Here is a 144179-nt window from a genome sequence, read left to right on the forward strand (position 1 = left end):
TTGAAAAACAACACATGTCCATTTTTCGAAAATTCGACTTTAAGTATTGTTCCACAGCCACCTTTACTTCTACTAGGAAGTAAAGGTGCCACCTTTACTTCTACTAGGAAGTAAAGGTGGCTGTGATTGTTCTCACAGAATAGTAGTTTATTTCTCCAGTTCACACATTTAGTTCACACTGCATAGAAAATTTTGATAGTTTTAGAAAAACAACAGATGTCCATGCGTTTTTTTTTTGTAAAAACAACACTTGTCCCATCTTAGTCAACGGTAATTGTAAGTGTGAATGATTTTATCCTTAAATTTATCAGTTGTGTGCATTCTTTGATACTTAGTATCTAATAATGTGATGTTTGTTTCTTTTGTATTAGAAATAGTTCAGCATGGCAGAAACTATACAACACAATACCTCTATATTTTCGAATATATTTTGGTAAGTTTGTACAATTATTTTGATATCCACATTCCTTCCAATGAATGTCTTAATAAAAAGAATTAAGATATGAAATAAATTAAAGCTGGGCAGTTTTTCTTGATTTACCAAAATTTTCATTTTTGGACAAGTGTTGTTTTTCAAATAAACACTTCAATTACTTAAGAGGAAACAGTAGCGATCAACAGGTAGCGAAAACGCGTTCCAAGATTGCGGCTGTAATTTTGAATATTTTTTCGAGATATTTGGCACACGTATTCGTAACATAATAAAGAATGGCGGTACATAGCCCAATTTAAAAAATATATTAATATGTGGAAATTACTCTGTAATTAAATACAATATTAAAAAAACGAGCCTGTACCGCCATTAAGAAGAACAAAAAAATACACTTTCTTCAAATAAACTTTTTTATCCGATGCCTAAATTTTGTGTCATTTTGGAACTACTAAAATTTTTTATTTCATTAGTAGTTCCAAAATGACACAAAATCTAGGCATCGGATAAAAAAGTTTATTTGAAGAAAGTGTATTTTTTTTGTTCTTCTTAATGGCGGTACAGGCTCGTTTTTTAATATTGTATTTAATTACAGAGTAATTTCCACATATTAATATGTTTTTCAAATTAGGCTCTGTACCGCCATTCTTCATTATAATACGAATATGTGTGCCAAATATCTCGAAAAAATATTCAAAATTATAGCCGCAATTTTGGAACGTGTTTTGGCTACCTGTTGATCGCTACTGTATCACCTTAAGGTCTAGAATGAGTCAGGAGCGGCTAGAAAATCTTGCTATTATTTCTACAGAATCTGAGTTTTTAAAAAACCTGAATAATGAAAATCTAATTAATGAATTTGTCAAAGGTAAAGCAAGAAAAGTTCAATTTTTGGTAAGAAATATGCGTTGGTTTCCATCATAATAAGTGTATTTGTTTAAAAACTCGCAATATAAATATGTTTTATTTTTTGATCTTCAGTCTTTTTAATAATTTTAAGTAATGTTTTATAACTTTAACATAGTTTTTATTCTGTTGTGTTTTATTGTGCAATATAGTTTAAAAAAATTATTTTTAATAACTACTAAACTACTAGAAACAACAGCTATGAAAATAATCCAACGAATATCAGAGAAAAGTCTGTTGGATAGGGAGAGAAGCGAAAACATAAGAAGATCATGCAATGTAGAGGACATAAAATGGATGGGTGACAAAACGGAAACGAGTGGAACAAACACATTAGTAGAATTGCAGAGGATAGGATAGTACGAATAGCACAATACGAGATAAGTCACCAAATGGACGAAGAATAATTGGCAGACCAAGAAAAAGATGATGCGATAAACTAAACAATTTAGGAGGCTAATATTGAAGAAGAAACATGCTTTAAAGTCTTCATACAAGAAGGAAGAAGAATATATTATTAAGTGTACTATAGTACTGTGTACTTATTGTTTCCTTCAAAAAAAATCTGGGTAGATGTAGAAAAAATTTCCTAGTTTTCCACGTTGAAATGTGGAGTGATTGATATTTCTACCCTGGTAGTTTTGATAAAGGCGCTTATCAATATTTTGCACGACGGCGCCGGCGCCGAAGTTACTTGGCGCGTCCCTGGATGTGTGCGGTGAAGGTCGCGATCGCGGTCGCTACATCGATGTCAAAACAAACTTTCATTTTCTTAAGCGATCGCATATATCAAAGATGTGTCACCCGTTCACCCTCGTGACCTATCATCGCGGCTTACACTTTGTTTTACATCGCGATCGAGCTGCTGATCGCGTGGTAAATTAAAGTTTATTGGTGGTTTTTAAACCACGTGACATTCACCTGAGATACGGCTGGTGTATTTACTCAATTCTTGTTGTAATCAGGTTGCGACAAGTTTTGGTTATATGGAAACCGCAAAGAACACTGAAAAGAAGGTATCTTCGGTATGTTCTGCCCGTCATCGATGTAAACCTCGACCGCGGTCGCGACCTACTCCGCGCTCATCCATGTATCTTCGGCATATTCGTACCCCTAGAAAGATGACTTGTAGGTACGTCTTCTTTCTAGTTCTTCCAATAGTCCACTTTTAAAACTAGCTTTTCCTTTGTTGCTAATACTTCTCTTCTCTCTTAACGTTTTTATAATTTCGTTATTTTTCCCGTTTTTTCGTTTCGTTATTTTTCGTTTTAAGTTTCTTTTCCTGTATACCTAAATTAATAAGCCATATTTTTTTTCGGATAACATCCTCAAATTCAACATAACATTCAATAGTCTGTAATCTATAGTCTAAAGACTAAACATTAAAGACTAGCACAGTTTTGTTGTAATATTACTTTTCACGGTTTATCAATAAATGGTGTAGCCGCCTGGATACTTCGAGACTATACACTGGGAAATAAATTTCGTGAAATTTTAAAATGTTTTCAAATGTTTATTAACATTGATAATATAAACATTAAATTTTTTAAATGTAAACCTTAGAAATAAAAATAAATAAATAAATAAATATAACTGAGGATACTAAGGCAGTCTTAAACTGCTTTAGTACTGCATAATATTGTACTGCATATTGAACATACTATTGAAATATTCATAAAATTATTAAAAGCTGCTTGAATAAAACTTAAAGATATAATTGCCATGTTAAAACTTAAAAATATAATTACTACTTTACTAAACAGTAATTGTGCTATAATCCATACATATTGCGGTCAAGTCAAACCATTTTCGTTATGATGCCAAGATAATCTTCGTTCTGGATCTCTTTTTTCATGCACCTTAACCTTCCGATGACCAACCATTTTTTTGCTACACCGATGACCAACTGGGGTAAAAAGTGACCCCAGGTCAAAAATGACCTGGAATGAATGTTTTCAGCATTTAAATCTTCATCTAACAATATATCCTCGTTTTCTGATACTATTTCATCTTCTACATCATCATAAAAATCGCTAGCAGTAACAATTACCTATAACTCAGCCTCAGTAAGATATTTGAGGGCCATATCTTATATGTACACAAAATACTAAGAAACTATAATAATCTACGCCAGGAAATAATAATAATGACTAACTGTAGCAGACAGGAATGTCATGATTCGTACATAACAGGCACCACAGTCTAAAAATAGATTTTGATAACGCGCAGTGTAAAACTACTTGGAATTTCACATAATAGACGGTATTTTACTAAACATCAACTTCAGAATATATTTTTTATTCGTAAAATATATGGAATTTTTTTATTTTAAAATATGAGGATATCTGAATGATATTAAAGTCAAATAAAAAAATAATGAGTTAAAAAATGAAAATACTTTTGAATTTATTAAAGAAAAACATACGCTGGGGTCCAAATTTACCCCCTTGGTCATCCGAAGGTTAAAGTATGGTTCGTCGTATTCTTGTTCGTAACACATTTTATGGCCCAAATATTCCAGTTTGTGACGTTTGATGATTATGACTAGTTCGCGCTCATTGCCCATCTACAAGCCAATTCAAGCCAACTGGTTACAAGAAACTATGAATAGAAAGTAGGGGTTATTGTATGAATTCATAAAAATACAAAACAAAAAGCAATGTAGGGGCAGGGCATATGAGTATCACAAGGACCGTGATGAAGCATATGTTAAATGTGGAACCGGATCATATGATAAAAAGATACAATTTTAAATATTCATACGGGGTATGTCTTCCAGAGAGAAATGTATGGAGAAACAACGACACAACCGACAGATTAAGATCTGCTACACAGATGGATCCAAGGCTACAAAGAGCATAAGGGACAGGAATATATTTCAAAAATCCAAGAATTAGCGTAAGATTTGCCCTGGTGAGGAACTGCACCGTTATCCAAGCGGACATTTATGCGATAGTGCGATGTGCAAAGAGAGAATCATTGAAAAAAGCAAATCCATATTATTATATTGTCTGTCAATTAAGCAACACTGAAAGCACTAGCATGTCAGAAAGTGACGTCTAGACTGGTGTGAGACTACATCAGAGAATTATTGAAAGAACTAGGTGACCGAAACAAGGTTTAGCTTTGGCTTGTCTGAGTACCAGAACATCAGGGCACCAAAGGCAACGAAAAATCAGATTAACTTGAAATAGAAGGGAATCGACCGAATCACATGGACTCGCTGTAACTCTGGAAGTACCAAAGGTAGGCTCTGCATATTGCTCTCTACGTATTGCTGTAGAGGAATGGATCTGAGAAAGTCATGAGCCATACTAGTGGAAAATCCCAAATCAAATATGGGAAAATTTTCATTGGTGAACCATGTACAAAAAGGAACACTGTAAATGTTTCATACGAGCAGAAACTAACGACAAGTGTTGTAACAGAAATGTTGAACGAGTATTGACAATGGAGACCTTAACTGCAGACTCTATACTCTATAATAGTGCAATCATTGAAGCGTAAAATAGGTTTTTACCTCCGATATTTTTTACTATGAACCGATTTACATGAGATTTTGGAATTAGGCTTATCTTACCCTTATCTTCAAAAGTGATATTGACCTGAACTCCGTTTCTTATTTTTAAGGGGTGAAAATAACCACTTAATGGAAAAATTGACATTGAGTCATTTTATCGCCAGAAATCGTGTTTAATAATAAAAAGTAACATTGTAAAGTGTTTTCTAACACAATAACTTCTTGCTAAAATCATTTTCATTCCCATGAAAACCATACAACCCTTGTAAACAACCCCTAAATCGAAAAATTTTACAAAAAATTAATTTAGTATGACAAAATGGTTTAAATATGGAGTAAATGATATTTTACATTCTCTATCTTAATTATCATATTATTAACCCCCTTTAAACCCTTAAAAACAATCCCTAAATAGAAACAATTTACAAAAAATTAATTTGGTTTGACAAGAAGACTTAAATATAGAGTAAATAATATTTTACCTTACATATCTTAATTATTTAATTGTTAACCCCTTTCAACCCTTAGAATCAACCCCTCGATTAAAAATTGTATAAAAAATTTCTTTTGATAAACTAAAAAGAACTTAAATATCGTTGCACGTTCACGAAAAAGCTATGCTGGAAAATCATATGCTCAAGTTCTTTAACCCCCAAAACTACCCCTAAATAACATTGAATATGTAGGATTTAGTTTTTGAGCCATAACTACTTCAATTTTGAAGCTAGCACAACTTAAAAAAACCATTTTGAAGGTAATTAAAAGAGCTACAACTTTTTTTATTATATGTAGTGAAAACCTTTTATTTTGATAGGGTGAAGGGTAAAAGGGCTCGAGAGAGACTGTGGATGCGCTACCGCGCGCTCTTTAATCAATCATACGTCAAGTTTTGTGTGATAGGAAAAACCAACAGACCAAAATTTTTGTGAAAAAAACCTATTTTTTTATTATTACACTTTTTTACGTATATTTCATTATTTTTGAGATATTACGAAAAGAAGGTGTTTTTTTTTTAAATTCGAAATTTTTCTTTCTTAAAATCGTGATTTTTTCATATAATATGTATTCCAAAGCAGCGAAACTTCTAGAATCCATTAAACTCTTTATATTAAAGTTGATTCTGGACGGAATATGATTGTTATTAATTTTGGTGGAAACGGCATTTATGAAATACATTGATTTAAAAAAAACATTAGATGTTGCTTTTTTTTCATTACTGCTCACTAATTTTACGTACAAAAGACTTTTAACAGTGCTTATTTTAAAGATTATTTTAAGCTCTATAAAGTCCTTTCTCATTAGCATGCATAAAATTTATTCGCTCTCCGCTAGATGACATTGGATACATCGATTAAATTTCACACAAAATAAAAAACGGCTTTGATCTTCAATATCTCGCTTAATATTGCACTTAGAACAATCATTAAACAAACAATTTGTTCATTTTTTGCCTGCTACAATTTTGTTCATTATAATATTATCGTTTTACTGCATATTTTTGAAGATATTTGCAAAAAACTGTTGAAAATCGTGAGAAAATTCCGAATTTCCAATTTCCCATAACTTGAAAAGTATTGGGTGATTGAAAAAACTTTCTACAGCATTTTTTGCTTAAAATAAGGTCTTATATCGATATGTGAGGTTGTTTAAAAAAATTCCACCACCGAAAAGAGGTGGCAACCACCCCCGGGTTGAAAACGGAGTTCTGGTCAATATCACTTTTGAAGTTAAGTTCGGTTCATAGTAAAAAACTTCTGAGCTAAAAAGCTTCAATGACTGCACTATAAATAGGAACCAGAAAATGTAAAACATGTAGGTACTATGCAATTGCAAGGGGCTGAACAGCAAAATACAAAAAAAATATGGCTAGTTAAGGAAGACCCTGGTATTTTTAAGACACACCAGATAAAAGATTTGTATTGACTTCTACAGAGTACGTAAATTATAGACTTTGTAGGAACCAACAATGGGCAGCCAACATCATACAGCAACAATAACGGAGATCTTTCGGATCAGACAAGCTCAAGAAAGAAAAGTAAAGTATATCATATATAATTGAGATCTAGGCGTAAATAAATTAATATGACTACGCCTTTAGACAACTAACTGAATTGACTAGAAGTACTACAAATTGCTACCATCACCAATAAACACTACTCCCACTATAATATTATACCAATTAATCAGTATACCAGGTACACTTTAACAATTTTTTTAATGGATCTTACCACATATACATAATAAGTTCCCAGATATGCAGGGTTGGCCATTCAAAAGCGTCCACCCTGATATTTGATTTATTGGATCGGATTTTGTGAAAACGCTGAAACAGGTCGATTTTTATTCCAAAGGAGTCATCTTTTAAGGATATAGACATCTGTCATTTGTTAGCACCCTCCCTTTCACTATCACACACCTTTAATTTTAAATAGGGAATAGACCATGTGTGGCAGATCAGTAGACATGTATCTTGCTTGAGAATTCAAGCTTCGATTATATTTATTTTCATATTAACTTTCTTTCTATAAAAAAGTATCAATTTATTAGAAATGTCACACCTCTTGAAAACCAAACGTATTTTTAGTGTTTTAGAGCGATATAGTTTCTTCCATTATATCTTTGCACATGCATGAAATTATAGGCTATTGATTATGTATTTTATAAAAAAACTACAACGTTAACGGGGTTTTATTGTTTCATATAGTCAATAGACCTCTAAATATAAAAAAACCGCGGAGTGCTACCATTTAAATGGGTGCGTTTTTGAGAAAGGAGTGAATTAGTCCCTAGGCACAGGGCGAATTAGGGTGAGTTATATGCACTTTTGGTACGAACACGTCTACAGGAAAACTGTTCCAGGTTAAATTTACTATCGAAATATCACATTTTAAAGTTCAAAATATTTTCTTTTACAAAAATATATTCAAAAGAAAAGCAAGAAAAAACACAAAAGAAAGCAATTTTGTTTTTTGGCCCATGACTTTTTCCACCAGGATATAGGTATAGGCATTGCTTTAAAGAAAAATAACTTCTATTATTCCTCTTAAAATAACGGTTAGTAGAAGTCTCGATGATCTATAGTTTCCAGAATATGATTTTTCAAAATTAGCCACTAGCAGCGATTGTGAGTCATTTTCCTTGTTATTTCGCAAACATTGTTCTGTAACTTTTTTCTACGCAGCCTTAGGTAAATACAATTTCACATTTAATATAAATAAAATTCAAATACCTTTAAAATGGTCTATTACAGAAGGCTATGTGACGATTTTTAAACAAGATATGCTTTTTCAAAATTTTATACTTTTAATGATTTTTGATATATTTTACGATTATTTTTAAATTTCTCATTATAAACTTTTTTTATTGCATATTTAGGTATGTACATTGTACAACAAAAAAGAAAGCTTATTTACTTTACTTTAAAATGGTGTATTGTAAAAAATTCTAGGACTATCTTTGAACAAAATATGCTTTTTCAAAATGTGACATATACACATGCAATAGGTCCCACTAAGTTGGAACCATATATAAAACTTTTTTAATATTAACTTTGTGAAAAAAAGTTCTTTATAAAATGCTCTGCATAGTCTAAAACCTAAGATGCAATCATCAGATATAAAATTGTATCAATAGTGTACGAGGTATGTTAAAAAATATGAATTTCGCTCAAGAGGAAATACCTTTAAATTTCACAATATCGAAAAGTGTTATTAAGAAAAGTTATTTGGAATTAAAAATGATGTTATATTATGCAAATATATTCTTCTAATTGAAAAAAATAAAAAAATTTAAAAATTTTCTCAAATTACGGATACACTTGGATATCCTACGGATATCTTGTTTAAAAATAGTAATAAAATTTTTTGCAATGCACCATTTTAAGTTAAAAAATAACCTTTTCTTCTTCTACAATGTATATACCTAAATGTACAAGAAAAAATTCATAATGAGGAATTTAAAAAATAATCCTACAAATTATCAAAAATCATTAAAAGTATAAAACCTTGAAACAGCATAACTTGCTTAAAAATAGCCGTGTAGCCCTATACAGTAGACGATTTTAAAGATAATTGACTTCTCTTTCTACTAATTGTACCATTTAGTATACCTAGAAATGCATCGAAAAACAAGGTTTACAGAACAATGTTTGCGAAATAATGGGGAAAATTGCCCAAAAATGCTGTGAGCTACGAACTTTGAAATATCCTCTTTCAGAAACTCTAAATCCTAGAAACTTCTACTAAACGTCATTTTAAAGAGGAAGAATGGAAATTATTTTTCGCTGAAGCAATACCTATATTCCTGTAAAAAAAAGTTATGGGGCAAATAACAAATTGCTTTCTTTCGTGTTTTTTTCTTGCTTTTCTTTTGAATATATTTTTGTAAAAAAAAATGTTTGACTATAAAATGTAATATTTCGATAGTAAATTTAACCTGGAACAATTTTCCTGTAGGCGTGTTTGTACCAAAAGTTCATAGAACTCACGATAATTCACCATGTGCCTAGGGACTAATTCACCCCTTTCTCAAAAACGCACCGATTTAAATGGTAGCACTCCGCGGTTTTTTTCAATTTAGAGGTCCATTGACCATATAAGACAATAAAATCCCGTTAACAGTGTAGGTCCTTTTAGCTCTCTTATTTTGAACATAATCAATAGCCTATTATTCACGAATTACTTTTTATACTAGTTCTCTATTTTATTCACTGCAACTAGTATCGCAAAATCAAATCGCTTGTCCATAGAAATCACAATAAGTTAAACAAGGATAAACAATACAACATGTCTTTGATACCTTCTTTACTATGAAATTTGACGTTTATCATTTTCAGTGACAGTGACATTAGCGCATTTGTTGTGGTTGTTGGAATTAATAACTTATATTGTGTTTATTTTATAAAGTTATATCGTGTTAAATATGTTGTAACATAGATAAATATAAACGTACAATATAGCTTTGTAAAATACGTCTAAATAATAGCCACTTCATTGTTAGTATAAGTATACCAATGATTATTTCATTCATATGAGTGTGACTAACTAGTCCGAAAAATCCGGGACATGGCCCGAATTACGAAGTCGTGTCCCGGCGTCCCGGACAAGGCTTCCGGGCCATCCGAATTTTCAACGTTTTGGTAAAATTTCTTTTTGAAATTTTGAATATGTTATTCTCTTAGGAATTCACATCAAATTAAATTGGTGGGACGAAAAAAAGTACAATTTCTAGAGTGTAATACTATTTGATTACTAATTATTAATTAATTACTAATTGATTAATTAATTTTGCAGGGGAATACCTGTCAAAGGCGGTGCTATTCTATGATATACCGTTAAAATACGTCGGTTTTGGAATAAAAACGACCTGTTTTAGAGTTTTCAAAAAAAAAACATTTGAATATTCTCAATAGTGAACTCATTTGAGTGGTCAACCCTGTATACTTAAATTCAAATAAATGTAGAAATAATTAAATAGATAAATTAATAAATAAATACATTCAAATAAATAGATATCCGTAACTACAATACCTAACAAAAAAACTTAACCTTAAATCATAAAACTGATTAAATTTATTTACTTTTAATCAGGGACAGCAACCTTATCCAAAGTGAGCAAATCTAATCCAGTAATTTTATAAATAAGGGAAATAACAACTACCTGCAGATTTTTTATGTAAATCGTTGAAATATTTCAATTATCTGCAAAAAATATTGTAGAATTTTGTACAAAATTTTAACAGGAAAGAAAAAGAAAACCCCCATATCAAGTTTTATTCGGTTCAAATTTTCAGTCAGTAAATTAAAATATTAAATTAAAATACAATATAAAATAATTAAAGTATTTAATCTAATATCCTTCAACGTTCAAGTTTTTTCACGTTGTAAGTTTTTTCAAAAGTAATCACCATTTTATCTCTTTATTGCGAAAATCAGGCGTCCAAATACAAAACCCGGCATGTCACATTGAGATTTATACGTCAGTCTACTCGAAATCTAAAGGGATACCAGTTTCTGTATAGTTTTAATATAAAAGTCGACATCTTACCTGAAATATTCGGAATGGAAAACAAGCTTTAGATGTAAAATCCGACAAAACCACAGCCAACTACAGTGCAAACAACGACATATCCACGTCAATCAATAAGAATGAAGTTGGCTGTACCACGTGACTGACTCGCGAGTAGAGAGACTAGAACGAGTATTCGCGATTGAAACGGAATATAGAGGGCAGGTCGAATGCAAGAAAATGGCCGATATAAATGGTATAAACAAACATTCAATTGAGGAATAGAACAATATCGATTTGATTTAAAATATTTTAATGTACTCATAATGCTGAAATTTACTAAAAATTTCTTAATAGTGACCAAACTCCATTCAAATTAACAATTTTCTGGTATGTTTATGCCACTTATAGTAGTTTAAATTTATTCCATCAGTGGTCAGCTACTTTGTTTTTCATCTCGAATACTAACCGTGGCTATTGCTTCTATTGGACATGGCCTTTTATATGCGTCTTTATTCGTTGATTTGATATTAAACCACTGTAGTACTTCTGTTCCTAGAAGAAGTTAAAACCGAAATAAAAGGGGGAAAAAACCAAGATGCATTTCCGTACTATACTTTGTTAAAAGAGGAAATATTTGTTAATGTAGAAACCAATTGGTTCACAGAATGTAAGGAAATGCCAAAAGAATCTCCTATGGGACAGAAAGCGGAAAAAAAATGATAAACAAACGAGCCGCTTTTAATAATTTTCTAGAGTATCTAAAATGATGTGAATGACTCACTACAGTCGTTCTAAAACAGTCCAGAGATTTTATTTACCAGCAGAGCTAACTACACGAAAACTGTAGAAAATATTTACCAACACTAAGTAGAAACCTGTAAGTCAATGGATCGTTTCTTAGATTGTTTTTTACGTGAAAATAATAATATAATGTTGATTTTTTCAGAAAGAAGAGTACAGAGTAGCAGGGAGATACCGGATTCCACCAAAATAAGAAAACTTCAATACTAGGGTCATATAACTCATGGTGACAGATATATAAACTCCTAAAATTAATTATGCAGAGAAAGATTCAAGGAAGGCACAGCATAGGTAGGAGAAAAATGTCCTGGCTGAGGAATCTCAGAGAATGGTTTGGATGCAGCTCAACTGAACTCTTTCGGGCTGTAGTCTCAAAAGTTAGAATCGCAATGATGATTGCCAACCTTCGTGGCGGAGATGGCACCTAAAGGAGAATGAGTTGATTTTTTACTTTAAGCGCTGATCTATATTCCACGTGTCTGCATTTTAAAGACAAACTAAAAAAGTTTAAAAATGCTGTTACAAAAAATCAGATAACAGTTGATCAAAGTATACACAAAAGTCGAGCTAAGTGGTTTTATGGGCTTCTAAGAGAAAACCAAGGTTACTGCGACGTAGCAAAATTTAATTGCCAAAAATACTTCGTACTCCCAAAAATCACAGACCAAGCAGCCTACTTTCCTTTGCAACTAAATTTATGTCATTTTGAGATAGTTGAAGGAAGTTTCAAGAGAAAATTCAATCCATCTACAGCTAGATAAATATATGGACATAACTGAGATTCAGTTCAGGAGGTTAAGTGAAATAGCGCCAGCTCCATATCTAATATTCTCGCAAAATTCAATTTAGTAACACTGTTATGTTACCACTGTTAACGTTGGGTATCAAAATACCCTCCCCCCCAGTCATAGGAATGGTATCCAACTCGCTATTATATTTGAGTCCTTTAGGCGTAAAAAAAGTTAAAATAATTTTTTCATTTGTAGGAGATTCGTAAATTCCACCAAACAGACTTTTTGGCCAAATTAAAATGTATGTATATATTAATAATATTATAGGTAGGTATGCAAAGTCCGCAGATAGTGTGCTATATTTTTTTATAAACAAATTAGCGCTCCGAAATAGCGTTTTTTTAATTATTGCTCTGTAACTCTGAAGATTTTAACTTTATACCAAAAACACCAAATAAAAATTCACCGTAATTTAATTCTGCGTAGAGATATTTTTTCCCGATTTGCTTCGACGAAAATTTTCCTCGGAAATTCCGGCATTTTCCAACAAAATCTTTTATTTTCATCTAAAATTTTAGGTGAGTAATTATTTATCAATAATTAAATAACTTGGTGAAATAAAACCTTTTTTGGTATATTTTATATTTCTAGATGCCGGTGGAAATTGAACGAATAGTTTAACACCTAAATTTGGACTGAAATATTCGACAAGAAAAGTTCGACATGTCCAAATTTAAATTACTCCAATTCAATAGATTTATCGGCATCATTTATTAGGTGTAGATTAGGGTGGATCAATTATCGCAATATTTTAAAAAAATTAACACATTGATTTGGAATACCCGCCAAAAGTTTCCTTTAGTAACGACAATAAAAAAGTGTTATTACAACTTTTTGATAAAATTACATCTTCTGCCCTCTACCGGCCTTTGAAGAATGAAAAAAAAACAATTTTTTGGCATCATTAACAAAAGCCCGGTCCTGGCGGCCCTGGTTTGTTTAGTCTATTAGTCCAATCTTCGGGGTGCGGGGGTCCTGCGACTTTGGACCTTCAAGAAATAAACTGAGAAGAGCAAGAGATCAATCAAGAAAAGGTTTTGTGCAAAACTCCCCCGAAACTTTGAAGGCCATATATTTTGACGGAAGGAAAGATGGATGGGTTGTGATTGCGCGCAGCGGTCAAATACCTCCTGGGGTACTCTACACTCTAATACCCTAAAGTTAGGTTTGGACCGAAGGGTTAGGTCTTCCTCCTTCCTGACCGCTGGGCGCAATTGCAATCTGTCCTGAAAGATAAAACCTTCGTTATCGAAAATATTGAAGGCAAGCCACACAGAAGAACCGCACTTGAAGAGCACGTTTCATTAGTTCAAGAGCCAGGCTCTATATTTTTAGGTCACACAGTACCCCTTTCTGGATCTGTTTTAAGCATTTATCAAAGTATTGTGAACTTTTTAGGGAATTATAGGTAAAATCTAGAAGAACTAGTGGTAGTAGGATATGACGGAACTGTGGTAAATATGTGAAGAAAAAATGGTATAATTTCTCAACTATAGAGTTAAAGTTAGGCCGCCCTTTACAAAGATTTATCTGTCAGCTTCACGCGAATGAATTGCTTTTACGGCATCTTTTCCAAAAGCTTGACGGTCAAACTCAAAATCCAAGAGCTTTTGCAGGAACTATAGGAAATCAAATAGTGCATTGCGAAAATATGCCGGACTGTGAGTTACCAGAAGTAGATTTAATTGACTTAAGTGCCGATCAGAAATATTTGTTTCAAATTTGTGTCTCAATTTCTACAGGGGAATGTTCTGTGGATTTTTAAACCAAAGCCCTGGAAAGTTAAGTCATTCTCGATGGCTAACTTTGGCGAATCGCATTATACGTCTTTATGTTAGCACTGAAAATCCAACATTAGAATTAAAGGAACTGACCAAATTTACTGTCACGGTTTATGCTCCTTTATGGTTTCAGATCAAATGCAATTCATCATGTGTGAATGGTGCAAAGCATGTTTTACAAACAATTAAGCGTAGTTGATACTTAGAGCAAAATTTGAAAACTTTTATAGACCCTGTAATTCAAAGAAATGCCTATTTTTTTAGATCCGTAAAATCTTCTGCTATGCAAGATGCATGACGCTCGACCGCATATAAGAGACCTTGCACTTCGTCGCATTCTCAATGCAAAAACTAAGGCCAATAATAATTCATCTAACATCCTACCTTTTATTATTCCACAAATTAATTTTGAAGCAGATGACTATATTGATTTTATTGATTGACAAAACAATAAAATAACTTGCCCTCCATTGCTTCAAGGTTTGAAAGTAGAGGATTTAAAAAATATTATTTCCGGATCTCCTGTGAAAATCATTGACATCGCTACATTTCCCTGTCACACCCAATCTGTAGAGAGAATCGTGAAGCTTGTAATTGAAGCATCTTCGTCGGTTATTGGGTCACAAAAAAGAGACAATTTTATCAAGGCAAAAATTGATTCGCGCAAAGATATGTAAAAATTTGAGTCCAAAAGAGACTACAAACAATAGTTAATCAAAATTAAGGGGGAGGGTAGGGAGTGGGTAGAAGAATAAATATGACATATTTCAAAAATATTGCAATTGGATATCATTTTTATGATAAGAACCTGTACTTATTACGTAACTTTTCAATTAAAATCAAGTTCGTATTTTTTATTTTTTTTATTTTTTCAACCTCCGGTAGAGGGCAGAAGATGAAATTTTTTTGAAAAATCGCAAATAAAATTAGGTTTGTAACATTAATTGGCAACTTTTGCGCACTATTCCAAAACAGTTTTCGAAACTTCGATTTTTCGATCCACCCTAGTGTAGATATAGTCAAACAAAAATAGTATACTTTAATGATGGTTATTTCAAACAGAGACAAATTTTTTCCTTTTTGGTTAAAATTCGTTTTAATGGACTTAACGGGTTTTGAATTTTGAGGACTGAAATAATAATAAAAGAGAATAGATACTTTTCTTACTCTTTTTAATGTGTGTATCTTAAGATTACTACTTTATTCTTAGTCGTTTTTTCAACCATCTTCTTTGGTTTTTTAAATAACCCAAAATTCGCTTATACATAAGCAGGAGAAAATGTAAAATAGTTTTTGTTGTCTACTGATTAAAAGTAATTATTGTAGAGCAAATCTAAAACGATAAAACTTACAAAGCTAAAAATAAATAGCTAAAATACTAGTCCCCATATCATAGACCCAAATATTCCATATTCAGTCACCAAACTTAGCAAGTAATACAAAACAATTGTTAGTACTTAAAAAGAGCTTGTAATCTAAATTTTTATGCACCATTGTACCCTCTGTAAGGTAACTCATGTTTAAACGACCTATCAAAATGATTGTGCTCATCATAATGGGGATGGGCGGCCAATACTTCGTAGGTTGATGTATGGTGCTTGGTTTCCACCAGTTTCTTGAGGGCAATAATGCTGGAAATTGTGAATGCCACTTTAGCTATAAGGAGAGCTTTAAATGCTACCATGCCAATTAGTTTAAGCACAATGGCTCCGATAGTTGCGGCTTTCAATGTAAGAATCATCATCATCGATTTCATTTTCATTCCACCTCCCTTTTTCTTTCTTCCTAAAAATCGTAAAAAAATATTAGTTAGATATATTAAAAAAGTTGTGAAACTGTTTCTGAAACAATTCACAATTTACTGTAATAAAAATAAAAATCCACAACGAAAAATTTTCCTGCAGGAATACCTAGCTGTATACCTACCATAAATCCCATAAAAGTTTATTGAAAATCCTTTATAAAAGGTACCTATATAATTTTATTAAAATCCCTTCAAGGGCTACATCAAATTAGAAAACGTTTTCGATATAAAAATATCATCATCAGTGCTAGTACAGGTTAATCACATGCTGAGCCACCAAAAAGACTTGGATATAAACCCTTTAAATGTAATAAAAATATGTCAAATTAACATTATTAATTAAAATGCCAAACGATGGATGTAATTGTTAAAGATGTGGCCCTTCGGCATCCCATGACTCCCCCGCACCACTTGGGTTGTTGATCAGATGGATCTGTCCTTACATTAGGAACGTTGCCACAAGAGTTGCCATCCAACGTTCCTAATATGAGAACAGATCCATCTAAAGTGGCTACCCACATTGTGTGTGGGAGTCATGCAATGGCGGAGGGCCATATCTTTAACAGTTTCATCCATCGTTTGGCATTTTAACTAATAATATAAGGTTAACACATTTTTATTACATTTAAAGGGTTTATATCCAAGTATTTGTGATGGCTCAGCATGTGATTATCCTGTAGGTACTAGCACTGATGATGATATTTTTATATTGGAAATATTCTGTGATTTAATGTAGCCCCTGAAAAGATTTTATTAAAATTATACAGGGTGAGGCAGATAAAGGGCCTATTAGAAATATCTCGAGAACTAAAGGTAAGAGAATCATAAAAATTGGAATACAGGGGTTTTGAGGTATGAACTATTTAATGAAAATATTTTGGTCTCTTTGTTACTTCCGGTTATACCGGAAGTTGATTATAACTTCGATTTTTTAAATGGGACGCCCTGTATATTTTTACATTTTTGGATTCTTCTTGATGTCTTCTTCCTTAAAATATGAGGTTTTATATTATTATACAGGGTAGTTTAAAAGATAATTAAGGTTTTTTATAAATTTTGTAGCAAACTTCACACCCTGTAGAATTGTACTGGTTTGATATGAAAAACTCCATTTATGTTCAAGTGATTTTTAATATAGTCTATTATTATTAAAAATTAATAATATAGCGAAATGTTTAATTTTAGTATACGGGGTTGGTTGAAACTCGGAATGAGTATTTTTTGAGTTTTCTTAAATAGAACACCCTGTATTTTTGAATTGTAATGAAATGATATTTTATAGCACTTTTTTATTTCTTAAGCATTCCCTATACCTAACTGCTTTAATTTGTAAGTTATTCGTCGTTCTTTAAGCCAAACATTAATTGCAACAAAAATTACGTGAAATTTTATTAAGTTTGCCGCGAAAATATTTAATCATAAATAATTTTTCGAAAATAAACACATATTAATTTCGACTGACCCTTAATTTATTAATACGGTTTGATATATCAAAGTACCTACGTATTTAAAATTGTTGGTGTGTTGAATACATACAATATTATACCTAGTTGTCTATGATTTTGACACTAAATATGCTTAAACTGAAATAAGCTTTGCGTAAACATTCTACTATTTTTGAAGTTCTAGTTGCTTTGCTACCATTACTAATATGAATTTTTCTAATGAGGAACTGATTCAGATATTTTTTTGTCCTAAGATAGTAGAACAGATAGAAACGTGCTACTAGCAATAAGAATTTATCATCAGCAATTCCATGATAGATGACAACCAAAAAGAGAAACTTTTCAAAACTTACTAGAGTGATTTCAACGAACTGGACATTTAGATTAGGAGAAATTAGTCCTGTCGCCAGGGGGGGTACAACGGCCTCCTTAATTCTGATGGACTTACCCAAGTTTTTTTTATATATTTTGACCCGTAGAATACGAATTTTTTGGGTAACAGTTGATCCGGATGTCGATAAGATTGTTATAGACAAAGAACTTGAGGAATTACATAACAGCGATTTCTCGCAAAACAAAACATCTTTTTGTATTTTTTGGGTCATTTTAAGCAAAAAATATTTCTACAAGTTTTTTCGTAGAATGCATAGTTTTTGAGATAACCGCGGTTGAACTTTCAAAAAATCTAAAAATTGCAATTTTTGAACCCGAATAACTTTTGATTAAAAAATAAAGTAGCAATTCTGCTTACCGCATTTGAAAGTTTAAGTCAAATTATATCGGTTTTGATTATTTGCATTGCTAAAAATTAATTTTTTTATTGGTTAACAAAACTATAAACACATAGTGTTTCCCGTGCCTAATACATGCGTTTTAACGCATGCTACGTAGAAATTGCCTCGCTTGCACTTGTAGCTACTCTACCTACTCGTTCGATTTTAAATGAGAAATCATTGAAAACATCACTCGCGCACTAGGTTTTTATAGCTTTGTTTAACAATAAAATAATAAATTTGTAGCAATGCAAATAATCAATACCGATATAATTTGACTTAAACTTTCAAATGCGGTAAGCAGAATTGCTACTTTATTTTTTAATCAAAAGTTATTCGAGTTCAAAAATTGCACATTTTCGATTTTTTGAAAGTTCAACCGCGGTTATCTCAAAAACTATGCATCCTACGAAAAAACTTGTCAGAACATTTTTTGCCTAGAATGACCCAAAAAATACAAAAAGATGTTTTGTTTTGCAAGAAATCACTGTTATGTAATTCCTCAAGTTCTTTGTCTATAACAATGTTATCGACATCCGGATCAACTGTTACCCAAAAAATTCGTATTCTGCGGGTCAAAATATATAAAAAAAACTTGGGAAAGTCCATCTGAATTAAGGAGGCCGTTGTACCCCCCCTGGCGACAGGACTAAATCTGATCGAACAAAAACTATTGTAAATGATTAAAATAAATTAAATGTTAGTGCCACTGATAATCTGCATATTAGTATGAAAGTTCTCGTAATCTAAGTGTCTATGGTTTGTTTTTAATGACTTAAGGATCATTCTAAATTAACATGTATTTATTTTCAAAAAAGTATTTATGATTGAATATTTTCACGTCAAGCCTAATAAAATTTCACGTAATAATTAATGTTTGGCTTAAATAACTACGAATAACTTACAAATTAAAGCAGTTAGGTATAGGGAATGCTTAAGAAATAAAAAAGTACTATAAAATATCATTTCATTACAATCCTAAAAGACAGGGTGTTCTATTTAAGAAAACTCAGAAAATGATCATTCCGAGTTTCGACCCACCCTGTATACTAAAATTAAACATTTCGCTATATTATTAATTTTTAATAATAAGAGACTATATTAAAAATCACTTGAACATAAATGGAGTTTTTCATATCAAATCAGTACAATTCTACAGGGTGTGAAGTTTGCTACAAAATTTATAAAAAAACCTTAATTATCTTTTAAACTACCCTGTATAATAATATAAAACCTCATATTTTAAGGAAGAAGACATCGAGCAGGGATTCGAAACTGGTTTCTTAACTAGTAAACAGTGTTTCCGATTAGCTCTTAGTTTTTATCAAAATTAAGGTGGTTTTACTTGTTAGAAAATTATCAAAGTTGGTATAATAGTGTATTATATAGTGCTTAATCCGATTTTGGGATCAAACTGTAAGTTAGATCATCTTTATTACTATTTTTTAATCAACAAACAGTAAACAACGGTTATAAATACCAGTAACGAGGTAATTAAGTAGCTTAATTACTAATGAACCTGTCCAAGCACAAGGGCCGTAATCAGGCAACATAGGCCCAATATGCAGGAAATTTCAGAGGAGAGATCTTCTGAACTTCAAAGTTCTCAAGATGTCATTAATCCATCCAATCAATCAAAATTATATTCAACCGCTCTGACTCAACCTAACAAAAAATTCGCAAGCAAAAACCAAGCCATTTTATTCAATTCACTTCCAAATACAAAAATTGAAGATTATTTAAATGCCATAGCAACTAAAGTCGATCCCAATAAAATTCTCGCCATTTCCAGGATTGTAAATGATCGTATTTGCGTATATTTTACTACTGAAGAAACAGTCACCGAATTTTTAAGAACAGATAATGGAACAATAGTAATCAATCAGGAACGTATCCAAGCCAGGAAGTTAGTCACACCAAGCGAAAAACTGATAATTTCTAATGTCCCCCCATCAATACCTCACAGTATTATAGAGACTCAACTACAAAATTTTGCAATTCATCAAATAACTCCATTGGATTTTCTAAGAATAGGTACAACTAACTCTTTATTTAAGCATATCTTGAGTTTCCGACGCTATACTTACATTTCTCCTAAAAATCTGGAAAATATTCCTGAGTCTATATTAATTAACTATGAACAAATCAATTATCGAATTTATTTTTCACTTGAAAAACAGTCTTGTTACATTTGTAAAGAACAAGGTCATCTAGCCTCTCAGTGCAAAAAAAATACAAACACTCAAACATCTATCGAAAATTCATCACCTACTGCTCAACCAAATTATATCCAAAATTGCCACCCTATCATAACAGATGCTCAGCCAACTATCCATCCTTCACAATCTTCGCAACAATCCACCAGTCCACAATCAAAAGAAACAACCAATACTTCTCTATTTGATTCAAATCCCATTCAAACACCTATCCAGCCAGATAATGTTGAAATGAATAATCACAGCCAAAACCAACCTCCTACACCCTCTGACACTCAATCGTCTAAACGAGCGGTGTCAGAAATAACGTCTCCTTCAACATCAGTAGACCAGAACCCATTTAAAGAACCTCTGCGTAAATCTAAGAAAGCAAAAACTATTCCTGAAGATAATAAGACTTTAGCAGAAGATCTTATTAAATGCACTAGTTCTTTTTTCCAAGATAATTCTGACAACGGATATTTAACCCAGGAAGAACTAATTGATTTCTTTGAAAATGCATACGGCTCTGCAGATCCTCTCAGCATTGCAAAAACGTATACAGAAGATATCGAAGGACTACTCAATTTTTTAACTAAAATCCATCCAGCATTAACTCCCAAGTATCTGAAAAGTCGCTGTACAAGATTAAAAACTAAGATTAATAAACAGCTATTATTATCCGCTTTCTCTACTGATCACAGTGAATACAGCAGCGACGCCTCTGCTGAAATTTAATACAACATTCAACTGTATACTGCAATGGAACCTAAATGGGTATTACACCCATTTAGAAGAACTTAAATTAATTATAGCTAAGTTTAAACCATCTGTAATATGCCTACAAGAAACCCACTTCAAAGAAGATAACTGTCATAATTTAAGAAACTATACTCCGTATTATAAGAACAGAATAACTGCTAGCCATGCTAGTGGGGGAGTAGTAATATATGTCCATAACTCATTTAATACCGAAGTAATACGTTTAAGAACTGAGTTGGAGGCAACAGCAGTATCTATAAAAGGCCCCCACAAAGTCAATATATGTAATATTTATTTTCCTCCGAACTTAGACCCGTCCATAAAAGAAATTACTGAACTCTTCAATCAAATTCCAGAACCGCGTATTATATTAGGCGATTTTAATGCCCACAATATACTTTGGGGAGGTAAAAAAACAGATTCCTTGGGACGTAAAATCGAACAAATTGTTACAGATTCTAATATGAATATCCTTAACGATGGAAGAATCACAAGGTTCAATATTTCCACCGGCAATGGATCCCCAATAGATTTATCCCTCTGTGACCCTGTCTTACAACCAACTCTGTCGTGGGATGTGACATCCCATTTGCATGGAAGCGATCATTTTCCTATCCTAATTACGAACAATAACCATATCTCCTCATCAATTCCATCCAATAAATGGTGTCTGAAAAATGCAGATTGGTCTCTATATTCCTCTTTAATTTCACAAAAAATTTCTCAGTTGGTTCAGCCCTTTGATACAGACATTGATATTAACTCCAAAGTACTCCATCTCGTACAGTTTTTAACGTCAATAGCTCACGAGTCCATAGGTTATTCAAAATTTCCAAAAAAACGTGCTCCAGTCCCGTGGTGGAATTCCCACTGCGAAGCAGCAATTAAAGAGTCAAAAAAGGCGTTTTATAAATTAAGAAGGCACCCAACTTTAAATAACCAGCTAGAATTCAAAAGATTAAGGGCGTATTGTAGATACACCTTAAAGAAGAGTAAGAGAGAAGCCTGGAAAAATTATGTATCATCTTTAAATTCATCTACCCCGACTTCTGAGGTTTGGCAAATGATAAGCAGAATGTACGGGAAAAAATCATTTAACACCATTCATTACCTAGAACATCATAACCATATTTATTCAACTAAGCAAGAAATAGTCTCCGTACTAGCAAACGTATACCAACAACATAGCAGTGACGAAAATCTATCTACAAGTTTCCTAGCCCATAAAAATAAATTTAATAATGCATGTATAAATCTTGATGACCACAATAATTTACCTCTAAATGCCATATTTACGATGGATGAACTGTTAGAAACTTTAAACAAAGTTAAAGACACTAGCCCAGGGCCTGACAACATCCCTACGACATTTTTAAAAGCTATGCCAACGGAAGGAAAACAATATCTTTTGGATCTTTATAATTTCATTTGGACAAATAATGTTTTCCCCATTGATTGGTACGATTCCATTATTGTACCAGTTCTTAAACAGGGCAAGAATAAATCGGACCCAGAGTCTTACCGACCAATCTCCCTAACATCTAATATGTGCAAAGTACTTGAAAAAATGGCAAGCAACCGACTAATGTGGTACCTAGAAGATCGACAGCTACTTAGCCCTATACAAAGTGGATTTAGAAAGTCCAGATCTACATTAGACAACATAGTGGATATTGAATCTGTAATTCATGAGTCATTTGGATGTGGTCAAGAATGTCTGGCTGTATTTTTTGATATAACGCGTGCATATGATACAATCTGGAGATCAGATATCATAAGAATCCTGTCAAGTTGGTCGATTAAAGGAAATATTATCAAGTTTATTAATAATTTTTTATATAGGCGAAACTTCAAAGTTCGAATAGACAACTTTCTTTCAGACTCTAAAATCCAATTAAACGGTATTCCTCAAGGGTCTACTCTTAGTGTTGCACTTTTCCTTATTGCCATCAATGACATCGCTAAGTCACTTAGCCCATTAGTCAAAGCCCGTCTATTTGCTGATGATCTTGTTATATTCTGTCGTGGTAAAAATATATCAACAATGACGACCCATATACAGCAAGCCATTTACAAACTAGAGAATTGGTCGAATACTACTGGCCTAGAATTTTCACCCACTAGAACGAAAGCAATGATCTTCAGTAAAACTCCAAAGAAACAAGTAAATCCACCGAAACTCTTCCTAAAAAATTTACCAATAAAGTATTCAGAATCGATCAACTTCTTGGGAGTAAAACTGGATAGCCGACTATCTTGGCAAGACCACATCCACTCTCTCCGTCTGTCAGTTCAAAACGGCCTTAACTTAATGAAAAGTATCTCTCATAAACAATGGGGTGCCGATTTCCAAACTCTTATGACTGTATACAAAACCCTAATTCGTTCAAAACTAGATTATGCTGCTGTTGCCTACAACTCAGCCAAAGGTTCACTATTGAAAGTGCTAGACACAGTTCATAATTCAGCAATTAGAATTGCACTGGGAGCACACTACACAAGCTCAGTTGAGTGTATGTATGTTGAATCAGGCGAACCATCCCTTCAACTCAGGAGAGAATACCTTAGCCTCATGTATGCCTTAAGAGTATCAACTAACCCACATGTACCTGTTTATAAAAACACATTTACAGATAGATTTCCATCGACATTTAATTGTGGGAAAAGATTGGATCCTCCGTTTTATCATCGAGTGAGAGCAACGTTACAGAGCTTAGACACAATAATTCCACACACTTACAATACTTTTAAAGTCAGCCAACACATATTACCATGGACAATTGCTCTTCCTGCTTGTAATACAAACCTATCTGCATTCAAGAAAGGTGACACACCAGCAAAAATCTTCAATCAGAGATTATTAGAGATATTAAATGGTTTTAATGATCACATCCATATTTATACCGATGCATCCAGATCTGCAAATGGAGTAGGAGCGGCTTTCACAACAGATAACTATAACAGTTCCTACCAGCTCCCTCCCCAAACCTCCATATTCTCAGCTGAACTCTTTGCTATCCTCCAGTCATTAAAGTTTGTTAACACACATGACATCAAATTCTCAATAATCATTAGCGATTCCCTAAGTGCATTAACGGCCTTGAGGCGGGTATACCCCAAACATCCTATCCTCCTCTTAATTAAGGCGGAACTCTTGATATGCCAACAAAATCAAAGATTAGTTCAGTTCCTCTGGGTACCATCACATTGCGAGATAAGTGGAAATGATAAAGCTGACACATTAGCAAAAAATGCGAGTGAGAATCCCTTAACAGACATCATAACTACTTGCGTTTATACTGATCTAAAGCAATATTTTAAAAACAAGATCATGACAAAATGGCAAACAAACTGGAACGAATCAAACTCTACATTAAGAACAATCAAACAAAGTATATCACCGTCGAAACATCCTACAAAGAGAAGAGACCAAGTGCTCATGTCCAGATTGCGACTTGGACATACGAAGATCACCCACGACTTTTTATTAAAGAAGGAAGCCCCTCCGATGTGTTATGTGTGTGATAGTGAACTAACAGTGCAACATATAATAATAGACTGTCCCCTCTACGTTATAGAACGGCAACATCAACAGTTACCAACTACAATTAAAGATTGTTTAAGTGAAAGTAATTCATGTAAGACTCTTAATTTTTTACGTACTATAGGACTCATTAACCAAATTTAATATACCTAAATTTTGTAATTTGATGTAAATACAGTTCATTGCTAATAACCCTTGTGGTTGAAGCAAATTGTAAATAAAAAAAAAAAAAGACATCGAGCAGAATCTAAAAATGTAAAAATATACAGGGTGTCCCATTTAAAAAATCGAAGTTATAATCAACTTCCAGTATAACCGGAAGTAACAAAGAGACTAAAATATTTTCATTAAATAGTTCATACCTCAAAACCCCTATATTCCAATTTTCATGATTCTCTTACCTTTAGTTCTCGAGATATTTCTAATAGGCCCTTTAAATGCCTCACCCTATATACCTTTTATAAAGGATTTTCAATACAATTTTTTAATAAAAATTACATTTTTAGCTATTGTTTGAAGTTTTGGTTTCCACTCTGGAAATCGTTTCCAAAAAGTGTATTTTAAAATTTTGCGAAAAGAATAACCACAAAGTTGTTAGCTAAATTTTTTAAAATTGACGGTTGACTTACTTGGCCTCTATATTGTAGGCAACAGCCATGCGTTTAGTTGAAAATATTTGAGGGTGGTTTTGTGCACTGAGAATAACAAATTTGTGACTATTTTGTGTGTTTATGTATTATTGGTTCTGTATGCATTTGTGTATTTTGTGCTATAATATGTTTATGTATGTACTCTTCTTCTTCATATGCATTGTCCGTTGCGGACGTTGGCTATCATCATAGCAATTTTAATTTTGTTTGCGGCGTTTCTGAATAACTCGATTGCTCAAACCATTGGCGATAGTTTTGAAGTCATAAGTGTCTTCTTCTTCCGGGTCCGCGTTTGCTCTCTATTTTATCCTGTATTATCAGTTGGAGTATATTAGTATATGATATTTATCATGTCTCATAATATTACCGAGGTATTCAAGTTTCCGTTTCTTAATTGTAAAAGAGATTTCTTTTTGTTTTCCCATTCGGCGCAATACCTTTACGTTGGTGGTGTGAGTCGTTCAGAATATTTTGAGGATACGTCAGTACACCCATATTTCGAATGCCTTCAGCTTCCTCGTTAGTGTTTCCGTTATTGTCCAGGCCTCTGCGCCATTCAGAAAAACCAGAAATACATAGAATTTTAGCAGCCGTATTTTTAGTGGGAGAGATATGTCGCAATGGGTGAATATATCGCACACCTAGTTCAATAGTGCCACAAGTGCAAAACACAATATTCTCGAGAAATGAGCAAAACGTTCTGTAGTAAACGCGTTTTGCCCTGTAAATAATTTATTTTGAGAATGACTGGCTTCAAAATTACAATTTAGGTAGCAAATTATACACTTATTGGCTGGATCTTATTACAATTTATTAAAAATAAAACGTTATTATTATTTTGATAGTTATGGCGATATTGCATTGTGAAGAAAGTCATTTATAAAACGATACCTAGGAGATACGGCGGCAATATAATGAAAAAATCAATTAATTTTTGCAGTTGTGGCCGTATTGAATTATATCGGTTGTATTGTGACAGTGTATATTATCGCCACATCTCTCTTGATTTTTGCAGTTGTGGCCGTATTGAACGTATTGAATTACATCGGTTGTATTGTGGCAGTGTATATTATCCCCACATCTCCCAGTTATGGCCATATTGCATTTTGAAAACCTCCAAAATCCCTACAGTGAAATACCGAAGTAACTTACTTTATACTTATCCAAAACAATATTTTAGTTCAGGCTGTATTGCATTAGATGGGCCATTATATAGGCAATATTTTACAGCCTTAACCCAAAATTCGAATTTTTTGCAGTTGTGGCACAATTGAACTAGGTGTGCGATATTTCTCCTGTTGTTAAATGTTACTCTGGCCTTTTCAATTCTATATCGTATCTTGGTTGTTTGATCCCATTTCGAATTGACGACGGTTCCAAGGTATATATACGACTCAACGTGTTAAATTAATTGTTTTTTTATTTTCAATTGTCTGGCAGGTTTTTGAGTTTTGCTGACCAGCATCCATTTTGTTTTATTTATGTTGAGGTTAAGTCCTCTTTCTTCACTCGCTCTTTGTACCCTGTCCATAATATGCTGAAGTTCATGGATACTGCTGGCAAGTACGACTGTATCGTCCGCATATCCTATATTATTTGTCGATTCTCCATTGATTTTTATGCCTCTGTTTGCTTCAATTTTCAGTGCTTTTTTTTAATTTGTTTGGAGTAAATATTAAAAAGGGGAGGGGAGAGAACGCATCCCTGTCGCACACCTTTTCTGATATTAATGCTCTCTGTGGACGAATTGCCAACTTTTGTCCTGTTTGTCTGATTCCAGTAAAATGTTAAAATTAGTAGCATTTCAACAAGTTGTTTATGTACTGTGTCGTACATGTAGTATGTATAATTGTAGATGATACGGCTCCGATTTCTATTAATCTGCTAATGTTGGTATATCTCTGTTGCTCACTTCTTCTTTTAGTATTGGCAACCAGATTCTGATGCATTCTGTTGATGGGTTTAATTCACATTTTTTTATGCTTCATTCTCGCTAATCCTGGCATTTAGTGCTCTGGCGTCTTCTACATATAAATTGTTGCATTCACAGGGTGTTTAGTAGATGTAGCTATTTGATCTGTCTTGTATGTTGTTGTGATGTTTTGATCTTGTACTTTCCATCTTTTTCAATTTTTCCGGTAAGCCCTTTACATAATAATATGGTATTGTTTTCATCTTGGTAAACTTTCTTGTGAGGCAGTGGAGTACTGATATATAGTACCCAGCGGGCCCTGGTTCCAGTTGGAATGCGAGCCTGCCCAATAAAAGCACACATTGTATATTACAATTTCATAATTAATATTAAGTATAAATCATCATAAATATATGATATTTATAAAAAGTCAAGCTAATTTAAAATATAAATTAATATTTATCCTATCGTTTTTCATACTGACATATTTTTGGATATATTTGAAGTTTGAAAACAAACAAATATATAAAAATAAACAAACAAAAATTGGAGAGAAAAAGACAAAAATCGTAAATTAGAATATTTATAATTATAATATTTTTCCTACTCTCGATGTAGCAAAAGATGTTGTAAGGATGGATACATTCAAATTTTTTGCTATCTCATTTTCCATTGAGATAATTGCTAAATTAGATAGCCGTTCCTGGCCCATTGTGTTTCTCAGATAATATTTTATTAATTTTAATTTTGAAAATGTTCGCTCTCCTGTTGCAACTGTAGGTACAGGAATTGTAAGAAACAATGTTACAGGCTGTTATAATTTTGGAAAAATTAAAGCTTGATGAGAAGTTCGCGGAAACATGGTTGAAAAGATAAAATTTGAGCAGAAATTGCTTTTGCAACTAAATTTTTGTGTTGTATAAAATTTTTGTAAAATATCGTATAATTAATTGTTTGTACTGTTTATTAGTACATCTTTATCTAAAGTTTTAAATGTTTTATTATTTTGACAAACACCCTTGGATCGGCTTTCTAATTGCAAAATCAAAATGTCTAGCGTTTTCAAAAAGTGGTTTTTCTAAAATGTTCTCCATTGCTTATTACATTTTAATGATTTTTTGTTTCGTCGTAAAATAATTTTGACCGGGACTTTCGTTTTTAAAACCAGTGTTTTTAATATATTTTTAAAATTAAATCGAAGCACATGTAAGGCATCGTGTCTAGGAGGCCATCTTGTGGGTATTAATCTTTTTAAATTGATTGTTTTGCAGTCTTTTTCAGTTGGATATAGTAAACCCCACCGTGTGAAACTATTAAAAACAAGCTGAAAGTGCGAGCATTATCATAACGAAAACTTTGTTTATTTACGTATTTTAATTCATAATATGGAAAATTGCTATTACGAAAAGTAGTTTAGAATTAATAATTATGTTTTAATGTGCAATTATATCATTCTAATTTAAATGTTATGAACTATAAAGGTAGTTTACTCTTGATCGAAATTCATATTTTTTATATACCTCGTATAAAATTAATAAAATTTTACATGATGGTTGCATCATAAATCTTAGAACATGAAGAGCTTTTTATGAATAACTTTTCTTCGTCAAATTAAAAATAAAAGAGTTATAAATGAAAATGTTGTTGGTATCCATAATTTGAGAAAAATCTTCAAATATTTTTTTTCCATTAGAAGGATGTAATTGCCTATATCAGACCATAATTTTTTATATCAAACAATATTATTTTATATACTGTCGGTTCGCTAAACTAAGACACAACTGGTTAGTGATTTTAGTCAATAATTTTTAAAATTTGGCAAAAAAATAATTACTAATTAGTTAATAATTATTAAATAATTAGTAATTTTGTTAGTTTTGGCAAAATTCGCAAAACAGAAAAAATACTAACTAAAATCACTAGCCAGTTGTGTCGATTTTAGTGAACCGACTATATTTTAATTTCATAGCAAATGGAACAGTTCATTTATCATAAAGGGGAGGCCGAATACTCGTATAAACCTTTTTAAAGCTCTTAATAAATTACTGCTTTTAAAATATACTCAAATTGTATTTTTAAACATCTTATATATTTTATATAATAATTAAATTCGCTATCAAATTATGTCATTGATGTTCCATTAATACTTAATTTAAAATTTAGTTTGACATTCACGAAGTGTCAAACTCAAATGTAAATAACCTATGCTTTGCTTAACAAAAATAGGGAATAAAAAATTAGCCTACTTAATAGCAACGATTTCAGCTGGACGTGTAGTGTGTCGGAAGAAAATAAAACGATTGTGACCTCACCTTTTAGATTTTGAGATCGATTATCTCAAAGACGGTTAGAAATATCGAATTGACGTTTTCAGATTTGGATTTAGAAGAGAAAACTACATAAGAATCCATCAATAAATTTGATCTGAGTATTGCAGGAGCGGCAAAGCAATAACACACACACTTTTGCGAATTTATAAACGAAATGTTTCGTTGAAAACAAAAATCTTTTCAATAAAATTATACAAATTTTTACAGACACAATATTTTTGACTGAATCATTTAAAACTAAGTTAAAACTATTTGAAGCGCAGTGAAAATAAGGAATGTTTTGATATCTTTTTGAAATTTTGGCTTGAACGCCATTATAAACGCCACTCACATTTGCAGAACCTTACAAAAGCGTTCCCTGTTTTTAAACGCTTTTATTTAGTTCCATAGTTTGCGTCAAATCTTTAGACGTTAATTTGGCTGCCTTTTCTTCAATCCAAATGAATGAAAATTTGCAGGCATATGCATTCGAGGGAACAATACACGAATAGGCAATAAAAAAATTTTTCATGTTAATTAATTGTTTAAATAAAAAAAAAACGATTTTAATGAAAGCGCTTAAATTCTCTTGTTTTTACAATGTGAAAACATGCAATTTTACGGATTGTATAGCTAATGATATGAAAAATACATAATTTCACTTTTTACGTTAATTGTTTACGTTATGCTTCATTAAGAAACAATGAAGTTTCAAATTTTTTGCCAATTCCGACTACTTTTCATGACAGTACATCATATGTTTTATACAGTAGCTATACGACTATCAGATAAAAAAGAGGAACGTCTGAATAAGATCATAACCAAAAAAGGATATCACAACAAAAATTGGCAAACTCAAATATAGCTTTACAGTCCAGTCTCTTTTAGACAAAAAGACTAACGTTGAAAAGCCAGAATACAACAGTGGAAAACCTTCCAAAAGTAAATGACCAGTAGCAAGACCACAGATGAGATGGGTATATGACATAAAAACAATAGTCGGAACAAATTGAAAGTATGTTTCTTAGGATAAAGTTCCATGGAAGGAGTCCAAAAATGGACGAAACAGAAGGCTAAGAAGAAGAAGAGTATTTCTGGATTGCTTGTGCAGTTTTGTAGTTTTCTTATTTAAGGACCCCGCAACACTCCTTATGGAAAAGTGGTCCCGGTCAAATTTAACAAAAGTTTGGTCAAGGATATTTCTCGATGTGTAGATTAAAAAAGTCCATGGGACCTGGGTCTGAATAACTACTATTTTCGAGCTACAGCCTTCTGATGTTATTTGATTCGAGTGCTTGGTTTACGTTAAGTGCACTAATTCACGGTCAAGTGAACAAAAATATTTATTATTGGAAGAAGAGAGACTCATTTTCTTTATGCATACTTGCATCTTGTATATAAATTCGTGGTCAAAAATAGATGCATTTTATTTTAGTCTTCAGCAAACCTCCGAAAAGTCCTCAGAAAACTAAAGAAGTGCGATATAAAATGCGCTATTAGAGCGATATAAGAATTATCCTGTTTTCATCAATGCTTCACAGTTATGCAATACCAGCACAGCTGCAGTTCTGCCATATTTTTAGCATACTACTGAACAGTGGCGGATCTAGGGAGGAATGGAGGAATTCCCGTAACATGGTCCAGAACTAAAGAAAAAGTTGTCGAGACATAAAAAATACATTAGCTGACATGAAACTGGTCCCGAATATCACATATAAGACAAGTAGAGAACATGGACTTGATCTGAATACGAAAAAAACAAAGTAACTTATAGTCAGTAAACGCTAAATATTAATTACAAATTGTCTATGGAAAAATTGGGTTAAGTCATCTTCGACTATCTGTGTTTTAAGATTCTGCTAATTTCGATTAGATGCATCTTATGTCAATGGGTTGATGTCTTGCAAAGCCTAAATCCATCTACCCGCTAATCGGTTTTTCTGCAGGCTCATCTTTATCAACCGTGTACAAATTAACATTTGGCGTTTTGTAGCTTGCCGAGACCTACAAAATGTTCGAACTCTTATGAATTCCGGTTCATCCATATTCTCATCAGTTTGAAACTCTTGGTCATTGTCTCTAATTATTTTTTATTGTATGTAAGACGGTGCCAGTTTAATTTGATATATCTTAATCGTAAGGTCTTTTAGGTGTTCTAAGTCGAAAACAGGAAAGTTGGCATAATCATGATTATGAAGCCTTCTCTATTGATCATTTCTTCTAATTAGATTATCAGTCTCAACTCTAGCTTGTACAACATTGGGAATTAATAACCTCTGTAATAATTATCGTTGAGCATCTTCAGCTGTAGCATTGTACAACATTTTGTATTAAAAAGTTCATCATCACTGGCTCTAGAACCCCTGGTGGACCTCGGCCTGTTCAATAATCAGCTCCCATTCCTTGCTATCCTTAATCCTTAGCCTTGGTTTTCCAATTTCGTACTCTTAACACCCGTAACTCGTCTTCCACCTGGTCCTTAAATCGTACTCTGGGCCTACGTCTTTTCCTCACACCATCCGGTTTTTGGTTGTAAATGCAGTTTACATATAGATTACAATAATTTTTCGATGAGCAATTCGTATTACTAAAAATGAGAAGTTGGGCATTGAATATATGACAAATAAATTACATGAAGATTACAAAATATGGAATGTGAGAATATGTAAACAAAATCAGTTGATAACATCCTGCTAAAACTGATAGAAAGAGAGAAAATAATATTATCTAGTTTCTAAGTACATATTTATAAGTTAAATTTGACACAATGGTGCAGTCACTGAAGGTAGATATGAGCTATTACCTCCGATTTCGTTGAACCTCCATCGTTTTGCATGAAAATTGGTGAGTGGTTAGGGGATATCTCAAGGAACAAAGGTGACATGGTGCCAACTTGTGCTTTTACCCTGGGGGTGGATGCCACCCCTCCTCGGGGCTGAAAATTATTTTAATAAAAATAACCCCACAGTTCGATAGAGAGTAGAGAGACAAATTATAAGCAAAATTTGTTATATAAAGTTATTAAAATAAATCAAAACTTTTTGGGTTATTAAAGATCAAAAATTTTAAATTTTCATGAGAAAAATGCATGTTTTTAACTGATTTTTCATAAATAACTTAAAAACTATAAGTTTTTACAAAAAAGTGATTACTATGAAAATTGAGGATAATAAAAAATTAAATAAACTTCTTACTAGAAAAACCTTTCTATGTTAACTAGAAGTAAGTTATAGGTAATTGAATGTATATTTCTTTCGCTGAGTACCCAAATCTAAGTATTCAAGCTTAAATACCGGCAAAATGATACAATTTATAACATAAGCTTATTTAACATTTGTCAAAGTTCATAGAAATATCTATCAAATAAGCCCTCGAACAAGTTGATAGCATTAAAATTTATGCACCAAAAATGTTTCAAAATGTATCTTTTAAAAATTTTTCCAAAAAATGTTATTGTTTTTTTTGTAAATAACTCTGTTAATTTTTAAGATATCAGATTTACCTAAAAACTAATTGAAAGCTGATTCCAAGAGCTATTAAAAAATGTCAAAATTAGTCTTCTAAACCTCTCACTTTTTTAACAATAAACGGTTAAATGGCCCGGTTACATGGTTCTCGCAGCAAAACTGAAATTTTAAACGTTTCTATCTCGGTTATTTTTTACCCTACGGAAATAGTAAAATCTGTAAAGTATTTGAAATAAAAAAAAAAACTAAAATGTAGTTAAATATCATTTTTTACGTATATTGAGTAGTTTTGGAGTTATCATCAAAAGAAAATGAAAAGTACGATAATTTTAGAAATGATGATTTTTTTAAATTGTATCTTTTTTTCAAAAATATGCATTCTAAACCGGTGAAAATTGTTGAATTCATTAACTATGTTGACCTAAAGAAATTCTTGTGAGGATTAACAAATTTTAATTTTTGTGGAAATGGCGTATGTTTTATTTTTCACTTTTTCCTAAAAAAATCGAAAGGGTTGTCTTAATTTCATCATAATTTGCTTAATTTTGATGCTATTACTTCTACTGGAGCTCATTTGATAGGTACTCCGAAGTACTTTGACAAGTGCTTAAAAAGTTTATTCTATAAAATGCTTCATTTTTCCGTTATGTAAGCTTAAATACTTAGATTTTGAGTACTCGTCGAAAAAAATATACATTCAATTACCCATACTCACTTTGAAATAACATTAGTTTAGTTCGTTCTTTATGTAGGGAGTGCATTAAATTTTTTATTATCTTTAATTTTGCTAATTATAGTTTTTTTACAAAAGCTTATAGTTTTTGAGTAATACGTGAAAAACAGCTTTAAAACATGCATTTTTTAAGAAAAATAAAAGTTTTGATATTTAATAACTCAAAAAGTATTGATTTATGTTAATAACTTTATATAACAAATTTTGCTTAGAATTTGCCCCTCGACCAATTTCTGGTATTTTTTTATTAAAAAAAATTTCACCCCCGAGAAGGGGTGGCACCAACCCCCAGGGTAAAAGCGCAAGTTGGCATCATGACAACTTTGTTCCTTGAAGTATCTTCTAACTACTCACCATGAACTCCATGAAAATCGATGAAGGTTCAACGAAATCGGAGGTGAAAACCTTCAGTGACTCCACTACAATAGGAATAGACAACGGAGGTACCTATCGGTAACGAGAAACATGAAGGGGGAGATCAATAGCCTGCTATGGAATGGGTAGACAGAAAATTACGAACAACAATAAAAAAAACTTATACATAGTATGGTAGAATTGATCCAAAAGATGGCATAACCCAGACATCCAAAGTGAAAGTTATCCTCCAACACCAAATTGTTCTATATGGTCCACATAATGTTCAGAAAAAAGTCACACCATTTTGAGCGTCGGGTTTGGGGGGTGAGGGGGTAGAAATCCGTAAATTCGTATTTTTTTAGGTTTTTAGTCAATATTTCTAAAACTGTGCGGTTTGCATGAACATCCTTCTACACAAAAATATTCTACATTAAATTTGAAATAAAAAAGGTCCTATGGATAATCCTTCTAAAATGAACGGTTCCAAAGTTACGGAGGTAGTATATTTGGTCCAAAAAAGGCCTAACCCAGACATCCAAAATAAAAGTTTTCCTCCTACACCAGTTCAGTAAAAAGTTACACCATTTTGAGCGTCAGGTTTGGGGCGGGGGGGAGATGGGGGAAAAGTCGGTAAATTAATTTTTTTTTAGTTTTTCGTCAATATTTCTAAAACTATACTTTAGCGTAAACAATGTTCTATACAAAAATGTTCTACATGAAATTCAAAACAAAAAAGGTCCTATACATAATTGATATAAAATCAACGGTTCCAGAGTTACGGAGAGTGAAAAGTGGATGTTTTCGATACTTTTTATATTATTTGCGCAATTAATGAGGATTTTGGGTGGTGAGGTTGACGTTTCTTCAAGGGCTTATCACTAACATACCATCGGCCATTGAAATAGCAAATTTGATTTATAAAACACAATCCTGTTAATGAAAATCAGTAGGAAATTGCCCAAAAAGTATAAAAAGTATCGAAAACCTACAATTTTCACCCTCGGTAATTCTGCAACTGTTGATTTTATAGCAATTATGTACACAACCTTTTTTGTTTTAAATTTTATGTAGAACATTTTTGTATAGAACATTGTTTATGCTAAAGCAGAGTTTTATAAATATTGACGAAAAACGTAAGAAAACTACTAATTTACCGACTTCTCCCCCATCTCCCCCCCAAACCGGACGCTCAAAATGGTGTAACTTTTTACTGAACAATATGTGGACCATATAGAACAATTTGGTATTGGAGGAAAACTTCTACTTTGGCTCCAATACTGTTGGATGTTTAGGTTAGGCCTTTTTTTGGACCGATTATACAATACTACCTCAGTACTTTTGAAACAGTTCATTTTAGAAGGATTATGTATAGGGCCTTTTTTATTTAAAATTTAATGTAGAACATTTTTGTATACAACGTTGTTTATGCTAAATCGTATAGTTTTAGAAATATTTACGAAAAACGTAAAAAACTACGAATTTGCCGATTTATCCCCCCCCCCTCCCCCCAAACCCGACGCTTAAAATAGTGTGACTTTTTTCTGAATATTATGTGCATCATATAGAATAATTTGGTGTTGAAGGATAACTTTCACTTTGGATGTTTGGGTTTGGGTCTAGTTATACCAAACTATTAGTATAATAGTATGTTTATATAATATTATGTTTTATATAAAATATTACAACCAGTAAAAGTACAAAATTTGAAAAAACACTTTTTTAAAATGTATTATTCAGTTCTCTATTTTATTATTTGACTGCACACTTATGATACAATGTTATGGTATTTCGTTTTACATTTCGCAGTATATTTACTATTTATTTTTGTCTACATTTTCCATGCATAGAATGGCATCGTCGAGATGATAGTGATTTTGTTTACTTATCTCTCTCCACATAATATGCTGTATTAAGCCTTGCTCTTTATATCCTCGCTGTCGGGATAAACAAAAGCGGAAGTGGTGAATTTTGCTACATTTTTACAGGATTAGATTTTTTTTTGTTTATTGTGAATGTGTAGCTGTACTGAACCCTGTGATGTATTTTCTATTGTTTGAGTAATATTTCTCGTTGAATAATTTTCGTTAAAGGTGTTTACTTAAATTATAAACAGCAAGTATTTTATAATGTACATGTTCAATTTAATTTTCTATTACATGATGAAAACGAACGACTGCATACACATACAATAATTATTTTCCCTTTTTAAAATCCTTTTAATATTTACGTTTGGTTTTGACATTTCGATTTCCACCCTGGTGGAAGTCGTTTTCAAAAAAGTATATTTTACAATATGCATGTAATTTAAAGTGTGAATGTTTAATAAATGGTTGGCGCTTTGGTATATCAATTTAACAGGTGTCTTGCTTGGCCTATATCTTGTAGGCAAATAAGGTATGTTTTGATTTGAAAATTCTGACGGTGATACTTTCACTCTCGTGCTGACATCAAATGATTTTTTGTGTTTATATTTATAATATGTAGATTTAGTACATTCTTTCACGGTTTTTGCTGTACATTTTAAAGAACCGTTTGCGTTGACATGGAATTTGGCACACGGATAGCTAACATGTCAAAGAAAAAAAGTGATATTGTGGCGATGTGTGCTTTTGCCAGTGGGGTGAATTTCAATCCCTATAGAGGGTGAAGAAATATATGTCCAAAATAAGTCCGAGAATGGATAAAGTGACTAATTCTAAGCAACTTTTATTCTATAGAGTTTTTTCACCAAGTCGATACTTTTCGAGTTATTTGCGAGTGAATATGTTCATTATTTAACAAAATAACCACGTTTTTAGATGGTTTTTCGCAAATAACTTAAAAAGTAAGTATTTTATAGAAAAAAAAATTTTCTTAAAAATATAGCCTGTAAAAAACTAAAAAAAATGGTGTATATGTTAGGGCTCTATACCTAGCAGAGGCAGAGTTATAGCTAATGAAAAATACGTTCATATTCGTCAAGTTCCAAATCGAATGTTTTATCGTGAAATATCTAAAAAATAAATCACATTTTGGGTAAAACTCATTAAAACTTTTTTACAACACATAAAAGTGTTAAAAAAATATTTATTTTTATTTTATAAAAAAATTTCTTGCATCAAAAGTAAATAAGTTACGCCCAAAATAAAGTTGGTCCCTTTTCTTTTGGCAAAGAAAAATCGGGAAGATCACCCCATAATTAGCAACCTAAATGAAATTAATCTTTAACTCTTCACAACTTACTTTATTTATGTTGTATTTATATGATCTGTAAGTTTCAATAATTCAAAGTGCTTATTTTTGAAAAAATTTGGTTTTAAAATATAATTTAAAAAATTTTAATTTTGAAAAACATGCTTTGTTTCATAATAACTTAAAAAATTGTAAGAGATACCAAAAAAATTAAGGAACAAAAAAAGTCGGCTATGCTTTTCTGAATGTTTTGTATTTTTTTGTTTTTCTGTAAGACAAAAACTGGTTAAAATTTGGTGATCCTAAATTTGAATACACTCGTGATTAGTGACTCGTTCAAATCCTTTTAACTGCAGCCCTTTCAAAAATAAAAGCTTTGAACCGATTAGACCTACAGATCATATAAACATTACATATACGTTTAAAAAAACTTGTGAAGTGGTAACGATTAAGTTCATTAGATATGCTAATTAGGGGGTGATTTTCCCGATTTTTTATCAAAACAAAAGGCACCAACTTTATTTTGAGCGTAACTTGTTTACTTTTGATGCTAGTAATGTCCTTATAAAGCAGAAATAAGCTTTTTTAAAACACTTTAAAAAAGTTAAAATGAGTTTTCCCCAAAAAGTGCTTCGTTTTTTGATTATTTCTCATTGAAATATTCGATTTAGAATTTGACGAATATGAACCTATTTTCATAAGCTATAACTCTGCTTGTGCTAGGTATAAAGCCCTAGCATATACACAATTTTTTTCAGTCTTTTACAGGCTATATTTTTGCTAAAAATATATCTTTTTCTAGAAAATATTTATTTTTTGAGTTATTTGCGGTAAACCGTCTAAAAACGTGGTTATTTTGTTGAAAAATGAACATATTCACTCGAAAATAACTTGACAAGTATTGACTTGGCGAAAAAACTTTATGAAACAAAAGTGGCTTAAAATTAGTCATTTTATCCATTTCCGGACTCATTTTCGACATGTATTTTTTCACCCTCAAGAGGGGGGTGAAACTCACCCCCAGAGTACAAGCACACATCGACACAATATCACTTTTTTTCTTTGTCTTGTTAGCTATGTGTATGCCAAATTTCATGTCAATCCAAGTGGTTGTTTAAAATTTAGAGGTTTAGCAATATTTTACCATTAAAGAACGTACTAATTATTTATCCATTAATCTTGGTATGTTCCTGTTACCAACTGTGTCTTTTCGTATTGGTGACCAACATTCTGTTGATGGGTTTGTTGCACATTTCTCTTCGTTAAGTAAGATGAGGCTGCTTCTTTGATTTCTTTCTTGTTGATTTCTGTTTCCCCCATGACCATTGATGGATCTTTCCAAATTACATCTCATGTTCACAGATGGGTCTAGAATGGACGAGAGGGCAGGTGGGGAGTGTATGGTGGTGGAGTCGGATTTGAGTCTAGTAAGGCTCTCGACTCTCATGCATCAGTCTTTCAGGCCGAGATCTTTGCGATCCTGTCATGTGCTCAAGAGATTACAGACATATCTTGCTCAGGTAGGACCATCTCTATCTGTTCTGATAGCCCGGCAGCGCTATGGGCTTTGGAAGCGCCCAAGATCAGCTCTAAGCTGGTTCCTGAGTGGAAGAGACCACTGGATGATGTTGCTCTGACCAATTGGGTGAGGTTGGTATGGGTACCGGGACACACAGGTATAGAAGATAATGAGCGGGATGACGCTCTGGCAAGACGGGGTTCATCCTCTCTGCCTGTGATTGGGGTGCCCTTCAGTACTGGTCGGGGTAGCCTCACGGAACTTCTTCTGCGGAGGTTCCAGGACTCCTGGGCCAGTTGTGGAGATTTGAAATAGGACAGGCTCCATAAAGTGGGGCCATCCAAAAGTCTTACAGCCCAACTGCTTTTTCTAGATTGTAGAAGATGCTTCCTGGTAGTCATGCTCACGAAGTGCCCGGCATTGGTCTGTTGGAGAAGGCGGTTTCTGAGATCGGCATCTGTGCAGCCGAGCCAGGAGAGGAAGTTGCCTTTTAACAGACGTGTGGCTTTCTGTGAGGCCATAAGGTTTCTGGAGGACTAGCATGGGAGCCGGTGCAGCCTGGGCCCCATAAACGCCGAAGACCAGGTTATTATGGACCTGGTCCGTAAGATAGGGGTGATACAATGGACCCGCCGTAGGAGGTCTAAGTGTCTGAAGGGCTCGCAAATAAGCCCTGCCCCGATATACCATAACCATAACTCTATGCTCATTCTCTCAGATATATTAGCATATCTGGGTTCTGCTGTATATTAATGTATATTTCATGCTCATTCCATGCATCTAACAATTCTTAAATAAAAATTATTGCATTTAAAGGCAATTTATAGCGGTCGTTGTTTGATATATCCTGTGTGTTTTTTTATTTAGTTTTGGACAGAATAATTTGTGGAATATTTTTTTACTATTCTTCTAGCCCTTTAAAGGTGCCTTCTTCTAGCGAAGATTGTGAAAAGGCCTTTCTTCTTATTGGTGACTGAAGGGTAATAAACCAGTTCATTCCTTAATGTGTCTTACTTAATTCATTTGTCTCATAGCTATCGCATCTGTCCTCAAACTTTACTTTCAGTATCAACTGTAGGAAGCTATATTTTTCTTGCCTTTTGTTGTCCAAGATAAGCTGTTTTTTGTTTTTATGTATTGTAATAAAATTTTATTACAATTCATTTTGATAAAACTTCGCCATGGCCATTTATAAGCCTCGATAAAAAGAAGGAGGGCTGCGATATAAAAGAAGCATCTACTTGGCATGAACTCTATCGCCAACATCCTTTAGCCATGAATGGCTAAGAGAATATGGGTGATAGTTTTCATTCTATGTAGAACAAAGCTCTACGGGCATGGAGGCTACGGTAGGACAATAAGAGATGTACAGACCAATCACAAGATCATATAAGTAGAGGAAATTTAGGGCAGGGTATCCAAATAACAGAAAAAATATTGAATTAAGAATATAAGCGGGTAACCAAAGATACAAATATAACAGGGAATAACAGAGAATAACAGAGAATATTTGAGGAAATGGAAAACTTATACGGAGAACATGAACACAGAAAGTCTTCAGACGAGTTAACACTAAAAGAAAAGTCACAGGTAAATAAGATTAAGGCAGCGAATGAAGATTTTTGAGAACAAAGTAGAATATAAAATTTTTAGTGGTAATAAGCCACAAGTTTACTTTGAAATAAAGTTTATTTCATGGTTCTATTTCCACTAAAGAAATCGTTATCAAAATACAAAACAAATTAGAAGTACTGGAGAGGTTACAGAAATATTTTAATACATTATTAATGAAGAAAACAGAGGTGAAAGCAAAGACCGTACTGAACTACTATCTATTAAATAAGTAAAAAAAAAGTAAAAAAACGTAAAAATTTAAAGTTTTAAAACAGAAATATAAAAATTTGCTTGACTGTTCCAATTCTAAAGAGATTTCCCATCTTAAAATGGCATTTTTTGTCATTAATCATCTACGAATGACTGGTATATTACACTGACAATATCGTCGCAACTTACCACAAAGACTTTATAAAGTATGCGCTTTTGTGCACGCTTTGTATTAAAGGATGCACGACAATCATGCCACTTTTCATTTAAAATTCTTGAAGAGCTTGCCTACCACCCCGTTTAAAGTGATAATTCCATTATCGCCGATTAATTTACGATAATCCGCTCAAAAGCAAAATTTATTGAGGTGTCTTGTTGCTGCCGTAAAAACTTCTTTCCTTCAACCTGTTTCAGTAAAATGCAAAGCGTCTTTAATTAAATTTATGTTATGCGATAATATATACCGGGTGGTGAATAGTAATAGGGGCCATAGGAAACTCAATAGGAAATTCTAAACTGTTGGATTCCTGCTTCCCTAATTATGTTACAGTAGAACGTCGATAATCCGGACGTCAAAAATCCGGACCGTCAATAATCCGGATTTGTATCTAGCAAAAATATCTGAGTACTTTAAAATAAATTAAGAACTTCGCTGCGAAAAACGAACCTCTACCGCAGTTCAAAAATATTTTACACATTTTTTTAAAAGCCCAAATAGTGTCTGATGTTTTTACTGTACACATGGTGCTATTATAAATTAATTTCAATACAGCGTTTAAACATAAAAAAATGTTTTGATTAACAAACTAAGTTATCAATCGAAGTAGTACAGAAAACGACAATAAATATCGCCTCGGTACCACCAGATTGACAACAGGTGGAATACTTTCTTTGGTTACACCTTCTGAGATTTTCAAAATTTATAAATCATACAGTGTGCCGAGGAAATTAAGATGAGAGAATTTTAAATAATTCACAACTCATCTACTCAGCGTGGTAAAGCTCCAACAAGAAAGATTCCTTAATACTCAAACAAAAGAGTAAATGAATTAAAAATGTATAAACATTCTCAATTTCTTTGCAAAACGAAAATGCAGCAGCTGCATAATACTTTGGGTAAATCTGAGAGTGCAGGAAGAGTCTATACCGGTTTCGTAGATCTTTTTCTTCTCATCACTGCCGTGCTAAGCCCAAAGGCGGTAACTGATTTTTATCGAAAATGAGATTTTTGTATTTTTAGGTAGAATAGGGTATTTAGTATATATTTATAAAATCTTTGGAGTTGTAAAAGCATTATATTTTAAATAAAATTGCAATTTTGTTAGCGGTATCTACACTTTTAAGTTAAAATACTAAGCCATTTGGCGGTAAATGTTAAATACTATGGCGTTTTGACAGTATCTGCTACAGTTGCCGTCCATATACCTTAGCATATTGCACTTACCGCTAATCTACTTTAAAGAATGCTACGCCTACATTTAGAAACCGCCAAATCGCCTTAGTATTACGAAGTAAATTCGGCCTAACTTTACAAGGTTAAATAATTGTGTTAGTTAAAATAGTTGTTTTAGTAAAAGAAATAATTAGCGAGGATGATGAGAACTTTTCGAGATTATTACATCTATTGAAATGTATTTTCATTTTTGTTTATAGTGTTTCAAGGATTAACCAATTATGTTGTCCTAAACAATATGACTCTGCTCCAAGTGGATGATTTATATCTTGAATTAGGCAGTAAGCAGTGGTGTCATGGTGTGGGAACGCGTGGGAACGCCGTTCCCACACTGGTTAAGAAAAGAAAAGAAAAATAAATAGAGAATTTAGGTTTTGTAAACAAAAATTAGCAGTGCGTTCCGGCACTGCTAATTTTGCCATGACACCACTGGCAGTAAGAGATTTTCACATTTAAAAATATTCCTTTTTTTAATTAGGTTTTAAAAACTTAATAATATATCCACACGCTGTCCACAAGCATTTTTAGAAAAAGAGACTTAAAATATTTTGTTTTTTTAGAAAATCAAGTAGAGTCGCGTAAGAGTTATGAAACACGAGGTGAAACCACTGAAGACAATATTATAGAAAGAGGACAATTTATTGTAAAGTAATTATAAGAGGTGAAAAAAAAAAAATTATATTCAGCCTGTACAGGCGCAAGGTTTGTTTCATACTTAATGTTTTCTGTAATTAACCCTTTGTTGGTCGTACATGGGATTAGCAGTCCCATTGATTGCATTTTTTTTTTGTTTAAATACAAGCTATTATCATTGTTTAACTAGACAATATCTAGTAGTCTAGTTATACAATGCTATTATAAATAGGTAAAAGACAATGTGATCATATTTTAATCATAACATATACATAACTAGTTTGTACAATACAACTAATAAAATGTTAAAATTTGCTCTAATTACATTAAGTAATGGTATTTTAATACCCAATATGATATTGTGAAATACCCAATAATATAACAATGCATAATAATATTAGGGTAGGTGTCGGCTATCATAAAAATGTTAAAGCTCTATAATAACATGTCGTAAATAAATAGCGAACCTTTGTCGCTAAGAATATAATGCTGAAAATAGAAAGTGAAAAGTATGGTTTACAATCACATTCACAGGTCAATAATTCTTTAAAACGCTTAACATCAGCAGATTACAATCTGAAGGGATTCTGTTTTTTCCTAGTATAAGTACAGTTTCGCCTAAATTATTAGACGCACTATAAAAGATTTTATAAAAAATGTTAATTATGAGGTAATACCGTTGTAATACTACATAGGTTTTTCGGTATGTACCAGACACAAGGTATGCTGTTCGGTTGGCTATTTAATTGTCTATATTGAATCACAAATGGAACATTATTATTAATGAACCAATATGTATTTATTGACTCTTGAAAGAAAACAGATATAACGACAACTAAATATTGCCAATTTGTTGTTGTCATATCGTGGCTCAACAAAATAATAACATTTAATAGTACTTTAATTCTTTAAATTTAATAAACTTTAACACACAGAAAAGCTTTTTATTTCATATCAATCACAACTGTAAACCACATACCGCTAATAGGCTTAGTATTATAGTAAGTTTTGATAAAACGTTTTAGCGGTATCTACCTCTTTTTATATAAAACTTTGTTTTAAAATATAATTAATGGTTCCCTTAATAAACTGGGGTATATATCCATGCATTAAATCTATTAGCTAGTCCATAAATCCCTAATGGGCCAAAATTGTAGCATTCAATTTTGAAATCGATTTTGCCACCATTTTTTCAAATGTTAGTTACCGCCTTTGGGCCTAGCACGGCAGACCAGTAAACCCATATCCTCTTCTCTCCGCTTCAACCATTTACCATAGCTTGGACCTTCGCGAATTGCAAAGAAAGAAATGTCACGGATGAACTAGGGCCATCTACCGAAAAACAAACCAAGTTATCAATCGAAGTAGTACAGAAAACGACAATAAATATCGCCGAGGAAATTAAGATGAGAGAATTTTAAATTTTAAATAATTCACAAGTCATCTACTCAGCGTGGTAAAGCTCCAACAAGAAAGATTCCTTAATACCCAAACAACAGAGTAAATGAATTAAATTACATTTTTAATTCATTTACTCTTTTGTTTGAGTATTAAGGAATCTTTCTTGTTGGAGCTTTACCACGCTGAGTAGATGAGTTGTAAATTATTTAAAATTCTCTCATCTTAATTTCCTCGGCACCCTGTATGATTTATAAATTTTGAAAGTCTCAGGAGGTGTAACCAAAGAAAGTATTCCACCTGTTGTCAATCTGGTGGTACGGAGGCGATATTTATTGTCGTTTTCTGTACTACTTCGATTGATAACTTGTTTTGTTTTTCGGTAGATGGCCCTAGTTCATCCGTGACATTTCTTTCTTTGCAATTCGGGAAGGCCCAAGCTATGGATAAATGGTTAAAGCGGAGAGAAGAGGATATGGGTTTACTGATGAGGGGAAAAAGATCTCCGAAACCGGTATAGACCCTTCCTGCACTCTCCGATTACCAAAGTATTATGCAGCTGCTGCATTTTCGTTTTGCACAGAAATTGAGAATGTTTATACATGTTTTGATTAATTTCATCTCTAGACACTTTACTGTACAAGAGAAAACATAAAATTTTAAAACAATTGTTGTACTTTAATGTGTATACTGGCCTTTTTTTGAGGTAATTTCGATAATCCGGATGGGGTCCGGTCCCAATTAATCCGGATTATTGACGTTCTACTGTACTTCACAATACAATTATAAGTGATGAGAAACTATTTTTTTATTTATATATACAGGGTTGCGAAAAAGTCGGACAACACGGTAATTTCTAGGAAATCGCTAGAACGATTTTTATGAATTTTGGTGGATGAGGGTCTTTTAATGCGGTCGATGATATAGTGGTGATTACATTGTTGTCAAATCTTTCGTTTTTCTGGAAATCTAATGAATTTTCTTATTTTATATGGAACATCCTATATATTTTTTGCGTTTTGGAATTCATAAGGGATACTGATTATTTTTCGTATGATATTCCTTATACCTAAATGCCATAATTTCGGAGTTATTGTACATTAATTAAAAAAAATTTTATACAATTTATAAAAATCAATTTCTTTGGCCCGAATAGACATTATTTTAGGTTCCTTTAATCATTTTTAACAAAAAAGGTCTTTTGTAATAAATTATCCTGTAAAGTTAATCTTTTCCGTGTTATAAACAATTTATAACTGAAAAAAATTCGAAAAATGGCGATTTTCTAGGTTCAAAATTACAAGTAAAAAATATTTTTAAAACTACGAAGTGCCTATATTCAAGTTCAAGCCTTATTTTATCAGCTACCAATAAGAAATGTGGTCATTGGTTTCATTTTAAAATATCAATTTTTAGTTGTTAATGCAGCCCAGCCCGATCGCCCGTTTTCTCATAATACGCGCTTCATTAATAAATTTAAAAACAAAGCAATATTTTAGAACATAACGTGCCAAAAATTCTTATAGGTATCTGACAGAAGGTTTGATCTTAAATTTAGGTACTTTGTAATGTCAAATTTTTTTTTACTTGTGTTTTTGAACCTTGAAATTCGTCATTTTCCCTTTTTTTCAGTTTTAAATTATTTATAACTCGAAAACCATTACAAGACCTTTTTTGTTCCCAATGATCCAAAGAACCTAAAAAATGTGTACCTGCGCCAAAAAAATTGATTTTTATAAATTGTTTAAATTTTTTTTTTAATAAATGTAGCAAGAAATATCATATAAAAAATAATCAATATCCCTTAAGGATTCGAAAAATTAAAAAACATAGAGGGTGTTCCTTTTAAAATAAGAAATTTGAATAGATTTCCAGAAAAACGGAAGATTTGACAACAATGTAATTACCACTATAATATCGGCCGCATTAAAAGACCCTTACCCACCAAAATCAATAAAAATCATTCTAGCTGTTTCCGAGAAAATAAGGTGTTGCCAGACTTTTTCGCAACCCTGTATATTAGCATTCGGTGTCTCCACAGCGTAGGTCACTGATATAGGTGCAGTTTTATTACAATACATTAAAATAAAATAGAGTTACGTTACAATGGATAAAGAAATACTTTATAAACCTAAATATTGGTACAACTAGTGGTTATCAAATTCAAAACTGTATTTCTTCTTCTAAATTTTCTGGTAAAGCCTGGTTTCACAAGGTTTTGAAATTGATCAGGCGAGCTGAGAATATTTTATAGGTTTCGACTCAAACGGTTCTTTTTTCTGTTGTTTTTAAAATAAGGACAGCCTACGAGTATTATTATTCTTGTGAGTCCTATTCTAAGTCGGTGAATTAAAATTTTTTTTTCGTGTCATGGAAGGAAGCTCAAGCATTTTTATGGTGGGATAGATATATAACACGAATCTTGGAAGGGATTTTGCTGCAGTGATCTTGCCAGGATATTATTTTTAAAAAACGACTATAAATCTCTATATAATTGTAAGTTTTCAGTCTTCTTATCAGAAGAAGAGACTTGTTTTGCACGAGAAACTATTTGTAGAGAACTGTAATCTGTAATTAAACACATTTAGGCTATTGATTATATTCAAAATAAGATAGCTAAAAGAAACTACAACGTTAACGGGGTTTTATTATTTCATATGGTCAATGGACATCTATATATGAAAAAACCGCGGAGTGCTACCATTTAAAGGGGTGCGTTTTTGAGAAATGGGTGAATTAGTCCCTGGGCACAGGTTACATTAGGGTGAGTTATATGCACTTTTGGTATAAACATACCTACATAAAAATTGTTCCTGGCTAAATTTCCTGGTTAAATCTAAATATCGCTTTTTAAAGTCAATGATACTTTTTTTTACAAAAATATATTCAAAAGAAAAAGCACAAAGAAACCCAAAAGAAAGAAATTTTGTTTTTTGTCCCATAACTTTTGTCCACGAGGATATAGGTATAGACATTGCTTTACAGAAAAAAAATCTACATATTTCTTCTTTAAAACTTTGTATAGTAGAGGTAATTAGGATTTACAGTTTTCGAAATATGATTTTTCAAAGTTCGCCACTCACAGCAATTTTGGGCAATTTTCCTTGTAATTTCGCAAATACTGTTTTGTAACTTTTTTCCACGTAACTTTAGGTATATGAAATGGTACACGTAATAGAAATAGAAATCAATTAGCTTTAAAATGGTCTACTGTCTAACGTTGTACGACTTTTTTTTAAGAGATTATGGTTTTTCAAAGTTTTATACTTTTAACGATTTTTTATAATATAATATAAAAATAAAATTATATTATTATATGATATATTGTATATTATATAATATTATATTATATAATATATAATACCTAATATAAAAAAAATATTATTTTTTACATTTTTTACGATTATTTTTGAAATTTCTCATTATAACATTTTTTCTTCTACATTTAGGTATATATTATATTATATAATAAAAAAAGCTTATTTTGTTTACTTTAAAATTTTGTATCACAAAAAATTCGAGGATTATTTTTGAATAAGATATTATTTTTCAAAATGTAATAAGTACTTGCAACGATTTTTGATTTTAGGATTATTTTTTAAATTTCTCATTATAACTTTTTTTTCTTGTACAGGAATATACTATATATTGCTGAATAAAGAGGGCTTACTTTCTGTTCTTTAAAATGATGTATCATCTATATTTAAATAAAGGAAACCGAGTGATTCTTTGATATTTTTTCATCTGTATTATTTAAAATTATTTCTTTTACAAAAATTACACAAACATTAATCTTAGAAAACATCACTTTAGTTAAAATTATTTAAACGTTGACATTTAAAAAATTTCAAAATCAAAGTCCATCTCTTCGTTAGCATTAGCTTCAATATCTTCCTCTGATACCTCAGTTATCTTAGAGTCCCACAATTAGTACCCATGCACATGCACCCTTTGTAGAATATTGAAAAACTAATTCCTATCTTCCTACAACCGCAGTTTTTTGTACATCCTTTGGTACATTTACATGCTATTTTTTCAAGCAAAACTTGTGGTGCAGGAGCTTTGACAGTAAATATTGGAATTAATCAATATTTTGAAGTTTGCCCGGCCGAGTCAAGTGGATCCAAAGTATTACCTATAAAAAATAAGTTTCAATCATAACACACAATCACATAAAAAAGTTATTAGGAGAAATTTAAAAAATAATCCTAAAATCAAAAATCGTTGCAAGTACTTATTACATTTTGAAAAAGCATATCTTATTCAAAAATAATCCTAGAATTTTTGATAATAAACCATTTTAAAGTAAACAGAATAAGCTTTCTTTTTTATTATATAATATATATAAATGTAGAAGAAAAAAAGTTATAATGGGAAATTTAAAAAATAATCGTAAAAAATATAAAAACATGTTAAAAGTATAAAATCTTGAAAAATATAACCTCTTTAAAAGAAGTCGTACAACATTATACTGTAGAACATTTTAAAGGTAATTGATTTCTATTCCTCTTACATGTACCATTGCATATGCCTAAAGTTGCGTAGAAAAAATTTACAGAAAAATATTTGCGAAATAACAAGGAAAATTGCCCAAAATTGCTGAGTGGCGAATTTGAAAAATCAGATTGCGAAAACTGTAAATCCTAACAACCTCTACTAAGCATCATTTTAAAGAGAAAATATGTAAGTTTTTTTTCTGTGAAGCAATGTCTATACCTATATCCCCGTGGACAAAAGTTATGGGACAAAATCAAAATTTCTTTCTTTTGGGTTTCTTTGGGCTTTTTCTTTTGAATATATTTTTGTAAAAAAAAGTATCTCTGACTTTACAAAGTTGTATTTAGATAGAAAATTTAACCAGGTACAATTTTTATGTAGACGTGTTTGTACCAAAAGTGCATAGAACTCACCCTAATGTAACCTGTGCCCAGGGACTAATTCACCCATTTCTCAAAAACGCACCCCTTTAAATGGTAGCACTCCGCGGTTTTTTCATATATAGAGATTCATTGACCATATGAAGTAATAAAACCCCGTTAACGTTGTAGTTCCTTTCTATAGTACATAATCAATAGCTTAATTACAAAATTTTGCAATATTTAATATATTTGCAAGTAGTCGAAGTAATAAAGCACTGAAACTCCAAAAAAAAAAACAACAAGGCGGATCTTAATAATTATTTTTGCATTCGATTCGTGAATGCGCCAGAAAACTTTGTCACTCCGAGCCATGCTCTGAGAACTGTATACAGAAAATTCATTCTTAAAGAGCATCTCAAACAGACAATAAAAAAAATTCAGAACCTGTCAATTATCGGCGGAAATGAGTTCAATTTTGTTACTTTGCGGTTTTTGGGGTAGCTGAAAACGAATATGACGTCATAAGTGATCTTTTGAGTACCTGGTGCCCAGGGTACCTATTGTTTACCTCGTCATTAAAATTCATTAAAAACTGAATCAAAAATAATTACTTGGGGGGTTTTTAGGGTCACTAACGATGAATATGACATCGGAAGTGATCTACGAAGTACCTCGTGCCCAGGGTACCTACAGTTTACCTCGTCTTGTGGAGTTTTCGGCAAAAATTTATTAAAACATTAGTCAAAAATCATAACGCAGGGGGTTTTTGGGGTCGCTAACGACGAATATGACATCGGAAGGGATCTACGGAGTACCTGGTGCCCAGGGTACCTACAGTTTACCTCGTCTTGTGGAGTTTTCGGCAAAAATTTATTAAAACATTAGTCAAAAATCATTACGCGGGGGGTTTTTTTAGGTCCCTAACGACGAATATGACAACGGAAGTGATCCCAGGAATATCTGGTGCCCAGGGTACCTACTGTTTACCTCGTCTTCCGGAGTTTTCGGAAACTTCATTAAAAAATTAGTCAAAAATCATTACTCAGCGGGTTTTTGGGTCTCTGACGACAAATATGACATCGGAAGTGATCTCCGGAGTACATGGTGCCCATGCCCAGGGTACCTATTGCTTATCTCGTGCCTAATCATTTTTGACTTATTTTTTAATTAATTTGCCGAAAACTCGGGAAGACGAGGTAAACAGTAGGTACCCTGGGCATCGGGTACTCCGGAAATTACTTCCGATGTCATATTTGTCGTCAGAGACCCCAAAACCCTCGAGTAATAAATTTTGACTAATTTTTAAATGAATTTGCCGCAAACTCCAGAAGACGAGGTAAACCGTAGGTACCCTGGGTACCAGGTATTCCCTAGATCACTTCCGATGTCATATTCGTCGTCAGCGACCCAAAAACCCCCGAATAATGATTTTTGACCAATTTTTAAATGGATTTGCCGAAAACTCCAGAAGACGAGGTGCACTAGGTACCAGATATTCCGGAGACCACTCCCGATGTCATATTCGTCGTTAAGAACCCCAAAAACCCCGCAAATAATGATTTTTGACTAATTTTTTAATACATTTTTTGCCGAAAACTTTACAAGACGAGGTAAACAGTAGGTACCCTGGGCACCAGGTACCCCGTAGATCACTTCCGATGTCATATTCGTCGTTAGTGACCCTAAAAACCTCCGAGTAATGATTTTTACTAATTTTTTAATGAATTTTAATGACGAGGTAAACAGTAGGTACCCTGGGTACGTTTTCAGCGACCCCAAAAATCTCAGGATAACAAAATTAAACTCATTTTCGCTGATAATTGACGAGTTCTGAATTTTTTTTATTGTCTGTTTGAGAATGCAGTTTTTGTATGCAGATTTTCAATATTATATCATGGCTCGGGGTCACAAGGTTTCTTGGCATATTCACAAATCGAATGAAAAAATAATTATTAAGATCCGTCTTCTCGTTTTTTTTTTTTCGGAGGATTTTAGTGCATTCTTGCTTCGCATAAAGAGTATTATTAGTCCAATGGGACTCTAAAAGTCAGATTTGACCTCCACAATCATACGAGAAAGCTAATTTTTGATCACAATTTCAATTTTAGCACCCCAAAAAAGATGCGAAAAAGTTTGCCTCTCCTATCTTTGTCCTCATTTGCGGCAGTAAAGTAACACTTTATTGTACTTAAAGAAGAATTTTACTTTACCTGCCGCTAATAATCGAGATTGAATGTAAGTGGTGGATGGCAGTAATCGATTATTTATTTGAGTTAACCTGCGGATGACCAAGCGTGGGAAATTGTGATCCCAGCGTATGTTTTTCATTAATAAATTTAAAAGTATTTTCAATTTTTAACTCATTATTTTTTATTTGACTTTAATATCATTCTAGATATCCTCATATTTTGAAATAAAAAAATTCCCTATATTTTACGAATAAAAAATATATTCTGAAGTTGATGTTAATAAAATACCGTCCATTATGTGTATTTCCAAGTAGTTTTACGCTAATGACGTCGACTTTGCAAAGTAACAAGACACTTACTCAACATACACACTACACATGACACTAATAATCATGTTGTGACTGGCTGAATGACATAAAGTCCATGCCATAAAAAAATAAAAAAAAACAAAAAATAACCTCATTTTTTTGTTAATTGTCATTTTTGACATTTTTGACCTGAGGTCATTTTCCCCCCTTGGTCATCCGTGTAAAAAAAAAGGTTGGTCATCGGAAGGTTAACCTACAATTTATTTACTTTAATTATTAAAAATATTGTACCAAATTTACCACATTGTTAATTAAATTTGTGTTAAAAAGTGAAATTCTGTAGTATTTTGTAATTATGTTGATATAAAATAAATCAAAATTTTACCGATTTAGTAATTCTTCAATATTGGTAACTATCGATTAAAAATCGAAAGCTGCCATCATGCAAAAGTTATTTGCCATCACTGTCACAATATTTTTGTTACGTCTAAGATTTAAAAAATTCTTAAATTGTAGATTGTAAGTAAGTATTAAAACCAATGTCAAATTGTTAGCGATAAAATTTTGTATGCACCACGTCAGTAAAGACTCTTTATCAAACTCGCCTGTTATTTGCCTCGCTCGCTACGCTCGCTCTGCTCATAATATCAGACTTTTTCGATAATGTGTAACTTTACTGACTTGGTAAATAAATAATTATTATTGATCTCATGAAAAACGTAAAAAATGCAAAAGTTGCGTAACGTTTATTTATCTAGCAGCTGTAACAGATTCTTGGTAATACGATATTTTCGGTTTCCTCCTCTATGAGGGGATTTTAGGGGTAGGAGCGGCAAACATTTTTGCATATTTTTTGGGATTCCAAAATTGACGTTCTAAGCAAAATTAAGCTTGTTTGTATGATTTTTAGATGTGAAATATGACTTTTAGAGGTCGATTGGAATAATAATACGCTGTCAAATGTATTATAGTGCTGAAGGTGGATATGAGCTAGTACCCACCATTTATTTCGTTCAACCTCCATCGATTTGCATGAAAATTGGTGAGTGGTTAGAAGATATCTCAAGGAACAAAGGTGACATGGCGGCAACTTGCGCTTTTACTCTGGGGTAGATGCCACCCCTTCTCGTGGGTGAAAAATATTTTATTAAAAATAACCCCAAAATTAGATAGGGGGACAAATTCTAAGCAAAATTTAGTATTTAAAGTTATTAAAATAAATAAAACGTTTTTGAGTTATTAAAGATAAAATATTTTAATGTTTCATGAGAAAAATGCATGTTTTTAACCGATTTTTCATAAATAACTCAAAAACTATAAGTTTTTACAAAAAATTAATATTAGCAAAATTGAAGCTAATAAAAATGCAATAAACTCCTTAACTTCAATAAACTAAAAAAACCTTTTAGTGTTAACTAAAAGCAAGTTATAGGTAATTTAATGTATATTTTTTTAGCGAGTACCCAAATTTAAGTATTCAAGCTTAAATTACGGGAAAATCATGCATTTTCTAACATAAACTTATTAAAAATTTATGAAAGTACTTAGAAATATCCATCAAATGAGATCACGAAAATGCTGATAGCATTAATATGCTTCAAAAATGTTTCAAACTTTATTTCTTTTAAAAATTTTTCTCAAAACGGTTATCATTTTTTTAAAATAACTCCATTAGTTTTTACGATATCAGGGTCACCTAAAAACTATTTGAAAGTTAATTTCTAAGGCTATTAAAACATGTCGAATCTAATCTTTTAAACCCCTCACTTTTAAGAAATAGTAAAAAATGTAAAATCTTTGATACAGAAAAAAATAAAATTTGGTTAAATGTATACATTTGGTTGTATCATTTTTTTACTTATATTGACTATTTTTGGAGTTATATAATCAAAATAAAATGAAAATAACGGTAATTTGAAAACTTCTGATTTTTTTAAATTATATATTTTTTTAATTAGTCCGTTCTTTAACGGTAAAATATTGCAAAATCTCTAAATTTTAAAGAACCGCTTGGATTGACATGAAATTTGGCATACACATAGCTAACAGGTCAAAGAAAAAAAGTGATATTGTGCCGATATGTGCTTTTGCCCTGTGGGTGGTTTTCACCCCCTCTTGTGGGTGAAAAAAATTCGTCCAAAGAAAGTCAGGAAATGGATAAACTTGCCAAATTTATGTAACTTTTGCTCTATAGAGTTTTTTCACTAAGTCAATACTTTTCGAGTTATTTGGCAGTTAATATGTTCATTTTTTCAACAAAATAACCACGCTTTTAGACGGTTTTTCGCAAATAACTCAAATAGTAAGTATTTTGTCGAAAAAACAGTCTTAGCAAAAATATAGCTTGTAAAATTTTTTAAAAAATGGTGTATATATCACATCTCTACACCTAGTAGAAGCAGAGTTGTAGCTAATAAAAATAGGTTCATATTCGTCAAATTCCAAATGGAATATTTTAACGTAAAATAACCAAAAATGAAGCACATTTCGGGGAAAACTCATTACAACTTATTTAAAGTGTTTAAAAAAGCTTTATTTTTGTTTAAAAAAAATTCTAGCATTTAAATTAAACAGGTTACGCTCAAAAAAAAGTTAGTCCCTATTGGTTTTGGTAAAAAAATCGAGAAAATCAGCCCCTAATTAGTATCTTAAATGATCTTAATCGTTACGACTTCACAAGTTTCTTCACTCGTGTATATATTGTTTATATGATCTGTGAGTTTCATCGGTGCAAAGTCCTTATTGTTGAAAGGGCTGTAGTTAAAATGGGTTGAACGAGTCACTGATCACGAATATATGCAAATTTAGAAACACCAAATCTTAATCAATTTTTGTCTAACAGAAAAACAAAAAAATACATGATATTCAGAAAAACAAATCTGACTTTTTTTTGTTTTTCGAGATTTTTGGTATCTCTAACAATTTTTAAGTTATTTTGAAAAAAAAGCATATTTTTCAAAATTTAAATTTTTAAAAATTTTACTTTGAAACCAAATTTTTTCAAAAATAAGCACTTTGAATCGATGAAACTTACATATCATATAAACACAACATAAGTAAAATAATTTTTGGAGCGGTAACGAATAATTTCATTTAAGTTGCTAATTAGAGGGTGGTCTTCCCGATTTTTTTTTTGAAAAAACAAAAGGGACCAACTTTATTTTGAGCGTAACTTGCTTAACTTTACTGGTAGAAACTTTTTGTAAAAACAAAAATAAAGATTTTTTTAAACACTATAAAAAAGTTATAATGGGCTTTCCCCAAAAAGTGCTTAATTTTTTGGATATTTCACGCCGAAATATTCTATTTGAAATTTGGTAAATATTAATCTATTTTTCATTGGCTACAACTCCGCTTCTACGAGATCCAGAGACCTAACGCGTACACCATTTTTTTTTTACTTTTTTATAAGCTATATTTTTGCTAAGAACGTTTCTTTCGACAAAATACTTACTTTTTGAGTTATTTGCGAAAAAGCGTCTAAAAATGTGGTTATTTTGTTGAAAAATAAACATATTCACTCGCAAATAACTCGAAAAGTGTTGACTTGGCGAAAAAGCTCTATAGAACAAAAGTTACTTAAAATTAGTCAGTTTACCCATTTCCGGACTTATTTTGGACATATATTTTTTCACCCCCAATAGGGGATGAAAGTCACCCCCAGGGCAAAAGCACACATCGGCACAATATCCCTTTTTTTCTTTGACATATAAGCTATACGTATGCCAAATTTCATGTCAATCCCAGCAGTTCTTTAAAATTTAGAGCAAAAACCGTGAAAGAATGGACTATAATATGCATTCTAACTCGGTGAAAATTATTGAAATCATTATCTATGCTAATACAGAAAAATTCTTGTAAGGATTACTATAAATTTTAATTTTTATTATATACAGGGTATCCAGAAACTCTACCGACAAACGCATACAGGAGATTCACTTAGTCCGAAAATGCTTCCTAAGGTAGCTAGAGCTATTTGAAGATGGCGGCTGTTAATTATTTTTTCTTAAATACCTCCGGAACGCTTATATTTTAGAAAAGCAAAAATTGGTAGGCGTATTTATCTTCCAGAGATAAATCGTTTACATCGGTCATAGGCGTCCGTTTTGGGTAGGGCAACTTTACTTTACTTTTACTGGGTTACTTTATCGCATAACTTTTTTGTCTTTAACTTTTAAGAATTTTTGACTCTGAATTATTAAATTGTGAGGTATTCTTGTACTAAAAGGTACTCTTGCTTTAGGTCGATAGGATACACCGTTTTCCAGAAAAATTGATTTGAAAATTTTTCGTTTCATTAATTAAAAAAAAATAAAAAAAAAACTATTAACTAAAACTATTTTCAATATTCCAGAGATGAATCGATTTCATTAATTGCGAATTTCTAGCATCGGTCATATGCGTCGGTTTTGGGTAGGTCAATGGTTATTTTATCTCATAACTTTTTTGTCTTTAATTTTTAAGCATTTTTGACACTAGAATATTAAATTATGAGGTATTCTAGTAGTAAAAGTTCCTCTTGCTTCAAGTTGGTAAAATACACCGTTTTTTTTTTTCAAAAGTTTATTCAATTTTTTTTTTCAAATTAAAAGGACGAAAAATTTTCAATTCGAATTTTCTAGAAAACGGTGTGCCCTACCGACTTAAATCAAGAGTAACTTTTAGTACTAGCATACCTCACAATTTAATAATCCAAAGTGAAAGATGCTTAAAATGTAAAGATAAAAAAGTTATGCGATAAAATTACCGTTACCCTACCCAAAACAGACGCCTATGACCGGTACTATAAATTCGCAATGGATGAAATCGATTTATCTCTGGAAGATAAATATGCGTACAAATTTTTGTTTTTCTAACTAGAAGCGTTCTGGAGGTTTTTAAGAAAAACTAGTTACAAGACGCCATTTTCAAAGAGCTCTAGCTCCCTTAGGAAGCATTTTCGGGCTGGGTGAATTTAGTTAAATTGTCTTAAAATTACCTAAGGAATCTCCTGTCTTCGTTTGTCGGTAGAGTTTCTGGACACCCTGTATAATAAGCATAATTTTGATGCTACTAACTCCTTCTGGAGCTCATTTAACGACGTTCTACACCTTCGGTAAAGAATTAAGGATTTGCATGAAATTTTAGTATGTTATAGTTTACTTCAAAAAACTAAGACTTGATTTTTTTAAAAATGGTTTTACCGTGCCGTTTATTTACTATTAAGGGTCAAAGTTAAGTTTTAACATGGGCTCTTATGGGAATTCTTAAAAAGTTAATAACTTTTGACCCAAATTTATGATTTTTAATTATTTGTGCTTAAATTAAAGGATTTTTTGTAAGGAATAACATATTAAAAAATGAGGATTGTTTACTGTACCATTTATTTTTAATTTATTTATTATAATTATTTCCGTAATTTATTCCGTAATTTCCGTAATTTATTATAATTTATTTTTATAAAGTATTCAATACTGAAACATATGAGTTGAGTATTCTGCTATAAATGCATTGTAACCAACTTTCGCTTGCATATAAGTTTCCCCCCTTTCCTCTGAGAGGCATACCCCGCAACGAAGGTGTAGAACGTCGTTAATAGGTATTCCGAAGTACTTTGACAAGTGTTTAGCAGGTATGTTTTATAAAATGCATCGTTTTCCCGTTATTTAAGCTTGAATACTTAGATTTGAGTACAGGTAAAAAAAATACACATTTATTTACCCATAACTCACAATTAATATTAGTTTAGTTCTTTTAGTGAAGAGTGTATTCAATTTTTTATTATCTTCAATTTTGGTAATAATAATTTTTTTGTAAAAGCGCATAGTTTTTGAGTTATACGTAAAAACCAGCTTTATGACATGCATTTTTTTACGAAGAAAATAAAATCTTTGATCTTTAATATCTCAAAAAGTATTGATTTATGTTAATAACTTTATGCACTATCGATTTATAATAAAATAAAATGATTTTACATCTTAAATAAAACATTTTTAATAAAATAATTTTTACCCTCGAAAAGGGGTGGCATCCACCCCCCTGGGTAAAAGTGCAAGTTGGCATTATGTCACCTTTTTGTTCCTTGAGGTCTACTCTAACTGCTTACCAATTTTCATGAAAATCGATGCAGGTTCAAAGTCGGAGGTGAAAACCTTCAGTGACTGCAGTATTATATTTGTGAAAAATGTTGGAATGTATTTCATTCGTTGAACAATAATTATAACATGATGTGATTTTAATACAGATTTCAGTCCTCTACAAATAGTTTCTTATGATTTTTGACGTAAATTATTTAGGGAAACCGGAAGTCATCAGTTTAGAATTTTTGAAGGCAGTTTGACGATTCACCACCCGGTATATCTACAAAAAAATGTTTTTTTCAGACTCTCAATTTGAAACGACAGTTGATCTATTTAACCTTTAACTACCCGCGCATCAAGTTATAACATAACTACACGCGTGGCGTACTTTGCACGCCACACGGAAATACACTTAAAAACAGCGGATTTGTTTAATTTTTTTTGAAAAAATACACTTAGTTGTTTGTTATAAACCTTATTCGGCATCAGTGAAAACTTGGAGTTCCTTTTCAGTAAGCCAATTGGGATTTATAACTGGAATCATGGAATAACTGGATTCCATGATAAATAAAATTACTAATAAAATTTTTTTTTAAATGTGATTTTTTACAGGAGGAAAAGTATTGTTTACAAAGAAAAATATATTTTTTGCCATAATGACTAAAAAACAATTAAAATATGTACTTATATTACGACTTATAGTAATATAATCCTGGGGTATATTGTCCACCACCGGAAACAACAAATAATAAAATGTAAATTACGATCTTTCCAGAACGCCGATTATAACGAAACTAAAACCAAATTGTAAAGCACATTGCAGTGATAGGTTAGAAAAACAAGCAAGGTCAAAAATTAAATTTTTAAATATATTTCCAGTAGAATTCTTATATCTGGCGTACAAAGTACGCCAGCGCGTGTAGTTAAAGGTTAAAGAAAACGTTACATTTAATTTCAATTGTTTTATAAGACTGGTAGATAACGGACCTTAAAGTGGCACTTATTTTCGCTTTCACTGAAAATGAAATCTGAATTGCCCTAATAGGATTTTGTGTAGGATTCCAAAGGAACGGCGTGAGAGAAAATTGATTTTTAACTGGATTATTATTTCCAAAGAGTAATAGATTTCTCAAGAATGACACTTCTGGAGGGTTATATAAAAAATGACGCTAAGAGGTGCTTTTTTAAATTTATGTATCTTTATGTATCCTTAACGGGACAATTTATGCATACATATTCAGAAAGTAAACAAATTCTATCTAATTTTTATATAAGTAATATTATATTTTTGAATATTTTTTTGCCTCGTTTAATAGATCAAGATATCCATAAACTTTTATCAGGAGGTAATAAAAAGGTTTGTAAATGTTAAATATACAAGAGTTATTAAAATTATCCTGGCGGCAGACGAACGAAAAACAAAATCCTGCCAACATCACAGGTCATAAACAGAAATCTTATCTATACGTAAACATACGATGGGAACAAATAAAGGTTCTTTTCAGAACCAACTGACTAAAGATCTCGGACCGTGTATCCGAGTCTGTCACCTTAACATCGAGTGCAAAAGCAACGCAAAATGCCAAGTATTGCAAAATATCCTACACGATAACGACATTGACCTGGTTGCCATACAAGAGACCTATACTAAAGACAAAGTCCAGCTTGATTTAAGGGGAAAGATACCGGGCTACGATTTACTGGGAGCCACTTATGATAAACATTACGGCGTCGCAACCTACATTCTCTGCAATATAGAAAATGGTTTCCTGCTTTCTGCTTCCAATGAAAATAATATACATGAAGTGGTCACCAAAATTGCAGAGATTACCGTAGTTAACATATACAAACCTCCAGCCACTACATGGAACCCAGAAGTGCTAAAGATTCATCCACATCCTACTATATACATCGGCGACTTCAACAGCCACCACGAAATGTGGAAGTACACTACGAATGATGAAAATGGGGAAACTCTAGTAAAATGGTCCGAAGAGCAAAACACATATCTAGTTTTTGATACCAAAGACAGAGGAACATTTAAATCAGCTGCATGGAGAAAAGAATATAACCCAAACCTATGTTTTGTCTCAAATGATACCAATGACAGACCAGTAACAACAGCGAGAAGTGTCCTTGCAGACTTCCCTCATATTCAACATCGTCCTCCTGTGCTTATCACCATCGGAATATCAATTCCAATAATTAGATCATATCCTCGACATAGATTGAATCTTGTAAAAGCAAACTGGGACAAGTTCTCTGAACAACTAGACCGGACCTTGAGCTGGGTCCCTCCAACCAGCATACATTACGAGAAGTTTGTGGGTGCAGTAATAAGCGCTGCCGCGGAAACCATCGGGTATCGCAAAGAATATGTGCCCGGATGGTCTGAAACATGCGAAGACTTATACGCAAAGTTTCTCGAAAGTGGTGACCGAGAAAGAGTCGACGAGCTTTTACACAACATCGATACAGCTAGACGCCAAAAATGGATAAAGACTGTCGAAAACCTTGACTTCAAAAAATCAAGCCGGCAGGCATGGTCGCTGTTACGGAAAATTTGAGGAGCTAACCAGCTGGAATCAAGAGAGTCTAAAATATCTCCTAACAAGGTTGCCTCCCATATAGTATTCTATCCAGAGCTCCACGAGATCGAACACATAATACCAACGTGAAAAGAGACTTAAGGGCATTAAAACAAATGAACAGAACGAACTCCGAATATTCAGCAAGACTACTTATTTCTGAAATCACACATGCGCTGAAAGAAATGAAACCAGATAAGGCACCTGGGTTTGATGGTATCCATCCTGAGTCCTTGATACACAGTGGTGCATACACGAAACAATGGCTTGCAATGTTCTTTAATGATATATTTCAGTCAGGTAACATTCCTTTCTCATTTAAGGGAACAAAGATAATTGCAGTTCCGAAACCGAGAAAATCAAACGATAAGCTAAAAAACTATTGCCTCATAGCTTTACTCAGCATGGTATATAAACTATTAGAAAAGATTCTCCTCAACAGAATTAGTCACAGGATAGTAGAAAATATCCCCATTGAACAAATTGGCTTCCGCCCTCATCGAAGCTGTATGGACCAAGTGCTGTCATTAACAAATTTTATAGAAGGTAGTTTTCAAAAGAAACAAAAGACAGCAACAGTATTTATAGATCTCATAGCAGCATATCATACTGTTTGGAGACAGGAATTAATATATATAAACTGGCCCGCATTATCCCCTGCAGAAAGATAATTAGCCTCATTGACAACATGCTGACAAACAGAGCCTTCCAGATTATAATGGAAAAGAAAACGACTAGACAGATGAAACTTAGCAATGGAATTCCACAGGGTTCTGTCCTTGCCGCTTTAATTTTCAGCCTCTATATTTCTGACGTGCCTGAAACCGAATCTCGAAAGTTTGGATATGCTGACGACTGGACCCTTGCAACAAGCCTCCAATCTTTAGAAACTAAAGAAATCACTCTCACGAATGACTTATCCATCCTCAGCGAATACCTTAATAAATGGAGACTACAACCTAGTACTACAAAAACTGAAGTATCAGCTTTTCATCTCAACAACAAGCTGGCAAACAGAAAATTGCGAGTGTATTTTAATAACAAGCTGTTGAACAAGCTCTAGACAGAACGCTCACATCCAGAGAACACCTGACCAAAACAGCAGCAAAATTGAAAACACGCAACAATATAATCCAAAAACTCTGCGGCACTACATGGGGGTCCACAGCATCAACTTTAAGATCCTCTGCTCTTGGCCTGATATATCCAGTGGCAAAATACTGTGCACCAGTGTGGCTAAACAGCAGGCACGCCGACCTGGTCGACACCCAACTAAACTGTGCTATGCGTATGATAACAGGCACAATTAAGCACAATCTTACAATGTGGCTACCTACCCTTAGTAATATAGCACCATCCAACCTAAGTCGCGAACATGCATTGGTTAAAAAATATAACAAAATAATTGACAGTCACCAGCTTCTAGTCCACAACGACATCCCCGATATTATTGGAAACCGTCTCCGATCCAGGTTACCCTCTCTACAATCTGCTTAAGCGCTGCAGCAATCCAACTTTGACATAAATACCCGATGGAGAGCAGATTGGACAAGTAAGACAGATCCGCATTACTATAGTCTACCGGACATCATAGGAAAACCTAGCGAATTTGAACGTCCCCGTAAGATTTGGGCAGTCCTTAATCGAATAAGAACAAACTGTGGAAGATGCGCCAACTGCGTCTACAGATGGGGTAAACTTCCGTCGCCTTCTTGTGACTGCGGCGCTACAAGACAAACGATCAGTCACATTGTTCAGGACTTCCCACGCAGAGCATACACAGGCGACCCTATAGACTTTGTAATGGCAACCGAAGGGTCAATCGAATATATAAAAAAACTGGACATATGTTTGTGATGCATTGTATAATGTATAAATCTAAATATTTTCTGTGATGTACTTAAGCCATACGCTAAATAAAAAATAAATTAAAATTATCAATTCAACATAATTATAATGCACTGTCAAAAATCCAGATACAGTTATTTGGGATGTAAACTTAAACTAAATGAACAAAATATGTGACCGCAGCCTCGAAATTAAACGACGCATAGAGATTACCAGAAGCGCTTTCAACAAAATGAAAACAATATTACGCAATGGAAAATTGGAAATAGAAATTAGGACTACATTATATACAGACTATACAGTACTCAATATATTTTTAAGTGTATCCAATATCATTAAAGATCATTATTGGGACGTTGCTTATATACTAAATTGTAAAGACTGCAGTTCAACATATATTGGACGAACACACCAATATCTAAATAGAAGGGTCGTTGCACACAATCTAGTGTACAAACCAACAAAGTAAATACTACAGAATTAGCTAAGCGTTCTTAAGAATATAAAAATTCTTTTGATTTTAAAATAAACAGATTTTGGAAAAAAATAACCAAAATACAGCAAAATATGTGTATCGGAGATGATCCACAAAAAAATATCAAAATTTTATATATAAGAAGACCTAATAGAACTTATAGACCTAATAAGACCAATATAATAAAACCTGAGAAAATATTTCTACACATTTACACCCAGACTATTCCAAATAACTGCCAGGAAATTGGAGATAGCCCTGTTAATCGATAACATCGGGAATGGATAGGCTCCCTAAGGAGAACAATAATTTACAGCATCATATGGCGAACAGTAAGGATTATACTTTAGAGGAAAATCAAAGAAAAAACTACCCCGTTTTCCAATCCATTATTGCCAGTATCTTTTAGCTACGAAACACATACTTTGAGATGGATGGCCAATAAAATGTTCATTAATATCCATAAATATTGTTTACAAAAATATACGAAATTATAGTCATGTACTTTATTTATGATTTTAGGACAGTCAATGAGGGTATTTGGCTTCCGAATTCCATCCTACTACATCGATTTACTTGATATTTTCACAGTAAGTAGGGAGAAATATCTCAAGAAACACAGACTACCCTATATATTATGGCGCTTTTTATCTTGGGGGCGGTTCCCACCTCTTCAAGTGGGTTGAAAATCTTTTGGTGAAAATAAACACGGAAGTTGCTAGAGAATAAAGAACCTAATTCTAAGGAAAAACTGTTCTATATTTTTTTTGAAAACTCAATACTTTTTGAGTTATTCCTGGTTGAAAACTGGCCATTTTCATTGAAAAATGATATCTTTTCGGACGGTTTTTTGCAAATACCTTAAAAACTATGAATGCAACTAGAAAACTATATAAAACATTTTTGTAGCCTATAAAAAAAGGAGATCCGTTCTTTTCAGATCTTCTAGTTATAATACGAAAAGAGATATGGTAGGTGAAAAGAGTTTGTTTTTTTTGGACCTGCTGAAATCGGTGTATTTAACTTGAAATAACTGAGAAACGGTCGACTTTAGGTGTATAATGCTATCCCTACCATTTTTAGTGCTTGAAAAGACCTTTAAAATGAGCAATATTAAATATCAATTGCATTCAAACCAAGCGAGACAAGCTGCAAAAAATTGATGACTAATATATTTTAAGAAAAATTGAGAAGTATATTTAACCCCTCATCTACCAGAGTTTAAATGCATAGTTTTTTCTCTACAATACCTTTTATTATAGTGTAATTTTTAGGTATGTTAAAAAAGTTGAACGGGTTTAAAATGAATTGTTTTTGAAAAAAAAAAATCAAATTATAGAGCGCATTTTTAAATTTTCTTAAAAATCTTCGGTCATCTCATGTAAGTCGAAAATGATAAGAGATATGAAAAAAAATATATTGTACAAAAATGTAGGGTTTTTTGGATAAAATTTTGTTTTTCTCTTTCAATAATGTATCTCTTATCATTTTCAAGTTACATGGAGAAAAAGAAGATTTTTAAGAAAATTTAAAAATGTTCTCAATAATTTGATCTTATTTTGTTCAAAAACCATCATTTTAAACCCGTCCAACTTTTTAAACATAGAAATAACACTATAGTAAAATTAATTGCAGAAGGAAAACGATACATTTAAATTCTGGTGGATGGCGGGTTAAATATACCTACTTCTCATTTTTGCTTAAAATACATTATGCATCAATTTTTATTGCAGCATATCTCACTTTCAAAGTAATCGAGATTTAATATTTCTCTCTTTAAAGGTATTTTCAAGCACTACAAAAGATATTGGTAGTATTATACACGTAAAATCGACCGGGTCTCTGTTATTTCAAGTTAAATACACCGATTTGAGCATGTACCAAAAAAAAAACAAAACTATTTCGCCTACCATATCTCTTTTTGTGTTATAACTAGAAGATTTATAAAGAAAATAATATCTTTGCTTTTTTTATATTAAGCTAAAAAATGTTTTATATGTTTTTTTTTTTCAGTTAGATGCATAGTTTTTAAGAAATTCGCAAAAAAATCCCGAAGAGGTGTCATTTTTCAACGAAAATCGCCAATTTTCAACCACGAATAACTCAAAAAGTATTGACTTTAAAAAAATTATAGAACAGTTTTTGCTTAGAATTAGGTTATCTAGCCACTTCCGTGGGTATTTTGCCAAACATTTTTCCGTCGCATTGAAGGAGTGGGAACTGCTCCCAAAGATTGAAGTGCCATAGTATATGGGGTAAACTTTGAATTAGGAGGTAAATAGACGCTATTCGCAAAATTTTATTAAAATCCATGCAGTAAGATAGAATTATGCAGTAGGAGGTATTATCCCGTTCTTGCTCTCATTGACTGGCGTATTTATTGCAATTATTGAGATCCAGACTTTGGAATAAAATATGTAAAATATGCAATTGACTTCCTTAACTGACTTGTTTAGATCGTTGGTGGTATTATCATCAAACCAGAGAAAATTACTGCATTTGCAAGCGATGTATAATAGGAGTTAGCAACGACTAGTGGAAGATGATGACATCGAAATTATTAGCCAAAGAATAAAAATGACTATTGAGACGTGACTTTGTCACCGGACTGTTTTCAGCTCCTTACCTATTTATTATAATTTAACAAAAAGGGTCTTTTTTACTGAATTTGATTTATGAATGCATTTAAAAGGGGGACCTTTTTAATAGGTATATTAACCTCGGTATTTCTTTCTAGAAAATGCTTATTTGATATTTATGTAAATAACCATTCGATTGTTATTCTAGAATAAGATGAATAAGAAAATTAAACGTAGTGTCTAAAAATATAAATAATAAAATAGTAATGTTGTTCTGAAGCTATTTTCTTGTGGCATTTTTATAATCAAGTATATTCAAATGGGAAATAAGCCACAATTTTACCTAAAAATGATTTTATTAACGTTTCGACGCCCAAGTCGGGTGTCGTTGTCAAAATACAAAATAATATTAAATAAACAAAAATGTTGTTGCTTAGTAAAAAATTCTTCTAATAATTTATTTAATCTGACTCATTTATATCATATTAAAGGAGGAAGTCAATAGAAAGAAAATACCACAATTAGTAAATTAGTAACATATCGAGTTATTTAGTATTTTAGTATTATTTAAAATTTAAAATATCAAGTCGGAATTTGGTATTAGTTTTGAGAGTAAACTAAATGTAAACCCAAATACTTACGATGTCGGGATAGTATCACGAGGTTTTTCCTGGTTTTCCCTCGTGATTTACTATGGAATCTCTAACGCGAGAATTTCAGTGCCACCGTTGCATTTGGTTGTCTTTTTAAAGACAGATCACATGCTATGATTTTTTGTGGCGGATATTCTTGAGTTGGGATTGATTTCATGTAATCGAATGAACTATCTTTTAGTAAAGTCGTCCCAGGAACGCAACTCATCAATATTGGCAATATCATTTTAAAGTCGTCTACTTTAAAATGTATAATACGTGTCTGAATTGCCGATATAAATGAGTCAGATTAAATAAATTATTAGAAGAATTTTTTACTAAGCAACAACATTTTTGTTTATTTAGTATTATTTTGTATTTTGACAACGACACCCGACTTGGGCGTCGAAACGTTAATAAAATCATTTTTAGGTAAAATTGTGGCTTATTTCCCATTTGAATATACTTATATCCTATTTGAATATACGCGTAAAGTCAGTTTTGTAACACTATTTACAGAACGAGGTGGTTGGATGACGTGGAAGACTATCTGGAAAATATGAATATATGCAATGGACAAGAAGGGCACAAGTTAGATCTGTATAAAAAGATATAGCCAGACAAATATAAACCCATCCGGGGTTATGATTCCAAAATCAGAAGAAGAAAAGAAAAACTGCCCTGCTTTCCAATCTATTGTCGCCCATATCTGTTAGGTATGAGACACGTAATTTGAGGTGGATAGTAAATACAATTTTTCTTAATATCCATGTAAATATTGTTTGCTCAAATATCAAAAATAATTTTCGTGTAATTTATTCCATGTAATATGATTTATAGCTATTATTATGATATAGTTTATACAATAAAGTGTAAAATATACAACTACCTTCCTCAACAGACTTATTCAGATCGTTGATAGTATCATCTGGAACCTTATATTCGAAAGTATGCGACTTCATGAACTCGCTAAATCTTTCAAAAAATGTATTATCCAGGGCATCTTCTCTAGCTCGATATTCGTCTGGCATAGATGAAATCTCTCGGACCACTAGATTTTTTCTAGCCGCTTCCGAGATCCATATAGATTGGCAGACTATCGATGTTAATAAGGACCAAAGAGCAAATGCAAGAGGAATGGGCAGTTTACTTTATACAGCCAATATAAATAAAACAGGAGAACTGACTTTCCTATTTGACATGAATATGGAAGTAAAGACAGAGAGACGCATTATCAACCATTCTTAAAACTTAGTTTTTGAGGTAGTTATCAGAAAAACCAATATAACCCGCATATAAATACCAAAACAGTACAAATTCCTGCATATGCAGACGACGCGAAGCCATTATTAATAGGGGCAAGCAACGACTAACGAAAGCGTTCAAGGAAACTGATCCTGAAGCACGAAAAAGAGGGCTTAAAATAAGCGAAACAAAACAAAGTACACGACTGTCAAAAAAAACCTGAAAATAAAAAAAATATCGCAAAAGACGGCTATAACATTGAACGTCTGGAAGGCGTTACATTGTAGCAGGTGGATTTCTACTACAATGTTTTATAAAAAATATCCATTAATTTTATATCCTATCCCAAGAAAAATATCTATTTTTCTAATTTATTTTGTGAGTTTAAATATCTTTAAAATTTCCTAAGCCGCTCCTGTTCGAAATATTTCAAAGTATTTCACAACATTGTAAACGTTAGGAAATTTCCTATTTATTTGTGGAGCATTTACTAACTACGTAGATAGTTATTGTGAAAACATTCTTTATTCTAGAAAAAGTCGAGAGTATATTTCCCTTAGTTTGAGCGCGAAGCATCGTTTGATATTATTGGCCTGAATTTTGAAAGATCCTTGAGTTTTAGTTGACGATTGGTCAATAATCTCGGTCGAGAAATGCTTCGGCTCGACGAGCGAGAATTTTCGAAAGGTAAGGTACGCGGTACGTACGCCGCCGAAACGAAAGTTTAGTTCTAAAATCATGTTTGAAGGTTAAGCATATTTTTGTGTAGAACTCAACTAACAGACTCGCAGAAAGTCGCACTTTGCCGGCTTTAAAATGGTTTTCTTCTTATGGTAGAAGAACTAAAGGATTTTTAACTTGTCAAGGAATATTATTACAATAGTTTCACAGCAATTAGTTTGGATATATTCATGTGAAACAGTGTGACGCAGTTTGATTTGCCGGTAAAGTAGTGTGCGATTCTATGGTTCCAAGCTTCTCCAGTTTTTTATGATGATATATGGATTTGTTCATGTTTCCAGTAAGAATTCCCGTATTGAGGTACGCCCAGATGATTTTATTTGGTATCAACTTATCATGTTTCCTGTTTCCTAACGATTTGAATGTCTTCCCTCCCCGCCCAGTCTTGGATGGAAAATTTTGAAGTTCCAAGTGTGACATGTGAATGGATTTTGTTTAAAAATTAAGGTATGGAATAATGTTTATTTTAATTAAATTCCAAGTGGATTAATTTGGTAAAGGTTTTAAATATTTAAATAGTTTGTTTTCAACATGGAAAGTTTTATGTAAAGTAAATTTAATGGCAGTGACTTTTGACAGCCATAAGTCAAATTTTTGTTTTGGTAGACTGCTAAAAATGAGGTTAAGAATTGTAAAACCATATATTTGTTTTTATTATTCATTTCTTGCTTGAGAATATGTTTATTCTCAAAGTAAAAAGAATAAGGTATAAAGGTTTAAATAAACATTATAAAATGTACACATTTTTATTTATGTAACCTCTTTCTTTAAGAAAATTATTAACCAGATAGCTAATACAAGCGAATTAAGTTTTACAATAGAAGAAAATAATATGGCATAGAAGCCAATAATGGTAAATAAGTAGCCCAGTATAACCCCAACGAGGAATCTACGATGAATGTCCCCCCAGTTGGTTTCCAGTAAGTACTCGATATGAGAATTTGAGGATTTTTCAAACGGCGTCCCAATTTGTTTAAATAGTAGGAAAGTCCTCAAGTATGTGTAAGTATCCTTTGCTTATTTGGTTATGTAGTTAGTCTTCTTTAAACCATCATACCCCTCCCAACGAATCTACGACCCGCCACCGCACAAAAAATGAGCTGTCGTATGCATGAAGCTTTATGTGTGTTCCTTCTACTAGCACCATTTCGACCCCCAGTATCTTAGTAGATAGTCTATCCTTGATCCCATTTAGAGCAGACATGTAAAACGCTTCAACATATCAGAAACATAATATGTGAAGATGGGCACAGAAATCCATCAGAAAAATTCCATGAGTAGCGAAATTAATGCAGGTATTTATAGTGGGAATCATACATACTATGCTAATAAAAGGTTAATAACTTTGAAATTATTAGACAAAGGAACTCAAGTGACTCTACAGAATAATAATTAGAACTGTAATAACTTATTGTGAAACCTGGCTAATGATAAAAAAGTATGTTGTCCAACTCAGGACATTCAAGAGGAAGATACTGAGAAAAGTATAAAGCCCGGTGCAACAGGAAGACGGCACATGGAGAATTAGGAGAAACGACGGGTTTAATGAACTCAATGAAGGGTATGATATTGTAAGATTTGTGAAAATTCAAAGACTCTGATGGCTGGGGCATACCAAAGTCAAGAATATGCAAAAACAGCAAAGAAAAAAAAATACTAAAATGGAAGCCGATAGGAAGACAAAAAAGGGAAGGCCCAGAACGAGATGTTTGGATGACATGTAAGACGACCTGAAAACTATGATTAGCCACCCAAGCCACATAGCCACACAAGCAAAAACCCATCCAGGGTTATGATGCCACAAGAAGAAGACGAAAAGAAAAACGGTCCTGATTTCCAGTCCATTTTTGTCGTACCTGCTAGGTATGAGACAAATAATTTGAGATGGATAGCAAATATAATTTTTCTAAATATCCATAAAAATATTGTTTACACAAATATCAAAAATAATGTTTGTAATCATGTGCTGTCCAACCGGTGTTCGACAGCTCGTTAACAAAGGACCGAACGCGTTTCCATACCAGCGCAGCCCCACTAGGTACACTTCGCGTCAAAAAAAACTGGTACACTTTTTTTTCCCAATGTAAACCTGTGTTCAGACTGGACACAATGGCTCGTGAATCACGGCGTTGTTGCCAGCACTGATAATGGAATTGCACTAAATCTAAATACAAAAAATAACGTTCAAAAATCATGGTGGTGAATCGTAAAACGGGCCATAGGTAACTCAATGTAAAATTCTAAACTGTTAAATTCCTGCTTCCCTAATCATTTTACAACAAAAATCATGAGAAGCTATTTATATGGGATTAAAATCCGTATTAAAAACAAAAGCTAAAATTGTTCTAGGATTTAAACACATTCCAACATTTTGAAAAATACCTACATTTGCCACAGTAGGCATGTGTGTAAAAGTTAGGACCACTTTATTATTTACCTTATTGTTCGCACACTATTGAATGAATAAAACATCTTTATTATTATTACTTTCTCCTCAACTGAGGCTATCTTATCAATTTTATTATTTTTTTTTTAACAAGAAATGATAAAATAGAAATTTTGACAGTTCAAATTGTCAATATTTATAATAACTTCACTGTGACGGAACGCAACCGATAAACATAATGGTAATGTGTATTGCCTAACTTTGGCGTATTTCTGTGAAAAATTCTTATTATATTTCTCATGATTCGAAAAAAAAATGAATACATTTAATAAAACACATTGAACATTTTGACAGGCGACATTTTCCACATATGTGCTTAATATTTCAGCAGTTTCGAATTTTATTGTAATACATAATATTTAAGTTTCACAATTGTTCACTGTAAAAGTTATTCATTTTGTATTAATTTTTCCAGTGTGTTTTATTTATTAGTATCCCACAACTTTACGAGAAAAACTTCACATTTCTCGATTTTAAATTAAACATAATAATTTAATGTCATATCTAGAGTTATTATCTGTCATTCATGTCATATCTGTCATAAATTATAATAGAACACGAATTAATTTATGGGTACTTAATTGAGATAATGGAACATTACAAAATTAATAAGAGAATTTTTGAGGATGCATGTTTAAATAAACGTGACTGACTAATCGATAATGCTCGATGTTGTTTTAATTTTTAGTAAACGTACTAAAAACTTGCGGTCTGCCGCACTGCTTTTACCTGGTTTGATATAATATTTTAGTTGAACTGGCAACGTTGCCTAGAAATAAGAATGACATATGTGACAAGACCAATTTACACAACTAGAAAAACACGATTTTCGGTTATAAGACTTGTACCAGTTTTTTTTTTGACGCGAAGTGTACCACCTCTTCGATGGAATCAAGGTGTGATGGTTACTGAGAGTGTACTTAAGAAGAGAATCGAGGATCATGAAATCAGTTCCACTCGGTATACTGAACCGGAAATAACTCAAACGGCAGTTATGCAATAGAGTGAGTTGGAACTCGGCCGTGGCAAAGGTACTTTGGACTGAAAAGATGCTTTGCCAGAACTGTGACCGCAGTGAGCAATAGCTGCCATCTCGGACTCGGAGCTGTCGGATGGGTGTGCCCATATTTGATCGTGATCACACTGGATTGAAGTGTGATGGGCTACGTGTGTGTATGTAATTATGTAGATAGATTTATTTCGTGTAGCGTTATTGATATTGTATTGTAACAAAAGAATACTTTTGACCGACCCTCGTATAACAGTCACATCGATGTTTCTAGATAAGACGCGATGCGAAGCAATTAAGCGAATGCCGCGACAATAACTAAAGATGGACAGAATCTTCCAGAAATAACGGCTGGGCTTTATATAGAAACGGATTTTGTAAATAAGTTTAGTTTAAGCTAGAGTTTAGAAGTAAAGAAAACTTGTATAAATAAATTAATAAAGTCGTATATAAATACGAATCGCTCGTTTTATTGTTACAGTATATACTCTGCTGTGTATTGTATTATTTTAATATTGTCATTATGATAAAAAAGGGTTCAAGGCAGGTTTTGTTTATATTCGATTCAGAGTTGGACTACCATCTCCATATAGTAACTATTTCAGCATCCTTATGCATCATCAGTGAAGATTATGCAGTCACAACTCTGAAGGGAATACAAACATTCTGCCTCTTTTAAAGCAAACCATCGCGATGCGATGAACCCGCCTTTTGAGACGCAATACAGCGACATCTCTCGTATTACGAGGAAAACGAAAAGCCCTAGATACAAAGTTTACTACTTTTTAAACAATTAGAATAATTGAAATAAAAATATAATAAAAAATATTTTAAATCCAAGACTTTTCGTTAATAAACTGCTTTCTGGCTGCATCCCATATCTCCGGATTTTACAATATATAATCACATAGAGACGACGAAATAGGAGAAAGCAAATAGAGGACACTTAGGCCACGAATTTACCTTCTCTTCGTCTAGGAAAAGGACCGAGAGACAGTTTCTAAATACTCTGTGACTGCATAATCTTCACTGATGATGCATAAGGATGCTGAAATAGTTACTATATGGAGATGGTAGCCCAACTCTGAAACGAATATAAACAAAACCTGCCTTGAACCCTTTTTTATCTTTTTCATTTTTACTCAATTTGTGAGTATTTAGAAACTGTCTTTCGGTCCTTTTCCTAGACGAAGAGAAGGTAAATGCGTGGCCTAAGTGTCCTCTATTTGCTTTTTCCTATTTCGTCGTCTCTATGTGATTATATATTGTAAAATCCGGAGATATGGGATGCAGCCAGAAAGCAGTTTATTAACGAAAAGTCTTGGATTTAAAATATTGTTTATTATATTTTTATTTCAATTATTCTAATTGTTTAAAAAGTAGTAAACTTTGTATCTAGGGCTTTTCGTTTTCCTCGTAATTGTCATTATGATTTTAATGATAGTAATTAATACACTTTCATTTTTCTTTTGCAGACGTCCGCCTAGGGAGCTTTCTCCGGAACGGGGCGAAGATAGAATTATTATATTTTATTTTGTTATTTTTAATTTTAAACTGTCTATAGAAATATTCTCAACATATTTATTGTATTTTAACCTGGGTTTTACTGAGTCAGTTGTCCTGACAGAGCTACCCGTCATATAGACAAGGCGGAAACGGCGGGTTCGTTGGGAAAAATATTCCCATGAGATATTTTTGCATAATCACATTCGTGAGACATCCCAGAATAAGGTCCAAGAAGTCGCCCACGTGAAAAGTGGGCCAATTTTTTTTAACAATTTTTTTTTAATCAAATTGCAAGAATCAATATTTTTGGCCCGAACAATTTTTTCTTTAATTTTTTTGACCATTCTGGACAAAAAAGATCTCTTATAATTTTTCTCTAAAGTTGATCGTTTTCGACTTATAAGCAATTTCAAATTTGAAAAACGCGAAAATGGCCATTTTTAAGACTTAATAACTCGGTCAAAAATTATTATTTTGAAAGTCAGAAAGTGACTAAGTCAAAGTTTAAAGTCGCCGGTACATGATCCTGAAGAAATTTGTGTCATTAATTTACTACTAAGCTGTTATTTTTAATTAATAACAATGAGTGGTTAGATCGTATTGACGCTGCTGTAAATGTGAGTGCGAGTAAGATGCACAATTGGACTGCCGGAATGGCTTCTCTCTCGCACTCAGCATTTACAGCCCCGCACACCTGCATGGCGCTTATTATTATTACTTAAAAATAACAGCTAAGTAATAAAATAATCACAAAAATTTCTTCAGGATCTTGTAGGTGGGGCTTTAAACTTTAATTTAGTCATATATTGACTTTCATAATAATAACTTTTAACCGAGTTATTAAGCCTTGAAAATCGCCATTTTTCGTTTTTTTCAATTTTAAATTGCTTATAAGTCGAAAACGATCAACTTAAGAGAAAAATTATTAGAGATCTTTTTTGTCCAGAATGGTCCAAAAAATCAAAGAAAAAATTGTTCGTGCCAAAAATATTGATTCTTGCAATTTGATTAAAAAAAAATTGTTAAAAAAAAATTGGCCCACTTTTCACGTGGGCGACTTCTTGAACCTTATTCTGGGATGTCTCACGAATGTGATTATGCAGAAAAATCTCATGGGAATATTTTTCCCTTCGAACCCGCCGTTTTCGCCTTGTCTAATATGTTCATGTAATTTATTTTATGTAATACGATTTATAGCTACTATTAAGATCTATTTTTACAATAAAATGTAAAATATACAACTACCTTCCTCAACAGACTTATTCAGATCGTTGATAGTGTCATCTGGAACCTTATATTCGAAAGTATGCGACTTCATGAACTCGCTAAATCTTTCAAAAAGTAAATTATCCAAGGCATCTTCTCTAGCTCGATGTTCGTCTGGCAGAGATGAAATGGTAGCGTGTCTGGAAATTCTTTCAGGCTCACTGGATTTTATTTTCAAACCGCTTCCGAGATCCATATAGTTTGGCAGACTATCGATGTATCTCACAGCACGTTCCTGAAAATTGGAGGACTTGAATTATTTTCCATTGTTCTAAAGTGTGCTTGTAAAGGATGTGTGTTAGTTAAAGTGAATGTGTGTTTTTGAAATTTCTGTGTATCATACTTTTTTCCGTACAAAGGAAATGCAATTAATTTTTTGTTGCTTGTTACAAAACACAAGTGTAGTTTATTTTGCTCTACAGGGTGTCCAGAAACTCTACTGACAAACGAAGACAGGAGATTCCTCATATAATTTTAAGACATTTTAACCCAATTCATCTAGTCCGAAAATGCTTCCTAAGGAAGCTAGAGCTCTTTGAAGATGGCGTCTTGTAATTAGTTTTTCTTAGATACCTCCAGAACGCTTCCATTTAGAAGAACAAAAATTGGTACACATATTTATCTTCAAGAGATGCATCGATTTCATTCATTCATAAAATTCTAATACCGGTCATAGGCGTCCGTTATGGGTAGGGAAACGGTTATTTTATCGCATAACTTTTTTATCTTTAACTTTTAAGAATTTTTGATACTAGATTATTATACTGTGAGATATTTTAGTACTAAAAGGTGCTCTTGATTTAAGTCCGTAGGACAAGCCGTTTTCTAGAAAAATCGATTTGAAAATTTTTCATTTTTTATAAAAAAATGAAAAAAAATTTCAAAAAAATCGGTGTATTTTACCAACTTATACCAAGAGTAACTTTTGGTACTAGAATACCTCATAATTTAATAATCTATAGTAACAAATTCTTAAAAATTAAACACAAAAAAGTTATGTGATAAAATAACTCTTGATGTTGTTCTGAAGCTATTTCCTTGTGGCATTTTTATGATTAATTATTTATATGGGAAATAAGCCACAATTAAAATGAAAAAAATAATTTTATTAACGTTTCGACGCCCAAATCGGGTGCCGTTGTCAAAATACAAAATATTACTAAATAAACAAAAATGTTGTTGCTAAGCAAAAAAAAATTTTTCTAATAATTTATTTAATCTGACTCATTTATATTGGCAATTTAGACATATATTATACATTTTAAAGTAGAAGACTTTAAAATGATATTGCCAATATTTATGAGTTGCGTTCCTGGGACGACTTACTGAAAGATAGTTCATTCGATTACATGAAATCAACCCCAACTCAAGAATATCCGTCACAAAAAAATTATAGCATGTGATCTGTCTTTAAAAAGACAACCAAATGCAACGACAGTAAAATTCTCGCGTTAGAGATTTCATAGTAAATCACAAGGGAAAAACCAGGAAAAAACCCCGTGATACTATCCCGACATCGTAAGTATTTGGTCTTACATTTAATTTACTCTCAAAAAATAATACCAAATTCTGACTTGTAACATGTTTAAATTTTAAATAATATTAATAATACTAGATATATATAAGTAATACTAAAATATAAAATATGTACCAGCTCGATGTTATTGACTTACTAATCTTGGTATTTTCTTTCTGTTGACTTCCTCTTTCAGTATGGGCAACCACATCCTACTGCATTCTACCGAGGAATTTGCGACACAATTGGTTTCATTTAGCAGAATTAGAGCCGCTTCTTTGATTTTTCTCTTTTTACTATCTGATTCTTTCAGGACTATACTTGAATCTCTCCACTGAACTCTATGTTCATTATCCCATGCGTGTTGACATATTTGAGATCTATCAAATTCTCTATTTTTAATATAAGATTGATGTTCACTTATTCTAAAGTCTAATGGTCTTGATGTCTCACCTAAATAAAATTGTTCGCATTCACAAGGTATTTTATAAATGCAATTCTTTGTTCTTTCTTGATCATTGTTAGGTTTAGTTTTAGATAGAATAGATCTCAATGTGTTTGTTGTTTTGAATGTTGTTGAAATGTTGAATTTATTTCCTATTGTTTTAAGTTTCTCGGATAGTCCTTTTATATATGGTATTGATATTTTCCTCGTATTATTTCTTGTGAATGTTGTAGGATCCCGTTCTAAGTTGTTCTGTTCCATTCGATCCAATCTTGACAATTCCTTATTTATAAACGATAAAGGATAATCATTTTTTAATAAAACAGATGTTAACAATTGTTTTTCTGCTAAAAAGAAATTTTCGTTAGAACAAGTAATTTTGGCTCTATCATATAAGGATTTAATGATTCCCTTTTTAACGTTGATGTTGTGATTTGACTTGTAATTGAGGTATCTGTTGGTGTGTGTTGATTTTCTATACATTTGAGTCTCATATCCAATATCCTTCTTTGAGATCAACACATCGAGGAAAGGTAGGCTGTTATTGTATTCCTTTTCCATTGTAAATTTTATTGTCTCTTCTTGATCGTTTATAATATTCAGGAACGTATCCAACAATTATGATTTATGAGGCCATATTGAAAATACATCATCTACATATCTCCACCATACTGTGGGTTTTAAATTTTGTTTAGAAATAATATTAGTTTCGAAATCCTCCATAAATATATTAGCCAATAATGGAGATAAAGAAGAGCCCATTGCTAGACCAAAATTTTGTTTATAGAATTCATTGTTTTGTTGAAAATAGGTATTATTGGTACATAATGTCAATAACTCCATTATAGCTGATACATTTTTAGTCTTGTCCTAGTTGCCAATGTATTATCATTCTCTAATTTCGTTTTGATTATGTTTAAAGTTTTATCTAATGGTACATTTGTAAATAAACTGTTTATGTCAAAATATGAAGTTAAGTCAAAATACTATGAAGTCTCTAACGCGAGAATTTTACTGTCGTTGCATTTGGTTGTCTTTTTAAAGACAGATCACATGCTATAATTTTTTTGTGACGGATATTCTTGAGTTGGGGTTGATTTCATGTAATCGAATGAACTATCTTTCAGTAAGTCGTCCCAGGAAAGCAACTCATAAATATTGGCAATATCATTTTAAAGTCTTCTACTTTAAAATGTATAATATATGTCTAAATTGCCAATATAAATGAGTCAGATTAAATAAATTATTAGAAGAATTTTTTTTTTGCTTAGCAACAACATTTTTGTTTATTTAGTAATATTTTGTATTTTGACAACGGCACCCGATTTGGGCGTCGAAACGTTAATAAAATTATTTTTTTCATTTTAATTGTGGCTTATTTCCCATATAAATAATTAATCAAAATAACTCTTGACCTACCCAAAACGGACGCATATGACCGGTACTAGAAATTCGCAATTAATGAAATCGATTCACCTCTGGAATATAAATAAACGTACCAATTTTCGTTTTTCTAACTGTTTTTTTTTAATTTTTTTTTGGAAATTCAAAAAACGAGAAATTTTCAAATCGATTTTTCTAGAAAACTGTGTGTTCTACCGACTTAAAGCAAGAGTACCTTTTAGTACTAGGATACCTCATAATTTAATAATCCAGTGTCAAAAATACTTAAAAGGTAAAGACATAAAAGTTATGCGATAAAATAACCGTCGCCCTACCCACAACGGACGCCTATGACCGGTACTAAAAGTTCACAAGTTCACAATAAATGTAATAGATTTATATCTGAGAGATAAATATGCTTACCAATTCTTATGTTTCTAAATAAAAGCGTTCTGGAGTTATTTAAGAAAAACTAATTACAAGACGCTATATTTAAAGAGATCTAGCTCCCTTAGGAAGCATTTTCGGACTAGAAGAATTGGGTTAAAATGTCTTAAATTTATCTGAGGAATCTCCTGTCTTCGTTTGTCGGTAGAGTTTCTGGACACCCTGTATAATTGATTTGTAAACAGTTGTAGATCGAATGAAATTAAAGTACTCGGAGTATGTCAATTAATACCTACGAATATAAACAATACTTTAGGTTGAAAATACAGGGAATAGAACTAAACTATAGTATATTTACAATCAAGATGCACTAGAAATAAACAAACCAAGACTCGTTAACTGCTACAAGGAGCACTCCTGAAACGTGATTTACAATTTTATAAACTTTGTGAATCATTATTTGGGATTTACCATTCATATACATTGTAAATCATGATTCAAGAGTACTCACTGTAACTGTAACAGCTAACGTGTCTTGGTTTGTTTATTCCTAATGCATCTTGATTGTATTGCTTCTTATAATAATTATGACACTAGTTAGCATATGTTCTTAAATAATAACAATAACTATAATCAGCATCCTTTCAGGTATATGCGATGAGTGCTGAGTTAAGCTCCCTAAGGCCTATCCTATCAAAAAGTTTAAAACTATACTACATTTAATGTAGATCCCGAAATATAGAAAATGGTAATAGTTTTAAGTTGCCTTTTTTAGTTTTTGAACTCGTGCATTTGTCGGCTCCCAGCTCCCCCTTCACTTACCACGACTGAACCAACTGAACAACATTTTTAAAAAGTTGTGTAAAATACCAACTTCTCGACTCGAATATGTAAAATGATTTTTTCTACAGACAATATTTTTAAAGTTATTCTAGATGTTTATAAACTACAAAATTTCAAAAATTTGGCATTAGGATTTTTTACTATGTTAGATAATTTTTTATCTTTTTTTTACTATATTTTGATAGTATGTATCACTTTTCTACTTTCATTTGGCATTCGCAGAATTGCCCTATCTTCATTATTTTCTGTCTTATATTATTTCAAAATAAAGGTCTCTGTGATAAACAAATGGAATAACTTTTAAACTAATTAATGGATTGGTCCCAAATGAGGGTCTGTTAAGTAAGCCAATACCCAACTTTGGGCGAGACACTAAAGTTCTAAGGTATTTTTAGTAAAAGTTATTAACAAATAACGATTTTCACTTATTTTGCAGTTTGCGTAGCAAAAAATAAACTTTTTGAATTCCAAAAATCGGTATTTTAAAGGTTTTTCAATGTTCTAAAAAATTAAATTTTTTAATCTTATATCAACAATTTGGCTTTTGAATAGGGTGCAAAAAATCCAAAAAATTACGTTTTTTGCACTAAATTGTTAATAATTAAAAAACGGACTCCAATTCCAGGCAATGAACAGGTAGGTTTTCTTCCTGTAGGTCTACAATAACTAAAAAAGTAGTCAGGTACCAAACATGGTATATTTCTAGCTTATTTTCCTGGAGTATAATAAGGCAATGAAGTATAAAAATCAGAGACAGGGTCAGAGACGAAGAAATCAGAAGAAGGACAGGCGTCACAGATGTCATAGAGCGAGTAGCATGGCTGAAGTGGAATTGGACAGGCCATGTAGCCAGAATGAAGGACGGGAGGTGGACCCAAAAAATTACAGTGTGGAGACCAAGAGAAGACAGAAGAAGTAGAGGTAGACCACCTACACGATGGACAGACGACGTCAAAATGATTGCTGGGAATTGGTTGCAGAAAGCCCAAGACCGACAAAACTGGAAGAAATTAGGGGAGGCCTATGTTCAACTTTGGATGCAGAAGGCTGGATAATGATGATAAGGCAATTATTGGTGTAACGAAATTAATACTTTTTTAGGTCACCAATTTTTGACGCTTCGATTTTCACTCCTAACATCGTTCTCGAAAAGGGTTATAACCTAGTTTTATAAGGTTATGTATGTTTCTCAAAAATTGATATACTTGGGCTAGATCTTGCAGGCCACAGCAAGTATATTGTAAGAAATATATTTGTGAGGGTGATGTTATTAGGTACCCTAAGAATATCAACGTTTATCATAGGAATAGCTCGATGCACCTGCTTCAATGAAAATGCAATAAAATTGTCTTAAAAAAAAGAATTTCGCAATATTGAAGAGAAGAAACAACAAAGCAGGGTATAAAACAGGGTAATACCATGTGAATGCAACAATTACTACGTGGGAGGGACTGTAAAGCCACTAGATGTCAGTGTAAATCAGCATGAAACATACATTAAGAACAGACACTTCTCTTGAAAAATCTCAGATATGTTAACACGTCTGGGAGAACTAGCACATAGTAGAATGAAAAAGACAAAAGTCAAAGACGCAGCCCTCATCCTACTTAAGAAAAAAAATGTGTTGCAAACTTATTAGAAGAATGCAGCAAGCTTTATTTACCAATACATACTATAATAAGAAGTCAACAACAAGAATATACCAACAATCGCAGAGTAAAGGAAATCGGAAAACAAATCATCTACAATGCCATACACAACACATATGCAACCCACTACGCACGACCATACATCTACATAAAACATTTAAAAAAATTAAGTTATACAATTACACACGATGACAGATGACACAAAAAAATTCTCACAAAATAACACAAACACGGTCAAAATTTAATATTCCACACGTATTGTGGCTTGATCTAGGCCAAGTATGTCAATTTTTGAAAAGAAATACATAACCTAATAAATCTGTTGTAAATTTCCCAGATTTTTTTTAAAATAATCTTTTTTGAAAACGATTTCCAGAGTGAAAATCGTAACATGAAACATTAGTTAATTGAAAATTTAATTTTTCTATGGATGCTATAAAATATGCAACTTCTTTCACTACTTACATACATTCAAAACGAGCCATTTCTCACGCAGTGAGAAAAGTCGGCCATTGAAATGAGAAATATTTTTCTTACGGGTTCTCTGTCGGTTTTCAGACATATGATAGCCGTTCCCATGAAACATGCACATGCACAATACAAACACAATTAATGTTGTCAAACAAAATGTGTTGAAGCAAAACTTACCAGGAATTACCTTTCAAGACTGTTCAAAAATAACTGTTAAGGCCATGGGTACATAATTCGCAAATATTTTACGGCTATCCCTACTTTTTCTGTCTTTACACGGCAAGTTACGTGTAGTAAAATTCACACTGGTATGGATATGTAAACATTACTAAAATGTCATTCTACTTGAAAATGTCATCATTAACTTAAAGAGATGGCTTTTGAATGTTCTTGGATAACTGTTATTTGTATAATTGCAAATTATTAATTCAGTTAATAAATGTGATAATTTTTTCACTAACTATATATTCAGTGATTGTAATAATTTATATGTACAACAAAAACTAATACTCAATCGAGAAAAGTGGAAAAGTGTTAAAGTGATTTTTTAATAATATATTGTTACTATGGAACGCTTACAATTTTGAACATCTTTAACAACAAAATACTAGGATCACAGAATATATTATCCTGATGTATTCTCTGCTTGGATCTTCCAAAAATTCAAAATATTCCCGATGCCATGTCAAATATTTAAAATTGTCACTGATTGTCACTCTCTGACTGACAATATTATGCTGACAATAATTATATTCGACTGAGTGCGTTGTAAGACAAAGATAGATTTGGAAAATATTACAATGGACATGGTGTCCATTTTTTTCGAATCCTGAAAAAACTAATGAATACTTTTAAAAAATTTAAACGCAGAATGAAATACTAAATTATTACCGAGGGCCGAAAGTCCCTTAGAATAAATAAAGAGTTTATTTTGCATGAGATATTATTTGAAATTAAAAATCACACTAAATTTTTTCTTACTTTTTCACTTCTGTAACTTATTAAAATAAACATTATAGAAGTTCTCAGGGACTTTCAGCCCTCACTAATAACGTAATCTCTCATTCTGCGTTTAAATTTTTCAAAATACTTATTAGTTTTCTCAGGATTCGACAAAAATGAATCCCCATTTGAATATCATTGCAGCCGAAAATACGTATCCATCCTCTTAATTAGAATTTTAAATAAATAACTTATATAACTTTTAAGAATATTAAATACCTACATGTATATGTATTTTATTTTAATTTATGCATATATACCTAAAAGCACCAAAATTATTTAATTTTGATGTTTGAACTCTTGACAAAACCGCATCCATAGAAAAAGTACAGCGTACAACACAAACATAAGAAAATGACATATATTTCTCCCTCGCTTGATTTGCGGCACTCACCTCCTGCCTCGGCTCGTGCTAGCAAACTTCTGCGCTCGTAAGAAACATGTATTTTTTCTCAATTGTTGTACAATAGGTATGGGCCATTCCACGAACATACGCCTGTTTTGGATTACTTCGACAACGAATATTTTACTGTGCAACATAAGAAGTACGAAAGTAAATGGCGCTAATAATTATTCCAATAAATAACAATGTAATTTGCAATTTACTTTTGTTCTTCTTATTTTGCACAGTAAAATATTCGTTGTCGAAATAATCCAAAACAGGCGTATGTTCGTGGAATAGGGTATATACTATTTCATTATATCAGTAATCGTGGGCTAAATAACCTCATAATAAACATAATACATATAAGATTGGATTTTTTTCTAAAGCATAACACAATATGATTCTCGTCTAAAACAAAGTTTATTTAATTTTTACATAACTAATATTAACTAATGAAATACTAACCTAAAACAAAGAATCGACAATTAAATGTTCATGCTTTACATTTCTTATTATAAGAACTTGAATTGTCTTTTAAACTTTTAAATATTAAATTATATTAAAGCAAATTCATTTATGATTGTAATGACAACTTGCCAAAGTCAGTGTCACCACAAAGCTTACATCACCCCCCTTCGAAATGCAAATTTTCTTCGTAAAATTTAGCCGCTAAAATTAAAAGTCAGTGAGCATAGGAATGAGCTTTGTGACATGATACAATCCAATTGATCTTGTTCCACGACCGGTATTTATTTTAAAAACTGAATCCGATATTTTTTCTTCTATTTCAAAGGGACCAATTCTAATTTCATCCATTTTCTTTTTATTTAATTTGTTTCCATAGTCAACAAATACCTTATCTCCTTTTTTAAAATCATACTGTAACCTGTTCTTATTTAATAAAGATTTATTATATTCATGCGATTTTATTGACCTTTGGAGTGCTATTTTTCTGTCTTCTTCCAAATTGTTGGTTAATACATGTTTTTCTTTTAGTTCATGGGGTAACAAGTCTGTAGACTCAGCAGATAGCAAACATTTAGGAGAAAATCCTGTTACAGAATGGTTTGTTTCATTATATCTATTTCTACACTCTTCTGCTACTTTTGACCAATTTGTTTTTCCTTTTGACTCATTGATTTTGCATCTTATTTTGTTGACAATTGTCTGATTTAGCCTTTCATTTAAACCGTTTGAAAACGGTGCGTCTACCGCTGTAAGTATTAATTGAATATTTCTGTTATTGAGGTAATTTTTGAATTCAATTGAATTAAATGCTGGATATTGATCTGTAAGCAAGATGTCTATTGTTTCTTCTTTAGGAATTTTTCCTAAAAGTTTAATGAAGTCTCGAGCATATTGATTCTTGGAACATAGGATATATGTATATCTAGTAAAGTGGTCAACTAATAGATGTAAATATCGTTTTGTTGATCTTTGTCCTCCAAATCCTCCTATTGTGTCCAGTGACATTATTTGAAAGGGTTTAGTAGCTGGGCCTAATTGCGACATAAAGCCATATTTTCTATTTAGTCTTGTTTTGTTTTTTATACATATCTCGCAGTTTTTGCATATATTTTTAATATTTTCTGATAGATTTGGTGCAGTATAAAAGGGTTTTATTTTAGATTCTGTTTGATTTATTCCAGTATGACAATATTTTTCATGTATCTTTTTGATTATCGTTTTACTGTAATCTTCAGTTAGGACTATTTTTTTCATATTTTTCCCACTTTTTTTATAATAAATTCCATCTGCTAAAACCATGTTCTTTTCTAATTTTTTTATTTGCAAATTTTGTGCTTGGTCATGTTTTATGTCATGAATATCAATAATATTTACTGTTCTTAAGTTGTCTTCATAATTTTCATCAACTTCCAACACCGGATTTCTGCTGAGACAATCCGCTTCTGTATTATTTTTTCCTGGAAAATATTTTATTTCACAATTATATTGTGACAGATAATGTGACATATCGCCTAATTCATCGTCAGGTCTGTTTCTTATATTTAACTTCTCTAAAGGTTTGTGATCTGTATAAACGGTAAAATAGTTTCCAATCAACCAATGTTGCCAAAACTTTATGCTCTCTTTTATGGCTAAACATTCTAAAAATATAGCTTTTTTCTTTTTTTGAGATTCATTTATTTTTTTAGAAAAATACGCAACTGGTTTTTCTTCACCATTGTATTGAATTTGTTTCAAAACTGCTCCTATTCCTATGGCACTGGCATCAGTATAAATAAATATTGGTGCTTGTGGATCATAAATGGCTAGTATGGGTTTGGAACATAGATAATCTTTAATTCTCCGGAATGCATGCTCACTCTGTTCTGTCCAATTGAATGTCTGATCTTTTCTCAGCAATTTATGTAAAGGGTCAAGAACTATCGAGACATTAGGAATGTATTTTCCATAAAAGTTAATTTTGCCCAAAAATTGTCGTATTTGTTTTCTATTTTGAGGAATAGGGAAATCTTTTATTGATTTTAAATTGTCTTTTAGAGGTGAGATCGTATTCTTCTGTAATATATGTCCTAAATATTTAACAGAATCACTTGCAAACTTACATTTTGTGAATTTTAGCCTGAAACCTTCTTCTCGAATAGCCTCCAGCAATTTTTTTAAGTGTGTGATATGTTCATCAAATGTCTTAGAAAAGACCAGTATATCATCAATGAAATTTACTGCAAATCCTGTCAGGTTATTTTTTCTTATAATATTTCCCAAAATTCGTTGAAATATGGCTGGAGATGTTTTAAGTCCGAATGGTAAACAGGTCCATTGGTAATGTCCTTCTTGCGTTACAAATCCAGTTTTGTGTCGGTCTGTAATTTTTAATGGAATAGCCCAAAAAGCTGAATTTATATCCAGAGTTGTAAAATAATTACAATTTATTGTTTTTGTTATTAAATCTTCTATGAGCGGAAATTGTTGTGATTGAGGTATAATTATTTTATTTAAATCTCTGAAGTCTATGCATAACCTACTTTTTTTTTCCTTCGTCCCTTTTAAAAGCTAAGGTAACAGGTGCCGCAAATGGACTGTAAGATTCCTCAATCAACTCATGTTTTAAAAGTTGTGAGATTTGATTTTCTATTTCTATCTTGTCTTGGACTGAACATCTATATGGTCTTTTATAGCAATATTTATCAACTTGCAAATCTATACAGGCTTCATATTTCTTCACTTTGCCAGTATCATATTTATTTTTAGCAAAAATTTCAGTGTAACTATCCAATAATGTGTTTATCTGATTTCTTTGATCAGTGTTTAAATGTTCTGTATCTATATTAAATTTGTTGGTATCTATACCTTCATTAAAGTTCACTGCATATTCTTCTTCTTCTATATTTATTTCCATATTTTCAGTTTGTTTATCTTCAAACATATTTTTACTACTTATTTTGAAATTATTTGTATTTTGTATTTGGATATTTAAATTCTCATCATGAGTCAACCCAAATTTTTGTATTGAATCTAATCCTAGTATTAGATCATACTCAAAGTTTTCATTTTCAAAGATAAATGCATTTATTTTCTTCTTTACATGTAATAACTCTGCATCCAGCATAATCAATCCTTTAGTTTTACCTCCTCCACTTATTGTTTTTATTGTGTCATAACAATAATTAGGTTTTATATTCGTCACCTGAACTAATTTTGAATTTATTAATGTTATTCGTGAACCAGGATCATACAGCGCCTTGACTGTCTCTGTCTATTCTATCCGTTATGTAGTTTGGTAGACCGGTGGCAATCAAATAAATCAGGGTCGGTACATCTATGGATTTGTTTATTTCCAGCAACAGTCTCTCTTTTTTTAGAGCATATTCTAACATTGATCCTTGTATATACTTAAAATTCATAGCGTACCTTATTGGTGACCAGCCTTTATCAGCAAATGTTTCACTTAAACTTTCTTTCCATACAGACCAATCAGAATCTATAGTATGTTTGATAATCATTGAAGTGTACCAATCTACGTAAGTATCGTCTAATAGTAGTTTTAGAATTTCTATTTTGTGTATATCTTTATCTATTTTTAAACGTGTACATTCACTTTCAAAATTTTGTAACCATTGTTTGACATTTGTCGTATTTCTTGAAAATACCTCTATTGAAAATTCTGCTGCTAATCCGATCTTATTTTCTAGATTTTTTTGTCAATATTGGTTTTGTCGATAACAACTCATGACTTTCTTCTAACTTTTCAAGTAAAAACCCATCAAATTGTACATTGTCATTATCTAAATATGTTGACTTCATTTCCTTGGTTAATGTTATCCAAACTTGTCTCTTGTCGTGTCTTCTCTGCAGGGATCTTTTTATTTTGTCAAATATTCCATGCTTTAATATTTCCTTGTGTAAATTAACTGGTTGATACTCTATAGGTACAATAAAAGTTTGATTTTGTGTATCCGTAATGGAAGTTATGGCATAAATATTTGTCTTGTTATCATCTGGTTTAGCTTTTACAATAAATTCAAATCGTAATTTCTCCATTATGTAGGTATCCAATTTAAATTTTTCTACATGTATACGAATTGTCGATTTATAAGATTGGATTTTTTTCTAAAGCATAACACAATATGATTCTCGTCTAAAACAAAGTTTATTTAATTTTTACATAACTAATATTAACTAATGAAATACTAACCTAAAACAAAGAATCGACAATTAAATATTCATGCTTTACATTTCTTATTATAAGAACTTGAATTGTCTTTTAAACTTTTAAATATTAAATTATATTAAAGCAAATTCATTTATGATTGTAATGACAACTTGCCAAAGTCTGTGTCACCACAAAGCTTACATACATACTTATAAAACAGTGTATCGATCTGACAACGAGATATAAGTCAACGTCAAAGAAAACTTTAAATATAATTTTATCTCAACATACAAAAAACCGCAAAAACTGTGGATTTATCCTATCGGCAAGGATAGGGACTTTTAAAATGCCGAGACTTAAATTGCCAAGAGAGAAAATATTTGTGTTGATATCTGCTTTATTACCCCTACAAACGCTGAGGCAAGAATTTGTAAAAGATGAGTGGGGAATTCATCGAAAGATGGGAGATAAAAGATAAGTTAAAAAGCTTTTTAAGATGTTATGATGAATAACTCTGTGAAATTTACGGTATCTTGTGATGGTATCAGCTAGCACTGATACCATTGTTTAAATTGACGAAGCAAAATTCGGTAAGAGAATATACAATAGATGCCATTCTTCGGTCGGGTAGTGGGTATTTGGTAGATATAAATATATTTAATTTTTAAACGCTTTTCTTTACTTCAATAGTTTGCATCAAATATTTAGACGTTAATTTGACTGCCTTTTCTCTAATGCAAATAAATGAAAATTTGCAGACATATGCATTCGCGGGAACAATACACGAATAGTCAATAAATTTTTTTATGTTTATTAATTGTTTAAATAAAAAATAACGATTTTAACGGAAAATGCCTAAATTCTTTTGTTTTTTACAATGAAGAAACTTGAATCTTTTACAGATTGTAGCTAATTATATGGACTATACATAATTTCACTTTTTACTTGAATTGTTTATGTTATGCTTCATAAATAAACAATAAAGTTTCCAATTTTGAACCCTCATATATATTTGTTTATATAAAAATCGGCGCTTGTTCATGTCAAATTTCTATAAGATACGAAATAAAACTTCAACCAAAACTCGAATTAAAAAAATTCGTGTTTTTATCGTAGTATTAGAAAAGCCACCGGTAGAGACGTTTTGTGCTACAATTAACATTAGGATTCGTTTTGGCGTATTAATTAATTAAACACTGTTCTTTAGTTCAATCGTTTGGGTCAAATCTTTGGACGTTTAATTTGACTACCTTTTCTTCAATGCAAATGACTAAAAGTTTGCAGACATATGCATTCGCGGGAACAATACACGAATAGTCAATAAAAATTTTTTTATGTTTATTAATTGTTTAAATAAAAAAAAACGATTTTAACGGAAAATGCTTAAATTCTCTTGTTTTTACAATGAAGATATTTGAAATTTTACAGATTGTAGCTACTTATATGAACTATACATAATTTCACTTTTTACGTTAATTGTTTACGTTTAAGTTATGCTTCGTAAATAAACAATAAAGTTTCAAATTTTTGCCGATTCCTACTACTTTTCATGTTTGTACATCATATGTTTTATACATATTTTAATAAACATGACGATATATTTTAATGTTTGAAAAGTGTAAGACCAAAAAGTAAAAAATTAAAAATATGAAAAAATCTAAAAATAATATAAAAATAAACTAAAAATTAAAAAATACAAAAAACTGAAAAACTCTAACAGATTCGTTAAAGAAAATCGTGGGGCGTTTATTCAATGAAGACGCGCCACGCTTTTTTTATCGACTGTGTTAGATTTTTTCAGTTTTTTGTATTTTTTGCTTTTTGGTTGATTTTTTATATTATTTTTAATTTTAGTCATTCGTAACTAAAGAAAAGCGTTACTGTGTTATTTTTTTTCATATTTTTTTATTTTTTTTTTTATTTTTAAAATAAAAAAATGAAATAATGGTTTGACGAAGAATGTCGATACCAAAGTCAACTTAAAAAGCTGGCAGGAAACAAATGGCTTGAAAATAGCGGACAAGAGGAAAGAGAACAATTCCAAAAAGAAAAGAGAGAAGCGGTCAAACTTTATAAAAGGAAGAAAGAAACATGGATCTGAGATCAAATGCAAGAGATAGATACAAATAATAAAGACAACAAAAAATTGTTTGAATATAAATATGTTAGTTAGATGTGGAAATAAAAACCATGTGGCAACGTAGAACGAAGTAAACATTTCTGTTGTATGTAGGCATATGAATTTATTAAAATTGTTAAAATTTATCCACAGGGGAGTGTAAGTACAAAACGTTTTCGGTCAAACTGACCATCATCAGTGTAAACCTGGAAATAAGTGAACCTCTAAGATTACAAAGCAAAAAGGTGAAATTTTGACAGTTGAAAAAAAAAATTTTGACAGTTGAAAAAAAAATAAGAAAATGTGGATACTTACGTCCAGTTTAAAAGTAATTATAACTAGCCACTTTAATAGGTATATATATATATATATATATATATATATATATATATATATATATATATATATATATATAATGTTCTTGAACTCCTAAGTGGAGCATAGAGCTTCAGTGAAAACGCGCCATCGGGTTCTATTTTGTGCTAGGGCCTTCACCTCATTCCAAGACTTTCCTTGACTTCTTATCTCATCCATGATGGATCTTCTCCAAGTTTGTGCTGGGCGACCTCTTTTTCTTTTTCCTTGGGGATTCCACTCTAGGGCAGTTTTTGCAATACTGGAACTATCTTTTCGGAGTGTGTGACCTATCCACCCCCACTTTCTGGATTTTATTTCATTTTCTACCCTATTTTGTTGGGTCTTGTTGGGACTTTAATAGGTGTAAAAACCTATAAATTACATTATTGTTACATGCTATATTAAAAAGTAGTCGACATTAACTCCATGTCTTAAGATTTTAAAAATCACATGTGAATGTATTTCATCCTTGCTCGAATATTGCACAACATACTTGTGTTGTTCTAGTGAGGGGTTAACGGCCAACTAATTTTTAGAGAGTTTGGTGCCAGAAATGTATGACAAGATGTCAAAGGAAGGTAGGTGGATTTTTCATCTGTCATCCGAAAAATTGTTTAACTAAGGGAATTAATATTTAATTTTAATTGGTATATTGAAATATGCAGGTATTAAAAAAGTTTATTGTGAGTTCTAATCTGTAAATAAAGGTTAATGTGTTGTAATACATTCATTAGTACAAACTGAAATTAAAAGCAAAAGTCTGCTCATACATTATGTGACGTAATAAACTGTTTTTCAAAATTAATTGAGTGGAAAAATTAAATTTAGTTAAGTAAAGTTGTGATATTGTGATGAATGAATATTGTTGAAATTATCTCAAAGTATTTAAAAACAAATGGCATTTTAATGAAGTAATTAACCACATTTTCTTATTTTTTTTCGACTATCAAAATCTCACCCTATTGCTTTTCAACCTTAGTGGTTCACTTATTTCCAGGTTTACACTGATGATGGTCAGTTTGACCGAAAACGTTTTGTACTTCCACTCCCTTGTGTAGAAATTTTAGGAATTTCAATAAATTCATATACCTACATACAACAGAAGTATTTACTTCATTCCACGTTGTTATATCGAAGGTATACAGCCACCTACAGGGTTTTCCTATTAGAAGAAGAGACTTGTTTTGCAAAGTGGTCGGCGAGTTCTTACCAGGGATTCCCACATGAGACGGAATCTATATCATGGTTATGGATATTCCCAGTGAGATTAGACTATCTAAAGAGTTTTGGATAGCTTCGACCAATGGATGTACCGTATACATAGTTTTTAGAGAATATACAGACGCTAAAGATTCGGTACATATTGCTACTTTTTTACATCCTGGAGGTAGCAAGTTTGCGGCTTAGAGGATAAAGTAGAATTCGGCTGTATATATGCAACAAAAGATCGGGAGATTGCAAGATTTAATTAGATCTGTGCTTGAGGTTACAGCACATCCAACAGTTCTAGGGCTCTTAGAAGCATCTGTGTATAGAATTTGGTCGAATCTAATTTTAGCAATTAATTCATAAAAGGTATGCCTTAGAATTTGTGGATTTATTTGACGCTTATCATAATTAGTTAAGGCGAGATTAAAATTAGCTATCAATTTATTCCAGGGAGGTTTAGGAGATACTAATATTGGGGCTGTGGCTAAAAGATCGATATTTTTCAGATGTGGTGAGAGATATTGTGCCATAGATTAAAGTTTAATTGAAGAAGCAGAGTTTAAAAGGTCATTTCTTAGTAATATATGGGCTGGATTTTCAGTATTAGCAGATATTCAAGAGGAATATTTCACAATGAGTTGCCGTCGACGTTGCCAGAGGGGAAGTTCATTAGCTTCTGTATATAAACTCTCTGCTGGGCTTGACCTGAAGGCTTCAAAGGCAAATTCGAAGCGCAGTGTTGTGAACAGAATTAAGAAGCTTTAAATCAGATAGACTAGCTGACATATAAATAAAACTACAGTAATATAATTTGTAACAAATAAGACATCTGTAAACCTTAAGACTATCCTTCATCTACGCCCCAACGATGATTGGATAGAGTTTTTAGTATATTTAGATTAGTCATGAAACTCCGCCTCCGGTAAGTGCTGGGTGGATTGAGTAGCTCAGTAAATGCCGGTGCCGGTCCCAAGCCCGGATAAAGGAGGAGGGTTGAGGCGATGGGCTAGCAACTCGTCCCTTGTCAAAAGAAATAAATGCTACAAATTTCGACAAAACGCCTCGGAATGCGGACGGATCAAAACAAAGACGACTAATGCAACGGAAAAGGAAAATGATATTGGCTACATGGAATGTGCAAGGACTTAAAACCAAACAAGCAGAAGTATTCAAAGAATTAGCGGAAAGAAAAATAGATGTATGTGTTCTTACCGAAACCAAGAAAAAGGGAAAAGGAAATGAAGAGATAGGAGAGTATATACATATCTTCAGTGGAGTGAGCAAAGATAACAGAGCTAAGAGAGGAGTCTCTATTGCTATTCGAAAAAATCTTAAAAATAATATTAAATCGTGGACTGAAGTAAATGAACAACTGCTGATGCTGGAAATGACAAAGAATGGGCACAATATCGTAATTGTCGGAGTGTATGCCCCAAATGAAGATGCAGATCCAGAAAGTAAAGACGATTTCTACGACAAGATGAATGAAATAATCTCTCAAGTTAAAGATAACTGTGAAATCTATGTACTAGGAGATTTAAACGGCAGAGTAGGTAGAGAAGAAAATAATAGAGTCGTAGGAAGATATGGGGAACAAATAACCAATGACAACGGAATGCGTCTTAGAGATTTTTGTGAAACAATGTCTCTCAAGATTATGAATGGATTTTTTCAACATAGAGACATCCACAAATTTACATGGATACAACCTACTAGGAATCTGCGCTCGATAATCGACTATGTAATTCAACGTCAAACTTCCCAGCTGAAAACCACTGACGTAAGGGTATACCGTGGATCAGAATGTGGATCCGATCATCGTTTACTTATGGCCAACGTGATAGTTAACTATCGCAAAAACAATAATACTCAGGTACAGAATATAGAAAAGGGACAAGAAGTAAGATCTCATAAATATAACCTAGAAAGCTTGAAAGAAGACTCAACGAAATTTCTATATAAATTACGACTGGCCACAAAATTACAAAATGTGGGACGAGAAAATATAACAGCGGAAGAATTATACCAGCAAATTAAAAAATACATTCATGAGGCTGCAAGTGAAGCTTTGGGGTATAAATACAAACATGAAATAAAAAATACAGAATGGTGGTCGGAGAATATGCAAACGTTAGTAAACAAGAAGAAAACTGCTTATCAGAAATGGATGTCAACAAGAAAGGAGGAAGATCACAAGAGATATGCAGCATTAAATCGAGATGTAAAAAGAGAAGTAGTGAAAAGTAAAAATGAGATGTGGGACCGAAAATGCGCAGAAGTGGATAGGTATATGGGTGGAACAAGAGTTGGGCAAGCGTGGAAGGTAATAAAGTCTCTCCAGAGGGAAGGAAAGGAAAAATCTAACATAAAGTTAATAGATCTTAAACAGTGGAAACACCATTATGAGATTTTACTGACAGAAGATAGATGTAAATTCCAAGAGATCGAAATGGAAGATTTAGTCGAACATACACAAATAGTTGAGATAACAACCGGAGAGTTAAGAGAAGCCCTCAAAAGATCTAAAAACGGTAAAGCAGCAGGACCTGGAGACATCCCAATTGAGTTGGTAAAGTACGGACCAAACATATTACATGAGATGTTGGTTCAATTATTTAATAAATGCTTAAAAGGACAAAATATCCCTGATGATTGGAATGTTGGATACATCAGCTCAGTATTCAAGAAAGGGGATAAACGCATATGCTCTAATTATAGAGGAATAACTGTTACCAGCTCAGTAGGGAGGTTGTACGGTCGAATAATAAAGAAAAGAATAGAATCAGAATACGAAGACATGGAAGAACAAAGTGGATTTCGTGCAGGAAGATCGTGCACTGATAATATATTCGTTCTGCAGCAGGTAATAGAAAAACGGAAGGCAAGGAATCTATCTACCCACCTATTGTTTGTAGATTTGGAGAAGGCATACGATACGGTACCTTTGAAAAAACTGTTTCAAACATTGACGAAGGTAGGTCTCAGTAGAGAGTATGTGGATGCTATCGCAAATATATACAAAAATGCAAGAAGTGTCGTTAAAGAAGGAAACTTTATATCTGACTCATTCCCTATATCAAAGGGACTTAAACAAGGATGTTGTCTGTCTCCGACTTTATTTAAAATATATATTCAATCATCGCTAGAGCAGTGGAGGAAACAAGTATCCGGAATGGGAATAGACATAGGCGGTGGTAAATGTCTAACAACTTTGTTTTTTGCAGATGATCAGGTAGTCGTAGCGAATGATGAGGAAGACATGGACTACATGTTTAGAAAACTAAAGAAAGAATATGAAAAATGGGGCCTCAATATGAATATGTCAAAGACAGAGTATCTTAAAATAGGGGATGATGAAGAAGATCCAGAGTTAGAAATTAGAACCACGAAAAGATGTAATGAATATAAATATCTCGGATCTATAATATCTAAAGAAGGCACTACCAAAAGAGACATCGAAAAGAGAACGCAGCAGGGCAAAAAAGCGGTAAACATTCTGAGCTCTCTACTGTGGTCTAAAGATATAAGGCAAGAAACGAAATTGACAATCTATCGTACCTTGGTAGAGCCTATTATGACTTATGGGGCAGAAGTTTGGCAGATGACAAAAAAAAGATAGGAAAAGAATAGAAGTAGTAGAAATGGATTATCTAAGGAGAGCGTGTGGTATATCTAAAAAAGATCACATCAGGAATGAAGATATTAGAAGGAGGACACATACTGTATATTCCAGTGTAGATAAAATTGAAACTAGACAACTAGTGTGGTATGGTCACGTGAAACGAATGAATGAAGATAGATGGCCAAAGAAAGCTTTAAATTACATACCACACCAAAGAAGAAGAAGGGGAAGACCTTCAGTTGCCTGGGAAGAAAATGTACGGCACATCATGAAAGATAGAGCCATCAAAGAAGACGAATGGATGGACAGAAAACGATGGCGGTCGAAATGCGAGAAGCGGCAGAGGCTGTAGGAACCTCGCTGATAGAGATAGAGAGAGATTAGTCATGCACTTAGTTTTGAGATCTTTTAAATGACATTTCCAGGTAAGTTCACTATCGGACGTGAGTCCTAAGATAAGTATACTCTTCACTACAGGTCGTATGGTAATATTTATGGATATTTTAGGATTTATAGTACTGGCTGTCCTGCGAGAAAACTTAATGATTTTTGTCTTCTCAACAGAAAAGTTAAATCCACTCATTAAAAACCATTCAATCAATTGATCATTGGCATTCTCAACCAGTTTGCAAGTGGTAACTGTGTCTTTGCCTCGGCAGAAAATTATTAAATCATCAGCGTAGAGTGAGAACTTGACTGGAAGCCCATTTTTTTAAAGGTATCATTTAGTATTGTTGTAATATTGTGACATTGTGATGAATGAATATTGTTATTATTATCTAAAATATCTAAAAGTATTTAAAAACAAATGGCATTTTAATGGAGTAATTAACCACATTTTCTTATTTTTTTTGAACTGTCAAAATTTCACCTTATTGCTTTTCAACGTTAGCGGTTCACTTATTTCCAGGTTTACACTGATGATGGTCAGTTTGACCGAAAACGTTTTGTACTTCCACTCCCTTGTGGATAAATTTTAGGAATTTTAATAAATTCATATACCTACATACAACAGAAGTGTTTACTTCATTCCACGTTGTTATATCGAAGGTATACAGCCACCTACAGGGTTTACCCCTTTTTAAACTTTTAAACTATGTGGTACCCACAAATTTGGTATCCAACCAGAACATCAGTATTGTTGGGAAGGAAATAGAACTCGTAGATAGATATAAATACCTGGGACATGAAACTACGATTGGCAGGGATAACCAGACTCATGAACTGAAGAGAAGAATAGGTCTTGGGTGGGCAGCATTTGGAAAACTGAGAGACACTTTTAAAAGTGAGTTGCCCACATGCCTAAAGAGAAAGGTATTTGATCAGTGTGTCCTCCCAGTCTTGACGTACGGATCAGAAACAGTCACCTTAACAAAAGTCTCGGCTACCAAACTAAGAGTCACGCAGAGAAGAATGGAGCGGTCAACGTTAGGAATAATTCTGCGAGACAAAATCAGAAACGAAGAAATCAGGAGAAGAACAAAGGTGACTGACGTCATCGAGAGGATAGCCAGGTTGAAGTGGAGATGGGCAGGACACATAGCCAGAATGACAGATGGGCGATGGACGAAGAGGTTATTGGAATGGAGGCAAGAGAAGACAAGAGAAGCGTCGGTCGACCGCCTACAAGATGGACTGACGACTTAAGGAAGGTAAATAAAAACTGGATGAGAGCGGCGCAGGATAGATGGGTTTGTAAACGAGGGGAGGAGGCCTATGTTCAGCAGTGGACTTTTGAGGCTGGATGATGAAACTATGTGGGACGAAAGATAGAGCTGTTAGAAGTTAATGGAAGGAGAGGTAATTGAAAATTGAGGAGAAGAATGAAGGACTGTGTGGCAAAAGACATAAAAGAGAAAGGTTTAGGTGAAGAAGACACGATGGACAGAAATTAGTGATGAAGAAAATAAAGTAAGAACGACCCCTGAAAAGAAAAAAAACCGAGGAAGAAGAAGACGATTTCTGTCAATACCTCTTTAATTACACGCTTGATGGCTTCGAGTATAAACTTAGTTATCGTTATTTATAATTTATTACACTGGTAGCGGCAGTGGCGGATCCAGCGGATGATAGGGGCAATCGGCCGTCCCTCTCAAACCAAGTGATTTATTTTTTTTTAATTATATATTATAATGATTATAAAAACATTCATTTATTTTTATAGAAATTTATGCAGTTGGCCCTCCCTTTTAATGATGCCAGAACTGCCACTGGGTAGGGGAGCCCAAGCGGGGATTTTGGCAGTTACTCGAGCACGTTAGAAAATCAGATTTGAGATACCTTGTTCCCTATAAATGTAACCCTACCATATGTGGAATCTTTGTACAGGGGAGATCGTTAAGGGGGCTCCGAAAAAACATCTATTATTAGAAAAACTTAAAATCGTCAGATTAAGATAAGGTAAGGTAGGTACATGCAGAACAGTACCTTTGGAAATATACACACGCCAATATATTTGGCGAAATGGAAGAGTCACAAATTTAAAAAAAAAGCTTATATTTCGCGAAATGAACGTCAGATCGAAAAACTAAAAAAAATACGTACGTATTCAATATTTTTCAAAAATATATCCAATAATACCAAATATAATCAACTATTTTCTATGGGAAATAAGCCACAATTTTACCAAAAAAATGATTTTATTAACGTTCCGAAACCCAAATCGGGTTTCGTTGTCAAAATACAAAATACTACTGTATTTTGTATTTAGTTTGTATTTAGTTTTGTATTTGTATTTTTGTTTAATTTAGTAGTATTTTGTATTTTAAAAACGACACTCGATTTGGGCGTCGAAACGTTAATAAAATTATTGTTTTCAATTTTTTGTGGCTTATTTCCCATCTAAATAGTTAATTATATAAATGTCACAAGCAAATAGTTTCAGAACAACATTATTTTTTATGTTGTTCTTTTGTGTTAATATATTATTGCTTATATCCCAACAACGTTTAATTATTTATTAATACCTAAATCACATACATATTTTTTCACAGCGGTAGGTATATAAAATCAATGTCAATAGCCGTTAGCATCTACGTATATATTATAACCACTAAGAATGCTAGCTGCTTTCAACACTCTAGTTTTTCCAAACCCTAATTGATTTTAACACCTTAGTGTGAACACACGCTAGCATCTGCAAACGTACTGTTTTTCCAAAACCGAGGCAACAAAAGGAAAAAAAAAGAAGCAGAAACCTGATGAGAAACATCACAGAGAACCAACCTAACCCTAAAGGGCATGGATCTGCTCATTAATCTAATATGTATTATTTTTTATAATTAACTATTTAGCAGGGAAATAAGCCACACTTATATTGAAAAAAATAATTTTATTAACGTTTTGACGCCCAAATCGGGTGTCGTTGTCAAAATACAAAATTCTACTAAAATAAACAAAAATGTTGTTGCTTAGTAAAAAATACTTTAAAATGTATAATATATGTCTGAATTACCGATATAAATGAGTCAGGTTAAATAAATTATTAGAAGAATTTTTTACTAAGCAACAACATTTTTGTTTAATTTAGTAGTATTTTGTATTTTGACAACGAAACCCTGTTTGGGCTTCGAAACGTTAATAAAATCATTTTTTTGGTAAAATTGTGGCTTATTTTCCATTGAAAATAGTTGATTATAAAAATGCCACAAGGAAATAGCTTAGATATTTGGCGAAATGAACATGAGATCAAAAAATTGGAAAATACATGGTCAATATTTTTTAAAAGTCTATCGAATGACATCAAAAAAACCACCTACGGAGATGGCCTAGGGGTCAGTTTAAAATCTTAAATTCCTAAATAGAAGCCCCCATTTTTGATTGCAGATTTGTATTCTTTAGGTAAAAATAAGTACCTTTTATTCGAAATATTTTTTCGAATTGTGGATACATGGCGCTGTAATCGAAAAGCGTTTATTAAAAATGGAAAATTAAATTAAAAACGGAAAATCCGCACTAACATGGAAAACTTAACTTTTTTGGTTTTAAGACCTAATCTTCACAGGCTAATAGGTCCCCATAATGCTCGAGTAGCTGCTAGCATACTTGACTCCCCTACTATAATGTGCTATATTATAATTATAAAACTTTACCCAAAATCAATATTCAGAAAGCATTAAACACGTGGAGGAGAAAATGCACAGGGATGGGAATATAACTTGGGAACACGTACATAATAAATAGTTTTAATAAGTATTTTTACATAATAAGTTTTTTCCTAGGATGCACAGTTTTCAAAATAAACGCGGTTGAACTTTAAAAAAATCGAGAATTTGCAATTTTTGAAATCGAATAACTTTTCATTAAAAAAGAAAATAGCAATTCTGCTTAGCGCATTTGAAAGTTCGACTCAAATTATATCGGTTCTGATTATTTACAAACATTGCTAAGAGCTTATTAATTTATTGTTAAACAAAGCTATAAACCCATAGTGTTATGACCCAAAAAATACAAAAATATGTTTTTATTTGCGAAAAATCGCTGTTATGTAATTCCTCAAATTCTTTGTTTATAACAATCTTATCGACATCCGGATCAACTGTTACCCAAAAGATTCGTGTTCTACGGGTCAAAATACATAAAAAAAACTTGGGTAAGTCCATCTGAATAAAGGCGGCCGTTGTACCCCCTGGCGACAGGACTAGATGTACAAACATGAGAAGTAGTTGGAATCGGCAAAAATTTTTAAACTTAATTATTTATTTAGGAAGCAAAACGTAAACAATTAACGTAAAAAGTAAAATTATGTATAGTTCATATAATTAGCTACAATCTGTAAAAGTTTCGTATTCGTATATTGTTCCCGCTAATGAATATGTCTGCAAATTTTCATTAGGTTGCATTGAAGAAAATACAGTCAAATTAAGGTCTAAATATTTGATGCAAATGATTGAACTAAAGAAAAGCGTTTAGAAACTAAAAAATCAGCAGAGATTCGAAAATCCGAGTATACAGAAAAGCAATTCGAACAATGGTGACATGCAGGTGAGAAACCCTGAGTCTAACAAAGAGAAAAGACGAAAGTTAAAAATATTTGAGGAAAAATTGGCAAGAAGAATTTATGGACCAAATAAACGAGAATACTAGAAATCAGGTATACACTAGGAGGCGAGGATATAGTGACACTTAACAAGATTGGGAAAAGAAAAAGATGTAAGGAAAGTTACGATGTGGAACCCAAGTATAACAAGGGCTAAAGGAAGGCCAAAAAGTATATGGGAAGACCAGGTATTGGAGGACATAAAAATTCTGAAAATGCAAAGATGCTGACAGAAAATACAGGACCGGGATAGAATAGAAGAGAAATATGGTTTTTTTTAACCGCATCAACCCCTAGGGATATTAGCGGGGTGGTTTATTTTATTTTAGAAGTAGTTTTTATATATGACATATCTACATAGCAATTTTAAAAAATACATGTTGTGAAATCTTACAGTTTGTTATAAAGTTTACAATTATTAAGATAGTTTTTTGTTTCACTAATGTCTTCTGTTAAAGCTTCTTTCAGGTTGGGATGTATTTTTGCTGTGGATCTTGCTGTTGAATACACTGGACAGTCTATCATTATATGTTGTACTGAAGTTGGTATTTGGCAGTTGTGGCACATCGGATGAGGATCCTTGGACATTGTATCCATGTGTGGATTTTGTATGACCTAGCTGCAATCTGTTGAGGACTACTTGGTCATATCTTTGAGCTGGGAGCGGTAGTAAAGCAGAAGCAACATCTGGTTTGATACTTTTTGGTTTTGCTTCTGTTTGGCTCCATCTTTCCTGCCAGGTTTTGTAATGGAGGTTTTTTATTAATGCTTTTGGTCTGAAAATGGTATGTTTTCCATCATAGGAATTGCTGTGTTATTGATTGTTTCTGTTTCTGCTCTATCAGCCGCTTCATTGCCCATTATCCCAACATGAGATGGCACCCATAAGAACCTTATGTTTTTATAGCGTGTTTGAGCATTGTAAAGCATGTCTTTTATTTGTGTTAAGTTGGCATGAGTAGGATACATCTGTTTGATACCCTTTAAGGCACTCATAGAATCTGATATGATGGTAAAATTTATATCTTAGGTGGTTCACAGGTTTACTGCATTGCAGATTGCTTGCAGTTGTTCAGTATATTATGCTACACTCGTTGGCTAGGCGGGTGACAGAGGTACTCTCTTCGAAAATAGCTGCAGCAGCTACACCATTGCTGGTTTTGGAGGCGTCAGTAAAAATTAGTCTGAAATCAGGATATCTGGAGATGGTAGAGTGGAATAATTGTTGTTTTATTTCAGAAGGATGAATCCTTTTCATGAAGGATGAAGGATGAAGGATGAAGGATGAAGGATCTATGAATTTCAATGAAGGTGAATGCTTGGGATAGCTGAGTAAGATAAAATCTACTTTTGGTATTTGAACATTCCAGGGAGGAGACTGGCATCTCTTTGTAGACGAGGCTCTCAACTGATATACAGAGAAATACGGTTTATTGTCATGAAAAATTGTACAATTTTATCTACAAAGCATATAAAAAGTCAAGAAAACAAAACAATAGCAATCCAATTTACTAAAATTACATAAATCGTCAATATTTTTACAATAATAATAATAATAATGAAATTAAACAGAAATAATTATTGTAAAATTTAAATAAATTGCAAATGCATAGTCTACCTAGTAATTAATAAGTTTAAAAGTTAAGCTGCTGCATGTGATACCCAAATATACCCAAAAAAAAATAATAAAAATACTATTTGTGCAAAGGGTATTGTAATTTCTTGATTATTGATTAAGAAAATCTTCTACTGAATAATATGGTCTTTGAGATAGGTAGGCTTTTGTCAGTTTACGAAATTTGGGGAAAGATGCTGCAGATTTAAGTTGTAGAGGGAGATGATTGTAAAGTTTTTTGCGGAATATAATATAGATTTCTTTACTAACTCAAAGGACGGGGTCGGCAAATAGACGTCAAACGTAGAATTTCTAGTGAAGTAGTCATGATTACGTCTTGGTGGAAAGACGTGTAGATGTTTACGAATTAAGCAAACAGTTTCTAAGATATACAAAGATGGAAGGGTTAAAATTCCGTGATCATTGAAGTAACTTCTGCCATGTGTTGTTCTTCTGAGGCCAAACAGATATCTTATTGCTCTTTTTTGTAACTTGAAAATAACATCGAATTGGACAGCTGTACCAGAACCTCAAAAAGGAAGACCATAACGAAGATGTGACTCGAACAAAGAAAAATATATTATTTTGGAAGATGCTAAATTGAGTTCATTCGAAACAGATCTTATAGCATAGCAAGCTGAGGATAGTTTCTTCCTTAACAAATCGATATGGTGAGACCATTTAAGGGATCTGTCTAAAAAATTACCCAGAAATTTTACAGAATCAGCGGTACTGATATGGCTGTTATTAAGAGGTAAGGGTTGAAGAGCTCCTTTATAAGACAATTTTACTCTTTTATCTACGTTAAACGAGAGTAAATTAAAGTCAGACCAGGTTTTTATTGAAGGTAGATCAGAAGTTGTAGTAGCATGAAAAGTTGCAATATGTGAGTTGCTCCAAGTGATACTGGTATGATATATGGAGAAAAATAATAGTGGACGCTAGGTGGAATCCTAGATTAGACTAGTTAATTGGAGAGAAGAAAGAATGTGGAGTGACCAAAATAAATCAGCCAATGAGCCCAATAAGGGCGGCTCCAACCCCGTACGTAGTGTATAGCCTATTAGTATGCTCTAACGTTTTACAAAGTTATTTACACGTAAAGTTGCTAGTTTTAATATAATCTAAAAGTGACACTTAAAAACTTATTGTCTCATTAAAAATAATATCTGACATTTCCTCTAGCAGCGGAAATTAAAAGTACTCAAGTATCAACCAGTCATTACTACTTTATGCTTATCAAGTGTAAAGGAAATACAAATCGTTAAGCGGTGGTATTGGATTTCGAATGCACGCTAGTGAAAATTGAATAGAAAATTTGTAGGAAATAGAATGGACAAGGGCGGTATTGAACTGATTCGGTCCTTCAGTGAGAGATTGAATTCAGCAGGCTGTGAACTTTAAAGTGTTTTCAAGATGGCAAAGAAAACTATAAAGCTGGAGCCAAGAGAAAATCGTGTTTTATTTGTAACAAAAGTTATATCTATAAAAATTGATTCGACGTGAATCCATACGATAAAATTTATTATGTGTATCTTGGACTTGCAAATTTATAGACTTTGTACTTAAAGAATTTTCAAATAATATTTCATCTTAAACTAAATTTAACGTGAATGATAAGCGGATATTGAAATATATAATACCTGAAACATCGGGTATAAGGCAGGAATGGGGATATCGAGGATTGCAGCATTATTTGTAGCATATTTATATTTTTTTCTACAACCACTATTCAAAGTGCACTTTTCTGCACGGTTTTATGTTAGCAAACTTGATATTTTCTCACAGTATAAGATATTTGACATTAGTGTGCAGAAAAGTGACGTTTCTGTGCCGCAAAGTGACGTTTCTGTGCCGCAAAGTTCTTTTCTGCACAGTTGACTACCTCATTCTGAGTAACGTTATATTCTGTTTACATCCGTGGACTACCGCATTCTGAGTAACGTTATATTCTGTTTACATCCGTGGTTAAACTTTAGACAAATATATAACCTATAAGACAATAATTATTATATTTAACTATAGCATAGAAACTAAATTATGGATGTTACAACTGTTTTATTTTACAATTTGATTCTTATTAAACATTTTATAATTATCAAATAACCAATAAGGATTTAGCAACCTGTGCAAGAGACGTCGAATGAAGTAGGTTTTGTGTAAATCCGTGACTGCATAAATATAATGTCAATAATGTGTAATAATTGTTTAAATTTAAACAAATTAAGGCAGTGCATTAATTTTTTAACTGATTTCTGTGCAATTTATTTAGGTATAAGGAATTTAAATTGATTAGTAGGTATTAATTAAATACAGTTTAAAATTTATCACATAGGTACCTATTATAATTAATCGTCGTTTGGAAATTGTGATTTTTATTTTTAGGAAAGACTGTGCTTGTAGAAAAAGTATAGTGTGAAACACGTGCAGAAAGGTAATTTCTCACTCGTTTGAATTGCGGCACTCGCTTGCGCTCGTACCGCAACTTTTCAAACTCGTGAGAAATTAGTACCTTTCTGCACTTGTTGCACAATATACTATTTGTACGGCCGTGCTCAAACAGCCACTTTTCTGCACACATTTCGTTTCCGAAAATTGCACTTTCCAGCATGGGGTGCGTGAATGTAAATTTTTCCGCACGGCTTGCGGGAAAGTAGAATACCTTTTAATATGGTATTATAATATACTATAATACATGCAATAAACTAATATTTAGATATTATTTACTAATTTATTTCCAATGTATCTTTTGTGTTCATGTTTTGATGAAATTAATGCAATAATTCGATGAAATAAAATTATTTTGAGGAAATATTTTAAAGTCAAATTAGTAGACAATTACAATGATTTTAAATCGTCGTCATGGAAACCAATACCGTCGTCGTGGTAACCTATTATATTGAAAGTTGGGTTTTGACAACTTTGTCAAAGAATTAATTTGTGTATTTTCACTCTTAAATAAAAATTGATATGACTCTATTTTTTGTGGCTTTTTTCCAAATGTACGACCCTAGAAAAAATATTGTTCCTAACTCATGCGGAAAGTGTCTTCCCCGTACTCGGCTGCTTGCCGGAACTCCGCTCTCGCGTCGTTCGGGTCAACGGCAGTCTCGTGCGGGAAAGTATCACTTTCCGCACTAGTTAGGAAAACAACTCTTTAATACAAGGTCTACTGAATTTGTAAGAATAAAGAAATAAAATAAATAAAAAAAAACAAAAAAAACAATAAAATCCTTTATAAAAGGTATATACTTAAAATCGCTAAAAAGGGCACCAGTTTTCGATTGGTTGACCAATCATCATCAGTGCTTACCTAAAATGAATAAAATAATGCAAAGATTTTGAAATTTTGACAATGATTAAGAAAAGTTGTAGGTTATACTACCATAATATATGTGAAGTTTACATGCTATCCACCAAGATATAGTTTTACAAAAATATGTGAGTCAAAGCCCTTTACAAGTAATCAGTCAAGGAAACATCGGTTGAAAATAAAGAAATGTATGCGGTTGGACCCTCCGTATGTTCTAAGTTTTTTTTTTATTTATTAAACACCAATAAGATGCATAAGGACATTACAATCTGATCAAATAATGTGATCAATGAGCAACTTAGTTCTAACCTAAATTACTACTAAAAATTTAAGACTAAGGACAAACTCAATAGTACCCCTTAGGTTCTGTTAATATATTGCACAAATTTTAACTTGTACCATCACTTGCACCGTGCACTATTTTTCACTTCACTAACTCGAAAGGTTTCTTCCTCTTGAGTCTTCTAGCTAGATCCGTGTTGTCGAGAAGCTGGATGGCCTCAACATTGACGTGTTGAAGGAGTCGTTGTTCGTGACTCTTGGCAAATCTTTCTATCGTCTTGTTAACAGTATCCATGTCTAGGTCCCTATGGAGGTCACTGTTCCTATAGTACCATGGAGCGTTGACAATGTTCCTTAGCACTTTGTTTTGGAATCGTTGAATGATGTTTAAATTAGTATTACTAGCGCAGCCCCATAGCTGGAAGCCATATGTCCATATAGGTTTTATAATCTGTTTATTAGGGATGGGAAAAACCTACCGGTTTAAACCTAAAACCGGTTTTTTTACTTCGTAATAACCGGTTTTACCGGTTTTTTTTGTCCCGGTTATAACCGGTTTTTCTTTTTAAAGTAAAAACCGGTTATTAGGTTTTTACGGTGATTAGGATTAGGTTAGGTATTATTTCGGATCCCAATCATAATTATTATTCTCAATAGTCCATTCTTTTACGGTTTTTGCTCTAAATTTTAAAGAACCGCTTGGATTGCCATGAAATTTGGCATACATATAGCTTACATGTCAAAGAAAAAAGTGATATTGTGCCGATGTGTGCTTTTGCCCTGGGGGTGACTTTCGCCCCCTCTTGGGGGTGAAAAAATATATGTCCAAAATAAGAGCGGAAATGGGTAAACTGACTAATTTTAAGTAACTTTTGTTCTATAGAGCTTTTTCGCCAAGTCAACACTTTTCGAGTTCTTTGCGAGTGAACATGTTCATTTTTCAACAAAATAACCACATTTTTAGGCGGTTTTTCGCAAATAACTCAAAAAGTAAGTATTTTGTCGAAAAAACGTTCTTAGCAAAAATACAGCATATAAAAAAGTAAAAAAAAATGGTGTACGCGTTATGTCTCTGGATCTCGTAGAACCAGAGTTATAGCCAATGAAAAATAGATTCATATTCACCAAATTTCAAATAGAATATTTCGACGTAAAATATCCAAAAAATTAAGCACTTTTTGGGGAAAACTCATTACAACTTTTTTAAACTGTTTAAAAAAAGCTTTATTTCTGTTTTGACAAAAAGTTTCTAGCGTTAAATCTAAGCAAGTTACGCTCAAAATAAAGTTTGTCCCTTTTGTTTTTGCAAAAAAAAATCAGGAAGACCACCCTCTAATTAGCAACTTATATGAAATTAATCGTTACCGCTCCACAAATTATTTTACTTATGTTGTGTTTATATGATCTGTAAGTTTCATCGATTCAAAGTGCTTACTTTTGAAAAAATTTGGTTTCAAAATAAAATTTTTAAAAATTAAAATTTTGGAAAATATGATTTTTTTTCAAAATAACTTAAAAATTGTTAGAGATACCAAAAATCTCGAAAAACAAAAAAAAGTCAGATTTGCTTTTCTGAATATCATGTATTTTTTTGTTTTTCTGTTAGACAAAAATTGATTAAGATATGGTGTTTCGAAATTTGCATACATTCGTGATCAGTGACTCATTCAACACCTTTTAACTACAGTCCTTTCAATAATAATAACTTTGAGCCGATCAAACTTACAGATCATATAAACAATATATACACGAGTCAAGAAACTTCTGAAGTCGTAACGATTAAGTTCATTTAAGATACTAATTAGGGGGTGATTTTCTCGATTTTTTTACTAAAACCAAAAGGGACTAACTTTATTTTGAGCGTAACTTGTTTAATTTTGATGCTAGAAATTTTTTTTATAAAACAGAAATGAAGCTTTTTTAAACACTTTAAATAAGTTGTAATGAGTTTTCCCCGAAATGTGCTTAATTTTTGGTTGTTTCACGTTAAAATATTCCATTTGGAATTTGACGAATATGAACCTATTTTTCATTAGCTATAACTCTGCTTCTACTTGGTGTAGAGACGTGATATATACACCTTTTTTTTTTTAATTTTTTACAGGCTACATTTTTACTAAGAATGTTTTTTTCGACAAAATACTTACAATTTGAGTTATTTGCGAAAAACCGTCTAAAAGCGTGGTTATTTTGTTGAAAAAATGAACATATTCGCTGCCAAATAAATCGAAAAGTAATGACTTAGTGAAAAAACTCTATAGAACAAAAGTTACTTAAAATTAGGCAGTTTATCCATTTCCTGACTTTCTTTGGACGAATATTTACCCCCAGGGCAAAAGCACATATCGGCACAATATCACTTTTTTTCTTTGACTTGTTAGCTATGTGTATGCCAAATTTCATGTCAATCCAAGCGGTTCTTTAAAATTTAGAGGTTTTGCAATATTTTACCGTTAAAGAACGGACTACAAGTAATTATTCCAAACAAAACCATAATTCAAATTTTATGTTATTTTATAAAATACAGAAGCAAACTGAAAGTGCAATCTCACATCACCCAGAAGCAATTATTAAGTTTTATTATAATATTTTCTTGAAAAGGAATTTGTAATCATAATATTTACATAAGAAGTGTCTGGTTGAATTAGATGCAAACATCATCTATTTTTCACACTTAACTCTTGACATTGAAAGTGGATGAATGACTTTTTCTTATTACCAAAAATAATGCTCTGATTATGAATATCGAATTACTGATTACGAATACGAATCTCCAAGAATTTCGCTACGTTTTCAAAACGATACACTCATACAGGAAGTATTAAATGAGTTAAAATATACCTATTCTACAAATATACAAACGTGTTAAAAGTAATACGTTCTTTCGATAGTACTAATTTTGATCATATTGATATCGAGTCGAATGAAGTATCGCAAACTAAAGTGTATTGTAAATGTAGCTTTGTAACCTATTGGATCAAAAAAACCGAAAATCGGTTTTTCCAAAAACCGGTTTTTTTGGCCGGTTATAACCGCCAGGTTAAATTGTAAGCAAAAAAAAACCGGTATAACCGAAAACCGGTGTTTTGTCAAAAACCGCCATCCCTACTGTTTATACAAAAGTATTTTATTGTAGATCGAGAGAGTGGATGGTCTTCCCAATAACCAATACATTTTTTTATACCTAATGTTAAGCTGTTCTCGTTTCTATTTAACATGGGCCCTCCAGCGTAGCCTAGCGTCTAGTGTAATACCCAAATATTTTTCGGTATCGGCGTATGGTATCTGGGTATTATTTACGTTAACAGGAATGTATTGTTTTTTCTTGTTTGTAAAATTTATATGTACTGACTTCATTTCGTTTAAGTTAATTCGCCAGCGTTTATTCCACTTGTTAAGTCTGTTAACAGATATTTGTAGTTTTCTTGCTGCTTCTTCATGGTCTTCACCTACGGCTAAAACGGCAGTGTCATCAGCAAAGGTAGCTATTGTGTTATGATCTACTTCAGGGATGTCACTAGTGTATAATAGGTATAGGACCGGTCCTATCACACTACCTTGTGGGACACCTGTATTTATTTCCTTTAGTTCCGAGTAGGCTTCTTCTTGTTTAACCCTAAAAACTCTCTCTGATAGATAAGAATCCAATAATTCTGTGGATTGTCTTGGCAAAATCCTGCTTAATTTGTATTTATGTCCTTCGTGCCATACCTTATCAAAAGTTTGCGCCACGTCGAGGAAGACAGCGGAGCAGACTTTCTTTCCTTCCAGCGACCTCTCTATTATATCCGTTATTCTATGGACTTGGTCGATAGTTGAATGACTTTCTCGAAACCCAAACTGGTGTGATGGAATTAGAGCCTTAGCATCTATAAGAGGTTTCAACCTTTTCAGCAAAAGCTTCTCATACAGCTTTGAAATTACGGGTAGTAATGAAATCGGTCTGTACGATGATACTGTATTTGGTTGTTTTCCAGGATTAAGGATCATTATGACCTCAGCTACTTTCCATATCTTGGGAATATATCTTAATCTGAACGAGGCATTTATAAGATATGTTAGATTTACTATGGCTTTTCTAGGAAGTTGTTTTAGGATTTCCCCAGTAATTAAGTCAAACCGTTTTCCTGGGATTGATGTTTGATTTAGTTTCGTCGACCACTTCTTTTGGAGTGACTAGTTTAATTTCACCTTCTTCCTGTATGATATTTTCCCATTGTAGTGTGTTATCACCTTCATTTGCTTGGAATGTCTCCTCGAGATATTCAGCAAATTTATTAGCCTTCTCTAAATTGCTGTTTGCCCAGCTTCCATCTGTATTTCTTAGAGGAGGATTTTGCATTATCGGTCGTTTTATTTTCTTAGTGGCTCTCCAGAGGGAATACTCAGTTGTGCTATCATTTGTCAATTCTCTTAGATAGTTACTAATTGCTTCGTTTTTATTTTTTTCTAATTTCTCTTTTAAGCTGTTGTGGAGCAATATTTAGTTTTGTTTTATCAGATGGAGCTCTAGAGCATTGCCAGATCCTGCTGAGTTTTCTTTTCTCTTCGATTAGCGTTCTAATTTCTTTAGGGTAATTATTACCTTTAACTCTATGAGTCAGTTCAGGTGAGTTATTCCAAGCGGCTTGTTGAACTTGTTTAACAAAACATTCCGTCTCTTCATCAAGTTCATATCTAGTTTTTAGTGAAACTTTCAGATTGATTGTTTCTTCTAACTTGTTCTTCTTCTTCTTGATGTTCTAAGTGTAAAAGGAAAAGGATAACCGTGGTGCGATGAAGGAAAAGCATAGACAAAAAGAGAAAGAACTGAAGGAGACGCGGAGAAGCGGTAGAAACGGAGAGGAAGGGAAATATGAGGTAAGGCGTAGAAAAGTACAGATATAAATCAGGGCCCCGCAAGGCTGAGTGGTTCTGGTGTGGAGGACATATATTTTCATCATCATCATCCAGTCTCAAAAGGCATTCAACCCCGTCTATCTTTCGCAGCTCTTATCCAGTTTTTATGTAGCATCCTTAAACCGTCAGTCCATCTTGTAGGTGGTCGACCAATGCTGCTCTTGTCTTCCCTTGGTCTCCATTCCAATAACATCTTTTTCCATCGCTCATCTCTCATTTTGGCTATGTGTCCTACCCATCTCCATTTTAGTCTGCTATCCTTTCAATGACGTCTGTCACCTTGGTTCTTCTTCTTATCTCTTCGTTTTTTTTTTCTCGTAGAGGTACATATTCTTAACATGGAACCCTTCTTTGTTTTCTGCGGGATTTTCAGTTTGGTAGTCGAAGCTTTTGTTAAGGTAAATGTTTCTGCTACGTATGTCAAGAATGAGGGGTGGCACTGTTCAAATATCTTTTCCTTCAGCCACGTGGGCAGCTTAATTTTAAAAGTTTTTCTCAGTTTTCCATATGCTGCCCACCCAAGACCGATCCTTCTCTTCAGTCTGACTCCTCTTTGAATTTTCACTTGATTTGTCTCAATATCTTCTACCCGTACGACCGCTGTTTGATTGTAGTATAGATTTTTGATTAAATTAATATCCTTGGGATCTAGCTGTATGTGTTTCAATGCATGTACGAGTTTACCATGTTGAACTCTGTCAAACGCCTTTTGGAAATCTATATAATATGTAACGTTGCAAACGTGACATCTTTGATATTTTATTTTTAAATAATTATTTTACTTCATTTTCTTTAATATTTCATTAGTAATTATTATCCTCTATTTCTTATCTCTCTTTTCATCTAACATCTAAATCATCAACTGAACATACTGAACGTACCCCGTATATCATTACTCTCTAGATATCTGTCTTTCAATATGGAACATGCCTGCTACTTCATACGTACTTGGTCGTCATTTCAAATGTCGTTTTCAATGACAGTGACACTTCATCCCTACCCGCTGACACAAATTGAAAATGGAGGGGAAGAATTAATTTATTTAAAGAGATAAGCTTTAGATAAGGCCTCATTTTGTTTCAAATCAAATCTTCTCTTGGGGTAAGAATATTACCATATTTTAATTACATTTCTACATCTAACAGTCTTTCTAATATTTTTTATACCTAACCTTCAATCTTCTAAAAGCATGTGTTCTGATATTTTAGTTTTAAATATAACTTTTTAACTTACATAATACAGGGTGAGTCATGAGGAACTGTACATACTCCTACCTCGTACAGAGGCCCCTATGGGGAATAACAAATAACCATTAAAAAGTGTCTGCTCCCATTGCTTAATAATATACAGGGCGAGTTTCGCATTTTGACAGAAATTATATTCGTCATAATTTTTGAACGGTCAGATCGATGTGTCTCTTATTTTGGTCAATCGTTACACTATTACCACCTAATCAACTGATTTATTCAAACTAGAAAAAAATCAGGTCCGGTTTAAAAACTTAGTTCGTTTGGGTCTTAGAAAAAATTTCACCCTGTATACGCTTTTTGAAAACTCTGATAATAATTTTACAAATTAGACAAGTAGGCAATTAAAATGACATATTTATTTTTCTCTACACGATTACTTATTTTTTTATAAAAATAATCAAATTTGACTATGAATTAAAAATTTGGTAAAGTGAACCATAGATTAAAAAAAATTAACTTTTATTACAAAAATTAATTTTTTTTAACAAATATTTGATTTACGTTACCAGCCAATCAACTGATTTTTTCAAACTAGAAAAAAATCAGGTACGGCTTTAAAAAATTAGTTCGTTTGGGTCTTAGAAAAAATTTCACCCTGAATTCGCTTTTTGAAAACTCTTATATAAATTTTACAAATTAGACAAATAGGCAATTAAAATGGCATATTTTTTTTCCTCACAAGATTAGTTAATTTTTTATTAAAAAATCAAATTTGTCAAAATCACAATTTTACCATAAAAATAAAAAAAAATTTAAACAACGTTTTTCTTAAAATTAAAAGTTTCACCATTTTTTTTTCTATAATATGCCTAGATCTAAAACTCCCCATAGCACTTCTCTTTGGACTCTAGTTTAACATAGACGTGATCAAATAGATAAATTTTAAAATTTTTCACTTAATTTTTGCGATTTAACTTTGCAATTCACAAATCTGCACCTTTTATTTTAAAAACTTCATAACTTTTACGAGAAGAAGACTGAAAGTCTACAATTGTCATAGTCTTCACAATGGTAAGAGATATGTGCTGTAAAAATTTCAGAAAAAAATTTAAAATGGAACGTTGTAGCGAGTTAAATCGTGATTTCATTTTTTTTTCATTTTTAGGTTAAAATTCCGATTTTGACAAATTTGATTTTTTAATAAAAAATTAAGTAGTCGTGTGGGGAAAAAATAAATATGCCAGTTTAATTGCCTGTTTGTCTAATTTGTTAAATTCATATTAGAGTTTTCAAAAAGCGTATACGGGGTGAAATTTTTTCTAAGACCAAAACGAAATAATTTTTTAAATCCGGGCCTGATTTTTTTCTAGCTTGAATAAATCGGTTGATTGGGTGGTAACATAAATTAAATATTTGTCCAAAAAAAAATTAATTTTTGTAATAAAAGTAAATTTTTTAAATCTATGGTTCACTTTACCAAACTTATAATTATTATTCATCGTCAAAGTTGATTTTTTTATAAAAAATTAAGTAATCACGTGGGAAAAAAATAAATATGCCATTTTAATTGCCTAGTTGTCTAATTTGTAAAATTCATATTAGAGTTTTCAAGAAGCGTATACAGTGTGAAATTTTTTCTAAGACCCAAACGAATTAATTTTTTAAAGCCGGACCTGATTTTTTTCTAGTTTGAATAAATCAGTTGATTGGGTGGTAACATAAATCAAATATTGGTTAAAAAAAATAATTTTTGTAATAATGGTAAATTTTTTTAAATCTATGGTTTACTTTACCAAATTTTTAACTCATAGTTAAATTTGATTTTTTTATAAAACATTAAGTAATCGTGTGGGGAAAAATTAATATGCCATTTTAATTGCCTATTGGTCTAATTTGTAAAATTCATATTAGAGTTTTCAAAAAGCGTATACAGGGTGAAATTTTTTCTAAGACCCAAACGAACTAATTTTTTTATAGCCGGACCCGATTTTTTTCTAGTTTGAGAAAATCAGTTGATTAGGTGGTAATAGTGTAACGATTGACCAAAATAAGAGAAACATCGATATGACCGTTCAAAAATTATGACGAATATTAATTTCTGTCAAAATGCGAAACTCGCCCTGTATATTATTAAACAAGGGGAGCAGACACTTTTTAATGGTCATTTGTTATTCCCCATAGGAGCCTCTATACGAGGTAGGAGTATGTACAGTTCGTCATGACTCACCCTGTATATGCATGTGAGTAATCAAATTATTTAACTACTCCGTCAGTATTAATTTTATTTTATTCCTTTGCCAATTACTACTTTTTACGATTATTTGGCAAAGGCTCGTTTTGGTTTTCACATCTTGATGTTTGACATGTGTTTTTATCTTATAGTTTTTGGGAATAAATCAACCTTTCTCCATTCGGGAGCCTCAAGCCGTCAACATCACCGGTGATGCTACTTACAAGGCGAAGACAACAGGATGCATCTAGATAGACAGCAGCACCCAACATCTACAACACCACCAAGACCGTAGCTGCAGGGACCTAGGGCCACAACATCTGCCCAGGTCTACCAGTCAACAGCTGCACCATTCGACATCAAGAAGTTACCATCGAACCAGATACCAAAAGCCGTAAGTATAATCCAGAAATTGTTAGGTTTTGGCAAGAATTTGAATATATTTGTTAATGCATTTAATAAGTCACAATTTTATTATATATTTATTGAACAATAAACATGATTGGTTAAAAATACTGTTTTGTTTGATTCCATTCTAAATTTTCAAAGTTCATATTCTAAGATTAGGACAAGACGAACACACACCCTAAGAGACTGAGCTAAGCTGGGGTGAACGATAGCTATCTTAGTTGGTTGAAATATTATTTTCGAATATTATTCTTAATTAGCTGAGTAGTCTACTGTCGTTTTCGTTTCAAACATATAAATGCGTGTTTATTATATTCCCTACATTTTTATAATAGTACCGCCATTGCGTTACAATGCCTCTCTTGTTCCCATTCCACTTTAAATCCAAGTTGTGTGTTACCTAATTGTTCTTCGCTCTATTTATTTCTATTTATATTTTTTATATAATCGCTGTTGAATAACTTTAAGTAGTATTTTTAAAGTATAGCTCATAAGGCTAATTAATCGGTACTCATCGCAAGATTTAGGAATATTTTTCTTGGGTAAGGGTAAAAAGATATATTTTAACCATTCATCAGGGATTTGACCGTCGTGGTAAATTTTATTATGATGGATGACGCAGGAAATTCTCGATTTGATGGAAAGAAAAAGACTACACAGAAATCGCGATGAAGACGAATATAAGTTATTGTACACTGAAATAAGAAGGAAAATAAGGAGTGCTAAAGCGCAGTGGTTCTCCCAAGAATGTAGCGAAATCGAGGAGTATGAAAGAAAATATGATTTTTTCAACATGCATAAGAAGGTAAAAGAATTAGCAAAATGTGGAAATATAAGTAGTCGTGCGATAGCTGATTCAAATGGAAATCTATTGTTTGACACCAAACAAAAACTGCACCGATGGAGGAAATACATTGAGGATTTTTTCAGGATGATCGACCAATACAACATAACATAACGAACGCGAATAGTGGACCACCTATAACTAAAAGCGAAGTGGAAGATGCTATACGCTTGTCAAAATCAAAGAAGGCCATGGGACCTGATGAAATACCCACAGAGGTTCTAAAACTACTAGGAGATTGCAGAATTAAAGTATTGGTTGACTTGTTTAATGCTATATATAATCATGATTACTTACCACATGATTGGCTGAAATCTACTTTTATACCAAATCTCAAGAAAGCGAAGGCAAAAGAATATATCATGATCATCGAACCATTAGCCTAATGACCACGTACTTAAGGTCTTTCTGCGTGTGATCCATGCGAGAATATATAAAAGAATCGAAGAACATTTGGACGAAACTCAATTTGGCTTTAGAAATGGACTAGGTATACGAAAGGCCCTGTTTGGGTTGCAGATATTAGTACAAAGGAGTAGAGATGTAAATGCTGATGTGTACCTATGTTTTCTTGATTTCGAAAAAGCATTTGACAAAGTATCACATACTAAGTTGTTAGATGTTCTAAGGTCAACTAGTATTGACGATAAAGATCTAAAAATCATTGCTAACTTTAATGGGAATCAAATAGCCACGGTTAGAATAGACGGTGATCACACAGAAGAGATTCAAATTCAACGTGGAGTAAGACAGGGATGTATTCTTTCACCATTAATTTTTAACATTTATTCAGAAAAGATGTTTGAAGAGGCACTCAGTACTACACAAGGGGGAGTTGTGATAAACGGGAAACTGATAAATAATCTCCGATATGCAGACGACACTGTACTGATTGCCAGTAGTGATACCGAATTACAATATCTATTGGATTTTGTGGTAGCACAGTGCAGTAATTATGGTCTCCACCTTAACATCAAGAAAACAAAATATATGGTCGTCAGTAAGAATAATGTCATCGATGCTGGAATTCACGTTAATGATGTACAACTTAAGAGAGTTAAAGCTATAACATACTTGGGAAGCAGAATCACTGATAATTGGGATCCATCCACCGAAATACGTTGCAGAATTGCTCAAGCCAAATCAGCATTTTTCCATTACAAGAAAATTCTATGCGGTCATGACATAAATTTGAGTCTTAGGACAAGAATTTTAAGGTGTTACGCGTTTTCCGTTCTTCTCTACGGAGTTGAGTCATGGACCTTAACAGGAAGAATGCTTAAGATGGTTGAATCCTTTGAATTATGGTGTTATCGAAGAATGCTGAGAGTAAGCTGGATGGACAGGTTGCGTAATGATATTATTCTGAGCAGGATGAAGAAAGGCAGAGAACTGGTAAAAATGATAAAGTCTAGAAATCTCGAGTATTTTGCGCATGTTTGTAGACATCCGGAAAATATAGCATTATACATCTAATTATGCAGGGTAAAATATTAGGCAGAAGAAGTCGAGGAAGAAGAAGAACATCTTGGTTAAGAAATTTGAGGCAATGGTTTGGTCACACTTCGGAATCGCTCTTCAGATCTGCTGCGAATAAAGTTATGATAGCCAACATGATCGATAACCTTCGATAAACGGACATAGCACCCGAAGAAGAAGAAGATATTCTGATAATAAGATTGATTCATCATCATCCAGCCTCAAAAGTCCACTGCTGAACATAGGCCTCCTCCCCTCGTTTCCAACCCCATCTATCCTGCGCCGCCCTCATCCAGTTTTTATTTACCTTTCTTAAGTCGTCAGTCCATCTTGTAGGCGGTCGACCGACGCTTCTCTTGTCTTCTCTTGTCCTCCATTCCAATAACCTCTTCGTCCATCGCCCATCTGTCATTCTGGCTACGTGTCCTGCCCATCTCCACTTCAACCTGGCTATCCTCTCGATGACGTCAGTCACCTTTGTTCTTCTCCTGATTTCTTCGTTTCTGATTTTGTCTCGCAGAGTTATTCCTAACATTGACCGCTCCATTCTTCTCTGCGTGACTCTTAGTTTGGTAGCCGAGGCTTTAGTTAAGGTAAGTGTTTCTGATCCGTACGTCAAGACTGGGAGGACGCACTGATCGAATACCTTTCTCTTTAGACATGTGGGTAACTCACTTTTAAAAGTTTCTCTCAGTTTTCCAAATGCTGCCCACCCAAGACCGATTCTTCTCTTCAGCTCATGAGTCTGGTTATCCCTGCCAATCGTAATTTCATGTCCCAGGTATTTATATCTATCTACGAGTTCTATTTCCTTCCCACCAATACTGATGTTCTGGTTGGGTACCAAATTTATATACAGAGAGAGTCTGTAAAGTGGAATAAATTCAATATCTCAAATACTAATTGTTTTTTTGGAAAATGCTCAGACCCGTCGATTAGTATTTCAAATTGTCCTTTTTGACATTCAATAAAAATGTATACAGGGTGTCCCAATTTCGAGATATGACGTCATCGTCGATATTCTTAAATGGCAATACTGTCATTTTGATAGCTAATTTGATAGGGTTTGTAAAGTTATACATAACTGCAAAATATCAAATTTTTATTCTCTACCATTTACAAGATAATAGAAAATAACAAAGTTATATCTGTAATTTGGAATATATTCAATAATTAAAATACTAACTGTTTTTTTGAAAAATGCTCAGACCCGTCGATTAGTATATCAAATTGTCATTTTTGACATATAATAATAATGTATACAGGGTGTCCCAATTTAGAGATATGACGTCATCGTTGATTTTCTTAAATGGCAACACTATCATTTTGATAGCTATTTTGATAGCGTGTGTAAAGTTATACACATCTGAAAAATTTCAAAATTTTATTCCCTACCATTTACAAGATAATAAAAAATAACAAAGTTATGAAGAACAAGAAGTAATCAAATAATAATTGAATTTATTTATTTCAATTAAGCAAATGCTCATAACGTTGCTTATTGACAATTTGACAATAATTGAGGGCAACATTATGAGTTTTTGCTTAATTTATTGAAATAATTAAATTCAATTATTAGTTGATTACTTCTTTTACATAACTTTGTTATTTTCTATTATCTTGTAAATGGTAGAGAATAAAAATTTGATATTTTGCAGTTATGTATAACTTTACAAACCCTATCAAATTAGCTATCAAAATGACAGTGTTGCCATTTAAGAAAATCGACGATGACGTCATATCTCTAAATTGGGACACCCTGTATACATTATTATTGAATGTCAAAAAGGACAATTTGAAATACTAATCGACGGGTCTGAGCATTTTCCAAAAAAACAATTAGTATTTGAGATATTGAATTTATTCCACTTTACAGACTCTCTCTGTATATTTATATATAATAAGATTGATTGCATCGAAAATATTAGACAAAATACCAATAGTAACCTATGATTGTGAAACCTGGGTAATGACAAAAAAAAGATGAAGCCCAGCTTAAGACATTCGAGAGAAAGGTACTGAGAAAACTATATGGCCCGCTGTAAGAGGAAGCTATCAGATTGAGTATCACGAGAAACGACGAGATTAATTAATTAAATGAAGGTTATAATATTGTATGATTTGTAAAAAGTCAAAGACTGTCGTGGCTGGGACATGTCCACAAACAAGAAGATACATAAATAACAATGAAAATATTACAGTGGAAGCCGATAGCAAGACGATGAAAAGGGAGGTTTAAAACGAGATGTTTGGGGATAGACGAGAGAAAACGACCAGAAAACAATGAATACAAAACAATTTGGGCGTCGAAACGTTAATAATAAAATCATTTTTTAATAATATTGTGGCTTATTTCCCATTATAAATAGTTAAAATTGTAAAAATGCCACAAGAAAATAGCTTCAGAACAACAATAGAAGAGAAGGGCACGTGAAAGACCTGGATGAAAGGACATAGACAGACAAGCACAGATCCATCCAGGGTTATCAGGACCCCCGTAAGGGCTGCTGGCGCCTGTGTGCAAAAAAGGATTTTGGCGCTCCTTAGACATTTTGGTTCATGTTTATTTATTGATTTTTTAGAAGGTCGATCGATAGGTGGGTTCTTGAAATAAAGCAAAAACTGAAGTTTAGAAGTTTTAATGAGTTTTCCCCGAAAAGTGCTTCATTTTTTTGGTTATTTCACGTTGAAATATTCAATTTGGAATATGACGAGTAAGAAATTTTTCTCTTTCTCCCCTTCCTTGTACCCTATCAGGGTGTCGGATGTAAGTTTTTCGCATGAGCTCCAATTTTACTTTTACTAGGTCTATAGACTTCATGAATAGACCATTTTTTTCGTTTTTTTATAAGCTACATTTTTGATAACAATATTTTTCGATAAAACACTTAGTTTTTGGAATTATTTTCGAAAAACCGTCTAAAAACGTGTTGTTTTCTTGTTGAAAAATAAACATTTTCACTCGCAAATCACTCAAAAAGTATTGATTCAGTTAGAAAAAAAGCTCTATAGAACAAAAGTTGCTTAAAATTAGTCAGTTTATCCATTTCTGGACTTATTTTAAGCCTATATTTTTTCACCACCGAGAAGGGGTAATATTCACGCCCCAAGCAAAAGCAACCAACGACACAAGTCCAACTTTGAAGTAAAGGGTAAGGGTAGAACCTACATCCAAATTTTCGTACAATTCGTTGGTCAACCTGAAAATTACACGGTATGCTTTTTCTCATGAGGATCTTTCAGTGCGTCACAGTTTTTCGATTTCTTTCTAAATTAAATTGTATGTGACAGAAAAAAACGCACGTCGGTGATTACATTTCGTCGGTGACATTTATAACATTTATTCTAGTTGTCAATAGATGGCGCCATAATCGAAAATAAAATAATTTGCGAATTATATAATATATCTACGAATATAATCTGAACAATTTATAAGACTATACAAATAAAAGAAAATACCATTTTATAAATGCAATAAACACAATTGATTTGTTTTTTGCCAAATTGCAAATAAAATGTGACAACTGTCAGATTTATCTAAAATGTCATGTCATTAAAATGTAGATTATCACGGACTTAACTTTTTTTCTATCATTTGTGACGCACTGAAAAATGCTCATGAAAAGAAGCATATCACCGTATTGCACGTCCATTTACTGGGCTAATTTATAGCCCAGTAGAAAAATAAAAAATATCTGTTGTAATAGCGATATTTTCTGAGACTTTGCTGTTGCAAATTCATCAATTACATCCCTAACATTTATACCATCAAACATTTCGTTTGTTTAATTGCTAATATTGCTAGACCAAGCAATTGTTCTGAAAGCATTGTCCAAATGATTTTTAACTTTGAAAAAGATCGCTCGTCAGCGTAATGTCAAAGAATTTTTAGTGAAATGCTTACGTTTGGAAGGTTGAAGATTAAATTGTTTTCAAATATATATTGTAAAATACTTACGGGGTCCGTATCATCAGGTAATGAAAATAACTTTTTAGTTTCATTAAACAAATCATTGGAGTCTATACCTACCCTTATTATCCTGATCTCTCGGTCATTCTTCAAGAAAAAAACAACGTTCTAAAAGATCGCTGTCACTTATTTTAAATATGTTTCGTGTGTATTTAGTATTTATACCTAATCCTATTTAATTTTTAACTTTTATTTTAAAGTTAATTTTTATTTTTTTTTTGCAAATTATTTTTAAATTTTTGACGCCTGGGTTTTGGCGCCCCTAAAGGACGACGCCCGTGTGCATTGCACACTTTGCACATCTGGTAGCGGGGCCCTGAGGGTTATGATGTCAAAAGAAGGAGAGTTTATTGTAATATCAATAAACTTTAATAGTACTCAATGAAAGTTTGTATCATGTAAAGGCCATAATTAATTTTAGGGTTAATTATATTCTTTACAAACTGTATACCTATAATGTTATGAGATTGTAACTCATAATTCAAATGATAATAATTCAAATTGAATCCAACATTACAGAAGCCAATAGTTGATCGTAGTAAAACGTATCCTATACTGGAAATTATACATATAATGTTAATGTCACATTGAAAACCATTATTTCTAGTGGCATTCGTCCAGCATGTTACTTTTAAAAAACTAATTACAATTCATACACCAACAATAAAGGTCCCGCCATACACTATTGATGAAAAACTTTTTCGATTTTAAGTTGGTCGCCGTTTTAAACTGTATTAAAATGAATACGCAATGCACACATACCACAATATGTAGGTAGAAACAAAAAAAGTTACACAAACAACAAACAACCCGTTCTGCAGTCACAGTCGATTCCGCTTCGTATGATCAAACCAACAACGTCACAATAAAAAAGCTGATGGCACTGTTACTGCTGTTGCATCGTTTAACGGTGCATTATCTGCAATATGTTACTCTCAATAAAAATGTCGAGATTTCCAGTTACGCTTTTGAAGTCAATAGGCCGTATATAAATGTTTCGTGTCTGTGCCGTATGTCGAGCTTAGAGAAAATGAGGAAATTGCCTTACTGACGATAAATTCGCCTCCTTGTGCTCCATTAATATAATGATAAACTAGATTAAGCTAAGAATAGGAAAACCAAATTTCACGCAATGTTTACAAACAGACGAGATAGTTTTGTTATTTTATAATATATAGAGTGAGTCTTATGTATGGAAACACTCAATTATCTCAAAAACAGCTTGCAAAATGTTTATAAGTTTTGGCAGGTAGGGGTTTCCTAATGCGGCCGATGTTATAGTGCTAATTACATTGTTGTCAGATCTTCCGTTTTTTTTTGAAATCTAACTAACGTTCTTATTTCAAATGTAATATCCTATATATTTTTTGCGTTTTGAAGTCCTTAAGAAATACTGAATATTTTTCATGTTATATTCCCTATACCTAAATGCCATAATTTCGGAGTTATTGCTACATTTATATAAAAAAAATTTAAACAAATTATAAAAATAAATTTTTTTGGCTGGGTAGACATTATTTTACGTTCTCTGGATCATTGGGAACACAAAAGTTTGTTGTAATTTTTCTCTAAAGTTAACCGTTTTCGAGTAATAAATAATTTAAAACTGAAAAAAATCGAATAATGACGAATTTAAAGGTTTAAAAACACAAAGTAAAAAAATATAATTTTTGAAATTACGAAGTATCTAAATTCAAGTTCAACTCTTTTTCTAATAGATTGCCATAAGATTTTTTTTCTCGTTTTATTCTAAAACATTGCTTTTTAATTGTTATTGAAGTGTATAATATGTTATTGAAGTGCATAATATGCAAATTTCATTTGCATATATCAACCGGTTTTAGAGCAATAAATAAATCGTCAGTTTGTAAGAAAAAATTCAACATCCCGTATCTCGGAAACGAAGCATTTGCAGACATATGTTTATAAATCAAACGGTAATTATTTGTTCATGCAGAATTGCCCCTTAAAGTTTGTCTCGCTTATTTAGAAACATACTGTAGAGATGAAGAACATGGCTAGATTTCAAAATACCTAACTTTTTCATTGTCCAACATAAGTGAATGAGTCATAAAGCACAATGTTAAGAAAGGCTAAAGCTACAATTGAGTTTTAATTTTAATATTTTTTAAATGCTAGAATATTCCACAGGGAGTTCCGAACTTTGAGGAAAAAATACAATATTATTGCTACACCCGGTATATAATGATATTTACCTCTACAGCAACACTGTTGCTACATCGATATTCTTAGAGAATAAAGCTATATCATATTAAAAAATCATTAAAATCGGGCAACAGGTTTCGGAGATTCGAGACATCAAAAATGATCCATTTTTAAGGTGTCCGTATTTTTTGGCCATGAGTGTATTAATTTATATAAATGAAATCTTGATATTTCTTGACAATGCTTATAGACCGGGCAGTATCGTCGCCCCCGCTAGCGAAATTATTCTGATTCGATTTTTTTCCACAAACTTACTCAAAAAGGGTACCGGGCGGTGCCGTGGTCGAAAAATTGTTTAAACAAGTTTTTTTAAAACAAATTCACAAAAATATCTTTTTCATTTTGAACAAAATTTTTTTAGATAAATTGTCTTATTCTGAGCAAAAAAGGTCTCTTTTCATTTTTTTCTAAAATGGATTGTTGTCGAATTATATGCGATTAAAAATTTGAAAAATGCGAAAATGGCCATTTTCAAGGCTTAATAACTCGATTAAATATTATTATTATGAAATTCAAAAAGCTACCAAATCAAGTTTCAAATCCCTTCTAGGTCCGGAAGAGATTTTTGTGATTATTTTATTAGCGCTATAGTTCAGGATTTATCGTCGGCCCCGTTAGTGAAATTATTCCGATTCCATTTTTTTGCAGAAACTTACTTAAAACGAGGTCTTATAACATATCCACAGGGTGCCGGGCGGTGACGTGGTCGAAAAACTGTTTAAACAATTTTTTTTTATACAAATTCACAAAAATAATTTTTTCACTTCGAACAATTTTTTTTTAGATAATTTGGGACTTTCTGAGCAAGAAATGTATCTTGTGATTTATTTTTAAAATTGATTTTTGTCGAATTATACGCGATTTATAATTTGAAAAATTCGAAAATGGCCATATAACTCGACAACAATCAATTTTAGAGAAAAATCACAGGAGACCTTTTTTGCTCAGAATAACCCAAATTATCTAAAAAAGATCGTTCGCAATAAAAAAAATATTTTTTTGAATTTGATTAAAAAAAAAATGTTTAAACAATTTTTCGACCACGGCACCGCCCGGCACCTTGGGGATATGTTATAAGGACCTCGTTTTGAGTAAGTTTCTGCAAAAAAATGGAATCGGAATAATTTCATTAACGGGGGCGATGATGCATCCTGGACTATAGCGCTAATTGTTAATAATTAAAAATAACAGCTTTTTAATAAAATAATGACAAAAAACTCTTCAGGACCTTGAAGAAGGGATTTAAAACTTGATTTGGTGACTTTTTGAATTTCATAATAATAATTTTTAATCGAGTTATTAAGACTTGAAAAAGCCTATTTTCGCCACTTTGAATGTGTTCATTCAGCCACTGGACATCTAGAGTACACAACATTTTAAAAATAAAGAAGACTTAAGACGTATGAATAGAGAACACACATCTGTGAACTTCTTAAAATAAACAGAAAACATTTTGTCTTCACTCCAGGCACTGAGAAACACAACTCCCTTTGATAGAGTAGCGGCAAAATCAATGGTCCAATGCTATTTAAATGCATTTATTTTTTTGGAGTCATGAGAAAACTAATAAGTATTTTTGAAAAATTTACACAGAATGAAAGATTACATTATTACAGAGGGCCGAAAGTCCCTTAGACTAAGCAAAGAGTTTCTTTTGAATGAGAGATTTGAAATTAAAAATCATAATTGACCGCAGACGTTCGGATACAATTGGCGTCTCTTTGCAAAGACAATGGCGTCGACTTTGCAAAATAACAAGACACTTACTCAATACACACACTGCACATGACACTAGGTACATAACCGCAAAAATTTGCCGTACCTACCATGCCAATAGCCATTATTTGTCGAGGCATTAGCTAAATAAAAAAAAAATAAAAATCACAATAAATTTTCTATTTTTTACCCCTGTAACTTATTAAAATAAACAACATAGAAGATTTCAGGAACCTTCAGCTCTCGGTATTAATGTAATCTTTCACTCTGCGTTTAAATTTTCCAAAAATATTTATTAGTGTTTTCAGGATTCGAAAAAAATCAATGCATTTAATAGGATTGGACCAAGATTTTGTGCCTATCCTCTTAATTAATAATGAAAGAAAGAAGGCAGGAAAAAGCGGTGTTGATAGAAGGCAAACGACACGATTGCGTAACATCAAAGACTGTATGTATAAGACTAAACCTACAAACCTTAATAAGAAAATCTCAAAATAGAGATGAATTTTTCGAACTCATCGCTAGCCTCGATTAGAGACGGCACCCAAAGAAATAAAAGACGCGGTCTTACCTAATGGAAGATAATAGGTTTGTTCTAGCAAACAGTCAAACTATAGTATTTTTACTACAAAAGCGATATTACGTAGGTCAAAATTTTTGACGTAAGAGAACTGTCAAAACATTAGAATGTGACTTAAAAGTTCTAATGTTTTGACAGTTCTCTTACGTCAAAAATTTTGACCTACGTAATATCGCTTTTGTAGTAAAAATACTATAGTCAGGAACATAGAGGTATATATTGACATAGAGAGAGTGTCATTCAAAGCGAAGTGACGACACCATCTTTTTTATTTGGATTAGTGCTGTTTCACTCTTACTCAAATTAAGCTGCGACAGTTGTCCTCCTCTTCCGTGCCTATATTCACACCTTAATGTGATCTTAGTTTATCGGTACAATGTGCTAGAAAGAGATAGCGCAAACCAGTCGAAGAGATCTTGTCGTCAGGACGCGCGGAGTGAAGGCTCACTCTATGTTAATATATACCTCTATGGTCAGGAACCTTCAGCAAACAGTTGGTCAGTGAGAGAACATAATACAGTCACCAGTGCTATCCCCTCTACTCGTGCTGTTCATTCAAACCGTTTGAAACTGATGCTAGAACAAAGCTGATATGGACAGAAAACATGGTCTAGAATGCAGATAATGTCTCTGGTTTATGAGGTTCAGATAAAAGAACACGTGATGGAGTTTGAATATCTAGGCATCAGACTATCTAGCTACGGAAACTTCGAAACAAAAGTGGAAGATCAAGCATTTAGATAGTGTTTACAGAGAATTCTCCTTCTTCTTCTTCTTCTTCTTCTTCTTCTTCTTCTTCTTCTTCTTCTTCTTTACGTGCCATCTCCGCGACGGAGGTTGGCAATCATCATGGCTATTCTGATCTTAGATGCTGCTGCTCTAAACAGTTCGGTTGATGTGCATCCGTACCATTCCCTCAAGTTACGCAACCACGAAATTCGTCTCCTTCCTACACTTCTCTTGCCCTGGATTTTCCCCTGTATAATCAACTCAAGTATGTTGTATCTCTCATTACGCATAACATGCCCCAGGTACTGCAGCTTTCGTCTCTTGATGGTTTCCAATATTTCCAGTCTTTTGTTGACTCTACTCATGACTTCGTTGTTTGTTATATGCTCGGTCCATGATATCTTCGGGATTCTTCTATACACCCACAGTTCAAATGCTTCCAACTTTTTAGTAGTCGATGCGTTAAGAGTCCATGCTTCTATCCCGTAAAGCAGAGTCCAAAAAATGTAACACCTTGCCAGCCTAACTCTCAAGTCTAATTTCAGTTCTCTTGCACAAAGTACCTTTCTCATTTTATTGAAGTTTGTTCTTGCTTTCTCTATTCGAACTTTGGTTTCTTTGGACTAATCGTTTGTGTGATTAATTATTGTGCCACAATAATTAATGTTTACAGAGACACAGAACAAAAATAAAAGCACAATTTACAAGACAGTCATAAGACCAATAATGACATACGCAACAAAAGCACCACCTGAAACAGAGATGACAAAAGGAATTCTAGAAACAGCAGAGATGAAGTCACCTGGAAAAATCGATGGACAGACAATATGGAAAAGGGCTAGAAGCACAGATGTACGAATGAGACGGAAGATGAAGAAGATCAACGACCGATTAAGAAGAAATGGATGAGTAGAATGCAACGATCCTATAAGTTGCACGGCTACAAATAGAATGGTAAAGGCGGCCTGAGAAGGTTTCCCAACAAGAACGTGATCGGCGAGAAGACCACGAAAGCGATGAAACGAAGACTTACTGGAAGCACATCGAAAAGCACATAGTCGTATCTACACAAAAGGAAGAAAAAGAGAAAGAAGCTTATGAACGTACGAGATTGGACAGACTTGGGCACCAAAGATTTGCCGAGAAGGACCCAAAACCAAAATGAGATAGCCACAAATTTTGCCCATCTGTGATCTGATAAGCCGTACGAGGAACTCTAATAATATTCATAGATAAACTAAATTTTGATATGTAATATTTGTTGATAATAATGCTGTACCTCAATCATTTGATGTAAAATGTTGAATGATCTAGATTGATATTAAGACATTCGAGGCATCTGGAAACTGATCAATGACACAAAATCACCGATAAAAAACAAAGTGTATTAAAAACAAATTAAATTTTCGATTTTTAAAATTAGTGAAGTTAGTGAATTATTTTAATTAATCCCTATAATGTAACGTTGAATTGTCAAGAGTGAGGAACAATGCATACTAAATAAATTCACTTAAAAAGATATTTGGTAAATTGGTCGAATATAAAACTTAACCAAAAAAATAAAAAAATTGTTAAATTACATAAATAAATCCATGTTTTTAATGAAAAGTGAAAGTGATTTTATATGATTTAAAAATTTTCGTTTACGGTGTCATTTTTGCGAATTTACCGGTATACTACATCACTTACCTTAATACATATAGACAACTCCTTATTTCCACACGCTCTAACGAACTCCATAGCTTCCTTGTATACAAAAATATCTCCCAAATATTCATCATCAGCCAACGCATGGCCCAATAGGCTCAGAACTACAAAAATCTTTCTCATGCTGGGAAAGCCTTCACGCACGATTCGTAACATACTGTGCACCAAAGTCACCTACGTCCTGGTTTTATCAACCTGTAAGGATGTTTATAACAAGTATTTCAAAAATCTATGTTGTCTTGCTTAACGGCGTAACAGAAATCAAATTGCAAGTTAGTAGGTATGGTGACCTGGATGATCGCGATTCGTGTTTGCACCGTGAGACACTTTTTATAAGTGGTCATTTAGTTTTCGGTTTATTGGAAATATCTAATTAGCCAGTGCAATACTATTATGAAAATTATGTTTCTTTAATCAGAATAAGTTGGTCAAAGAAAGTATGCATCGATGGTCTCAACGTATTATTAAATTTATTCGAACAAAAAAAATACAGGATCGACTAAAAACAAAGAAATGTTCTAATTAAACTTGGGAAAACAATGAAATGTACTTATACGGGTGTACGTGCACATTCTCTTAACGTAATATAGTCCTTGGGCTCAAAAAAAATATTGAAATGAAAATAGGAAAGTCCCAGATACAGAATTCATTAGTACTAATTTAAATCTCAAACTTTCCTTATTAGAACCCTTTTCTGTTAAGATCCTAAATATTTACCTTTTACAAATTGTAAGGCATAGACACGATGAATGTAAAAAGCGGTAAGGATTCTACAATATGCAATCACATTCCACTTTCATTCGTTTAGGAAAAGGTACGAAAAAAGTGCTTAGTACCCACTCACTTCTTCGTCTTAAAGTGCCTATCCGTTCTGGATGTTGGCGATCATCATGGCTATCTTGACTATGTTAACCGCAGCGCGGAACAGTTCAGTGGTAGTCGTGTTATACCACTTTCGTAAATTTTGAAGCCAGGAAATGCATCTTCTTCCCGTCCTCTTTTACCATTTACCTTCCCTTGGAGAATCAGTTGGAGAAGGCCGTAACGTTCTTGATTTCTCATTACATGTCCTAGATATTCTAATTTTTTTTGTTTTGATGGTTATGAGAATTTCACACTCTTTTCCCATTCTACGCAGGACTTCCACATTTAGTACGTTCTTTAACGGTAAAATATTGCAAAACCTCCAAATTCTAAAGAACCGCTTGGATTGACATGAAATTTGGCATACACAAATACACATAGCTAACAAGTCAAAGAAAAAAAGTGATATTGTGCCGATATGAGCTTTTGCGCTGGAGGTGGTTTTCATCCCCATCTTGGGGGTGAAAAAATATTCGTCAAAAGTAAGTCCGGGAATAAATGGATAAACTGACTAATTTTAAGTAACTTTTGTTCCATAGAGTTTTTTCACTAAGTCAACACTTTTCGAGTTATTTGAATATGTTCATTTTTTCAACAAAATAACCACGCTTTTAGACGGTTTTTCGCAAATAACCCAAATAGTAAATATTTTGTCGAAAAAACATTAGGAAAAATATAGCCTGTAAAAAATTTAAAAAATGGTGTATATATCACGTCTGTATACCTAGTAGAAGCAGAGTTATAGCTAATTAAAAATAGGTCCATATTCGTCAAATTCCAAATGGAATATTTTAACGTCAAATAACCAAAAATGAAGCACATTTTGGGGAAAACTCATTACAACTTATTTAAAGTGTTTAAAAAAGCTTCATTTTTGTTTTATAAAAAAAATTACTAGCATCAAAAGTAAACAAGTTACGCTCAAAATAAAGTTAGACCTTTTTTTTGGTAAAAAAATCGGGAAAATCACCCCCTAATTAGTATCTCAAATGAACTTAATCGTTAGGACTTCACAAGTTTCTTGACTCGTGTATGTATTGTTTATATGATCTGTAAGTTTCATTGGTTCAAAGTCCTTATTTTTTAAAGGGCTTGTAGTTGAAAGGGGTTGAACGAGTCACGTATTACGAATGTAGGGGAAGGGTGGGCAAAATGGGGTACTTAGGGTTTAAATTGGGATTTAAAAAATCTGTAACGTTTAAGGTCTTAAAATAAGACAAGTATCATTGTTATAGTAGTAACTATTTATTAGTAAAATTTAAATTTAAAAAAAGTCAAAGTTTTTTTATTATATGAAAAAACAGAAACTAATGTAAATTGCCCCATTATGCCCATCGTATAGGGTAAAATGGGGTACCAACTTGAAACCAAGAAAAACCTATTGACAAAATTCGCATACAAGTACTACTTCATCATCCTCATCTTCTACACCTGCACATAAATTTTTAGCCCATTTAAGGCAACTGGATCAGCTTATCCATCCTTCTGTGGAACTTGAATAAAAGTTTCCGCAGAATCAGTCACTGTCACTATCTTCACCTTCTGAATCTGACTCTACTTTTTTAGTTTTATTCAATTGCGATTTCTTACTCGTCTGTGATTTGGTTTGATTATCGGCTATCTTACTTGGTATGGTAAAAGGATAAAGGCTACCAATAGGTATGGTAAAAAGGGTACCCCATTTTACCCTACCTATTGGTACCCCATTTTGCCCAAAGAGCAGATTTTGGGATTATGACCTGGTTAAATTATTACAAGTTTATATTTTTTAACATAATGACAAACGAATACCCTGAAACACATTCACTGTTGGTTGGACGTAATGATATTAAATAATAAATTGTTTTAGTAATACTAACGATGGATTATTTTTCGGCCGATATTATAACTTTGTTAATTAAAAACGCACATGTCCTTTTCACAACAATCGTCTAAGAGTTAATTATATCTGATTTATGACAGAAGGCGTAAACAGGCGTCTATAATATAATTTCATTAACGTCGTATAGATGGAGCGAGTGATATTGAAAAAAAGGGGGTACACCGTTTTAGGCAGCTACCCCGTTTTGCCCGCCTTTCCTCTATGCAAATTTAGAAACACCAAATCTTATTCAATTTTTGTCTAACAGAAAAACAAAAAAGTACATGATATTCAGAAAAGCAATGCTGACTTTTTCGTTTTCCGAGATATTTGGTATCTTTAAAATTTTTAAGTTAACACATGTTTCAAAATTAAAATTTTTAAAAATTTTAATTTAAAACCAAATTTTTTCAAAAATAAGCACTTTGAATTGATGAAACTTACAGATCATATAAACACAACATAAGTAAAATAATTTGTGGAAAGGTAACGATTAATTTCATTTAAATTGCTGATTAACGGGTGGTCTTCCCGATTTTTTTTGCCAAAACAAAAGGGATTAACTTTGTTTTGTGCGTAACTTGCTTAAATTTAATGCTAGATAGTCCAGAAAGCCACTGCGCATCCGCTAGGAAAAATATTCTAATTCGGATTCTTTGCACAATCTTACTCAAAAAGGACTCCTTTTAACAAATTTGCATGTTGCCAGGACCAAAAGTGGTCAAAAATTTTTTAAAGGTTTTTTTTTTGTTTTTTTCCTAAAATTATTTTTTTTTGCACGGAAAAAAGTTTTTTTAGGTTTTTTGGATCATTCCAAAGAGAAAAGGTCTTTAGTGACTTTTCTCTAAAAATGATAGTTTTTGACATATAAGCGATTAAAAATTGAAAAAATTGCGAAATCGGCCATTTTTAACCCTCAAAAACTATGTGAAAAGCTGAAAATTTGAATGTTACCAAGGAAGGTAGATATTTTTTAAACATCGATTGATGAAATCCCGAAGAGTTTTTTGCAATACAATATTTAAAACTCATTTGTTTTTTAATTGCTAATCAAGCGTGCACGACACTATTTTCCACTGACAGTATGGTGCAAATGAAAGGAATAAATTCGTTATTTCGTAAACCGGCGACTTTAAGGAAAAATCCCGAAACAGGTCGATTTTTATTTTTAAGTTATGATATTATGGCATATATGGTATACTAGTGACGTCATCCATCTGGACGTGATGATGTAATCGATGATTTTTTTAAATGAGAATAGGGGTCGTGTGCTAGCTCATTTGAAAGGTTCTTCAATTCTCTATTCAGTAATATAAACACTTACATAATTATTTATACAGGGTGTCCAAAAAATTTTTATTAAATTAAATTATTTGACAAAAAAAGAAGTAGAAGGACACCCTGTATAAAAAATTAGGTAAATGTTTACATTACTTGATGGAGAATTGAGGAACCTTTCAAACGAGCTACCACACGACCCCTATTCTTATTTAAAAAAATCATCGATTACGTCATCACGCCCAGACGGATGACGTCACTAGTATATCATATATCCCACAATATCATAACTTAAAAATAAAAATCGACCTGTTTCGGGATTTTTCCTTAAAGTCGCGGATTTTCGAAATAACGAATTTATTCCTTTCATTTGCACCATACTGTCGGTGGAAAATAATGTCGCGCACGCTTGATTCGCAATTAAAAAACAAAGTAGTTTGAATATTGTATTGCAAAAAACTCTTCGGGACTTCATCAATCGATGTTTAAAGAATATCTACCTATCTTGGCAACATTCAAATTTTCAGTTTTTTACATAGTCTTTGAGGGTTAAAAATGGACGATTTCGCAATTTTTCAATTTTTAATCACTCATATGTCAAAAACTATCATTTTTAGAAAAAAGTCACTAAAGACCTTTTCTGTTTGGAATGATTCAAAAAACCTAAAAAAACTTTTTTCCATGCAATAAAAATAATTTTAGGAAAAAAACAAAAAAAAAACGTTTAAAAAATTTTTGACCACCTTTTGGTCCTGGCAACATGGAAATTTGTAAAAAGGAGTCCTTTTTGAGTAAGATTGTGCAAAAAATCCGAATTAGAATATTTTTCCTAGCGGATGCGCAGTGGCTTTCTGGACTAAGAAACTTTTTATAAAAACAGAAATAAAGATTTTTTAAACACTTTAAAAAGTTATAGTGGGCTTTCCCCAAAAAGTTCTTAATTTTTTGGATATTTCACTTCGAAATATTCCATTGGAAATTTGGTGAATATGAATCTATTTTTCATTGGCTATAACTCTGGTTCTACGAGGTCCAGAGACCTAACGCGTACACCATTTTTTTTTTTACCTTTTTACAGGCTATATTTTTGCTAAAAACGTTTTTTCGAAAAATACTTACTTTTTGAGATATTTGCGAAAAGCCGTCTAAAAATGTAGTTATTTTTTGAAAAATGAACATATTCAGTCGCAAATAACTCGAAAAGTGTTGACTTGGCGAAAAAGCTCTATGGAATAAAACTTACTTAAAATTAGTCAGTTTATCCACTTCCGGACTTATTTTGGACATATATTTTTTCACCACCAAGAGGGGGTGAAAGTCACCCCCAGGGCAAAAGCACACATAGGCACAATATCACTTTTTTCTTTGACGTGCAAGCTATGCGTATGCCAAATTTCATGTCAATCCAAACGGTTCTTTAAAATTTAGAGCAAAAACCGTGAAAGAATGTACTAATTAGTAATTCGGTCAACCAAGGATATACGTAAGATGCGCCTGTAAGATGCGCCTAGTACTCACAATCTGAGTAAATATAGAAGTGAATTGAAAGGCAATTTATGTTTCATTTCGATTCAGAGTCAATGCACAATCTACAGACAGCTGTTTCTCTGCTAACAACTCCATCAGTATAGATGCGTGCCCGCCTCTGAATCAGAACAAAACGAGATTGTCTTTTTAACGGGAATTTCAGAAATATATTGAAATCCTCCTTTAGGACCCTGCTGCGACATCTATTAAAGAAAATAGGAAAGTCCCAGATACAGAATCCAATAATAAATATAATAATAGGCACTAATTAAATCTGAAACTTTTCTTGTTAGAACCCTTTTCTGTTAAGATCCTAAATCTCTGCCTCCTGCATCTACACTGATGAAGTTCTAAACAGAAACAGCTGTCTGTAGATAGTGCATTGCGTCTGAATCGAAATGAAATATTTCTTTCAATTCACAAAAAAAAATTATTACCTTCCTCATGAGACTTTTTTTATTCAGTTCTTCATGCTGAATCAAACAAATTTTCTATTTCGGAAAATTTTCGGGAGGGTAGCGTTTCTTAAATATAGATGTTTACAAGCCGCAAAATAAGCCTTTGTAAAAGTGGAAACAATTTTCTGCAATAAGGATCTTAGATTAGACATGAGGTGCTAAAATATGGTGCTACAGAAGGACGCTTAGATTAGCATGAACACAGAAGAAAACGGACACAAAACGAACACGTATTGCGAGAAAGAAGGTTACAATATCTGAGACACGTAATGAGAGGACAGCAATATGAAATGCTATGACTGATAATACAGGAAAAAGGGCAGAAGAAGTATCGGAAGAAGGAGAGTGTTATGGTTGAAAAATTTGGTCTAAATGTAGTTCTGTAGAACTTTTCAGAGCTGCGGTAAATAGAGTGAGGATAGTGATGTTGATATTAAAGCTTCAATTGGAAGACAACACTTAAAGAAGAAGAAGAAGAAGAAAAAGAAGAAGAAACTTTGGTGTGTCCGACAACTGGAGTACACTTAAAATTTTGTCGGATAGTATTACCAATAAATAAATTATTGCAAGTATTTTTATTAACATCATTATCATCATCTTGGTGCTACAGCCCTTAGAGGGCCTCCACCTTCTCAAGCTTTCTACGCCATTCTGTTCTATCCCTTGCTTGCATTTTCCAGTTGCCAACTCCAATCTTCTCGGCATCTTCTGTTACCCCGTCCATTCGCCTCAATTTTGGTCTACCCCGTCTTCTCATTCCCACGGGTTGAGCTGTTAGAATCTTTTTTATCATGTTCGATTCAGGGACCCAGGCTACATGTCCTACCGCCTGCCTATGGCAGGCGGTTATAGTGAAACCCCCCCCCCACATGGGGTGAGCACGCATCATAAAGGGTCATACAATTTTTACCCTCACAGCTGATCTGATTTTGTTAAGGGGGTTTCTAGTCCCCTAACAGACGCGTCCTCATATGGCAGATAGGGGAATGGCTCCCCAGATATAGAAATGCAGACCAATGCTAACAATAGTAGCGGCAAATCCAGAGTGGGCGGCTACGAACAGCATCTGATCCAGCGGCTGGATATTAGGTCCATCCAACGGGGCACTCATAACAACCTCAAGGGCTGAAAGAGCAAAGGGCAAAATTATTTAAAACAAAGATCCCATCGGAGGCAAGGGGAGCAGCTTTGCTTTAAAAGAAAGGAAATGGTACCAAGAAAAGTTGGTAAAAGTGATTACTATTGGAGCGTAATAGATAAGAAAGAAAGGCCAAAACCAGGAATTGCAATTATACTAAAAAAGAAATGGGAACATGCAAACATCGAAAACTGGGAACCAGTTATTTAAAAAGAATTACCAAACTTGACCTAAAAATATACGGAACACATATAATTCTAAAATCAATAGGAAAATCCCAATAGTTGGCTGCATACCATAGTTTAAAAAAATTATTCAGAAGTAAAAACTTCAAGTTGTATACTGGTATAAAATAGATTATTAGAAAACTTCATAAAATGTCTTGCAAAACGTTTTCGTTCTAATTCAGAACATCTTCATTGTCTGGAATAAAGTACTTTCACGTTAGATTAAAGCAAAAAGGTTAAAATTGTCACTGTTTATAAGAAAAACATGTGGATAATACTTATATTCTGCTAAGTAATTATAACTAGCACACTATTTAAAGTGGTACCTTAATAATACATGGTTTACATTTTAAATTTTATGAAAATATGGTGACAACCAGTCGATGTTACATGACTAAATTAAGTACATGCTTAAAGGGCACCACGCTTCCCTGCTCGAAAAAAAGAATGTGTGTGTACTTTGTACGCACGTAAGAAGTTATACTTCTACTACATATTATGACAATACCAAAAGACTTATGATTTTTAAGACAATACCAAAAATTTAAAAAAATAAAAGAATAAAACGCACACAAACACATTGAAAAATTCCACAAAGAAAAAATGATTTCTGAACGATAATAATTGTTGGCAAAAATTTTAAATACGCATTTTCTGAAAAAAAAAAATCATATAACAAATATACTTACAATCATAAAAAAATAAAAAAAAAATAAAAGCTTGCATCGGGAAACGAACCCGTGAATTTTCATTCGTAATCGAAGCCTAGACCCACTCGTCCAATTCCACATTATTTGTCATGTGGGAAAATAGGGTAACTGAACGTTTTACTATTTGACAGTTGTTTTGAATATAATTAAATTATGTAGTTTAAATTTTGTGGAAGATAATATTAAAATATAAAAAAACATTAAGAAAACAATATCTTAGATGAAGATTGGTAGAACTTTTGTTGGTAATCAAATTAAGTATGTAAATCAAAGCATCACATACCTACTAGATAAATAAATCTACGCCAAAAAATCATAATTTAAAAATAGAAATCGGACCTAATTTGGGATTTCTCTCTAAAATCCCCATTCTTGAGAAAATAAATGTACAGTAGAGCGTCGATTATCCGAACGTCGATCAACCGAACGACCGCTTATTCGAACTATCAACTCCCGCGTCCCGCACTCGAATACCGAGCAAGCGTTAGTAATTGACGCTTAAAATATCTTCAATTTTTTTCAATATTGTATTAAAAAATAATTATGTTGTTGCAAAGACTGCACTTTTTGTTTAGTTGCTAGTTGTCATTATCAAGATATAAATAAATATGCAGGTATATAAATATGGCTTTTATTCACTTGTGGATAAATATGTATGACTATGAATATGTATCAATATATTGTAGTTCGATTATCCGAACAAATCCGTTTTCCGAACAACTATATCCCCCAATTAGTTCGGATAATCGACGCTCTACTGTATTTCAACCTAATCCAAATGTATAATTACAATATGATTATAATAAAAACTACTTACCAAATTAGAATGAGTTTCCTTGTCCAAAATAGTCCAAAAGTCCAAAAATATAGGTATATGAAAACTATTTAAAAAGGCAGTATAACTATTAATTAACTTTTGTTTGTTGTTTCTTTTCACACAAATTTTAAAACGCAACAACCATAAATAATCTAACTACAGCTGTGCCACAGCCGCCATATTGAATAATTTTTGACATGTCATTTGAACATCCAATCAGAACAAAGTTATAATGCGCATGCGCCGGGATCATAGGTTTCAACATATAAAAATTCACCCTCATATCGCCGGTAAAGAAGTATAACTTCAAAAACTAGGTAGGTACTTGCCAGTTTAATGGGTACAGACCTACTGATAAAATTGGAAATCGACTTTCTATATGACAAATAATGACATGACAAGACAAGATAAAGTCAATTTTTGGTTAAGAACTTCAAAAAGTGTAATTTTAATTATAGATTTAATTAAAATGTAATGGTTGTTAATAACTGTTTGAAAATGTAATTAAAATTGTTTAAAAATTAAAAAAAATTAGAATCTATTGTAAAGTCTAAATTAGCAACTCTCTATTCCAGAAAAAACTTTTGGATTGTTAGATATAAGGTGGGTATGCTTTATGGTTAAAAATATGACGTCATAAAAGAGATAATTCATCAAAACCTAGACGCATCCCCTTTGACATCAAACAGTAGAAGACGAAAGATTACGTATGGATATGGTAAACTTTTTTATTATTTTGTCACTTATCAGAAATTTATATATTAACCAAAAACTTTTTGTAAATCCTGTATATTAGCCAATTTTTCTCGGACCATGTTAATGTTCAGCTACTATAAACGGTACCTACTTATGCAAGTAGTTGATTATGTGGTTTCTCACGCTCAATAACATCCTTTAAGAGTACAAAAAATCTGTTTAAGAGACGTATAAAATTAAGCAATTGTCGGAAAACTAAGAACATATTGTTTAATGTAAGAAGTATGTTTTACTAACAATGTCAGTTTTTCTACTGAAAAGAACAAGATAATGAATACATTTCTTCTGCTTGCCGTGCACAATGATAATTAATGTAATTTTGTATGGTGTTCTAGTTTCTTTATATGTATATAAAATTAAAGCTAATTTTCATTCTTAATATGAGTAATACGTGTATTTTCAATACACTGTATTGTATAGTCTTCTTCTTCTTTCTCTTTATCAGCAATTCTGCTTGTTTATTGGCGGTTGTTTGCGGTTAGTAAACAAGACGTCGGCCCTATGCAACTAATTGTCAATGATGAATCAATAACAAAAGTTAACCATTTTAAATACCTAGGATGTTGGATAAACGAGACACTAAATCCGGATGAAGAAATTAAAACTCGTATAGAAATTGCAAGAGGAGCATTTATGAAACTTAGATCTATTCTGAGCAACTCTCAGCTGAACTTACATCTAAGAATCAAGTTCCTAAAATGTTATGTGTATCCTGTATTACTATATGGATGTGAAACCTGGATCATGAAGGTTAACATGATGAACAAATTAGAAGCCTCTGAGATGTAGTCGTATCGTAGAATGCTCAGAATATCTTGGGTTCAACGCATTTCAAACAGAGAAGTCTTAAACAGAGTAGGTCAAGGCGAAGGTGACTTAATGAAGATGATAAAAAAGAGAAAACTTGAATATCTGGGGCATATAATGAGAGGTAGCAGATACAGGATGCTGCAGTTAATACTCAATGGAAAGATCGACGGAAAAAGAGGAATTGGTCGAAAGAAATATTCATGGTCGAAACCTTCGTCAATGGACTGGCTTATCAGCAGATCAATTGTTACATGCCGCACAAGATCGAGAACGATATCGGCAAATTGTTATGGAAGCTACCCACGCCTAAAAATTTGGGCACGGTACTTAAAGAAGAAGATTGGCGGTTTGATATCTCTATGGAAGGTTGTCACTCCATCTTTTGCGCGGTCGGCTGATACTTCTTCTACCGATTGTTGATTTATCTCTTGCTATTTTGATCACACGTGCCTCCCCCGTTCTACTTATGTGGTTATTCCATCTATTTTTGATAGTTAGTGTCCATTAGTTTATACACTGTACGCTACATTGTCTTCTAATGTCTTCATTCCTATTTTGATTTGTCCGCGTATTTCCTGTAATTCTTCTCAGTACTCTCATCGAAGCGAAATGAGGTGGCCTGAGTCAAGTTATTGTGACATAGAAGACTACAGATTATACTATTTAGGATCAGAAACAAATAGGCAACCTTATAAGAGATATACCGAGACACCAACTCCTTACAGTCATGGGGGATTTAAATGCAAAAATAGGTAACGGAAAAGAAGGGCAACATATTGGTCCACATGGATTAGGAAAGAGAAATCAACGCGAAGAAACAAAGAGTATCTTTGCAGCTGAGCATGACTTAATTGTACTAAACACATTTTACAAACTACCACCTAGACGCCTGTATACGTGGAAATCACCTAGTGACAACGGAGAAGACGTTATTATAAGAAATCAAATATACTATAATGCTTGTTAACAAAAGATATCGAAATAGTTTCAGCAGTGTTAAAACCTACCCAGGCGCTGATATTCAATCTGATCACAATCCTTTAGTGGGCGTGTATAGAACCGAGTTAAAGAAAATACGCGGAAAAGCTGTAAAAAACATGACATGAGAAAACTGAAATGTAGCGAAGTAACAGAAATAGTCAGCAAAACATTAAATAGAAAATTCAAAGAAATCGATAATACAATGGAAAGCACAGAAGATAGGATAGCATCCCTTAATAAAACGATAGACGACATTTAAGACAATTTTATGAAGAACTAAGAAGGTCAGAATAAAACATGGATGACGACAGAGATTCTGCAACTAATGGAAGAAAGAAGGAAAAACAAGAACGATAACTCCATGTCTAAATATTACAGCGAGAGATACAGAGAAAGATCAGAGAAGCCAAAGAGAAAGAACTGGAGAATAAATGCCAAGAAATCGAAATTCTCCAAAGTAAATACTACGACTTCAACTTGCATAAGAATGTAAGAGAAATTACAGGCAAATGTAAAAACAAAAGAATAAGTAAACTTGTTAATGACAATGAAGAGGTAATGGTGGACAAAGAGAGTATCAATAATACCTTGAAAAATTACACACGAAATTTATTTTTTGATGAGAGGGAGAACTAGTCCCTAATACCTACGGAAACAGGACCACCTATACTAGTGGCAGAAATAAGAGCAGCCATAATATCACTAAAAGAAGGTAGAGCTCCAGGACCAGACGGAGTACAATCTGAATTTCTTAAACTTCTTGATGATGAATCTTTACGAATACTATGTAAAATCTTCAATAATATCTATGACACAGACAATATCCCAGAAGATTGGCTAGTTTCAGAATTTATTACCTTACCAAAGAAACAGGGAACAAAAAAGTGCGGAGAATATAGGCTTATAAATCAAGTGAGCCATACATTAAAACTTTTTCTTAAAATTATACATCGTAGAATCTACAACCTATGCGAAGAGAGAATACAAGACACACAGTTTGGATTCATGAAAGGCGTAGGTACAAGAGATGCACTGTTTAGTCTACAGGTTTTATTTCAAAGATGCAGAGATATGACTTGCGATATTTACACCTGCTTTGTGGACTACCAAAAAGCATTTGATACAGTTCAACACCCAAAAATGATGGTTGTTCTAACCAAAGCCCAAATGGATGATAAAAGACCGACGTATAATACAAAATTTATACTGGAACCAATCAGCCACAATAAGAACGAATCTTGGAGGTGAACCAACGGAAGCGATCCAGATTCTACGAGGCGTTAGACAAGGTTGTATACTTTCACCTATATTATTTAACCTATATTCAGGGGAAATATTTAGAGAAGCCTTGGAAAATTGCGAACATGGAATACTTCTAAATGGAGAACGCCTAAACAACATCCGCTATGCAGATGGCACTGTTATTTTTGCAGACAGTTTGAACAGTTTACAGCAACTAATAAACAAAGTAAATGAAGTAAGTGAAAGATTTGGACTTCAAGTAAATATATCAAAAACTAAATTTATAATCATCAGCAAAAATAAAATTAGAGACGCCCAACTACTTATAAATAATACACCAGTGGACCAAGTAAAACAGTACAACTATCTTGGAACTATACTAAACCAACAATGGGATCACTCACAAGAAATCAAATGTAGAATAATTAAGGCTAGGAGTGCATTCAATAACATGGCCAAACTCTTTAAAAGCCACAACCTTAATCTGAAGATAAAAATAAGGCTTCTACAATGTTATATCTTCTCAATATTGTATTACGGAGTTGAAACCTGAACACTCACTGAAGCAATGGAGAAAAAACTTGAAGCCTTCGAGATGTGGCTATACAGACGAATCCTAAAGATATCATGGACGGACAAGATAACCAACGACACCGTATTACGAAGAGTGGGCAAAGAAAGAGAGGTGATGTATACCATTAAATAGAGAAAGTTAGAATATCTCGGACAAATAATGAGAAATGGCATTAAATACAGATTACTGACGGCAATCCTTCAAGGTAAAGTATTTGGAAAGCGAGGAATTGGGAGAAGAATAATATCATGGTTAAAGAACCTGAGGAAATTGTTCTCCACAACAACTAATCTATTTAAAGCATCAGTTAATAAAATAATTATAGCCAGAATGATCGCCAATATTCGAAACGAATAGGCACTAAAAGAAGAAGAAGACTCTCATCTCTGCCGTTTCCAGAATTCTATGTGTTGTGGCTGTGTCTTGTTTCTGATGCATATGTCATTATTAGTCTTTGGCTATAAGCCAGTGTGGGTTTTATAAATTCTACTTCATCTCTGTATTAATATGTTGGTTTCGCCATATTATAGTCTTATTAATACGTCATGCCACCCTATATTTAATTTTTGTAGGTACTTGATTTCTCATTTCTTTGTAAAGGTCTTCGTAGTTTGACAATTCGATTCCAAGTTATTTTATTTTCATTACTTGTTCAATACTGATACTCTCAATTTATATCTTACATCTGATTGGTTCCTTACTGATTGCTATTGTTTTAGCTTTCTGAGATGAAATTATCATATTTGATTCTTTTGCTCTTATGTTAAATCTATGGTCTAATATCTTCAGACTATCTTCATCTTGGGCTATCAATATTGCCTCGTCTGCGTACCAGAGTAAGTTTACTTCCTTGTTTCCCATTCTGTTTCCTAATCTCTCGTTGTCGCTTTTGATAGGTTATCCCATGATTAAATTGAAGAGCATAGGACTCAATGAGTCTCCTTGTCTTATTCCGCAGCCTATGTCTATAGGTTCTGTAAGTTGTCCATTTATTTTGACTTCCATTTTGTTGTTTGAGTAGATGCTTTAAATAGTTTTTATAATATTTAGGGGGACTTCTCTATTATACAGTAGATGGCTTACATCTTTGAGTCTTACTTTGTCAAATACTTTCCTCAAGTCAATTAGAGATACAAACACTGGTGTATTATAATACTTCAAATATTACTCATTACTAAAGTAATTTGCTTTATGAAGAATATTGCATCTGTATGCGATCTTCCAGTACAAAACCCCAGTTGTTCATCTGCTAAACTTATCCCCTGATCCATTAGGTCTTGTAGACTTTTAGTTGTAAGTGTTAGGGCAGTATTTAACCAGTTAATACCTCTGTAGATTTCTGGCTGCTTTTTATTTTTTTCTTAATAGTAGAATTAGTTCGCTCGTTCTCCATTCTTTCGGTATTTTATTGCGTCTCATGATTTTGTTGATTAATGTTGTTAATTAATATGTCATTGCTGCTCAAGGATATTTTAGTAATTCGTTTGGTATTCCGTTCTTACCTGCAGCTTTTCTCTTGCTCGGCTTTTCAGGTGTTTTTAAAACTTCCTGTGTACGTATATTAACATCTTTATTTGTGGTAATTTCTAGTGTTTCCGCTTCTAGCGTCATTTGTTCTTCTTTGTATAGAGCTTTTTTAGATAGTCTATCCATGTATCCGGTTCTATGTGTTTTCACCTTTCGAGGGCTACGTGGAATATTAAATTATTTCATTTGAAAATACAAATAGGCAGTTGATAAATATTTTAATACCAGCTAAAATGTTTGCCTGTGTTTAGATGACTGCTGCCACTAAATATATTAGCCAAGCTAAAATGTTCAAATTTCCAATGGATCCAACAAATGTTTCCTTTATTTCGGAAATCGTCATTGGAATCTTCTGTTGACGTAATAAAATATTTATAAAATTGATCCATTAGTCTTTAAACAAACTAACAGTATTTACTGATCTATACCTAATGAAAGACGAACATAATATATTTATTTCTATTTGCCTACAAATACAGCACCAATTCATGATTCAATAAACAAACACCAACAATGAATTACTTTTTGTGTTGAACGGTTAAATTATATTTGGTGTTTAGTAAATATTTAAATGAACTGGACCGCAAAAAATTATTATAATTTGGGTTAGCATCACAATCGTAAAACGAAGAAATGAAATTAAAAAGACATAAATGTCGAGGTAGTCCTGTCGCCAGGGGGGGTACAACGGCCTCGTTAATTCAGATGGACTTACCCAAGTTTTTTTTATGTATTTTGACCCGTAGAACACGAATTTTTTGGGTAACAGTTGATCCGGATGTCGATAAGATTGTTATAGACCAAGAACTTGAGGAATCAAATAACAGCGATTTTTGGCAAAACAAAACAATGTTTTGTATTTTTTGGGTCATTTTAAGCAAAAAATATTTCTACAAGTTTTTTAGTATGATGCACAGTTTTCGAGATAAACGCGGTTGAACTTTCAAAAAATCGAAAAACTGCAATTTTTAAACCCGAATAACTTTTGATTAAAAAATAAAATAGCAATTCTGCTTAGCGCCTTTGAAAGTTCAAGTCAAATTATGTCGGTTTTGATTATTTGCATTGCTAAAAATTTATTGTGTTATTGTTAAACAAAGCTACAAACAACTAGTGCGTGAGTGATGTTTCTATGATTTCTCATTTAAAATCGAACGAGTAGGTAGAATAGGTACTAGTGCAATCAAGACTATTTCTACGTTACATGCGGTAAAACGCATGTAAAAGCACGGGAAACCCTACGTGTTTATAGCTTTGTTAAACAATAAAAAAATAAATTTTTACCAATGCAAATAATCAAAACCGATATAATTTGACTTAAACTTTCAAATGCGGTAAGCAGACTTGCTATTTTATTTTTTAATCAAAAGTTATTCGGGTTCAGAAATTGCAATTTTTCGATTTTTTTAAAGTTCAACCGCGTTTATCTCGAAAACTGTGCATCCTACGAAAAAACTTGTAGAAATATTTTTTACTTAAAATGGCCCAAAAAATACAAAATATTGTTTTGTTTTGCCAAAAATCGCTGTTATTTGATTCCTCAAGTTCTTGGTCTATAACAATCTTATCGACATCCGGATCAACTGTTACCCAAAAAATTCGTGTTCTACGGGTCAAAATACATAAAAAAAACTTGAGTAAGTCCATCTGAATTAACGAGGCCGTTGTACCCCCCCTGGCGACAGGACTAAGGATTACTAAGCATTTATTGACTGGTGATAGATAGTTTATATTAGTACTATTAGTACAGTGATGAACTGTACAACCATATTTTCAATAGGTATACCTACTTATTTCACAAATATTTTTAGAAACAATATTTTTCCGTAGCGCAGGTTAAGCGCTTATCCTTAATGACAAATACTATTAATTAGGTATATTCTGGAAGAATTCGTGAAATAGTGAAAATATACGCCAGCAACTATTAGAGAAATTTGACAAAAAATAACATAATATGAAGGTCCTCATAATATATTCTTACATAAAATAACAAAGAAAATATATTATTGTGTATCAGTTTATCAATCAAAGATAGAATAAAAACTTTATTTTTTTTAACATAACGCGGGCACATAAATTTGATACACCCTGTATATTGATTTGTAACTATTTATTAGAAGTTAGCTTTTAAGCAGTGGGTTTATCCTTAATGAGTTTTTCCCTGAAGAATTGAAGACATTAGTAAATAAAGTGATGTGAATAGACAATTTATTTCGGGATTATATTTTAAAACGGTTACTTTGTTATGGGCAAGGCCAAAAGACACAGGTAATTATTATATTTAGAAAAGTAAGGTAGAGAAAGTTGGAATTTTGAGTCTCTTTGTTTAAGCCCCAAGTAAATTTGTAGCATTCCCGAAAAGTAAATATCATGAGTAGAATTATTTGTTTGTAAGGATGCATGGGTCTTTCGAATAAAAAAATTTTTAATGGGGATGAAAGAAGGTTGAATGTTCAGATAGTTTGGAAAAGGAGATTATTATGTGACCGGCATCGGAGAAGAGCAGTCAAAGTTTTCGTGAATAGTCCAGAAGCAAGTACCAGTGGTTGTTAGATAGTGAAGAGTGTAGCTGAAAAGTGGAACGAGAGACAGATCAAATTGAGAAGAAATACCTCTTTGATTCTGTAAAGTCCAAGGGAGAGAATATTATTTTGAGAAAGAGAGGAAGGAGATAATTTTGGGGTTTTTGTAACGAGTACTGGTTAAAAGAGGCCTGGCTCGTGTTTTGGAGAATTAGTTGCTGGTATGCTGCTGAATTGATACTGAGAACGGAGAGGGCTTTGATGGGTAGCCTAACATAATCAACAAGGAAGAGCTGTTTGTTAGGGTGGGTCTAAAAACCATAATGTGTCATTTTTTAATCGCTATATCGGGGAAAACTTGCCTTTGGGGTATATAAGTAAAATGCAAAGTAAAATAAAGTTATATATTGAACCCCTAGCTAGCGCATCATACTTAAAATTTAGTTTTTTTTTTTCAGAAATCAAGATATTTTTCAATTATTTTTATAATCTTTAGCCAATAATATTTAAACGTGCTATAGTGAAAACTGTTTAGTTAATAGTTTAAAAAAATAGGAAATAAATTTGAAACAGACACTATCTTTTAATTTGCGGTAGCGCAAAATACTAAAACATTGTTAAAATTCACATATTAGCACCTTAAAAGATGGTGTGGTCTAGTATGTTGGGTTGGGTGCTAATAGCACAATCCATTTTTTGTTCTTTTACTTTACACCCC

General features: G+C 32.6%; 1 protein-coding gene across 1 annotated transcript; it reads right to left on the reverse strand.

Moving 5' to 3' along the window:
• Nucleotides 1–13164: 13164 nt before the first annotated feature.
• On the reverse strand, nucleotides 13165–74167 carry LOC114332896 (uncharacterized). The gene is made up of 2 exons (XM_028282682.2): nucleotides 73917–74167; nucleotides 13165–16023 (listed from the first exon to the last, which is right to left on the reverse strand). Exons 1-2 carry the CDS (start codon nucleotides 74131–74133, stop codon nucleotides 15722–15724), a joined length of 519 nt encoding a protein of 172 aa, XP_028138483.1. The 5' UTR covers nucleotides 74134–74167; the 3' UTR covers nucleotides 13165–15721.
• Between the last annotated feature and the right edge of the window lie 70012 nt (nucleotides 74168–144179).

The sequence above is a fragment of the Diabrotica virgifera genome, chromosome 6 (assembly GCF_917563875.1).
Source record: "Diabrotica virgifera virgifera chromosome 6, PGI_DIABVI_V3a".
Classification (NCBI taxonomy): Eukaryota; Metazoa; Arthropoda; class Insecta; order Coleoptera; family Chrysomelidae; genus Diabrotica; species Diabrotica virgifera.

Excerpts from the sequence above, each read along its gene's own strand:
- LOC114332896 (XM_028282682.2), bottom strand. The coding sequence starts at position 74,133 with ATGGATCTCGGAAGCGGTTTGAAAATAAAATCCAGTGAGCCTGAAAGA. Across the intron at positions 16,024-73,916 it reads GAATAAGTCTGTTGAGGAAG|GAAGAAAGAAAAAGGGAGGT; the intron begins GTAGTTGTATAT and ends TACGATTTTTAG.